This window comes from Crotalus tigris, unplaced genomic scaffold (genome assembly GCF_016545835.1).
Source record: "Crotalus tigris isolate CLP2741 ecotype Arizona unplaced genomic scaffold, ASM1654583v1 scf7180000024343.1644824, whole genome shotgun sequence".
NCBI classification, from domain to species: Eukaryota; Metazoa; Chordata; class Lepidosauria; order Squamata; family Viperidae; genus Crotalus; species Crotalus tigris.
In genome coordinates, this window is record NW_024100513.1 from 71,796 (window position 1) to 215,974 (window position 144,179).

The 144,179-nt window shown below is 38.7% G+C and overlaps 3 protein-coding genes across 7 annotated transcripts; 1 reads left to right on the plus strand and 2 right to left on the minus strand.

Moving 5' to 3' along the window:
• Positions 1 to 28,044: 28,044 nt before the first annotated feature.
• Positions 28,045 to 81,154, minus strand: EFNB2 (ephrin B2). Its single transcript, XM_039326732.1, has 5 exons — positions 80,328 to 81,154; positions 57,605 to 57,888; positions 35,003 to 35,095; positions 34,184 to 34,297; positions 28,045 to 31,669 (listed from the first exon to the last, which is right to left on the minus strand). The coding sequence occupies exons 1-5, from the start codon at positions 80,453 to 80,455 to the stop codon at positions 31,287 to 31,289; spliced, it is 1,002 nt and encodes a 333-aa protein (XP_039182666.1). The 5' UTR covers positions 80,456 to 81,154; the 3' UTR covers positions 28,045 to 31,286.
• A 251-nt stretch (positions 81,155 to 81,405) lies between these two features.
• Positions 81,406 to 85,256, plus strand: LOC120300543. Of its 4 annotated transcripts, XR_005554685.1 has the most exons (4): positions 81,406 to 83,288; positions 83,630 to 84,001; positions 84,134 to 84,278; positions 84,510 to 85,256. XR_005554685.1 is itself a non-coding variant. In XM_039326723.1 (3 exons), exons 1-3 carry the CDS (start codon positions 83,069 to 83,071, stop codon positions 84,626 to 84,628), a joined length of 711 nt encoding a protein of 236 aa, XP_039182657.1. In that variant the 5' UTR covers positions 81,406 to 83,068; the 3' UTR covers positions 84,629 to 85,256. The 4 variants fall into 4 exon arrangements, 1 of the variants encoding a protein (XP_039182657.1); XR_005554684.1 differs by having other exon boundaries at positions 83,630 to 84,386; XR_005554683.1 differs by having other exon boundaries at positions 83,630 to 84,278.
• Positions 85,257 to 88,190: 2,934 nt separating this feature from the next.
• ARGLU1 (arginine and glutamate rich 1) lies at positions 88,191 to 98,074 on the minus strand. 2 transcript variants are annotated; one of them, XM_039326721.1, is made up of 4 exons: positions 97,498 to 98,068; positions 93,980 to 94,205; positions 91,651 to 91,734; positions 88,191 to 90,057 (listed from the first exon to the last, which is right to left on the minus strand). In XM_039326721.1, exons 1-4 carry the CDS (start codon positions 97,848 to 97,850, stop codon positions 89,893 to 89,895), a joined length of 828 nt encoding a protein of 275 aa, XP_039182655.1. In that variant the 5' UTR covers positions 97,851 to 98,068; the 3' UTR covers positions 88,191 to 89,892. The 2 variants fall into 2 exon arrangements, with proteins under 2 accessions (XP_039182655.1, XP_039182656.1); XM_039326722.1 differs by lacking the exon at positions 88,191 to 90,057 and having other exon boundaries at positions 91,693 to 92,219; positions 97,498 to 98,074.
• Positions 98,075 to 144,179: the final 46,105 nt, after the last annotated feature.

Sequence of the window (144,179 nt, forward strand, 5' to 3'; positions counted from 1 at the left end):
TGCATAATAAAAGCAAAGAGGCGGACAAATATGCTTATGGGGAAAACATAGAGAATGGGGGCTACCATTGAAAAGGTCTGATGCTTCACCCACCCAGCATGCACTGATAGCAAAGGTGAAGAATTCTCAATAGACTGTCTCCAGAAAAGTCTCCAGATAGGCAGATTTGATTTTGGCAGTGTTTGTGTGTCTCCCAGCTACACTTTATAAGCTTGATAACAGCACTTAATCTGGAAGCTTACTGATACCAGATTAGCAGAGGTGTTATTTTGCACTGATGGGGTTGTTCTGCTAGCAGTCTGGTTGATCTATTCTGGACCAGATGAGGCTTCTGATTTGTCTTCAAGGACAGATTTTTCTTACATAAGGTGGGTTACAATTGTTCGATCACATGATAACTTACCATCAAAATAATATTGGGGGAGAGAATTGCATTCTGCAGCAATTTGGCATGAAGGGAAGTTAGGATTTGTATCTTTAATCAATTTAACAGAATATAAACTATTTCTTTCAAAGACCTTGATAAGCCACTAAACCTTAGGCTAGATTAGTGCCCCCAACTTGTAGTGTCTAGGTCAAATGGGACTTGGGAATAGAGGAGCAAATGATGAAACATATCACATTGCAGATTCTATCCCATTTGTACTTGAATATCAACTGAATTACATAAAAGACATAACATGTATGGCAATGTCACATGATTTTGTCATTTTGGTGACATTTCCATTTGCTGAAAATGCCCATTGATTGAATTCTCCAAGATATTTTCTGCAGCTTACAACTATCTTTTATAGGCCCTGAGGATGCAGCCCAGCAAGGCCAAGGCATTAAACATTGTAGAGACCTGCAAGTTGGACCAGGAAAAATATTCCAGAAAATAGAGCAATCTGGTGGTGGGTTTGGGACACCATGGCTTCGTCAGCTGGGCTGTATAATCAACACTCTGAGTCTCATTCTTAGTTTTATTTAATTTACAATTGATGGCATTTCATGGTGCTCTCCATTTTCTTTGTTGTTGACTCACTAAAGATTTTTGTATCAAAGTATGAAAAAGCTAATGAACTACTGTAATCCTTCCAACATTCCAGCTAGAATGACCAATGCCTACCAACTTCAGTAGGTATTAGCCCTACCAGATACACCAAACCAGAAAATCAACTGCAAAAGAAAATTAAAACTACTTTTACTGAGATAAGCTATAATAATGGATGCTTGCAAATCTGATTATGCTGTACCACTTCCCCATGTTTATATGCCTGTAAATCAAGGCAGCATATTGACCTCCAAAGTCCCTTTCAACAGTAGTAGTAGTAGTAGTAGTAGTAGTAGTAGTAGTAGTAGTAGTAGTAGTAGTAGTAGTAGTAATTTCTCATGATTTAAAAGCCTCCTTTCCTAGGTAAGAGTTCTTACATATTTCTGATAGGGTCATCTTCCTTAGTTTCTATACAAGTTTTATATGTTTTTATCATTCAATATGTAATTCCTGTTCAAACTTTTCATTTAAACAACCAGAGAAGTAGTATTGAATTTTCTAGCCCCACAGCTCATAACTGCATTATCTGAAACAGCCACAAGCATAGATTCTGGATTCTTAATAATATAGGATGACCTATCATTTCTAAGCTGTGTGTACAGTTTATACTCAAGAAGATTCTTTCAGGAACATAAAATCAGGGGCTAGAATATATGACCACTCTCTACCTTAAATGTATTTAAATAGAAGTCTGAAATTTATTGTTAGAAATTTATGTGAACATCATCCAGAATCCATCTGTGAGGGAGATAGGCAGTTTCTAAAGTTGATAACAAATAAAATAAAAATAATTTCTTTCCAGGATTAATAATGATTAGCTGAGCAACTCAAAAGGCATTAGGGTAAGATTTGGGGAGCATAACTTAGAGTCCTATGTAACAACTCATGATGATTGTGCAATTATTTTCCTTCTTATTCCAACTATTGAACAAATGTTACATTGCATAGCAAGTGCTTCCTGCAATTCTTTTATGAAATTACTGTATTCTTGTGGTCAACATAACTAGACTGCAAAAATCAATTAAGTTATTGTAATCTTGGGAACTGACTCTGAATAACTGCATGAATATTGTATTGTTCAAGAATTAATCACTTGTAAGCATTTCTTAACCATTGAACTTTTTTATCAAATTATCTCTCATCAATTTACACTAAAGAGAAGTCTGACATGGTGAGGATATATTTCTCAAGTCATTTGGATATTGCTGACAATACATGGCGAGTAGGCTCTCTCTATATCCTCTAATCAGCGATTGCCACACATAAGACTATGGAAACATGTCTTCTTGTGTATTGTCTCCCAAACTACATCCTTTTGATGTTCAAAAAGGCTGTTCCCTCCTGATTTTCAAAAAGTCAGGGAAACCTCAATTATCCCCTCAAACCTTGAAGACTGGGCTGTTATGAATATTTCTCTTTCAATAGCTTTATTGTAATAAATGTTGATTTATATAATCATTGCAATACACATATGGCTTTGATGCTAAATTTGATTATTTATCTATTTGTTTTAATCCCAAAATATGAATTTATGAAACTGTGTGCCACTTGGAGTCTATGGACTGGAATGGCTTATATGTTCTGTAAGCACATCAATCAATGAACAAACAATCTAGTATTAGGGTTCCCTACCTTCACCATTTTGGACTTCTTGAATGGGAGCGATTTGAAGGCTCCAGACTAAGGCAGGCAATTAAAAACATGGCCCCAAAGCAAATCATGAAGGAGACACACATGGAAAGACATCCAGGGAGAGAAATAAGCTCTTTAAAGCTAAACCCACAACTAGCACATCCATTAATTTAGTTATTATTCCAAACCAATGACAGATAAAATAAACTTCACAATGGCAACCTCCCTTCTTCCTTTCTTCCCATTATTTTTCTGATGGTGTTGATTTTCTATTTTATTCCATCCACATTATAAAATGAAACTCTAGTCCCTTTTGGAGGGATTAGACAATACCACAGTCATAGGGTTTTATTACCATGGAATATTGTTTCTCCTTTTAAAAAAGTTATTTTCCTTTCACTTTGGTGAGTCATGCAGCATCTATGTGACTTTCCCCCTTCATCCACCTCCTTTTTAAGTTGCATTATCTCTCCTAACCTCTCTGCCCTGCTCTTGTGACTGGCTGACATCTCCACTCTGTGAGGTTAGGCTTACTTCAGGTTTTCCCTTTGAGGGAGCTTTTGTAAACTCTTTTAGAAGTGAGGCTAGTCTCCACCTCCATCCTTGCTCTGTCTCAACCTCTTGAGAAGGCTCCCTGTGTGCTCTGCTTGAAGGAGATAAATTATAGAGTGACTTGTGATTATCTGAATTGAATCTGACATGGATATACTGGAGTCTAAACATTATATTGGCCCTTGGCAGGCCATAAAGTTCCAGTAATTCAGCCAGTTGATCTTACCCTCCTTTTCAATAAAATGATGATCCAGATGAAATACTCCTATTTTTAGCCTCTGAGGAGTTGGAAATTTAAACTGATAATTTTACTCAGTAAAACCTGGCTTTCCCTAAAACTGAACAATAACCTTAAGTGGCTTCAGCCTTTCTCAGTTATAATTTTTCTTGTAAAACTATTTCTTATAGGGATGGTAAACATTTTGCAAGTTTAACTTAGGCAACAGCCTAATATGCAAAAAAGTGGGTTTATCATAAACAACTTAGAGAAACAAGCTAGAATAGTAGACATCTTTAAAGATTTTCTTTAAAAAAATGAGTTGAACAAAACAGTTCAGTATAATAAACTGTCTAACAGTTTTGCCTTAAGGGATAATGGGTGTTCCATGTATGGACTGCATAGGTTTTGACATGTCCTTTTATCAGCTGATGTTTAAATGAATACTTAAAATGTTTTCCTTTAAAAGAGGGCATTCTGCATTTTAAAAGTACAATAGCAGTAAAAAGAAAAAACCCTCAGGAATTTGAAAGCATAAAAGAGACTATGACAGCCACTTACACTGTTGTCTTTGCACCTTCATTTGTTCACATCTTTTGATGTTTAATTTCATCAAAATAAATAAGAAAAAGGCAAAAAATAGTAAGACAAGCTAGCAATAATTGCAACCTTGTTTTCAGGTGGGGTGAAGGAATGTGAGCTGTATTACTTTGGAGCAGAGGAACAGAAGACAGAAACAAGTTGAAGAATTTCATTTTCCTTCTGTAATTCTCACTTTTAAATAGTATTAGCATATAATGTGTAGTCACACACTTAGAATAACAATATATGAAGTGGCTGGGGCTGCAAATCTCTCTCTCTCTCTCTCTCTCTCTCTCTCTCTCTCTCTCTCTCTCTCACTCACTCACACACACACACACATACACACACACACACACTTCTTTTTTCTTGTGGTATCTTTGTTGTCTCTCTCTGCCACTCCTTACTATCTCTTTTCCTCTTCACATAGCAAATTTTTCAGAAAAAGCATAAATTACTCTGGTCATAGCCCTAACTGAAAATTTGTGAAGTGCTTCTAATACAGGGGTGTTAAACTGCGAGCCCACTGGCCCGGCGGGACCGAAGCCATGCCTACCCCATTGCTGGCAATGTAAAAAGAGTTGCGATGTGTCACGACACGTCACATGGTGCGTTAGATACCTGTGTTCTAAGACAAGGCTCAAGGCCACATGAAATTAAGCCAAATTTCATGCGATTACTTTTAAAGTATCACAAGTCATTGCTCCCACAGAATATAGTGATCCTTCTAAAAATAAAAAAAATGATGTATTAATATTACAAACTAAGTAACAAAAATCCCAGGCAGTTAGAAACAAAAAGAAAACCAATATATTTATTAACATATATATCATTCTCCCCCTGCAATTTTACATTCAGATTAAATCTAAGGGGAGAAAAATGTTCATTTGTCAAAAAGCTGTCATGTCCTTGTCTTTTAGAAAACCACTGACATTAATTTAAACAATGGAAAATTGTCACCTTTGCTAATAGAAAAGGGAAAATGTCCAAGAATTCATTTCTGGAGATTAAAAGATATAGAAAAAAAATGAAGGCAGATTTGATTTGTGCATTTCCACCCCACCCACCCTCTTTAAGTACACTGAAGGATATGTTTAGAAGCATAAATGAATGCCCATGGGAATAAGAGACAAATGCATAAAAGCTTGATGATTTTTTTCTAAGTGAAGTATTATTTAGGAATGTCAGCATGAATTCGAATAAAAATTGAATATGGGAAAATTTGAATTGGGAAAAATATATATCTACCGGTATACAAGTCCAGGACATGACTAAAGGAAGGGAAAACTTTATTTAAGAGAGGGAAAACTATAGAGACAGCAAATTTGATGTGAAGTTCTCAGAGGTTATTTGTCTGATAATTCCACATGCTTATTCTTAAGGGACAACATGCACCTTTGTCCTTCTTTCTAAAAAAAAAAAAAAACTACAGAGGGAATATGAAAAACTTGGGCATTCAGAAGTATCTCCTCCAATATGAATGTCAATAGCAGCTTGATGAAAAAGCAAAGGTAAAGTGAAGGAAGCTTTTAAAGTCACTTAATAGTCATGCAGGAAAATCTTCCTCCACTTAGAACTCAGTATCAGACAATTACAGAGACCCATAGGAGGCAGCTAGGAATGGCTATTTCTGCCCATTGACTGGGGAATTCTTAAGAGTTGAAATCCATGGGTCTTAAAGTTGCAGAGGTTGAGAAACACTAATTGGGCTATAAGTTCTTCCTTCTCACTAAGATCATTACAGAGAATTCTCTATGAGTCAGAACAACAGACTTATGAGCCCTGGGCCACAAAACCATCTATTTTTACTATTACAGGACTGCTGAAATATTAAGAACTGTCAATTCTTTTTTCTTCCTTCTCTTTCTATTCCCATTTCCTTGTCCCTTGTATCTGGGTTCAGGATTATGGTCTTTTTATTATTATTAAACACTTTCCAACAACCTTTCAGGATGAAATGTGGGATAGAGAAATTACAAACTGAAGTGTCCCAAAATAAAACACCAACCATACAGCAGAGCTTAGGCCATATTTTGCAACAGAAAGTCATTGTACTCCTGTTCAAGACCCTGAGAGGAAATCTCCAGCTGTATTAAGTTGGATATGATTTCATTTTTTCAGACAAGTGAAACTCCTGAAATTGCAGAAGTGGTCTGCATTATCATTTGTCGCATCAAAGGCACTTTCCTTCAACTTCTTATAATTCCTGTCTCCCTTGCAAGTAAGTCAGGTGATATTTTTATTGGACCAATTTCTGTCTCTCTTGTGACAAAGCCATTAATCATTCACAGTTTCCTCCATGAGCAGGGTGGCCTTAAGAAAGCACAATTGTCTTTCTTATAGAAAACCTTAAATCATTCCTAGTCAACTAACATCAAGGCGAAGTACCACAGCTTCAGATATCTAACTCATGACCAAAGCATCTCATCTCCCTACCTTGCTTTTATTCTGTTATAGCTTATTAATTGGTTCCAGCAATATCCTTCAGCTTTCTAATGGGCCACAGCTGTCAGCATTTACCTTCACAAAACCAGACAACAAACCCTCATCTTTAAACAACTCCATCAGTTCTCTTCTCTTATTAAAAACAGAACACACAATGTAAATAGATATGAAAGACAGATATTCCCATATCTATCTCTGATACAGCACTGGATAAGTCCACTATGGATTCTCTTCGCAGTTTGTCCATCCCTTATCTTCATAATGCTATCACCTAACAAGCAGCAAAACTAGTCAAAGTTTATAAAAAAGGGGGGGGTAATCGCTTGATCTAAAGCAAAGTTGTCCCAAAGGATCTACTCAGCTTTATTAAAAAGCTATGAATAAGTTTACATTAGTTAATATATAGCAAAATCCCCACTTTTCTAATTATGTTCCTCAAACTGACTGTAGTCATCTTATCCATCCCACATCTTCCCACTGCTAATTATCCAGCATTATTTTTGCCTAGTGGTTTAATCTCCACTGTATTTTCCCTTCACAAATGTTTTGTTCTTAAAACAGTGGGGAAGGCGAACTTGTGAATGAGCGGAAAGTAATCTCCTACACTGTGATTTGTTATATTATACTACATTTACTAGATAATTCAATACAAAGAAGAACAGGGCTCCTGGATTTTTGCCTACTTATTTTGATTGAAACTTGGTTGTTTAACCTAGATTTGAATACTTTAAAATGTAATTCATTTTCTTTGGTTTAGCTTGTTTGTCTCTTTGGCAGAGACTGTCAGATCTTTAGTACTTTAACTATCATTATTATAATTTATGCAGGTATAATTTTCCATAATATAGTACTCTTCTTCATCCTGGAGTCCTCAATGTGTATTGGGCTGACAGACTTTAAATTTTACAGCAGAGCTATATGTCATACTGATTCAGAATTTTTGAAATTATCCAAACTTGATTGGATACAGGTCCCTCCCTGATCATAAAAACACAAACTCTGCTGAAATAGAGATGCTAAAGTTCCTATAGTTTTGAATTTAAATTTCATTTAAATTTACATGCCTTGGGCTTCTCTGGTAGTAGCATAAGTCCAGAAATATAGAAAAGATTGCAGATTTACTAGAAATTATAAGAGAAGGAAAAGGAAGAAGAAGCACTCATAGGAGATGCTAGAAACAGAAAACAGGAAAATGGAAGAATTAGATTTTTTTTCTGAAAAAAAAAGGGAAGAATACTATTGAAAAACAAATCAATAGAGCATATGTTGATAATGAGAAGAATCAGAACCTGTTTTGTTGTTTGCCAATGCAATTACTGCCTTTAAGGCAGAATCTCACTCAGTTTTCTGAAAATACATTTTGAACCATTTGAAGTTATGCATTGCTTCATGGCTTCTGTGTTAACATCACATAGGTATTCATTCCCTCCATTCATTCCAATTCAATGTAGAATAATAAGGTGACCAATTTTTTTTACAATGAAGAGGAGGACACAAATAAATTGAAGAAAAAATATCGTAAATAAAAGAAACATTTTATTCATTTCAACAATAATACAGAATACACTATAATATGATAAATGCATAATAAAAAACATTTGTAACAATAACATTTTATATTGTAATTGTGCTTACATGCCGCTCTCCCGCCTGCAGCCGCCCCACCAGCACTGCTGCCCCACTGTGTAGAGCGGGCCCCATGGCTCCCAAAGCACCAGCTGCGCTAGGGGAGCAGCCCACCATTGACACACCCCACCTGCAGCCATCCCGCCAGCACCACCGCCCACCCTGCACAGCCCCGTGTAGAGCAGGCCCTGCAGCTCCCATAGCACGGGGAGTAACCGGCCACTGCCACCCCTCTCACACACACACCTGCAGGAGCCCCGCTGCCCCTGCCTTTGCGCCCGCAGCCATTATTGCCCTAGCAGGGCCGAAGATCAAGAGTGGCGTCGCCGCTCCAATCTCCTCCAGGTATCTTTGGGACTAACTAAGAGATGGTGTAGTTGGGTAGCAGGGAGGGGTGCAAAGTTCCTGCCAATTCGCCTTTGCTGCAGACAACTTACATGTGCAAAGTTTGTCGGCCGGGTGTTTTGGCACACTCAGCAGCAATTCCTATTGGCTTTCGAAAGCCAATAGGGGGAGTAGCACAGCTCATGCAAAAGTTGAAAAAAAAAACCATCAAAAAAGGTGCCGGAATGCCATTCTGAGCGTTCTATGAGAAAAAAAAGCCCTGCAGATTAGTCTTCAAATATCGAAAAGGAAGACATGTAGGAGGACACTTTTCGAGGGAGGACAGAACTTTAAAAAGGAGGACTGTCCTCCCTAAAGGAGGACAGTTGGTCACCTTAAGAATAAATATTGTCTATTTTATAAAAGAAGGTAAGAAAAAGAGACAACTGTTCAAGACAAAAATAATGTGAAATTGTCTCTGCATTTTTCTTTATTGTTTTTTTCCCCTCTTGGAAAGCTCTGGTTCAGCCAGTATATCGAGGAGTATATCTCTCTGGCAATTAAAACAAATTTCAGAGAAATCTTCATCTATTATTGTATTCAATAACAAAAATGCCCAACCACTGTTGAAACTGAAATTATTACATTTCTTCTCTTGAAATGGGGACAGATTCTTGGTAGAAAAAGCATATTTAGTGTTACTGCATTTAACTTAGCAAGATTTCTAAATAGTCAGCCTAGGTTTATGGCATTAGAGAAAATTTCATGCTTTCTTTTCAGATAGGTAATGTGGAATCTTCTTTAGAGGTGACAAACAGTAACTAGATATGTTGTTCTACCTTATTGGGTTTCAGAAAAAAGAGCTAAAGCCTACAACATGTTTCTTTAGAATTTTGTTTTATTTTTACTTTATTTAACAAAATTGATATGGCCATCCTACTCACTCTCAGTGATTCCTGATTGATATGGCCGTCCTACTCACTCTCAGTGATTTTCTTTTACAAAGATAAAATCCAATATATAAACAATAAAAAGCAATAACCCCTACCCCCACCCCCACACCTCTGGAGACAACAGTCAATCAAATAAGACACTTGATGGGCTCTATCTCATTGTGGAATCCTGAAGCCCATTTGCAAAATCAGGTCTTCAAGCTTTGCGAAAGAGTATCAAAGTGGTAGCCAATCTTATCTCTGTGGAGATGATGTTGCATAGGTAGGGAATCACCATAGAGAAGCCCTTGTTCTTGGTTCCACTAGATCAGTGTTTCCCAAACTTGACAATTTTAAGGCATGTGGACTTCAACTCCCAGAATTCCACAGCCAGCGTTCCTTAGGAGACAGGACCTGCAGCATTCTCTGCCTCCCTGCTCTGTTGGGTCAGATAGATGTGACCAGGAAAAGAGGGTCCTTCAAATAACCTGGTCCCAATTCGGAGAATATATTCATTGTATTTTTGGAATATAGCTATATTAGTTTGTTACAATAACCCTCCCCATAGTTTTGTGACTCTTTGAAGATTCATAAGTAACCATAAGTTAACCATGAGTTAATTTTTTATGAACTACATCTGGCTTTATACATAAAATAAGAAGTTAACATTTTAGAAAAACTCTTTTATTTTGAAGCCATACAACTCATTGAACCTACAAGACTCACTGAGTATGGTGAAAGGAAATAATAAAAATGGTAAATGAATAAAGAACTGATATAGTTTTATTTTAATTTAATTCAATTTAATTTAATAATAAATAATGTAATCATGCTTAGCTATCCATTCTAGCTGTCCTGATTTGAAATAGGTGAAATTCTAGGGTTCTTTTTAAATGATGCATCTTATGCATTCAGCAATGGAACACTACAAGGCCTTGTAGCTAGTCCTTGACTTACAACCATTTGTTTAATGACCATTCGAAGTTACGATGACACTGAAAAAAGTGACTTAAGACCATTTTTCACACTTATATCCATTGCAGCATCCCCATAGTCATGTGATTAAAATTCAGGCACTTGGCAACTATTTATGACTGTTGCAGTGCCCTGGGATCATGTGATCATTTTTGCAACCTTCTGACAAGTAAAGCTAATGGGGAAGCCAGATTCACTTTACAACAGGGTTACTAACTTAACAACTGAAGTAATTCATTTAATGATTGTGGCAAGAAAGGTCATAAAATTTACTTAACAACTGCTTAGCAATGGAAGTTTTGGGCTCAATTGTGATCATAAATCAAGGACTTGCCCAAGTGATTGATATATCAGCCAGAACCTTTAGACTTGTAAAACATGTTAAGCTTTTGCCCTGTCCTGCTTTCTCATCCTGGTTCTATTACTTGAATTATACCTTTACATGCCACTCAAAAGTTGTGTAGCCCTCAGCCAGCAAAAAAACAAAGATCATGCAATCTAGCCTTTTCACTATCAAGCAAAATTCCAATGTGTTTGGCTTGGATTTCAGTCTATTGCCCTTCCCACCCATTATTATATTGAAGTAGTGATTAGTAATACTAAGTGCTCATCAATATTACATGAGGAACAGTGAAGTAAAGTTGGGTGTCATTCACATATCGGTCAAATTTCAGCCCATATTCCTAGAAATCCTCTTCTAAAGAAAAGAGAGTATAAAGAAATCCTGAAAACAATCCCATAAAACACTAAAAATTTTTAGAAGTCTTTTCTGAAGTTAGCTATCTCATTGGAGGGAATATTTGTGTTATGTCCTGAGCCTGTGCAAGCAGGCTCGGGGCATTGCAGGCGGTCCCGGGCAGGTGCAAGCTGCCCGGGACCAGACAGGCTGTCGCCAATACTTGTGCGCATGAGCAAGTGCTGGCGTGCCAAAAGTTGCAGATTGACCCGGGAATGGCCTATAAAAGAGGCCGGGAGTTTTGGGCGTTGTCGGCGTCTTGTAACCAGTATGCTGAACTGAAATAAAGAAGTTTCCTGAGAACTACAACTGCTTCTCGTGTCTTGCCATTTCGCGAAGGACGCAACACTGGTGACGAAGGTGGGATGCCTTACATCGACAGAAGAAAGGTGTAAGCTTACCCGAGGAGTCCTGAGTGGCAGGAACGGCATTGACTCGGCAGCCAATCCAGCGAGCATCGGGGGAAGGCTGGCTGATAGACCCTTCCTTTCTACAAAATGGCAAAAATTGGAAGGCTTTCGGAATTCGACGTCTCACATCCAGAGAGGTGGGAGTCCTACATAGCCAGGGTGGAAAACTATCTCAAGGTAAATCAAGTAAGGGAAGATAGTTTAAAGGCTGCCACCCTGCTGTGCGTTTGCGGTCAAGATGCATTCAAAATCGCTGAGAACATTGCAGCACCTGTTCCTCTAGAATCTGTCAGCTACGCAGATCTAAAAAAGCTACTGAAGGAGCACTTCCAGCCCAAGTTGTCCGTCATTGCGTGGTGCCACACCTTCGAACAGAGGGATCAACGACCCGGAGAATCGGCCAAGGAATACATTGCCGCGCTGAGAAAAGCCACTAAACACTGCGAGTTCAAGGACCTCGAAGAACGACTGAGAGACAGACTTGTATGCGGACTAAGGCATAGAGAGTTACAGCAGAGACTTTTTGCCAAAGAAGACTTATCATTCCAAGATGCCTTGAGAGAGGTCACTGCAGAAGAAGCAGTGGGTGGCGCCATCAAAAACATGCGGCCGATCAGAAGCACTCCAGATGCTGCATCCGTGCACCAGGAAGGAGTCCAAAGGAACTCTGAGGAGGATCCTGATGATGAAGTGGACCGTCTCTACCCCACGAAGGAAGGGAAACAGAAAGGAAGCTCTTCAGCTCTCCCCAAGTGCCTCGGTTGTGGAGGTCGCCATAAGAGAACTGACTGCAAGTTCCGCTCCGCTATCTGCAGGGCATGCGGAAAACAAGGACACATTGCAGCTGTGTGCCTGGGCCGTCAGAAGGTACAACCTCAGAAAGAATTGCGCCTGGGAACCCTGAAAGGTACCAGGGTTCCCAGCCAAAATAGGGTGGGGTTTTGCGCTTCGCGAAGAAGCATCTATAGGACAGGCACACACAAGCCCATTAAGAAAAAGCTGTCACTTAAGGTGAAGCTACAAGGGGTTCCATTGGCTATGGAACTGGATACGGGGTCTGCACTTTCGATCATTTCCATGCAAACGTTTAGGAAGATTTGTTCTGGCAGTGGAACTCAGGCCAAGTTGAGGCCTTCCGACATTGTGCTAACAGACTTTCAAAACTCCAGAGTGTGTGTTAAGGGGGAGGCCACCCTTAACGTACAGTATAAGGATTTTGAAGGTCCACTAGATCTAATAGTAGTAGGGGGTGAACGAACGAGTCTCATAGGACTCGATTGGTTTGAGGCCTTGGGAATACACATCACAGGGCTCAATAGTCTGCAAACACGTGACCTACAAGAAGTCTGCAAAGAATTTGAAGATGTTTTCAGCCCCCAGCTGGGCACATTCAAAGGACCCCCTGTGTCACTAAAGCTAGACCCCACTGTCACTCCCATTAGAATTAAAGCAAGAAGGGTCCCTTTTGCTTTAAAAGGTAAAATTGACACTGAGCTGGACAAATTGATTCAGCAAGGAGTTCTAGAACCTGTTGACTCCAGTCCCTGGGAAACCCCCATTGTCATGCCTCTCAAGGCCAAGGGGACATTCGCATTTGTGCCGATTACAAATGCACTCTGAATAGGGCATTGCAGCAACATGCCTATCCTGTTCCTGTGGTCAGTCATATTCTGGCCTCCCTCAAGGGGGGGCGTGTTTTTGCAAAGCTTGACCTAGCTCAGGCGTATCAACAGCTGCCTGTTGATGATGATGCTGCTGTAGCTCAGACCATTGTGACCCACAGAGGAGCATTCAAGGTGAAGAGGCTACAATTTGGAGTAAATGTCGCTCCTGGAATTTTCCAAAGCGAATGGAAAACACACTACGGGGTATACCAGGGGTTTGCCCCTATTTTGATGATGTCTTAATTGCAGGGGACTCTACACACAATTTAGCTGAGAGATTAAGGGTTGTCCTGTTAAGGTTCAGGGAAACGGGCCTCAAGCTTAAGAAGGACAAATGTAAAATTGGAGTGCCTTCTACTGATTTTCTGGGATTCAAAATTGATGCTGCTGGGATTCACCCTGCTGAATCCAAACTGAAGGCTATTATGCATGCTCCTAGGTCAAAGTCTAAGGCCGAACTACAGGCTTTTCTGGGCCTTCTGAATTTCTACAATTCCTTTCTTCCACATAAGGCTAGTGTAGCTGAGCCTCTTCACAAGCTATTGGACAAACAGGCAGTGTGGCAGTGGTCACAAAAGCATGAAGCAAGCTTCAATGAGGTCAAGGCCTTACTCACTTCTAACAGTGTACTTGCACATTTCAATGAATCCCTTCCTGTGTGCATCGCTTGTGATGCTTCTCCTTATGGGGTAGGAGCTGTATTAAGCCACCTCAGGTCAGATGGAACTCAGGTTCCTGTTGCATATACTCCAGAACCTTGTCTTCTGCCGAGCGTAATTATGCTCAAATAGACAGGGAGGCTTTAGCTGTTGTTGCTGGAATTAAAAAATTCCATGATTTTTTATATGGCAGGCATTTCACGGTCTTCACTGACCATAAGCCTTTGTTGGGACTGTTTACCACTCGTAAGCAAACTCCCCAAATCATTTCCCCCAGAATGCTAAGATGGTCTATCTTTCTTTCTGCCTATGATTTCTCCCTATTTCACAAACCTGGGAAGGAAATGGGCCATGCTGATGGGCTCAGTAGGTTACCCCTGCTGGTAATAGAAGCTGACCCTGCACCAGCTATCAATCTTCTCTCCATTCAGGCCTTGCCCGAGTCTCCTTTAAATGGCAGAGATGTAGCCGCTGAATCAGGCACAGATCACACACTTTCACGTGTCCTTTCTTGGGTTTTATCTGGATGGCCAGAGAGCTATCCTGGTACTGAGTTTCAGAGTTTCTGGTCTAAAAGGAACGAGTTGTCCACCTTCCAGGGTAGTCTGCTTTGGGGAAGCAGAGTTGTCATTCCTACCTCAATGAGGACTAGGGTCTTAGGTTCCCTCCACGAGGGTCATCCTGGCATTGTACGCATGAAGGCGCTTGCGTGCAGCCATTTGTGGTGGCCTGGGTTAGATAGGGACATTGAAGCTAAGGTGCACGCATGCCACCTTTGTCAACGCTCGCGCCCCGAAATGCCCCAAGCTCCTGTACATAGATGGGAGGAAACACAGTCTCCATGGTCTAGGGTGCACATTGACTATGCTGGGCCCTTTCAGGGTCAATTCTTCTTGGTCCTAGTTGACAGCCATTCAAAATGGCTTGAGGTTGTACCTGTCTCTTCCACCACCGCTGCAAAGACTATTCAAGTACTGAGGGGGATTTTTGCTGCACATGGGCTTCCAGACGTCCTCGTGTCTGACAACGGCCCTCAATTCACTTTTTCCGAATTCCAAGCTTTCTTACAGGCTAACATGATTCGTCATGCCACCTCTGCACCTTTCCACACGTCCACCAACGGTATGGCTGAACGCATAGTTTGCATCACCAAGGATACCTTGAAGAAAATTACCTACGGAGACTGGCATCACAGGTTGGCTGACTTCCTCCTTTCTTATCGTACTACACCGTCCACTTCTACGGGGAGAAGCCCAGCTGAACTTCGTTGGGGGCGCAAACTGACTACCAAGCTTGACCGGTTGCATCCGGACAGACTGCCTTCTTCTTTCACACTCCCCAGGGCACCTAGACAACTACTTGTGGGTGCCCTGGTTTGGACTCGTAATTACGGGCCCGGTCATTCATGGGTCCCCGCTACTATATCCAGGGTCACAGGTCCTCTGTCTTACGAGGTGTCCCTGGACAACGGTCGTGTCCTGCGTCGACACATCGACCAGCTTCGCCCTAGACGGGACCTTCCCGCTGAGACTCCTGGGTCCTTTCCAGGGGGGAGGGGACCCCTTTGGGCAAAGGGAAGGGTATGGGCTGCTGCCCATCATTAATGAGGAAGCTACAGACAGCTTATCCCAAGATTCCGCGAGTGCTCCAAACAGGAATTCAAGGAGCTCAACTAGACATTAGGCATCAACGCCTACTCCAGCCAGGAAGTCACCCTGGGGGCATAATCACTACTCACCCGCATCACTTAGTACTCCAGTCAGGGAAGATACCCGGGAGCATCCCAACAAACCATACCTCGCAAGAGAGCTGGCACACACTCCTTCTAGTTGGCCCGACACTACTCCTGTCCCTAGAAGGGGGCAAACATACAGGGAGGTGGTCCAGGAACCGAATCCCAACTACAACACCTCTGACTTCACTCAGGGGACAACTGAGTTTTGGGACGGCACTGAAACCCCCACAAGCCCGGGGACAGAACGGGAACCAGGGGACAGACAACATCCTGACAGGTCTTGGACAGACCTAGGAGGTTCCACAGAATCGCCCAACAGTGACAGTCACTTAGAGGGGCCAGAGAGCCTGCAGCTAGGCAGGACAACCAGGTCAAACAAAGAAAGAAGCCCTGGCCTGACGAGCCCGGTGGGCAAGCAAGCAGGCCAGGCATTGGAGCACAGCCCTTAGGAACCACCAGGGTGTAATAGGGGGGACAGATACGCATCACCCATCAGTCAAGGGGTACTTGGCAGGTACCCAGAGGTTAGGAGGTCACAGAGAGCCAGAAGATCCCCTAAGTATTTAGAGGATTTTGTAACTCTATTGGCAAAACAGAGTTAACAGAGAACATTCCTGTACACAGAGGAAATAGAACACTGAGACTGATGGGAACAAAAGAAATGCATAGCATGAGGTAGTATGGCGCTACTCTCGCAATGGGTTATGTGTTATTATGACATGATCAATAGTCTTAGCCCGGGGGGAGGGGTGTTATGTCCTGAGCCTGTGCAAGCAGGCTCGGGGCATTGCAGGCGGTCCCAGGCAGGTGCAAGCTGCCCGGGACCAGACAGGCTGTCACCAGTACTTGTGCGCATGCGCAAGTGCTGGCGCGCCAAAAGTTGCAGATTGACCCGGGAATGGCCTATAAAAGAGGCCGGGAGTTTTGGGCGTTGTCGGCGTCTTGTAACCAGTATGCTGAACTGAAATAAAGAAGTTTCCTGAGAACTACAACTGCTTCTCGTGTCTTGCCATTTCGCGAAGGACGCAACAATTTGAATTCAGGAATCCCATGATTCAGAGCTGATATCCATGTTTAAATAGATTGGTATACCATATATGGAAGTTAATACTTCATATTTTGGATAAGTGGACTGTAGTTAATAAAAAATTAAGTGATAATAAAGTATTTAATTTTTAAGATGCAAATGTACTCTACCTGTCTCCAGTGTGTGTGTGTGTGTGTGTGTGTGTGTGTGTGTGTGTGTGCGCGCGTGTGTTACTTTGTTTGTCTGTCAAAAGAATGGTGAACTTCAGAAATAAGATTTGAAATTTGGGACTTTTACAATGAAAAAAAGTAGAGTCCTGTTGAGTATTGTGTACATTCCTGACAGTCTATTTCTGTGGAGGGAAAGTCTTGATACATAAGAGAGTGTCTGTTTTTCCATGAATTATTTTGTTTCACAGAAACTCGGCAATTATCAACAATTGCTTCTTTGGCATCTTTGAGTCAGAATTGAGGGAGAAGAATCCTCTAAAAAAAGCTATCTTTTGGCATTGTACTAACTTTTCTGTCTGCTTTCTAGGTTAATTTTCTCTTCCAAACCATGAACTTGAGGAAGGAAGGAGAGAAACTGAAGAGAGGTCCACAATAGATCAGCTAAACTGTGTATGTTTTGCATCCCTATACCTATATCTATACCTATACTTATACCTGTTTCTGATTAGGAAGGAAGCCAAAATAAGGCTATAGACCTCTCCTGTTCCTTTGCTATTCTTGTTTCTATCCTTTGTTCTGGAGCAAAACCTCAATGATTATGGATTCTCTATAACCAGACACATTGAATTTTAAATAATTGGTTCAACATATAGGAGCAAAGGCGCAAATATTTATTTATTTTTGTCCCATCATAAGTAACTCAAAGTGGTGAACATACATAATATTCCCTCCTTTTCCTGTTTTTTTTCCCCAGAACAGGGATAATTTGAGCTGAGAGAGAGAGAAAATGACTGGCCCAGTCACCCAGCCAGCTTTCATGCATAAAGTGGGACTAAAATTCACGGTCTCCTGGCTTCTAGGCCAGCATCTTCACTCTTCACCAAACTGGCTCTCTACATTATTTCATACTTATAGTATATAACATTCTAATCTGAAGGAACCTGAAGAAGCATAAAATATTGGAGAAGAAGGATTTTATTATTCCTAAGAACTATGCCTATATGAAACACCCTTTCTATCTGAAGCTGATTTAGAAAGGAATAGACTCTTTGCTCCTCTCTATTTTCTCTTTACAATTAGGTCAGCTCTTCTCTGCATGAGGTGACCAGTATCCCGATCAAAAGGTAGTAGGTAAGCAAAAGAATGGCTAAAAAACCGTTCAATTGAGTTTTGAAATATATAAAATTAAATAGCCATAGTTTCCCTGTTAGATTTTAGTTCATTGGCCATCTACTTTGTTCCTTTATAGAAAAGAATAGAAATAACAGGATTTTCCAAAACTCAAGACTTATCTTTATTTGGAATAAATCTTTAAACTGTTTAGGATTTAAATCCATAGAGCTGAGATTTCTAGACCCATCCCATTTGGAAGCCACCAGGTGGAACAAATCTGTGTAACTAAAAGAGTAACATTTTCCTTCTGGAAGATGATATAGCATGCGTCCCCAACCCCTGATCCGTGGACTGGCATCGGTTCACGGCATGCCAGAAACCGGGCTGTGCAAACAAGGGAAGCCCCATCCGCTGGATGTAGGCAGCACATAAGACCATGCCTTCTCCAGTCTGTGTAAAAACTTCTCTCCACGGAACTGATTCCTGATGCCCAAAAGATTGGGGGCCACAGCAGGTTTTTGACTAGATGCAAGTGAATGATGAGTAGGTATTCTTAAGTAATGTGGAAGAGCCTTTCTGGAAGAAAACCTTAAAAGCCTACAGGCCTTACCTGCATTATTTATTCAGAGCACAAAAAGTTATACAGACTGCAGAATCTGTACTGACTATAATAAGTGTTTTCAAATATTTAAATATGCCACATTTCCAGTCTTGCCATTAAAATATCAAATCATATGGCTGTTTTGTTGGAATAATACGTTCTTCCAAAAGGGCACCACAGAAAGTTAGCTTTGCATTATTTCTCTTTTACTCTCTGCAATAAAGAAGCAGTATGCAAACATCATGTTCCTGCCTGCTGCAATAGAGATACTGGATGGAAATGTTTGTGTAAGTATATTTTTGCTATTCAGAGCTCTGGCTGCTTTAAAATTGTACATTGGAGGGGAAATGATAAAATAAAAGTAAAGCAGTAAACCAGAATTAAATGTAGAGGGAAAAGAAATAGTATTTAAATTGGAAGAGTAGCTTGTTGTATAAAAGGACTGTGTGTAATCACACATTGTCCTGATTGGTTTACTGTTCATCCAGGTTTTGATTTTATTCCTGAAGAAACAGTGCTACATAAATAAACCCAGTGTTCTTGTCAAGCTGGCAAGTAACAATGTAAGAGAATGTTCCAGTACAGACTTTTAATAAAGGTAGTGGCATCTATCAAAAAATTCAAAGTGAAAATAAATATTGTAAGAAGTATAAGTGAAATCTGTAGGATCTTCAGTTCATGCCATTCACATCTATATGTGGGGAGAAGGGAAAGTTGATTTGGGAAGAGGCTGGATCAAATCCTGGAGGGCCCATAAACTTATAAAAAAAATTCCAATTTGGTGCCTCCAAAAGTATTAGACTACAACTCCCAAGAATTCTTACCAGTAGCTGTGTAGATAATCATTTGGTATGTTTTCTATATTTTTTAGAGAACTGAAATAAAGTTATTATTTCTCTCTTGGATTTTTAGTAGGCAATTTGTGCTCAGAGGAGACAATTATAGATAGAATGTCCCACATCATTCCCTTCAGTGTTTTCATGCTGTGGTTTGCAATCTGGAAGCAACTCATTAAAAAGTAAAGCCTTTTTAAACTTGAGCTTGACTTATCTTGGCACCAACACAGAAGTAGCTCATCAGTGAATCATTCCAGAATACTTTTTTCAACTTTCCATTCTATCTCACAGCCCTGGCATCCCCTGAATGTCACTATGAGACCTAGTCCCACTTGACTGAACTGTATCAAGTCATCACTGAAGTGATACAAAAGCTGTCTGTATTATTATTATTATGACACAAGAATGGTTGAGTAACTCTAGTGGATGCTATAAATCACCAGCATAAAAATGGATCTACCAGATTCTTCCTGCTTACAAAACGTACAGCTGCTCTCCTACACCTGCATGGTTGTATTCTCATCTTTGCTTTGGTATTGAAGATTAAATTTCCTCCTGTCTCATCTGCACCTCACTCCCAGCATGTAGAGTGAAAATTTGGGGAAAGCCAAAGTAATGATACATCAATAGACTGATTTGTTCTTTTTTGGGAATTGAGAATAAATCCAGTAAATTGAAGCATGACAGAGCTTTAAATTGAATTTTTTATTTTTGGGGTGATTCAGTCTATTTTATCAATATCATTATTTTAGCCATGAATACTAGTAAGAATTCATACCTATCAAGTTTTTAAAAATGAAATGATAAACTTAGAAGACACAGTAATTTTTGGTAGAAAATATCCATTATGTGCTAACCCTAATGACATGAAACTTAAATTAGTTATACCACATTTATATTACCTAAAGGGCAGAGTGCCATTTTTATTAGTGTTGTGTAATCCACTGTTGCTTCAAAACATTCAGAAGCATGTATGAAATGCTACTCTTTGAAGATAGTAGTATTATCCTTCCAGACTTTGGTATGTATATGGAAACAGCTTCTAAAGCAGCTGCATGAGATCACATATAAACATGAGTATATTGGATGTTAGTGGTCACCAGCAGATACTAAGTAGTGTAGTTATAAAAACTGTCCAGCTTTTGTAAAATTTTCTTTGCAGATACTCAATAGAGAAATTTAATAATCTACTTAATACAAAGTCAGCATCATCTATGATTGGCTTAAGTATCCAAGGTCTTAAATTCCCTACATGGAAAGCTAGGGGTTGGATCAGAAATTTTTAATAAATGACATGTGTTCTGTTGCTAAGTTCTTGTCCCATGTACTTTCAGGTTCCCCAATCTAGTTGTTAGCAGTGGTAGCTTTTCACTATATTTGCCATGTCATAAAATTCATAAATTTAATCTCATGACCAGTTTGGGCCAATTATTTTTAAATGATTCTATTTCATGCTGCAAAAAATCAGTGCTTTATTGGAGGGAAATAGTTCATGACTTTGAAAGCACACAGAAAGCACCTGGAAATTTAAGAGGTTTGAACTGTTAGTCTAATACAGCGATCTCCAATCTTTCGGCTTTACAGACCGGCAAGGGAGGGAGGGGATGGTTCTGCATGCAGCTCCATTTGTGCCTGCCATTCACACAAATGGAGCTGTGTGCATGCACTTGTCCGCCCACTGCATGCACAAGCGGAACTGTGCACACACGCACGCTCACCTGTCACTTCTGAGACCTGGTTCTGAATGGGTCGAGGCCTGGGAATTGGGGACCCTGGTCTAATAAATATGATTGCAAAGGCATGAATTTAAATTTCAGAACCAAATGCAGTTTTATGTACAGTTACTTGAAGTCACTGCATTCAGAAGGACTTATTTCTTTTTATTATTATTATTAATTTATTTCTTTTATTAACAGTAATAAAATACAAAACAACAGAAAAAAACATCCAACACTAATGAAAACAAAAATTATTGTGTACAAAAAAAGAAAAATAGATATAACATTGAACATTCTGGCTGGATACTGAACATTCCAGCTGGATGCTGAAAAGTAAATAAAAAAGGGTCTCCTCCCTTTACATAATGGATCTACAAATAGTTATAAGCTTTCCCATCCTTATTTAACAAAAATACTATATTAAAAAAACAAATATTCCAGATGAGGAAGTCTCTATCTAATAATCAAATCGAGCCACAGAGGGGCTTATTTTTGAGTAGGCAATATAGAAGAGGAATTTTAATAGTCTTCAAAGAGCCAGGTACACTAACAGAAGCTAAAAATAAATTCTTAACTGAAAGACAATGTCGTGAAAAGAAAGAAGCTCTTAAATGTCTGGAAAAAATGCTTCAGAAGCAAACAATGCAGAAGATACTTATAGCAGCACACTCAGAATCTACTTTTATGTGCAATCGCTATAATAGCTATGATTATCGCAAGATCAGTGTACCTGATGCATCATTACATAAGGCTGATTGAATTAAAATGCTCATACATATGAGAAAGTGATTATTCATATGATCATTTATATGAGTACTGCCATCCTTTTGTGATTAAAAAAAAAGAATTCAAACATCACTCACACAGGAGTAGCTCCTTTGTTTAAAGATCCTTATATCTGAAATCTAACAGGGAGTAACATAGAATTACTGTGCCTATATTCTTGACAATGAATTGAAATTAGAGCTATTTTTATCTTAGAGAGGTTCTCTGTCATTTCCAATGAAACAAATTTCTGCCCTTTCTAGATAACATGATAGAATATCACTGACACATTTTCTATGCTAGTGGTCACCACATTACTATATTATGCAATGGTCATAAGGTTTCTTAACATCACTGAAGATTCAGCAAGTTCTAATCAGTACATGTGAGGTTAACTCATCACAGATAAAAAACCTCTAAGAAACTCATAAGCCAAGCAGTCGGAGAAGCAATGTCATTTCCTTATTCAACACCCATTTGTTAGTCACGACGTGTGCCTGTTTCAGAATTCATATTTGGGAAGGATTGCATTGGGTTTGCATGCTGTCTCAGAGCAGATAGCAAGAAATAATATCAATGTGTCACAGGAAAAGTTCCTAAATATAAATGTTTCTGTATCTACATACTGATTTTAAGATTGAATAGTGGAAATAAGGGCTTTTTGTTCACCCATTCATTGTCTACATAAAGTATTACACCTACTCCCATGTAATTAAACGTGCACTTACCTGTAAAATAACAGAGTGGTATGGACTGAATACAGACTGAGCTACTCATCAACTTCATGTAATTCTGCCTAGAATTAGACTGCCAATAATTGTACAGATATTCAAAAGATATTCTTTAAGAGGATATTTTAATTGATAAGAGAATAATTCCAGAATCTCCACAGAACTCTTGATTCAAGATTATTCCTCAACTCTTGACTCAAGATATACTAATAATCTGACTCCAAAATAGCAGTTCCACAAGATAGTTGCAAGATCAGACCTAAAACCAGAGTAAAATAATGGCTACAAAAACCTTCATCTGCTGAAAAAGCAGCAATTTTGTAGCTAAACACAAGGCCTTTAAATAATTTAGAGGCAAATATTTAATAACTACTCACCCTATGTCATGATGATAGAACACTAAAATTCAGTTTGTCCCTTTATTTCTGATATCATCAAGTATTATTGTAAAATATTAATGAAGTACAAATGCATTTTGATGAAATAGTTTGCTTGGAAATGAACAAAAGTTAAAATACATACTGGCATGTAATGGTTACCATGGGAAGGGCAGTAACTGACAAAACAAATATGGTAAAAAGTATTATTTACTAAAGGTTGTGAATTTATTTTGCTGTTGTTCAGTTTATATGCTGTTTACATGCCAGAGGAAGTTATCAACAGCAGTATTTAGCATGATAAGCCATTGCTTTAATACCATAATAAATAATTGCAATGTATTATTTATTTATTAAATTTATATGCAGGCCATCTCACTATGCAGTGACTTGTTCATTTGATGTTTATTATAAGTTAATAAAAGCAGATGAAACAGTATTTGCATACCAGATTTAAATATTTGGGTGCAGACTGCTAGGCTAAACTCTGACATTGTGGATCTATTTTCTTTGCTCCTACAAAAATTTTAATGAATGTATCATTTGGTTTTATTATTATTTAGTTGTGTAAAAGCAAAGTTTTTGTTAATATTATTTGTTTTAATTGGTTTAATATTATGGCTTTATAAGATAACCTTTTATTATCATTTTTTACTGTGGGCACACTGGCACACATTAAAAGTGAAATTCTGTTGTCTGCTCTCAAAAGTGTACACATACATAACACACATATAAACATGCAATATACAACACATTTATATACCTTACATATAAATACATATAACTGTCCATCTTGAATACATAGCTGAAAGAGGAAAAGGTTAATACTGTATGGAACAAAATTGTCACTGAATCTGGATGTTCTGCTTCAGATACTATGAAGCCTCCTCCCAGAAGGTAACAAGGAAAACAGGTTGTGAAGAGGATGTGTAGTGTCCCAGACAATCTTTAGGACCCTGCTCAAGCAACACTTATATGCTATGTCCTGGATGGAAGGGACGGAACTGCCAATAATCTTTTCTGCCATCCTCACCACACTCTGTACCACCTTTCTGTCTGTAGCAGTGATGCTTTCAAACCAGACTGTAATGCCATATGACAGGATGCTCTCGGTTGTCCCTCTATAGAAAGTGGTAAGGATAGGGATGTATTCTGTCTCCACCATTGTTCAATATCTACTCTGAGTCAATCTTCAACGAGGCACTGAAGAACATCAATGCTGGCATCAAAGTAAACGGTGTTTGGATCAACAACTTAAAATATGCTGATGATAGTTCTGCTTGCCAGTAAGCATGAAGAGCTTCAGCTCCTCATCAACAGTCACAGAAATATCTGAAAAATATGGCTTGAAGCTTAACACCTCAAAAACCAAGATCATGGTCATCAGCAAACAATTGTTAATTTACCACCAATAAATTCAGAAGGAATACCATTAGAAAAAGTTGAAAGGATCACGCACCTCAGTTCTAATTTACATGAAAGCTGGGACATGACCGTTGAAGTAAAGACTAGGATAGAGAAATCTTGAACAGCATTCTTCAAAATGAAAAAGGTCTTCTGCAGTCATGACATAAGCCTAAGACTGAAAATCAGGCTTGTCAGATGCTATATTTTTCCTATCCTGCTCTATGGAGTAGAGAGTTGGTCTCTGACAGAAGGCCACCTGAAGAAACTAGAAGCATTTGAAATGTGGATTTACAGGTGGCTGTTACATATAAGCTGGGTTGACAAGATCAGAAATGAGGTGATAAGCCGCCTGGGAAAGCCAAGGGAAATCATCAATACAATTAAAAAATGAAAATTAGAATATTTCAGACATGTGATGCGACACCCAGAAAAATACGGCTTATTCCATTTAATCCTCCAGGGAAAGATTGAAGGAAAACGAGGTCCAGGCAGAAGAAGAACATCATGGCTTCAAAATCTAAGGGACTGGTTTGGACAAAACTCAGCAGCACTTTTTCGTGCGGCTGCTAATAAAAACAGGATCGCCAACATGATAGCCAACGTCTGATAATGGATATGGCACAACAAGAAGAAGAAGGATAGGGGAAGGAAGATGTACTTTTCTCATGCGATGCAGAAAAATGCAGGTGCTGCTGTGCCCGCTTCACCAGTATCTCGCTGTTGAGCAACCAAGCCAACCTATTCGTTAGCAGCATACCCAGAAATTTGATGCTGCTAACCATCTCCACAGGTGAATCATTAATAGCTAGAAGAGTGTCGCTGTGCCTGCCTTTTCTGAAATTGACAATGATCTCTTTAGTTTTTCCCACATTTAAAACTAGGTTGTTTTCCTTACACCAGTTTACCAAATCCTCTACTCCTTGCGGTAAGCACCCTCACTGTCATCTTGAATAAGGCCCACTAGAGATATACTGCACAAGCTAAAAATGAAGTGTCAATCCTTGGCCAATTCCTAGTTTGATTTGCTGTTTGTTTGCCATACAGCAACAACATAAGCACAAATTCAAAATAAGATTGCTATAATCACGAAGAGTATGACATCTATGAAATGTGCAAAATATTTCTATTTACTTCCTAAGGCTCTTTTCCATCCATTCAACTCTTGGTGATCAAGGCTGGATAGGGCTTCAGAAAGTAGAGCTTCTGCAAGAATATCTGTTTTTCCATCTTTTATCCACCAAGAAATAAGGTGTAAGTAAGGTGTTTCCCACAATACCTGCCCAATGAATTAGCAGATTGACAAATACTAGAAATAAATTATTCCAAGGTTAAAGAAGAAAAGATCACTATTTGTGGTCATCTATTCCCAAGTAAAGACAATCAAACATCAATGGTCTAGAATAGGGCTACCAATTCTGGGCTGAAAAAAAAAATTCTGGACAATCTCTAGGTGGCAACAAAAAGTCATCCTGCAAAAATTAGGCTTTTTTGTAAACCAATTTGCAAATAACTAATTTACCCAAGGCAACATGGACACCAGAACTAAACCTGCAACTTAAATGCCAACTTTGTTTCCATATTCATCAATATTACATAGCTTAATAGTTGTACTTACAACAACTGGGGAAGTTAAACCATTTTATGGTCCCGTTATGGTATATGCTACCATTATTCAACAATATCCTGCCAGTTAACATTGGGCAATTTAGGCAATAATAAAAAATAAACAGGCAAAATCTATAAACATACATAGCTATATTGAAAACTAGTGAAAGTATATTTGACTCTTTCAAGACATTCTATGTTGACCCCAAGAGTAATTGAGAAGATGTATACGAAGTGTGGTTTCAAGATGAAATAGTAGCATCAGAAATTATTAAAAGATCTCATGGATTCATCAAAGATCAACATTTTTTTTCATAATATCCATTCCTATACTGAATGTTTGTGGCTCTTTCATCATTCTTTCTCCTCTCTTACTTTCCATCAAACAAAAATTATGTATGTGGGAAATCTCTATGCAATCATAAATGTGTTTAAGGGGCTACAAGGCCTGTTTTGCATTAATTTTACTGCTCATTTTATCAGAGACAGGACCGGACAATAGCAAGTTTGTTGCTCATCAAAAATTGCAACATCAGTATGTAGGTAGTCCTCAACCTATGACAATTGGAACCAGAATTTTCATTGCTAAGCAGTATAGTTGTTAAGCCTTTGAACTATGGTGCTGGAGAAGACTCCTACGAGTCCCTTGGACTGCAAGGCGTTCAAACTGGTCAGTCCTAGAAGAGATCAACCCCAACTGCTCTTTAGAAGGCCAGATCCTGAAGTTGAAACTCAAATACTTTGGCCACCTAATGAGAAGGAAGGATTCACTGGAGAAGGGCCTAATGCTGGGAAAGATTGAGGGCAATAGAAGAAGGGGACGACAGAGAATGAGGTGGCTGGATGGGGTCACTGAAGCAGTAGGCGTGAACTTAAATGGACTCCAGAAGATGGTAGAGGATAGGAAGACCTGGAGGAACGTTGTCCATGGGGTCGCGATGGGTCGGACACGACTTTGCAATTAACAACAACAACAACAGTTGTTAAGTGAGTCATGCTCAATATTACAACTTTTTTTGCCATGGATGTGAAGCAAATCACTGCAGTTGTTAAGCGAATCCAGTTTCCCCCATTGAATTTGCTTCTCAGAAACCAACTAAGAAGGTTGCAAACAGCAATTAGATGACCCTGGTTGTGGGGTTGCTGCGATGGCCATAAGTGCGAGGATCAATTGTCTTTTTTTTCTCAGTGCTGTTGCAACTTCCAACAGTAAACAAATAGTTGTAGATATTGAAGATTATCTGTACTAAAATGCAAATATGAACTCAGTGCTTCTTCATTTGCAGAGGCTAACATTATTAATCTTGCAGGAAAAGAGACACAGTACACTATATTTATGAAGGAGAATGTTTGTACTTAAAGGTTGAAATGAGGGCTTCTTGGTACTCGCTGGGCATGATTTTTTTCTTGCAGACATTTCATTACCCAAACTCGCTAACAGCACTGATAATGTTACCTAATTTGGGCAATGAAATGTTTGCAAGAAAACAACCAAGCTCAGAACAGCAAGGACCACTCCCACACTATATTTCTTATCCCAGTATCCTTATAGTGATTGTCTTCAAGAGGTACCCTAGCTTTCTAAATCATAGTATTTTGTAATGGCTCCTGTGTTACAAATGTGAGAGTTAATCTAAATTCCAGTCTTCAAATAATTTCAATGTAGAGCAGACAAAAAAAATTCAGAAATAAGATCTGCAGCATCATACTTTGGGATGGGACAAACACATTTCCCCCTTTTCCTATTGCACAATTGAACCTAGTATTTAAGACAGACACCCTTTTGAAAATTGGGAAAGTTTATTGGTGTTTTTTTTTCCCCCAGCTCTGAAAGTTTGGTCTAACCCAGGTAAATTTTATTTGCTCAGTTCCTGTATATAACCCTTAATGGGATACCATGAATCAATTCTTTGCTCACAAACAATGTTAGTATTAAGTTTAGGTCTCTAGATTTATATATAATGCATATGCATGTATGGAATTTGCTCTTTCAAGTTCTTAACAAGCCACACTTAACATTCTTGGGTGAATGAAAGCAAGTTTTCTCGGGAAGAAAAGGATCTTGGAGAGTTCTTCATACCCCTCAATATTACATTAACGTTATAACTTGGAAAAGGGAAAGCTTGGAAGAACAACATTTCCCACCCTCCATAAAAAGCCATTGAATCCATTATCTCCATAGGAAAAAAATATTTTATTTTTTTTAAAGAACAAATTCAGTTTGAAACAGATGTGGAATGTGAATTTTCAGATTTCAATTTCTCAAAGGGGCTAACTGCAACATAGAACAAAGCAGATTTCAAAACTAAGACAGTCTATGTTTTTTTTTTAAAAAAAAGAAAAAATATTTATAACTCAAGCATAATACTGTGTTACTTACAAACTGGACAAAGGAATTTTTAAATAAATATTCATGGTACACAGTTACAGCACAAATATGCAGCAATTTGGCAACCTTTTTAAATCTTATCTCTTTATCCTGGATACTGTGCAAAGGGGAATGACACGGCCTTTAAACAAGCTGTAGCTAAATACATAGCAAAAGTCAGATTTTATACAAAACATCTTGCTTAGACTTTATAAAAAACCAGTGTTGCTCTATATACACAGTCTGGTTAAGAAAAGATGCTTATTCTTGATTCCATGTGTATTTTTAATTGAATCTTTATTTAAAAATGTGAATAAGGCTACTGTAACACCCCAAATCCATATACAGTCAATCTCAACTTATATACAGCATCTTCACTCTTAAACAGGATGATGTAAATTTTCAAAAAGTTAGGGCTAACACAAGCAAGGCATTTACAGTAACTTTTCAAAGCTGAACCAAACACCAACCTCAAGGAATAGTTGGTAAGATTGTCATTATTCTGCACAAGACACAACACAGGTAGACGGGGCTCCTTTCTCCCAACCCCTTCCTGGGTTGCAGGATGCTCTTCTTTATAGATTTATCCAATATCTCCCCTCCCCATTTTTAGTACATTATGAGAAGGGAACTAACTGGCTAAACAACCTCTTTCAGGTTTTGTTTTTTAAAACTACCCCATCTATTTTTCACTTCCCCTTCAAATCCTAAGGACTTACAAGAAAAACCTTGCATGGATGGGTTCTTAGAGGGAAAAGCTTTAGGAAAGGACTGCTTCTGTGCTGTAGCTAGTTACCATAGTAACCTCCCACAGAACCATGCTACTTCTCGCTTTCCTCTCCCCTCCCCTCCATCTCTCCCTTCGTGCACCAACGTCATTTTCAGGTTCAGGAAATACCAAAAGTAATCATTTCTATGACAGGATTCTGTGGTGTAGTGTGGTGTGGTGGTTTTTCTTTTTCTTTTCTTTTCTTTCTTTTTTTTTTTTTTGCATGTGCTCTGTGGAAGTTGAGAACCTTAAAATGCTGTAGCTACAACTTCTTTTGAGTCCAGAAAGTGAAGTGTTGCTATGGTAACAGGACTATGTGATAAGACATCTATTTTGCATAGCACATAAAAAAAAGTAGATTTATGTCCCCCAGGGTGCAGAGGTTGGAGGAGAACAACAACTATGCTTCAAAGCAGGAACTTTATAGTAAACTTTCCTATTGGTATCCAGCTCAAAAAATACTCCATCTCATAAGGCAAGGCGGGAAAACACAGCACAAAAAAAGAAAAGCCATATCAGAATATCTTGTTAAAATACATTGTGTAGTTACACACTTATCTCATGATTCAGGGGCTTTGTTTCCTAGTCTACTGGTTATGTAAGACAGCTAAGAGGGCTTGATTATTTTTACATTTCTTTTCAATATTGTTCTTTTTGGAGTTAAAAGATCTATTTTTCCCCAGAAGTAGCCAGATTGATTTCATGGTCATAGAGGAATTTCACATCTTCTGTAAGGATTCTGTGCAATTTCAATATATAGATATATTAGTAATCTGCTACCATACATCCCTTGGGTTCTATACACTTATTATAAATAAGTCACATTATACCTCCCCTTCCTGTAGCTGAATGTGTTGCATCTTTGTGGATCACAAGTGGTTTACCATATGTGCTTTATTTCAGAAAGAGAAAAATCCCACAAATGGCAGTACAAGACTAACTCAAAATGCACTGCCCAAAATCAGAATGTCAAAAGGCTTGATTGAAGGAAAAATACAATCCTGACCAATTTTTATATAGATGTGAATGCTTTGTTTTAAGTGATGGAATTATAGCCCTCTCGACCATTAAGCCTGTGATTTGTCTATGTCAGATGTTGCTGTTTTCTTTTTCCCTATGATTAGATAAAATATGATAAGTAATAGCAGCTGTGTCTGCTTAAAAAAAATCATTTGAAGCAGACCAAGATTTTGCTACAGCTAATTCAAAGCTGTACATCTTATTGCTGGTAAAGTACCACAGCAGTCGTGCCCTAATATATCACCAGCAGCCTTCCATTGTCTTGTCTTCCAGGCACATTAATTTACTTGCACTACTTTGTGGGAGAACTATTTTCTCCTGCAAGTTACAATTTGAGAAAACCTTGGCATCCTTCAAGTACAGACCCTAATCAGCTGCTCCTATTGCTGTGTGTTAACAATCTTCATTGAACTCCGGATATCAAAGTGCTGTGCTATTTAAATTGTCTAGCTTTGTCTAGTTGATATTCCAGAGACAGTAGCATTCTTTCAGCCCTTCCCTTTCTCTTCTGCCACATGTCACTTCTATTGTGGATTCGGCCGACAAGCTAGCTTTTGGTTGGAAGATCTCCTTTCAGCAAGCCCAAAGTCTCTCCCAAAGCATTATCCATTCAAGTAAGGCTGCTTTCACAAATAGGTGGAATATGGAATGGTAAAAATAATTTTTAGAAAAATCACTTTTCCAAAAGCAATGTATGGTATGGAGTGAATAAATTTTCATATGAAGGATGACAGAATGCTGTTTGGTTGAAGTAAAATGTCACAGGGACTGACTAAAACAAACAAAAAAGTGTAAAATCTTACTTAAAAGCAGAGGTCTTGTAAGACAAATCCATGAGCACCAAGAGAAGCACACACAAAGTCACAGGGCTGCATTTCAAGCTTGATGACTTAAGACTCTCTTCCTAGAATGCCTAAAACCATTAGTATCTGCGAGTTGCCCCATCATCCCTGGGGGGTTTTGTACGTGCCTGAATGCCTACAGCACATGGCTTAGAAGGTGATGAACAAACAGCAATTGCTATGGGAATCTTCTATGTGACTTCTTCCAGCTTCCAAGTAAATGCTTGTTCACCAAGACAGGAATTCTACAGACTTGAAAGCTGCCCCCTCAAAGCAGCTCTCTGTAATAGGGTGGAGCTTGCTGTTCCCTCCTCTGCATCTGGTCCAGGAACCCACAAAGTGGCTCATCACAATCCCCAACCTCTGTGTCATGACCAGACAGAGAGAGATTCAAAACAGGAACCACACTGAGTGTTCATCAGACCTTGTAATAAATGTTTGCTGGGCTTTGAGGGGGCATTTCTTGAACTATGTACACAGGATGTCCATAGTCACCACTGACTTTCTCATAGTGAGGGCAAAAGACACTATCTGCAGTCCTCAGAGGGATGATAATGTCACTGGGTTCAGACCCGTTGTTGTTCCCACTGCGTTTTGGGGTTGCTAATGTACTAAGCGACAAAGTTGTCGTGTGCTGAGGCGAATGCTTCCTGTGTCTCCTTCGATACTTCAACAAAAGAACCACCAGTGTGATGATGATGAGGAGGAATATGATGGACCCTGAAGCTATCCCTGCAAATAAGGCCACCTCTGAACCAAGGATACTGGAATGTCCAGCTTTGCTCCCATCTGAGTTGGGACCTAGGAATAAGGTTGGAGGGAGAAAGGGAGAAAAAGAGAGAAAGAGAAGGGAGAAATCTAAGTTCAAAACAATCACTGTCCATTACCACTTTGTAGCCATATTTAATTGTCTACTGAAAACCTGAATAGCTAGATGCAACCAGTCATTTGCATTACAAAGAGACATTCTGACTGTTCTCTCCTATCATGTTGCTCCCAAATTACACTTTGTATCTATTTTCACCCATCAGAATTGAAGGACAGCACTGATAAAACAGCCTTTGATGCATGTCATATGTCCCCAGAAGACACAACCACCTTAAGGCAGCTATTAGAATAAAAGATTCATCTGTCACTATCTGTTACAAACACCAATTTGTATGAAACTATACTACTGTTTGTTTTTCTTTTCCTGTCTACATATGCATCTTTATTATGTAGCCCAGAATTTAAAACAAAATGTAAATACTGATGAGTGGAATAGCTGTCTGTAGGCTTCAGTGTTCTAATACTGACTGAAAGAACTGATAACTTCATATCAGTATTGGGCTTTTATTCAAATCCAAGTCTTGGAACTGTCTTCAATAGCTTTTCAAACCCAATGTTACTCAACTGTTATACAGAGTATCATATTTTGTAGTGGGGCTTCATGGTCAATTGGAACCTTCTAGAGCAGACATGTCAAGCTCGCGACGTCACATGATGTCGCACAATGTATCGGGACAATTTTGCCATTGCTGGCAATGGGGTGAGCGCAGCTTCTGTGTGACACGTCCTGCCTGTGGGCTGGCAGTTTGACACCCCTGTTCTAGAGTAGTATTTTTCAAACTTGGCAACTTTAAGATGTGTGGCTGGGTAATTATGGGACCTGAAAACCACACACCTCAAAGTTGTCAGATTTTAAAAAAACACTACTCCAGAAGGTTCCGGTGTGTTTGTCATAGTTAGTAGGACTTGCTGCTTATAGAATTCAAACAGTAAAAGTTGTGAATCAGAAGCAAGCATAATAGGAACAGCAATCCTTTTTGCAAGGATATTTCAGTTTTATTAATTACATCAAATGCTCTCTCACTGGAAAAATCAGTGCTAATTTAGCTGCAACTGGATGCTTGATTTAAATGGGAATATTGCTGTGATGTTAAATTTAGGTGACAAGCCATTGCACATTATATTTCTAGTATAAAAGTATTGATGTTTGCTAGCTGCCAACTAAAAGCTCTATAAACATGAGGGCAAATAAATTTGAAAAGAAGCCATGAAACAACTAATGAGAATTAAAATAAACTAGTATCTATGATTGAATAGTAATCTCAGTTTGCTGTTCTTTTTGCTAACTTTCTCCAGTGTATTCTTTCTTGTTCAAGTGAAGTAAAGAGAAGAAGCTGATGTTAAAGAAGTGGCTGGTAACATAATTAACAAAGCAAAAATGCCAACCACCATGGCATGCCAATACAAAGAGAGAGGCCTTTTGAACTTCATTTATCAGTTTCAGGAGATGGGATATCGCAACACAGAGTCACCATCATGCAAACTTTATGAATGTAGTAGTGGTTGGTTACTCTAGCAGAAGAGCAAGCTGCTGATGTCAACAGGGACAACCTTTGTACAGCAACTATATGTTTGCATGGGAAGCTGAAATCAGGACAATATCTTTATTGCTAGACTCTCCAAGTAACAGCAGGCTGGTAGTTTCAGGAAATGAAACTTTCATAAATGCTGCCATGAGACAATGATGGCAATCCATAAGTGATTAAATATAAAATATAAATATAAAAAGCATACCAAATAAGAGGGTTTAAGGGTGTTTAACTATGTCCTGGACTGCAACCAATGTTTTTCTTTTTTTCTTTTTAAATTAAAATCCATTTCTTATAATTGCAAAATGTTTTAGAGCAAGATCTGTTTCTAAAGATCAGTAGCAAATATGTACGAAACCAAATTCATATGAAATCAAACTGGAGAGAGAGAGATTACATTTTTTTGCAGAAGTTTTATCTTCTTTTGGATTAGTATATTCTTTCTTAAAATTGGCTGTTATATATTAAATTTGTTTAGTTTGATTAATGCTTTTGAGGTGCAATCTGATGTTCCCAGGAGACTCTTCCATGAACAGATAGAAAAATATGATGCATAGATTGTCCCTTGATCAGCAGCCAAAGCTCCATGGCCATGCAGGTGATAAGGACAAAGGAACATACCAGAATGATATAAAGGAAGCTCTGAAGCTAAGCATTTTCATTCCTCAACATACTCTGAATTTGTATGTGTGAGAGAGAGGGTTATGCCAGTCTTGGAAGAGACATAGATAACTTCTTTCCAACAGATCAGTGGGGAGGAAGCATGTTTTTAAGAAGAGGGAAAAAGGAAAAAAGCCATTCTGTCACTCTTGTTGTAGCTGTTGCAAGCTCTAAGGAGTTTAGGAAGTGGTAGCTCCTCTACCAGAGATAATCTCTCCCCCATCCCAGTCTCCATAGGATTGCACTTAGATAGCCCATAACAGACCCTCCTTCAGGATCTAGATGTTCTCCTGTTTACCTGCATGATCCTTTACAAAGGGACTTGTTGTGGAGCTTTTCCCGTTGGTACCAGCTTCCTGTTCCGGGCGTTTAGTTGGATCAGCATTATTTGGGGACCCACCAGAATTGGGAACTGAAAGAACACAAATGATTCACTACAAACTAATAATAATGTGCTTTCTAAGCTGGTTATTAATTTTCATGAGGCATGAATGGCTTTGAACAGAAGGTCATTTATTTAGGACTACAAGGAGATACGAAAATCTAATTTTCCTCTTTAAAGCAATTTTTTTTAAAAAAAAGCTATATAGTTATTTTAGAGATTCGAATTGTGAAGCTATCAGCAAAAATGAAGGGGATTCCTGAAATTGGCAAGAAAGCCTTTGCAAATGACATTTCAGCACAGCCAAGCAAATTGATTGACTACTAAATCAACCTCTAATTAGGAAGAACAATTCATTCTTTCCCTGTACAATAGGTTATCTGTAGATGAGAAAAAGACCATGAACAAAACCCTCATTTTTAGTGAGGTTTTGTTACAAGCAAAGCTGTGAAAACATTAGCTCCCTCTCCTTTTAAAACAATTTTGAGCTGTGAAACTGTACTTTAATATATAGTCTACAAGCAAGAATAACTGGAGCACATACTATTCAAAGATGACTGAAGATCTTAGTGAAATTAACCCTTCTTATAAAATGTCAGTAACTTAGGTGCAGAACATAGAATTTTACTTCAGAGTATAAGACAGTTTCACCCACTTTGCAAACCAGGGCCACTGAATTGGGGAGTGAGAGCTGTTTACAATTGTTGAATAAATAGTAATAAAGATAATCACTACCTTGTTCAACTTTCATAAGGATCTTCATGGCTTTTGTCTGGCATACACCTCCTTCCTGGTTATCCAAGCCTTCAAGAGATCCATTGGATGTTGCTGATTGGAAAAAGAAAAAAAAAATCAAATGAAAGTTTTCAGGATGCCAACATGTATAGCCACCTAAAACAAGAAAACAGATGTCACTTGTCCAAATTTACTTCTGCTGTTCAGGTTTATCTAGAAAAAGCTGGAAAATACTGGCAATTAAGACAACAAATAAACATCCAATTCAGTCTGTGTTTTTAGTTTCTAATTCATCCAAGTGCCTTTTTCCATAGTGGTCAACTGACTTATTATGCCCGGTGTTTGGTTTCCAAACCCTTGAAAAAAATAAGTTAGTTCATTAAGAAGTCTGCTAAGTTGAGCAGAACAAGGAAGTTTAGTTTTTAATTTTTTTATTGAACTAAAATTCCACAGATTAAACAAATTAATTATTTTTAGATTGTGAAAAATTGTGAATACCTTTGATTTACAGTTTGTAATAGTTCATTTATACATTCCAGTGCTTGCCTTTATATACTAACAGAGTACGATATGATGTGAATTGAAGCCTAACATCTATTTACCTTTTGTATCTTCAGTGAGGCAGGCAAGTTCTACCTCCTTTTACTTGAAAAATTAGTAAAAAGGGCATCAGAGATAAAACATTTTTTAAAAAAGATATAATTCAAAAAATCATTTTACCTCATTTCTAATTCCTTAGCTACCTTACCTTACCTTACTTTATATTTATCTAGTAATATATATCAACCCTAATTGAAAAGTGATACTCTCCTTAAAAACGGAATCACATTGCTTGGCAAAAGTCTCACTGCAGCAATCGTATTCTTTCAGCTTACCACTCTCTTTACACAGCTCAAAAGCATGCTCTAAAAATGTTGACTATGCAGTTCAGTTGAGAGCCAAACACAAGGAAAGTGTCAGTACTAGTCTCTCAGAAAATTGCCAATAGAATAGAACAGGTAAAAATATCTGCCATGTTATTGATTAGAATACCATAAGGGCAATCTAATCCACAATGTTTAGTACAGAAATCATCCAGAAATAATCTTGCAGATTGTCCACCTTGAATTACAAAACTAAAGTTGCTAATTTATTGCGTCCCAGCCAAATGGCTGATCTTCATTTCTAAAGGAATCTTCCCAACACAGAGCAGGGGGAGGGAAGAGAGAGAGGGATCTTCAGCCTTTCACAGCACATATGATACATCTGGTCACTTACTCAAAATATGAAAGAAAAGGAATAAGAGAAGACCATGAAAACACTTGTAGGGTTTCCCATGGAGAAAAAGTAATTAAATGGGACTTCTGGCACTAAGCAGAATCTCTCTTTCATCTAATTTAGATAGGGCCCCATAAGTCTTCTTTTTCTTTAGGCCTTTTAGTTATCCCACATTTTTCCTGGGGGATTTCTTTTCTTAAAAAATGTACCTTATATATATATTTCCTGTTTTCTTCATATGCCCAGAGTCTTTCACTAGGTCTTCCCAGCCCCATGTTGATATTTTTCTTTCTCTAATCTTCTCACTAGCTGCAAAAACTATGAACTTTTTCTCTGCCTTTGATCTACTTCTTGCTTTTGTTCTACTTCTCCCTCCTTGTGGGTGTAACATAATTCCTCCCTACATGAACTTCCCTTTCTTGCCGCTCCTTCTATTTTTCTGGATTCTGGAGAGCATTTTGTCTTTTTGTGTTAGAGACTAACAAAATTTCACCTCTTCATTTTCTAACTTCTGCTGTACATTTTTAAAGTGAGTAATTCGGGAGAAAACAGATCTGATGTGTTACATCTGCACTGCTAGAAAATAATGGAGATGTATAGTTTTCTTTTGCTGAGATCTTTTTCTTCCCCCAGAGCAAAGAAAATCAATACTAAGAACCAGTTTTGAACATAAATCAAATGCATCTTTTGTTGTGTTTTTATGACCTTTTGGGTTTTGCCTTTGTCCCCATATGGTTTACAGAAATAATAAAATTAAACTCTAGTAGATATCATAGTTAATAAACTGTGACTTGTTCTTCTTAATGCCAAAATGCAGAAATTTCACCTTTTTTTTAACTTACCTTACTCTGATTAAAATGTAAGAGTGTCATGCCAATTTTCAAAAAGAAAAGGTGTGGTTTGATTAACTTAACTAGATGCAACAGTAATCATCTAAACAATCCAGAGCTTTATTCTCAAAACAGAACAACAACAAAAACCCTTCAAAACTAGTATTGCCAAAGAAATATATACTATTATGTGGTTGCTTTCCTTAAGGAACTGAACCTGCCTAGGCTTGAAGCTGATTTTGCAAAAATGCTCATGTTACATTTATAATTTAGTGTAGTCTGAAGGAGTTATGAATATTTTGGTAAATGATTTTGTAATAAAAAGTATCAGAATTCTTTACCATGGGAGCTAGTGACTCCTTTCAGAACCCATTTTTATATATCTAAATAACCAAGTGAGTATTTTCCTGCACTGGCTAATGTGCAGGAAGTGTCTGTGCATTCGTGCATGCATGTGACATGCTGTTTATAACAAAAGAATGTCGATGTTTAGTTAATTCTGCTAGAACATTTGCATATTAGAACACGCAGGCTATTATATTCCTCAACTTTTATCCTTCTTTTAAATATATTTCAAATACATGTAGATCCAAAAACACAAACCAAGGCTCAGCTCCAATGCAACTACAAGTCAATGTGGTAGCCTTGACTGATTATTCTTTTCCTCCTTAGTTCCTGTCTTGAAGGCTAAGGAGAGAAATGAGCCAGGAAAACCATACAAGTGCTCTATTTCTGTCATGCTCCTGACACTACCCACATTCAAACTGTTACCGTCATCCACCATATAAAAGATGCAATAGATTGCTGCGGACCATGTAATCGGAACACAGCAAAGTGTACCATAATAAAAAATAGGCGGCTAGCTACTTACAAGCAACTTGCTAGGAAATCAATCAGTTGTTCATGCTTGCAAATTAAAGGAAAAATCTCTAGGTTGGCACATTAGCTAAATTTACTTTTCTGCTATGTCCAAAAACATTTGCAATTTACAGCTCAGCAGTAAGGTTTTCGATAACTATATTTAAAACCACAATAAAAGAGTTTAGATATGCTGCTCCCATTTTTTAAAAAGAATGCTACCTGTATTTCAGTCAAAATTGCTATGCAAAGAAACATAAAAACTGGGATCATATTTTGAATGCCTCTGTATAAATGCCTATGGAGATTCCCAGTCATCCAGGAGCTGAAGAAGCTTCTTGGATGAGAAGCGAAACGTCTTCAAAGAAAAACAAGAAAGTTCAGTTCACTCATGAAAAAGCATCTTTGGGACTCTATATAAATGTTTACACATATTGATTTCTGCATTTTTAAACAGGTTTTCTAGTTTTCTATTATTTAACCTAGTACTACATAGTACTCAACAAATATTTTCTAGGATATTTTAGCATTTAGAATACAACCTAAAATATAATATTTTATTAGTAGTATGCTATGAAGCAGAAAGAATTTTTCTCATATTTGAGATAGAACTAAATTAGGTAATGTTAGAAAATTTATAAACTAAAAAATATCAACCATATATTTCTGCTATAGAAGCACAGTGTGTCTTAAACTATGTTAGCTTAGTCAAATGTAAACTTATTTCCATCACAGAGATATTATTTATATGGTCCCACTTATTTTGTAAATGTAAAGAATTTTTAAAAAGCATGGCTACAGCAATAAAAATTAAGAGCTGTGCAAAGCATTTGAAATGGATATATCCCAAAGAAAAGGAGTGTAGGGAAGCATGTCTGTTCAAATCAACACAACACATCCTTAAGAAGGTCCAGCATTACAACTTTGAAGGGCTTTCCCACAAGTGTTCGTGTGTTCAAATGCACACTGCTTTCCTGCCAGTCTTCGCATGCACAAACTATAGTTCTCCTAGTATTGCCAGTAAAACAAAGAGACTGGGCACATGGATACAAGTACAACGGAGACAAGGCTTTCAGAGGACCTAGCTGCTTTAATGCTTTCAGAAATAATGTTTTAGTCAAGCCCACTTTATTTTGCAAAGTGCCCCTTTTCAAACTTTAAACAGTCAATATAAAGATGTTTCCTAGATTTTGTGCGGCGTGGGTGTGCGGGTGCACATCTTTGAGTCAATGCACACTCCTGGCGATGGCCTGGATAAGCCCTTTTAGTTTCTTAGTAAAATTTCAAATGGGATTTGTCATTGCCTTCTTCTTTCTAGGGCTGAGAGTGCACAACTGGCCCACGGTCAACCAGTCACAACTGGCCTAAGAGAGAACTACAATTCACAGTTTCTAGCTTGGTGCTTTAACCACTATACCAATCCTAGAATTACTTAGAATATCTACATTTTGATCTTCAGCAGGCAATCTTATATTAAAATGGGAGTCTTTCAATCAAGATTTGATTTGTTATATATCTTCAGAAATCTGTGAAATCCTTATTTATAGAAATGTATCTCACTCCAAATGAAGAAGGGAAAAAATAGAGTGATATATACAAAGAATGTCTGTGGTATTATTTTTATACAGTCCCTGTGGATTGGAAATAATATTAAATTTTAATACTTCTTCATTTGACTGTTATTACTGCCTCCCTAGAAGGCTAAGCCACTGCCTAAATCTTGGCTGCTTTCAACCTATCAAGTTAGTAACATTGTTCTAATCAGATGGAGAATTAAGCTTCTGGATTTATGCCTAGATGCAGCCTTTCATTCACAAAGAGATTAAAAACAAAGGCAAGACATACAAAACACACAAAATCAAAACTGATTCTTAATTCCAAACAGGGAGAATTTTTTTAAAGCAAGCAAATATGATTGAATATAACTGCAGATGGTAACAATCATTTACCAATTGGATTCTAGTGTCCACTCCAAATGCATCCACATTTTTAAGCAGAGTAATATAATCCCCCTTTGGGTTACAATTTAACCAATAATTTAATTAAGAGGAAATAAGATGAATGATGCATTTGATTCATACTACCTTGTGAATAATCTTGGAAGAAACTATATATAATAAAGATACATGGAAGAAATATAAAATATTCAGAAATAGTAATTGCTATATTTTGGAAGCTGAAAGATGCAGCTTTAAACTTTTCCAACTAGTTCAGTACATTTTCCATTATAAAATATGGGAATAGAATTTCCATTTTTATTGTACTGCTATACTGCTGGGTAAAGTTAATGGAAGCAGAAGTAACAGAAAATGTTTAATGGAATTGCATGTTATGCCAGTGACTAACTTCATCAGTCAAAATTGTCAATTGCATTTTTTTGGGGGGGGTGTTACAGAAATTAGGTGATTGTTTTTATCAGCTAGAGACACCAAGCTTTCTTCCTCCATATTCTTCCCCCATCCCCAACCAACTAAAGACAGCATCTTTGGAATCTGACTCTCTCTGCAGAAATCTACTAAAGAATTAGTTATCTGGGTATTTGCTGAAGAATTTAGGTACATCTTCTTCTATACTCAGTCTGTCAGTTTGTAAATATAGAGCATCGCACATTGTTAAATGTTATAGTTGATCTTCTAAAGGGAATTAAATATTGAAATTTCTTTCTGTTTGGAGAAGCAAAATGAATATATCATCAAGTTTTCAAAAGTGTTAGGAACAGTGAAAAAGATTTGATTTACATCTAGTTTCTATGAAATCACTTTTCTTCTCTAAATTCTGGAACACTAGTACTGAAGTCATTCAGATATCATGTTATACTACAATTCAGAAAAAAGGCATACAACTTGTACTTCCAGAGTTGCCTATAGTCATCAAAATCCTCACATAAAAGCCACAAGAAAACTGTAATAAAAAATTATTTAAAGACAATTTTTGCCATTATAAACATCATTCAATAAAGCACTGCAGAGTGATTGCAACAATATTTCTTTCTAATGCTATATAGAGGAATTTTGTCCTCAGTGTTTTGTTTTTTTTAATGTGGCCCTCAATGTATTACTAAAAGGGACAGGTGCACTGCACAGCCTGAAAAGAACTGTGCTCCCTGCTTTAGAAAAGATGTGAAAAGGCTGCTGTCCCTTGAATCTCCCACTCCTCTTTCCTCTACCCTTCTTACAGTTAATGAAAAAGAAACTAGAAAATTTGGAGTTTGTTCAAAGCAATTAAGTTTACCAGGGCAAGAAGTGGCTAGGGAAATAAGACAGACTAATACTGTAGATTATGGTCCTTCTTTTATTCCTGTTAACTGAGAACAGATGTGGAAATCACTTTGCAACAGTGAGACACTGCATTCTTCAAGCCTTTTAAAATGCAACTCTCATCAGCCCAACCAGTAAGCCAACTATCAGGGGTAGATCTAGAATGGCAGATCTAATCCAGATCTAACCCAGTTTAATCTCTCACAAGTAAAGACAAAGCTCCAAAATAAACATTATTTTTGTACAATTGTTCAATCTCTAAAGCATTTTAAAATTTATCCAAGCTATTCACCACTACTATTATTGCCAATAATGTTCTGCAGTTATTGTTGATTTCCTAATTAAAATGAAAATACAGCTTGACTAAGAAGGGCTGGTAAAAAAATAATTTTTGAAAGTGGAACTGTTTGAGAAGCCTTCTTCTGGGTCTCCAGGTATTTGGGGTTTCAACCCCATTAACTGAAGTCCAAATTGGAGAAATCACTATAGCTGGTGCTTCTGGATATCCTGTTGAACAAAACAAAATTGGAATAACTCTATTCCAAATGAACACATGAAAATAGGAAGGGATGTGAAAATGCTTCATATGTATCTTTAAGCTCCATATAAGGTGATATGATTTTTTATACATAATGATAAACCATGATAAATAAAAGTGAAGAGCTCAGAGAATGGAACAAGGTCAAAAATCTCCTTCTGGGTGAACAAGCAGAATGTATTCTGTTTACTGTCCTCTTTTTTATATATTTTATTTATTTATGTATTTATTCGTAAGTCACCTTTATTATTTTTCTAAATAACTCAAGGTGGCAAATATATCCAATACACCTTCGTCCTATTTACCTCACAACAACAACCCTATGAGGCAAGTTAAGTTGAGAGAGTGACTGGCCCGAAGTCACCCAGCTGGCTTTCATGGCTGAGGTGAGACTAGAACTCACAACTCTCTTGGGGATTAAAAAGTAATATGAAGAAGCTCTTTCAAAAATATAACATATAACTACATATTGAAGTTATATTTCAGAAATTCATACTGTTGAGTTTTCAGACACCTTTCTTCAAATACAAGTCTTAAAAAACTTAAGCAAAACTATAAAAATTATTTCATCTCCCATAACAACAATAAGAGTAATTTCCAATATAAAATGAATTGTTCTATTATTAATCTGTTGGATTTTTCAAGTCTTTAAAAGAAATATTTTTTAAAATGTGTTTGCTATAGGATTGGGTATGTATGCTATAGTTATTGTCAGTTGCTTCTTTTTTCATTAAATGCCTATTTTAGTAAAGCATCAAGTAATTACTTCTTATACATATGTTATTTAATTTTACAAGATAGTTTCAAAAACACCCAGATTTATACTGACAGAAAAAACCACAAATCAAGGTGCTTATTTTAGTAGCAGCTAGAAATTGCACATAAGCAGCTGTCTGTGGTGATCTAAGCACAGAGCTTTAATTAAAAGTATTACACTGCTTTTATACCAATCCCCTGATCTCCGTCCTCAAGAGCTTGAAAACTATAGAAGAATCTCTCAGACAGAGTTTAAAGCCCACAGAGGCTCTCAGTGACTGTGCTAGCTGAATTATGATAGACTTTGTTCCTAATACAGATTTCCATTTAAATTTAATTATTGATGTAAGCAGTTTTCTAATGCTAGAATGTGACATAGATAAAAACACAGGTCCTACCGGTCACAAATTCATACCATGTGTGTGTATGTGTGTGTGTGTGTGTTTTTAAGGAGATTATGTTTGCTGAATATCCTTCACATTTAGAATTAGAGCAAAAACTCCCTTTGAAAAAACACCACAAGGAATCCACAGCATACATCCTACCATACCCCATTCAGTTTTCTATCATCACCGTATCTATTCATAGATTACTTATCTACGGTATTTATTTTAAACAATTTTATACATTGTTGTTGTTGTTGTTGTTGTTGTTGCTTTTTGCTTTTTCTAACCATTTATTCTGCACACTAGAATCAGAATTAGAATACAAAAATTATATATCAAGAGAAAATGATTCATAATTACTCACTAGGTAGGAGATCAGTATAACACTTTCTCTTCAGGGGCATTTATAGGCAGAAATAAAAAAAAATCAAGATAGTAGCTACAACTGCATAATTGAAGATCTGTTCCTTTTATACATGCAGCTGCCATCTTGAGTTTTAATACTTCTCCTTCTTTTCACAGATGCCCTTGCTCTATTATCAGCTTTACATGGCATTATTTCGTTTTATTGTATTCATTTATACAATCTTAATACCAGTCCAATCAAAGTGACCAATTGCAATGATCATGTGATGACAGGGGAAGAGCTGCAGCCAGGAGAACATTTAGATAAGAGACAGCTTAGCCCACAGCAAGAATGTGGGCATGGCAAATGTCTCAGAAGGGACCCTCCCTAGTGTATTAGGTGGTAAAAGTGACAGAAGAGAAATGTATTTTCTGACTTCAAGATTCTGTTAACATAATCTTACAATAAAGTAGAATTATTTAATCTTGATGTGTTTCTGGCCTTCCATCTAAAAAGGAGCCTTCACAACCCTTAAGTATCACAAAAGCGAAAAGTCAGCCTTATCTCCAAGGACATGTTCTATGCTGCCAGCAAAATCACAGGGAAACTCTGCCTTCTGGACACTTTCTTTACACCATTCACAGAGCCAGGACCTCATATAAGTTCTTACAGGTGGTAAATGATGAAGAACATTTTGGGTAATGTGGTTCCTAATATAATCTAGCACTACAAGTATGAGATCTTATAGTCAATAACCAACATTCTGAATTTGGCCTGAAAGCAACCAGTGCAGTAACTGAAAAATAGATGCATTATATCTGCTGAATTTTGTATCAATTGCAGCTTCAAGCCATCTTCAAAGGTACCCCACTACCACCAACACAGAAGGTTGCTATGCACTGTATACATGTAATGACAAGAATATATTTCTACCTGATATTCCAGCAAAAGTCAGGAGTATAGCAACACCCCTAGTTCCAGGCCTGCTCTTTAAAGGGAGTAAAAATCTATCCAAAACCAATGTTAGAACTCATATTTATTATGTCTACACCTTTGCTGACAAGTACTGCCAAATTCTTAAGAGTTCATTCATTTAACCAGCCTCTCCCAAAACCAGCTCATGACTTCCACAGCATTTCCTCCTCAGCCTAGGGCAGCAATGTAAAGGTAGATATATCACCTTTATTCCTCACTGCTAATTGGCAGATCACCTTTATCAACAGTTTCAAGCAGATATGAGAGAAAAGATTGTGATAGCACTCCTTTCTCATGAAACTCATTCAGATATATAAGTTGAAGCACAATAATATGGAACTTTCCACCTCCATCCCTTGGGAACAATGCCACAATGTTATCAAAGGCTACTAAGAGACCGAGAACAATCAAAAACTTCACCCAGCCCTAACAAAAATAATTCACCAAGCAACTGATGCTTTTTAAAAAATTCTATGTGTGGGCCTAAAATGGTGAACCAGGAAGGATCTAGATAATCTACTACTTCTAGGATCTTTTATAGCTGTAGTTGTTGAGAAACAACATCCATTATTTTCCTCAACAGTTTTTCTCTCAAAGGGAAGAATAGATACTGCTCAATTATATCTGCTAAATTTTGTATCAACTGCAGCTTCAAGCCATCTTCAAAGGTACCCCACTACCACCAATACAGGTTGTCCAGTATGTCCAAATTTATAGAGAAGAATTAAAAGTGAAATTCTCCAGTTCAACTACAACATTCATTGTATGCATTGCCACCTCCTACAAACTAAATATTAGCATTTCTATTTATAACTAAATGATATCACTAATTTAGTTGGGTGTGTCCATATAGCATTAATTTGAAAGTGAGTAATCCATAAACATTCATGATCCAGAGAGATGCCTGACCAATAGTAAATATTTTGCCATGCAATGAGTAACATAATTTATTTTGCTGGTACCAATTGCTTGGCAGGAGGGGAAGCTACATTCTTGCTTTATTTTCTTCTTTAAAAAATGTGCTGAGTACCAATCACACAGAAGCTAGTTTTGGAGAATGTTTTTGTAAATGGTGCTTCAAAAGATCTTAAACTAATACACATGGAACACCTGCTTTAGTTTAGTTTCTATTGTGCATAAGATTTCTTTATTTGTATCCCACCTTTATTATTTTTAAAAATAACTCAAGGCAGGAGACAAATCCAGCACACCTTACTCCTCCTATTTTCCCACAACAACACTGTGAAGTGAGTTGGGCTGAGAGATTGACTAAACCAAAGACACCCAGTTGGCTTTCAGTTTCTGGATTTCTAGCCATGTGCTTTAACCACTAGACTGAACTGTCTATATAGCAAAATTTCTTTTAAAAGACATAAGAAAAATCAATGCAGAATACAATTGAGTGCTTAGTGTTCTAGCACACAAGTAGGCATTCTCATTGTCATTTCAAAAATACATAGCAGTCTTACTAGTTTTTATCTTCCTCTCCACAGGAATGGCATTGCAATTGTTTTCTGTCATGTAGAGCAGGGCTTTTCAACGAGTGGTATGGGTACAACCTGTGGTACATTGGCACCTGGCAGGTGGTACGTGACCATCCTAAAAAGTGGTAGTGGGGGAAGGGAATGAGCTGAACCGGTGGCAGCACCACATAAGCCTGAGCGAGAAATGGCTGGAGCTGCAGGGCTGTCAGGGCTCAGCGGAAGCACCAGGATCAGCACTTCTTTGGGACTGTCAGGGCTCAGTGGAAGTGCCAGGATCAGCGCCAGGCTCCAGCTGGAGCTCGGCGCTGATCCTGGCCCTTCTGCTGAGCGCAGAAGAAGCGCCGATCAACTGGAATGTTGCAGCATCTCCAGGGTCTTGTGATTTACATTCAGATGCTTGGTAACTGATTCATATTTATGATAGTCACAGTGTCCCAGGGTCATGTGAAGTGACCAAAACCTGCTGCAACCACCCAGAGACAGGGGGGAATAAAAACCAAACATCCCCCCCACCTCACCCCTGCTGCCAATCCTCAACAGAAATGCTCACAACAATGAAAACCTCGGACAGGAGGAAGAGCGCCGCCAGGTGGGCAGGCAGGTGTCTTGCTTGGCTGTGGCTTGGGGGGCACTTTTTCAGTGCCACTGTAACTTCCAACAGTTACTAAGCAAACTGTTGTAAGTCGAGGACTACCTGTACTTTATCACTTTTTTCCTTTTTTTTTTTTGGTCATCAAGTTTTTGACACCTTGCTAGGCAACTGGTGGTACTTGGATATTGCCATATCCTAAAAGTGGTACAATGGATGAAAAGGTTGAAAAGCCCTGATGTAGAGCACGTATGACAAAGTTTATCTAAGATTCAATCCTAAAAGCAATACAGCTGCAATCTGCTCTCAACTTGGAACAGATATGATTTTCAAGCTCCACAAATGTCTCAAAGCAAAAGAAATGCTTACAAATATTGAGAGCTGAAAAAGTGTTTAAATTGCTTAATTATAAAAATTCAAAACCTGAATCTATGAAAAGCAACAATCTCTTCAGGAGTCTTGTGGATTGAGACAGGTTGCAAATACTGCAATCAATAAACTAATCAATGTTTATTTTGCCCAGTCATTTTCTGTTCTAGTTATTCTACAGCCCACCCGTAAGAGTAATTAGCAAACTTTTTACAGCTTTAAATGCAAATAAAAAGCATATATATATATTAATGCTAAAAGAGAGTAAAGCAAGGCCTATGCAAATTGTGTATATTTTTAGTTTCAGTCATTTCCATTTTAATGCTGATTTTTCTATTTTTAATCTATTTATATATATTGTATATATAATAAATATTTATAAAATAACATAATATACACCACTCAAAAATGTTTTGAGAAATGGATGGCTATATAAATTTGAGTAACAAATAATACCAAAAACATTTGTTCTTACTTTTTAATAGGAATGCAACCCTGTTTCAAGAAGGTACAAACTTGTTATAATAGTTTGTTGTGCAGGTCACTATAAGGGTAGACTGTATATCATTTATACCACCTGTAGCAGAGAATAGCAGCAAGCAGAGGAAAACAATTTTAAAAGGATTTTGTAGTATAGATGTAAGACAAGAAATATGTTATGGCACACTAGTGAGGTCACCAGTAGCAGGCAGAAAAGTGACCCACAATTCAGGAAACCTCAGTCAATTCAACAAGTTCAAACACAAGCACTACTAAGAAGATCAAGAGTTATGTGTCCTCAGCAAGTATTTTCTTGAATTCTATGAAAGTTGACCTCACTTCTGAAAAGAAGCTCAAGCTTTGACATTTATAGACTTCTGCAACAGATACACTTAAGAACTTTAGTGAAATAAGCTTTTTTTCTGTAATTCCCATGTTGTTATGAATGATGAAACCAGGCACATCATGCTCACATATGATTAATGCTTGTATTGTGCTATCAGAAATATTTGTGTGTTTATGAGAAATTTAGTCTTCAATTTAAAACAGTATTTTGAATCAAAGGTTAGCTTTTTCTCCAAAATAGGAAGGCAATGTTAAGTTCACTGAAGCTACAGTAACAGAGGTAAGCTATTTTTTTTTCTGCCCAATTATCTATTTTGGGGGGGAAACTTTCTTCAATCTTAACAGATCTCCCCAATGTTCCTACAGTTTATTATTTAATCTGCTGTTGGAAAAAAAGCTAAAAGGAAAAGTTCCAATTGCAGGCAGAAATATATAGCTAACTCCTTGTGCAGTCTGCTGTCACTAATTGCCGGCAATGATATTAATGACCCAGTAATTGCAGTAAGAGTGGCACTGAAGTGGAAAACATCATCTCAAGGCAGAGTTCATCTTTAGGTGGTAGGCCATCACCACTGACTGATTTAATGCCTAGTGACATTTCAGAATATAACACTACAGACAAGAAATGTGCCACTCACGCTCTAATGGCTTAAATGGACATGACGTTATTTGCTGTGACTGCAAAGTCCAGCAGTACCCTCAACCCTCACCAAAGTGACACAGAGTTTGTCCCACAAATGAACCATGTTCCTTTCAGGAGAGAGAATGTCTGCTCTAACAATCGAGTGCCACTTTCCACATTTTGGCTCCAATAAAAAAATAACTTTGTCTCCTACTTTTAACTTCAGTACAAAGAGAAGTTTGTTTTATTGTGCAATGAAAAAAAGCTTTTTCATCTTCTGACCACAGTCTACTGTAAAAATAATTTAGCATTTAAAAATCAGCAAATCAGGTTGATTAAGATTGACTTTTTAAATTTGAACAATATTAAAGAAACATATTATAATATTGCTTTGAATCTTTGCTGCTTTCCTCACTTTAACAAAAGAATTTCCAACAAAATGTATTTCATATACAGTACAAACAATATAGGTCAATTGTACATTAATATCCTGAAATGGAAATGGAAATGAAAGCCTTGTACTTTCTGAAGCATCTTTGCATGAATGGAGATTCAGGGTTTAAAGCATCTACATTTTTGGCAAAGCTTGCCCAGCTTCTTTAAAGCTATCCCCAGGCACAGATAACACTATCATTCAAATGTTTTGTACAGCTCTAAATTAACAAACAAAAATGGTCATTATGCAGATAGTCCTCAATTTGTAACTGGGCTGGAATTAGGAATGAAATTTCTGTAGTAAATCAAGTCAGACTTGATTTTACGACCATTTTTATGGTGATCATTACAGTGAATCCTGTGTTGTTAAGCACAGTCACAGTTGTGTGAATCCATTCTTCTGAATGGCATTTTGCCAGCCAAAAAAGCTCTCAAATTGTGATTACATGACTACAAAATGCTGCAACTGGTCGTAAATGAGAGCTGGTTGCCAAGCAACCAAATTACAATCACTTGACCGTGGTATTGTGAATACTCTATATTGATTTTAATCAACAAGCAAATAAACACATCTTATGTGTACATTCCAAATTGAATTTTCAAATGTGGTAGGCAGTCATTTTGTTGTGGAAGTTGATATAGCTGGTAATCTAAAGCACAATACCCATACATTCTGAAAATACATACAGGTGATCCTGCACCAATGTAAGAGCAATATGGGGATAAAAACAGTTTCCAAAACCAAAGCTTACATACTATATTTTGAATTACCTTCTACAAAAAACATTTTTCAAAACTAGAGTGTGAGGTGCTGCTATCAGTATTCAACTCACTATTAGAAGAGAATATAAAGCTTGCATTCAGCTTCTCCGTTCCTGCAAAGCAACTGCCACTAGAAAAACTAATTGTGATACTGGTTGTACGGCTAAACATTTACCACTGTGCTGGTCTCTGCGTCACTGACATCTCTGATAAATTGTATTATTAACACTGGAGCTGAAGTCATTTGGACACACCTTAAATGCTGTATCATTTAGTTTACCGAGATGCCAACATTTACTTTATAGCAAGTGGTAATGCATACAATGTATGTTGTAGTTTAATTGAAAATTTTCACTTCTAAACTCAAATTTGAGGCATTTCTAAGTTCTCCTCCCTTCTAATTAAAACTGGGATTTTGCATTTTTATCATGATGTATAAATAAAGGAGAACAACATCATGACAGTGCTTGAAAAATAAATTAATAAAAGACTTGGTTCTTTCTTTCTTTCTTTCTTTCTTTCACACAATGCTTTTTTCTTATTCTATTAAATACTCCAAGGGAAAGTTATGTATAAAATTGGAAGTGGGAATCTGTACCATCTTTACAATATATGTTTTATGGTTCTGTTATTCCACCTCTACAATTAAATATTTTATGTATCTTTTGCTTATCATATCTATCCATAAAAAATAAACACACTTGCAAACTGCATTATGTTACTCATTTTAATTTATTCTGACTTTTTAAAACAGACCTACTCTTCTACAGGATGCAAATGACTTCCTCTGATTTAATGAGAATTCTTCAAATCCCACTGCAGGAGGAAAAGAGCCTTGGGGCACTAATTTTGCATAGTTTTACACTAGTAGTTAACTTTACACATGGGAGTTGTTCTACTTAGGGATGCTTTAAATACATAAAATCAAACTTCTGCGTGTAAGCCTTTATAACCAGTGGTTTAAGTTATTAATTATGTTTAAAGTATTTTAGTTTAATTTAATATTAATCTGCCTAATGAATACATAAAGGATCCTTAAGCAGAAAAAGGAGTCTCTCCTTTGTAGAATTTTATTGTCAAAACTTTTATGTGTCTGTGTGTTCATGCATGCATGCGAACCAGTCATGGCATGAAATATTAAACAAACCAGTTAAAAATATTCAGCTGATTATAAATCAGTAAAAGCATTTCTAAGCAACTCTGAAATACTTCATTTTCACTTGTATGCAGTGTTTTCTAGCTTCCTGTGTACTTTAATATCTGCCATATGTTGGGGAAAATACTGGCTCACCAGCTCCCACCTACTAACAAGTACAGTCATCTTGTTCTCTCTCATTTGCTACCCATGAGAATAAGAATGGTGCTTACATATTCCCTTCTGGAATATCTTTCTAACTATAAATGAGATCAACTGATGGCACTGCCTATGTAATGGCACATATATGAATGAAGGCATTCTATAATAACCACATTAGTACATTTACAAGACCCCGGTGAATTGAAAAATGCACTCCCCATAGATTGTATATCCATTAGTTCTATCCACAATGTTCACATACATACACACACACACACACACACACAGAGAGAGAGAGAGAGAGAGAGAGAGAGAGAGAGAGAGAGAGAGAGAGAGAGAGAGACCTTTAAAATCTTTACTTTTCGCCCTTCAATAATTTTATGTTGATGATGTGTATTTAATTCAAATAGAACTGAATTAGCTGAATTCTCCAAAGATTCAGTGACTGAATTTTCTGTATCATATTACTCTAGGAGTCGAAAGTAATTTTTTTATCAGTAATAATTAAAAATTGTATTAGTTTATCCAAATACAATATAAAATACAAAAATACAGAAAAATGAAAAAATAAGAAGAAAAAATAAGAGGTGAAGAGAAATGTGTAGGGTAGTGATGGCGAACCTTTTAGAGACTGAGTGCCGAAACCGCAATCCAAAACCCACTTATTTATCACAAAGTGCCAGGGCCACATCAACATTGTGGGTGGGTGTGACTGCAGTGGTCACAGCAGACAGGGTTGGCGTGGTTACAGTGGGCATGGCCACCTTGATGTTGCTCATGGTAGGGAAGCCTGTGGGTGCCGGGCAGGGTTGGAGGAGATCCAGGGGGTCTCTGGTGGGTGTGGCAGTGGTTCATGAGGCTCATCCTACGGGGTGAGGCAGGGGGCAGGGTGGGGGTGCCATTGCTGCAGAGCAAGGCGAGGTGGGCAGGGGCCGGGGTGGCTGCTGCCTGACAATATCAGCCTCTACACACAGAGGCCAGCGAGTGCATGGGGCCCAACGGTGTCTGTCAGCAGCCATAGCCTGCCAACCCCTCAACTGGTGCACTCTGGGGCTTTGCAGTCTGCTGCCAATACCAGGCCAGCCCTCTAGTAGGCAGAGTAGGGGAGGGAGAGACACGTGATGCAGACCACTGGACAACCTACTCCATCCCATCTGTTTTTGCTTGTGGTTGGAGAGCAGGTTACTGCTGGTCACCTCGCAATTCTTGCCCTTGGTCCACGCATGGAGCCTGTTCCCCTCATGCACCCGACGCATCTTGGCCCTGCCTTGGGCCGCTGTAGTGGCCTAATGGACCTGCATGAGCTGCTGGCGGCAGCAGCACTCATGCCCACAGAGAGGGCTCTGAGTGCCGCCTCTGGCACCCGTACAATAGGTTCACCACCACTGGTGTAGGGCAAAGGGGGAAAAAAGAAAGAAAAGGCACTGACTTATGATTCCTTTTGGTGCAGTAGAATAAAATAATAGCATAAAACTTCAGTGTTTTACTTTTATATAATAATATAAACTAGCTATTTCTATAACAATAAACTTATATCGGCAAAATCCAAAATTTTCATTTTTTTCCACCTCAAGCACAAAGTCCAAAAGCAGTTTCCAAGTAGCAACAAAGTTAATTGTATTCTTTTCTTTAATCAGAGAAGTCAATTTGTCCATTTCTGCTAACTCAACTTTTGCAGCCATTAATTCATTGTGGGAATCAAAGTGTCCTTCCATTTTTGTGCATAAAGTAATCTTGTTTCCATTAACATATATAACATACAAGTCCCATTTTTTTTCTAAATCTTTTCCATTAAACCAAAAAGTTGAAAGTGATTTCTGTATGTGTAATATAACTTAAGGCAGTGGTGGCGAACCTATAGCACGGGTGCCAGGGGCGGCACTCAGAGCCCTCTCTGTGGGCATGTGCGCTGCCGCAGCCAGCAGCTCATGCAAGTCCATTAGGCCACTACAACGGCCTGAGGCAGGGGCAAGGTGCAACGGGTGCACAAGGGGAACAGGCTCCATGCGCGGGCCAAGGGCAAGATCTTAGAGGGGGCCAAGATGACCAGCAGTGACCTGCTCTCCAACCACAAGCAAAAACAGATGGGACGGAGTAGGTGTGTCCAGCGGTCTGCATCATGTGTCTCCCCCTTCCCCTACTTTGCCTGCTGGAGGGCTGGCCCGGTATTGGCAGCAGACTGCGGAGCCCCAGAGTGCACCAGTTGAGGGGCCAGCAGGCTGTGGCTGCTGACAGACACCGTTGGCCCCAATGCGCTCACTGGCCTCTGTGTGTAGAGGCTGATAGTGTCAGGCAGCAGCCGCCCCGGCCCCTGCCTCGCTCTGCAGCAATGGCACCCCCACCCTGCCCCCTGCCTCACCCCGTAGGATGAGCCTCCTGAACCACCATCACACCCACCAGAGACCCCCTGGATCTCCTCCAACCCTGCCCGGAACCCACAGGCTTCCCCACCATGAGCAACATCAAGGTGGCCACGCCTACCATAACCACGCCAACCCTGTCTGCTGTGACCACTGCAGTCACACCCACCCAGTGGGCCACACCCCTTCACCCCCTCCCCCCAGAGGGCACCACAATGCTGATGTGGCCCTGGCACTTTGCAATAAATAAGTGGGTTTCGGATTGCGGTTTGGGCACTCAGTGTCTAAAAGGTTCGCCATCATTGACTTAAGGCAAAAGAGAGAATGTAAAGATCATATTTTGCCTATAGTTGTGCAATATAATATTCTTTATAAATATTTATATATTACAATAAAAGGTCATGTCCTCAAAATCCAGAGTTTATAATTTTAAAAGCTATTGCTTTAAAAAAAAATTGATGGCAGCCTATAAAAACAAGAATATCATAAATAGCTAGAGTTAGGGCATGGAAGTGTTCCTTTTGCTAATACTGTTGTCTGTAAATATGTAGTAAAATTTTGGTTTTAAAATTATTCTGTTGAATATAATTTTTATGTGGGAGATTATATTTTTAAAGTCAGGAACAGGTTGAACTACTTTTCATTCACTCTTAGAGTCAAACAGATGGAGTTTTATCCATTTAAGGCACATCTGGGAATATCAACCAGAAAATCCAACAGAGTAACAACTTCTGTAAAACAGTCAAAAGTGAAACTACATGGAAACATCCAAATAAGGAGGAAATATTATTGTGCTGATTTATATTAATGTGAGAAATATATTTTTATAACCTATAAAATTATTTGCATGCGTATTTATTCACAGGAAACTTGTCTGGATGAAAGCTGAATTATAATCAAACTCCACCAGTTGTTAGAAAAGGGATCCTGATCCAAGCCATTCCCAGCTTGGTCCTTCCCCATCTCAAGTCTCAATAAGGCAATTCTTGTTTCTTCAGTTTACCTATCTTCCCTTCATCTCTACTCTTTTGGCCACCCTGCACAGCAGTACTGCACAGTGGTAAAACCGATGGCACTGGAGCCTAAATAGAGGCCTGTGCCTTCAGCACTATCAGCCAAGTGCTGCCATCCCTGGACTGCAACTTCAGTGCACAATAATATTTCCTCCTTATTTGGATGGCACTGGTGGCGCCGCCACTGCTGAGGAATGCCACCTCAAGGCCTGGGCTGCAGCCAGCCATACCAGTGCAAAGTCCCTAACACCTTGCACTCTGCAGGCCCTGCTGCCCCCAGCAACTGTTGGCCCCATGTATACACCTTCTTCCTTCACATGTGCCATTCTCCTGATGCTTTGGAAGGCAAAAATTTGGAGAACAGTCAATTTGAAGAAAGGTAGACCCCAGAAGCCTTCCAAATAATCACAAAATGGTGTGTGTGGCCTCTGGAAAGAGGTTGGTGCAGCCAGGAAGAAGACAGCATTAGAACAGTTGCTGAACAAATGATTGTTAACCAAGGATTAATTAATTGCTGTAATTGAATCTAGTTCACTATTCTCATTTGTGCTTGAAAGTTACTTTATCTATTTATGTGTATGTGTTTGCCACCCATTTTACCATCCAGGTGGCTAACAATCATATTGTGAGCCATTTACTGAGAGGTGAACAGTTTCAAAGTTACTTACCACTTCTACCAGTAGGTTAAAAGTTGTCAAAGTTTTAAAATCCTGACTGGTTAAAAAAAGAAAAAAAGTAAAGTTGAAGACAAGGAGAAAGTCTTAGCTTATGGTCAGTTCAAGAACCAAGATTAAATCCTATATTTGTTTTCTATTGCCAAAAGGTTGGTGACGAAAATGAATTACAAGAGCCTTCATGAAAGAATTATTAACTGGAGAGAGTGTATCTTATCAAGTGTTATTATTGAGATATACTTTCAATAGTTATTAATATCTGAATATGGTTCCCTATAAAGCTACTTGGAAGGAATCAAATTGGATTCCCAATAAAAATACACAGAGCTGCAAATTAAGTTAACTATACCTCAGGAGACTTTGTTACAGTAATCAAGATAGACTCTGTAAGTCTACTATTGTACAGATTTCTACTTAGCAAAGTTGCAAATGGTAGAAATGCAATCTATTCTTTGCACTTTTATTCTTATTCACTCTGTGATTTACCCTATGTCTCTTCTTTTCTGTTTTGTGCTATATTATCTTTCTTCAAGAATGACCACGAGGTAAGAAAGATAGAATTTGGCTACTTTTCTTCAGACTTTTACTTAACTTTGTTCACATGCAGGTATTTGATTCTTGCATCTGAACTCAGGCTTTTGATATGATTTATAGGCAAATTTAAAAACTACTTTTATTTAAAAATTAGTGTGAAACAAAGAATCAACCTATGGTCAGATTTTTATGAAATAAAATAGATTTTTGAGGGGGGTTTTCAGGGAATTGTACACTGACCTGTGATCAGAAATTAGATCTTGAAGGCACCATCCACCGTAAGATCCTATCAATTTTTCCTCCCTAAGCTATTAGAGTAAGTCTGATACCACTTCCAAGGCACCAGGCTGAAAGATGATAATTCTCTAAACCTCAAAGAATGCTATAATCCTCCCGGAAATGTAATTATTATACTGTATTACCATAATGAAATAATTATACAAAAATGAAGAAAATGAGTCCTATTTATGGATTTATTTAGAATATTACTGACACAGATATGACAAAGCTGACAGTTTTCCATAAGTTCCATTTGTCCATAACTCTCAAGTCATAATTAAAATGGTACCATTTATGTCACAGTTGACCTACTATTGAAAATTAATCCCCAAAGCATTAAATAACTGATATATTTCATAACATCTATTTGAGCACAGAGGGATCTGTTATAGTATACATTTTCATAAGGAGTACTGGCTACTATCTCCAATTTCAATTCTGTACTTTTTATTCTAGTAATACAAAATATATTGATTTGCTTCTTTCTCAGAAGTCGTAGGCACTGAGAAGTCTTGCATTTAAAATTACAACAGCCATATAATTTGCACCAAATTATATTTTCAATATTCTATTTTTGTTCTGAACAATACACATTTGAATTTCATTGATACTGACTGTACATATGATGAATTTATTAATTTTATTACTACTTATTTTAGTCCCATTCTGTTCTTTACAATTTTTAAACGAATGTCATAAAAGGAATTTGTTGCACTTTGTTTTTCAGGGATGATTCAAAAGTAAGACAATGTTTGTTTGTTTTTTAAAAAAATTGTATTTTTAATATTATACTATAAATACTATGCCTATGTACATAGGAATGATCTAATAAAATCATTTCTTTTATTTCCAAATAAGTGGATTACAGGTAGTTCTCAAACTAGGATCATAATTGGAACCAGAATTTCCATTGCTAAGCAATGCAGTTGTTAAGTGAGTCAAACCTGATTTTACAATCTTTTTTGCCACAATTGTTAACTGGAACATTGAAGTTGTTAAGAGAATCACAAGCTTGTTAAATGAATCTGACGTCGCCCTATTGACTTTGCTTATGGGAAGCTGTCTGAGAAGATCATGAATGGTGAAGACATGACTCTGGAAGACTGTAACCATCATAAATACGTGCCAATTACCAAGCACCTAACTTTTGACTACGTCACGTTGGGGATGTTGCAACTTTTGTAAATGTGAGGACCGGTCGTAAGTAACTTTTTTCAATGCTGTTATAACTTTGAACAGTCACTAAGCAAATGATTATAAGTTGAGGTCTACCTTAATCTATGGATAATTAACTCGTAATAAAGAAACTGTATCACTCATGTCTGGCTGGGACACAGCAATGATCTGTCGACAGAAGAACAACATCTCTTGTGCTGATGGTCGTCCAAGTTGGATCGTCCAACTTCTTTATTTTCACTCAACTTTAAAGCACCTATCCCACAAGATAAGGCAACTAAGCTTTCTCCAACCCATCCTTTCACCTCTTTCCTGACATCACTGCTATGCCAGCTAATAATACTCCTTTTTGATAGTAGAAAACAAAAGTGTTCATGCAAGCACAAATAAATTTTATTCCAATGATATTTTATGTTTTCTATTCAAACCTATTACCTCACTTTGTGATCACTTTTCTTGTATGTTATGTGTGTATAGGAAACACACTGAACTCTTTTAACTGAAAGTTAAAGTGTCATTCTATTACAAACCAGGATTATTGTTATTTATCACTGAATGAACATTGACTGAATATTATTATATGTCATTACATCTCAAAAATCCAATATCTTAATATTGCAAATGGGATTCAGGGAAAATGTGTTAGATCAGAAAGATGACCTATGGGATACAGCCCTTTAATTTCTAGCATAACTGAGTTTTCTTCTTCTTTATACTGTTTAAAACTATATTAAGATACCTAGATATTCATAAATTACATTGCTAACATTGCCAGTTCAGCCTACCCCAGTTGTCTAAAAACCTGGAAATAAAACAAGATCTAAAAACAGTAGGGAAGAAGTTAATAATAAGCTGCCATGAAAATACTTTGAATGAAAACAATATAAATCCTTTAAGCTTCTTACTTGATTGAATACAATGAATAAATTAAGAAACAGCAAGATGAAAAAGGAAAGGAAACAAAGTTATTGTTCACTTACATATGATGTAATAGTCTTTGTTTCTCTGAAATTCTAGACCCCAGAGATTAGGGCTAAACTCTTGAAACTTGATGGTAAACTTAACATCTTGATCAGGCTTGGCACAGTTGAGCAGAGGAGTGTTGTCCTTTTTAACAGTACAGCTGTCTGCTTGGTCTTTCTCAACCATATAGACTTTGTAGTATTCATACTGACCACCAATCTTAGAGTCCACCTTTGGGCATATAATATCCAGTTTATCTCCAATCTTTGGATACAGTACTAATCCTTGTCCAGGATGGAATCTAAAAGAAAAAAACAGATAAAAGTCATTCATTAGATAAAGAGAAGTAAGTATAATGCCCATAAAAATAAACCTACAAACTGAAAATAACAAATAATAATAAAAATAATAATTGTAAGGCAATCCAGGCTACAATAACAATAACAGAAACCCACAGATAACATCGACTAGAAGATTGAGACCTAGATATAATTGAAAGAGATGGAGGAGACCAGGATTTTATCAATAAATATAAATGGACTAAATTCTCCCTCAAAAAAGAGAAAAAATTTGACACGATTACAAAAAGTAAAAATGGACATAATTTGTCTTCAAGAGACACACATTAAGAGACAATATTTTAAATTGTTAGAACAACCAAAAATTGGTAATCTCTACTTCGCACTTGCATCTCAAAAGAAAAGAGGAATAGACCTTTATATTAAAGAAAAGATGAACCCTAAACAAATGTATGCAGATGAAGAGGGGAGAATATTAATGGTGGAAATTACAATGGATCAAAAACAGATATTGATCGTAGCAATATATGCAACTAATGAGAAACCCAATTTTAGTTTTCTTTACTATGGACAGTGGAAATCCAAAATGATTAATCATCATAACCATCACAAAGTTCTATTGCTTTTAATGAATCTACCTTAAGAAGAACTCAAATTAAGTTTCATTCAACAATATAATAATTAAAGAGACATTTTCTTCTCAAGCTTGTTCTAAGCCAGGGCTGTCAAACTGCTGGCCCGTGGGCCGGTTGCATCATGCGGAGGCCACGCCCAGCCCAGCTCCAGCAATGCAAAAAAAGTCGTGATACATCGTGACACATCATGTGAAGCGGTGATGGATGAAATGGATGAAACAGAACCATTTGATCTAGTATCCAATATCCAGTATTGGATAGAACTATTTGGAGCCTCTGTATATTATATGGTAAACAATTTCCACTGAGGTAGAGGCATCATCTCTCTCCTAGTCTGCCATATGGGGAACCAACAGCAGCTGCAGCTTCTAGACACCAGATATATATCTGACCATCTTTTATTACACCATTTTATTATCCCTTAGGAAGGTTTCGGCTTTTCTTTTTGAAACATAAAACAAAGAGTAAAGCTTCTGTTTTGTTAAAACTGCACCAATAATTTGTTAAATGTTCCTAGCTTGTACCAACCAGACACATGAAATATTTCAAATTATTTAAAACTGGCTATTCACTAGTCAAGCAACTCAGTTTAACTTAATGTAGAGTCCTAACAAAGGTTAAGATTTAAAATGAAAATAACTTCTTGAAGTATTGGTTTAACTCCAAATAAGTGTGCTCTTTTTAAGCAAAAAAGGCCACTGCAATCTTTACATTCTGCCTAATATGTATGAGTTGCTATTAATATTTTTTAGAGCTATGGGTGCAGAATATCCCTAATAATAATATTCTCTAACAACTCCTAATCTAAATTTTTCATGGTAGTTATCTTACTGGAAGAGAAAACATTGCTGAAGAAATTGGCTTCTTAATGAATAGTTATTTCCAGCAGTTTATATTAAGGACTCCACCGCAGACACTCATGTCATCAAAAATACAAAATGGACTAAGCAGCTCTAGTGCTGTTTTATTTCATGCATCTCCAAGGCAGGGACAAATTTCAAAGGGACAAATTTCATCCAGGTGTGCAGATTTTATAGACTATAGTAACTCAGATTATTGCAAAGATTTGTCATAATTTTAGCTTGGCCATTAATCAGAAAGATAAAAACCTGAAAATTTGTATTTACATACAGTTAAAGCTGCTATATACTATTTATATAATCCTTCAGCAAAGGAGGCAAACTATGAACAGTAGTTCATCAGTCCATAACCAATTAAATTCCCCACCTGTTTTGATAAAGGTACATGAGATGGCAGTGTTCAAAGCTAATTAAAACAGATACACAGTTTTTAGACTTGATCAAAAACTTCCTAAAGCCCACACGTGGTGCCAAACTTTTCAAGGACATATCCTCTTTTAAAAAGTGCAGTGTGACATTTTATAGCAGGTATAAGCTAAGTACATCTATAGCAGTTGCGCTTATCTGGCAGCAAAAGCATGAAATAAAAAGGCCCCACAATTGACTTACTGTTCACTCCCACTGCACATTTTTATTCAAGTAAGAAATCATATAAATTAAGCAGAGGAACCCAAATAAGTGTAAGATGAATATAAATGTGAGGCAGAGAGAGAATATATTACTTTATACAGAATCAGATGGAGTTATTGAACAAAATGGATTTAATCTTCCTTTATCTGTTTTTATTTGCCTTACTTGTAGCTGCTACAATAGAAAATATGGAACTGCATATGGTTAGAATTCCAGCCAACAGACACAGACTGATGGCACCTTTCGCCTAAATATATCCAGCTTTTATAAAACTCTACTTCAGCACTGTGACAAGCAATTTGAAAAATAAATGAACTCCAGAAAGAGATCTATGGTTTTATTTTTACTTTGCTGAAATATCCTATTTTTCTTGAAAAAAATCAAACGTTAAGGCATTTTAAATTTGAAAACTGTATGAATAAATACTATATCAGTATTTACAGTCTAAAACCTATTTTTAATTTGGCTCCAACATTTATCTCCTTGTTATGGGATATTTGTGTGATATTTGTGTGATTTTTAAGAGAAAAAGGAATGAGGCTGTGGCAATTGGTTACATTTATGTCTCCTAAACATCAGATACTAAAAAAAATGAGCCTCTAGGCTAAAAGTGTGACCATCAAGGAACCACATTATGGAATGTGGATGGAATCCCATTCCTCCTTATGTTCGCTGGATGTCTACATCATTGCTTCCCAACCTCTGTCACTGAAATTACACATATGTTAAAGTTCCAAGGCCAAATACTGACATCAACAGAGGGGGTATTCCTCCAAATATTGTTCTACTTTGTAGATTTGTCTGATTTGATCAAAATATGTTTATTTTATTTGTATCCCACCTTTATTATTTTTACAAATAAGGAACACACCTTTTCCTCCTCCTATTTTCCCCACAATAACAATCCTGTAAGGTAGATTGGGCTGAGAAAGTAACTGGTCCAAAGTCACCCAGCTGGCTTTCATGGCTAAGGGGGCTTGAACTCATGATGTCCTGCTTTCCAGTCTGGTGCCTCGACCACTAAACCAATTAGTGGTATTGGACCAATCACACAAGTAATATATTCTCTCATTCTTAACAATGGTTTACATTACCGTGCTTCTTGATATAGCTAGTTTTACTATCTTTCTTTGTTATCTTGTTGAATATTCAAAATCCTCAAATTATCACCATTTTATTAACAATGGTTTGAATTAATTGATAGCCACAAAAAAAGTGAGTTAAGTCCTAAATTGGGACTTACAACTATTGCCCTATCCCTGTGGTCACTTGATTGTAATTCTGGCACTTAGGAACCAGCTTGCATTTACAAATAGTTGTAGTGTCCCATAGTCATGTGACAATTTGTAGTGTTGTAGTTGCATGATCTGAGTTATGACCATCATAAAAATGATTGCAAACTCAAGTCAGGTCACATGTTGATTCGAGTTATGACAGCAATGATTTACAACAGAAATCCTGATTCCACTTGTGGTAATAAATCAAGGACTACCTGTATAGAATACTTCTAAGTACTACCATATTTCTATGGAATTTTATTTTTATAACAGCAGAACCTAATTAAAAAGTTTTTAATTATTCAATTTGAGCACAAATTATTTCTTCTGAAAATAAAAGTATCATAACAATCATGTGTTCATTTGTTAGACTACAACTTTAAACAATACGCTGAAGATCTCTTGAGTGAGAAACATGTAAACCAGAACTAGACTGCTAACAATGAGCTTCCCTGAACTATGCTACATTTTCAAATTATATCCGCACAGCTGCTATTCACAACAGGGTTTATCAATAGAGAAGCACAGTTGACACAAGACTGGATTGGTCTGCTATTCCAGGAGTATGTCATTATTGAGGATTGCAACAAGACAACAGTTTCTAGACAAGCTTAACTGACTTTCATTTTGTAACACTGTGATGCTTAATCCTTTTTTATACACTACATTCTCTTCAAGTGATGAGGAAATTATACAGACGAACATGCAGGCTTCTCCAACATTCCCATTTCCTGTGTACACTTGAGATGAGGAGATAAATTTTGCATTTGGATCTGTTTTCTTGGTTTAGAAATGTTACAAATTGCAGGAATATTTATAGAGCCCAAAACATCTTTTGGGCCTTAGTTGAACACATCTGGAAATGTGATAGAATGTTATGAGTTATCTCACAAAATGTCTGCCATGGGGAAAGGCTGGTTCATTCACAAAATGTCATCTGGAGAAATAGTCTCAAAAACACACTATTTCCTCTAGGTTTACTCCATGGACATTAACGAGTCCTCTGCTTTCCATTTTTGTCTTCTTATCATCATGATGGCTAACTTCTAAACAAACCCCTTCTAAACAAACCATCTACTATTTATATTCTCTAAGATTATATAACATCCAGGGGCATTCTTGCAAATACAGGTATCCTTGACTTATGACCATAACTGAGCCCAAAATTTCTGTTGTTAAGAGAGACAATTGTTAAGTGATTTTTGCCCCATTTTACCACCTTTCTTGTCACAGTTGTTAAATGATTCACTGTAATTACATTAGTAACATGGTTGTAAGTGAATCTGGCTTCCCCTTTGGCTTTGCTTGTCAGAAGGTTGCAAAAGGGGATCACATGACCTTGGGACTCTGCAACCATCACAAATATGAATCAGTTGTCAAGCATTTGAATTTTGATCATGTGACCATGGGGATAACTGCAACAGTCACAGGTGTGTAAAACAGTCATGTCCCTTTTTTCAGTGCCAAGTAACTTCAAATGGTCACTAAATGAACTATTACAGACATGTCAAACACAAGACCCGGGGACCGGATGCAGCCCGTGATTTCCTGTGGCCCACGAAGCCATCCTGGAAATAGTGAAGGAACGGCCCCTGCTGCCTTGGCCCTGGTCCAGGCTAGCCGGGAGCCAATGTGCAATTTTGTGGTAGACATCTATGCTGAAACGCATTCAGTCCTAGCTTCACAAAGCCGTCTGAAAACAGTGAGAAAACAGCCCCTGCTGTGTCGGCCCCATCGCCTGGGTGCATGCTGGGGAGGTATTACCCTTTGTGAGGAATGAAGAAATGCACCATTGCCTGGAAATGACCAGCAAATGGCCCTTGCCTATTTCACTTATCCGACTTGATGGGCTCCGAGGGAAGGGTTTCGGAGGCAGCGGGGCGCTCTCCTCACAGCGCCAAGAGCTGAGCCGGGTGGCGTGAAACTGATGAGAAGTGCAATGCTACCTAGTCCCCAACCTGCCCAGTTTCAGCAGGCAGCAAGGTGCAAAGCTGGCGAGCTTCACACCACCCGACTCGACCTCTCGGCGCTGTGAGGAAAGCGCCCCGCTGCCTGAGACAGCGTCGTGCTTCTTTTCAGATTCACGCTGCCTGGCTCAGCCTCTCGGCACTGTGAGGAGAGCACCTCGCTGCCTGCTGAAACCGGGCAGGCTGGGGGCTGGGTGGCATTGACAGGTAACATTGACTCTCACGCTGCCCATGGCATCCCCTTCCCCAGAGCCCACCAAGCCAGATATGTGAAGTAAGTGAGGGCTATGTGCTTGCCACTTCCATGAGGATGCATTTTTTCATTCCTCATGAAGGGTGACACCTCCCCAGCTGCGTTTCTTGCCTGTTTTTCTCCCTCTGTCATCTCAAATATTTTCCCACTACTCTGTACTTAGGAAGGAAGAAAGGAAAGAAGGAAAAAAGGAGGGGGAGGGTGTGAGGGAAGTCCTGCCTTAGTCCTGCCCTGCTGCCCTTTCACCATCCCCTTGCCCCCTCCTCCTGGCCTATCCTGGGGGTCTCCCATCCTATTGCTAAGCTTTGGATACAAAGCCGGGTCTCCTCCCATGGAGAGGGAATGAGCCTCCCTCTGACTTTGCCCTTGTACCCATCATGAACAATCTGGGTAAGGAGAGCAAGCACAGCAGCAGCAGCCTTCAGGAGGAGGTAAGTGCAGCTGGGCACCCCCTTGGGGAAGTGGGGCTGGGCTTGGTGCTGCGGCTGCTCAAGGGCCAGGCTGGCATCTGCCCTCTGGTGCCCGCATCACCATCCATCCCCCCCACATGGCCTGAGAGGAACGGTGAGGCTCCTCCAGTGGACCATGCATTGGCACTTGTCCTGGTCCCACACCCCTTTCTGCCAGAGACCCTCAGATCTGTCCTACTCCTGCCCAGGCCCCCACAGGCACCCTTGATGCGAATGATGTAGAGCTGGCCATGCCCACCCAATAGACCACACCCACTCCATCCATGCCCACCCAGTAGGCCGCACCTACCCTGGCCACACACCCCCGCCCCCCCAAGGGCAACCGCAATGCTGATGTGGCCCTCAATGAAATTGAGTTTGACACCCCTGAACTATTATAAGTTGAGAATTATCTGTAACAGTGACACAAATGTTTTACACTGCAAAATGTCAGCTCTCTATCTTCTTCAGGTTAAAATATTACTTTAAAATGTATAAACAGTTTGATAGTTCCTAAGGGAGAATTTATTGCAGAACAGAGTAACAGGATTGGAAGGGATCTTGGAGGTCTTCTAGTCCAACCCCTTGCCAAGGCAGAAATACTTATTGCATCCTGGACAAATGGCTGTTCAATATTTTCTTGAAGATCTCCAGTGATGATTGTCTGCAACCATACAGCGCTTCAGAAAAGAACACAATGAAACTCCTTAACCCACAAAGCAAAGGTTGGGGATCTGTGTCAAAAATGCCCTTTCTTCTGGACGTGCCTGGGATGCCAGCAGCCCTGGATACCTTCCCCCCACCAAGGGTCAGGGTGTACTCCTGGTGACACAAAGCAATGCCAAGGACAGACAATGGCTACTGGATCTTCCTCCTTCAGGAGGTCCAAGACTGGTGTCCTTTAGAAAGGCGGAAGGTAAGTAGGATCAGCAACAATGCCACAACGATTTTTATTCTACTTTTAATATTTTATAAGTAACTTGATATGGCAAACATATGTAATACTTCTTCCTCCTATTTTCCCCACCACAAGAACAACCGGATAGAGTGGGCTGAGACAGAATGACTGGCCCAAAGTCACCTTGCCAATCTCCTAGTTTTTAGTCTGGTGCCTTAACCACTAGATGAATATACTTGATCTCCATTACGGAGGGAGGGAGGGATGTCAGATTACAGACTGTAGACCTAGAACAGGGCTTTTCAACCAGTGGTACGGGTAGTAGCTGTGGTACAATGGCACCTGGCAGGTGGTACATGACCATCCTAGAAAAGTGGTAGCGGGGGAGGGGAATGAGCTGAACTGGTGACAGCACCGCACAAGCTTAAGCGAGAGATGCAGGGCTGTCAGGGCTCAGTGGAAGTGCCAGGATCAGTGCCAGACTCCAGCTGGAGCTCGGCGCTGATCCTGGGGCTTCTGCTGAACCTGAATCAGCTGGAAAGCAGTACTGATCCTGGTGCTTCTGCTGAACCCAGAAGAAGTGCCGATCAGCTGGAATGTTGCAGCATCTCCAGGATCTTGTGATTTACATTCAGATGCTTGACAACTGATTCATATTTATGATGGTCACAGTGTCCCAGGGTCATGTGAAGTGACCAAAACCTGCTGCAACCACCCAGCAGATGGGGGGGAATAAAAACCAAACATCCCCCCACCCCATCCCGCTGCCAATCATCAACAGAAATGTTCACAACAATGAAAACCTTGGACAGGAGGAAGAGCACTGCCAGGCACTGTCTTCCTAGGCTGTGGCTTGGGGGGCACTTTTTTCAGTGCCACTGTAACTTCGAACAGTCACTAAGCGAACTGTTGTAAGTCAAGGACTACCTGTATTTTATCACTTTTTTCCTTTTTTTTTTTTTTTTTTTTTTTTTGGTCATTTTTGACACCCTGCTAGGCGACTGGTGGTACTCGGATGTTGCCATAATTCTAAAAGTGGTACAATGGGTGAAAAGGTTGAAAAGCCCTGACCTAGAATAATTAATAAAATGTAAAACAAGAAACCTCCCTACTCCATATAATATTCAAACCAGGATTCAAAACATTTCATAACTATGGCATAAGTACATAAGGAAAATGTTAATCCATTTACTGATTCATGTTTGATTACACAAGGAAGCAGCTGGTATGTGGAAGATTTGTTATCTACCAAGTGAAAAATGTTTGAGAGGAGAGAGAAGGGGGGTATTTAAGTTTGTTATAATATGTCCAATATGAAATTAGCAATTGTAATTCTGGTTATTCTGCTAATATGTCTAGCTATGAAACTTGCTACCTACACTGAACTCTTAAGTGAGAAACTCTAGTATGCAAGAAAAAGCTTAATTCCACTGAAATACTATTTAACCCAGACTTCAGAAATACACAAGGCATCAATAGTAAAATTAGAGTTGTGTCTTTAAGAAATGGATTGTGAATGGCTATGGAACTATTAGGAGAGAATGAAGCCATCTACACAGATACAGATGCTTACACAGAATCAGATGCTTACTCCCAACTCCTTCTGGATGAATCATGCCTGCACCTCTTGGCAAAAGTCCAACTGTTGACCCCATAACCTCATTCCACATTCACTTCTCCAGATCTCAATTCTCAGCCTCAAAGTTCTCTCTCTTTCTCTTTTAAGTATGCCCTGTTTTCAGAGGAATAGGCTGTTAATAGAGAAGGCAAGGAAGCTGTTACTGAATTAGGTTCTTTGAAAAAGCACTTTAAGAATGTGCTTTAAGGAAGAATCTGAGCATTTCTAAGAAAAATGTGGGGGAAATTGCATGCTGGGCTGGGCAACACAGAAAACAAAATCACAATTCAGTTGAATGTTTATCATTAAAACGATGGTTCTTACAGTTTTTTACATGCACAAAACACACAGGCATTTTTAAGACCGCTAAATGCAGGAGAAGAGTTGCCCCAAATAACAAATTAATCAGTAATTGAAATAACAAATCAAGAGTAAAATGAGAATCCACATTTTTTTTAACAAAAGGCTCTTCGCAAAGATAGGATTTTCTGAGTAGCACTTTACTGCCCCCTTTTGCACTTTAACATTAGAACAGGTCTGAGCATGAATGTGTTTTGTGAATTCCTGTGAAAGAGCAGGTAACTAGCGCAGAAGATTTACAAAACTCCTAAGCTTCATTTTATAGCCTTTACGTTGTTGAATATGTTAGCAACTAGGATGACAAAGCAAGTTAAACAAACAGCTTAGGAATCAGTATATGCAGGGTTAAACCCAAACATTCTATTTTTCTACAGGCAAATCCACACTCAATAGGAATCTTTTCTGCTATTTTACATTACCCTCCTTTTTTAGATGTAGGAATGAAAAATACACTGTCATTTAAATTGGTTTGCTATGGTTACAAGGAAAAAGAGCAGGAGCCAAAGGCCACTACAGGATAGCTGCAGCAAGGTCATAAATGTTCAAAATTATTTTTCAAGCCATGCCTTTCGTACAGTGTCATGCAAAAATAAAGTAGCATAAACTAATTCAAATGCCGTCCTACGTAGTTCAACTATTCTAAATTACAATCACACAGTCATTTTATTAAGTATGATGATATTGTACCCCTGCATACTTCTGTTTCTTCTTTTTTCTTTTCCAAGCTAAAAAAAAATCTTCCTTTGTCGCTCACTGTTTATAAACATACAATCCTGATAATGAGAAGACACATTCTCTCTTCATAGAATCCATGAATAAACCCTGTATGTGCTAGGCAACTTTATATTTCCCTGTCATCTTAAAATTACTAAACAAGTCACAATAATATTACATTCCACTGCTCTTAACAACGTGCAACTAAACCTTCATTGTGATGAAAGATAAAATTTAGTTTTCATTTCTGCTGCCACAAAATGGAAGAGCCTGACGCTCTATTAAAGAGGCAAGCATGTGTGTTCAAACTTTACAGCACTATTTCTGTTACAACAAGGTGATCATTTTTTCAACTATTATTATAACATAATTACAGTGGAGAGGAGATCTACTTGATATGGAAACTTTTATTGAATTGTATGTAGTAGGGTGCTGGTAAATGTTCTCTGTTTTAAAGGATGAAAAAGAAAAAAAAATTGGAATCTGAAATAAGATAGCAAAAACCAGCTAGTTCGCTTTATTAATGGGTGTGGCAACTTATAAGCAAAGCTAGCAAAACCAACACAGGAATAATTTTCCACTGCTGGGCTATCAAAGATTTTTACTCTTAAATTCCTTTGTTAGTCAGAACGTAAGATGGCAGTTTAAAGTTTGAGGCTCCTCTTAATTATATTTGTGGCTTTTTTTACTCCAAGTTCAAAAAAAGTAGTGACAACCCTGTCATTGGCTGGAATGTCAGACAACTGCACCTTATAATACAGGAAATTCTAGTTTCATTATTCTTTGATGGAAAATTGCCTGAGTAAGAAAATCACATGCTGGATGCCGAAACTTTCAAAAACATGCTGTTTTCAAGCTGGGATGTAATACACTAGTTATTTCTTCACCCTGGCAATACCTATATATAAAGCTAGCCCTATTCAAATCCACTCATTCTTCTTTTTGAACTGAACGTGCACTCCCACCTTGCCCCGCAACCAGGCTAAGTCCAACATCTATATACCAAACAAGAAAAACACCAAGTTATAAATTATAACTTTAAATGCCAATTTTACATTGTTTAATGAAAATAAAATCATTATACATGATTTGAATAGAAGTAAACAACTTATTAAAATGCATGAATCAGTATAAACTATTTTATGTTATTTAGATGTATCCTTGTTTTATACATAATACTAAACCATAATTATGTGTGTTTGTTTCTTTTTAATTTGTACAATGCATTTGTACAATGCATGAATTCTTCTTATTAGAGATACATGCACAGATCACACTACACCCCAAAACAAGCCAACCAAATGTATAGGCTATTGTTACTTCCGAAATAGATATTTCCAATACTTTTAGGTCAATCTATTGCCATACAAAGTTTGTCTCCAAACAGTCAAAATTCCTGATTCAACTCTAATTACTAAATTCACTATATGTTTAGTGAATTGTATTAAAAAAGTACAATCACTTAGAAGTAAAAAGTATTTAAAAGCCTGCAAAATACTTAATGCCACAAAATGTGTAAATGTTAAAATATAAATATGCCACGATGTACAAAAAATTGATTTAGGGTTAAAACTAAAAAACAACCAAATAGTTGTGTTGGACAGTGACACAACTAACTACACTGCTGAATCAAACTGAAAACTTGCATATGGCTATTTCATGCATTCAATGTAAAGTTTATTTGAAATTATACTGTATACTTAATAGGACTCAGCACTTATGTGCCACCTATAAAACATACTTTTAACCTAAATTGAACAATTATATTTAATATTTAAGGAAGTAATTCTGCTCAAGTATCAATTTCACCACCACAGATGAATAATACTTCATGTATGGTTTTCAGATTAAACTGAGGTATAATTCTATATTTCCTGAAGAAAACCTCTCCAAATTCAGTGGGACTGCTGTATAGACATTCTCAGGGCTGCACCATTATTTAGGGCATTCTTATTTCACCCAAGCTAGGTTTCTAAAAGAATTCATGAAGTGTCACCAAGCCTTCTTCCTCTAGATATACTGTATTTTAGCAAAAATCTAATTTGTAATAATGTGTGTTATTAGCACTACATTACTAAAAGTAGATTACCAAAAGTAGATTACCATAAATCTATTTCTCTAATCACTGCATATAACATATGCTTTAAGAAAAACATGACAGTGACACTAATTTTGCAGATCCTAAAGAAACAGAAATTATGGTTACATCCAGGGCTTTTTTTGTCATAGAACGCCCAGAACGGAGTTCCGGCACCTTTTTGGGATGGAACCTTGTAGGGTAGGCAAGGCGGATTGTATGACATGGGTGAGTTCCGGCACTTTTTTTTTTTTTTTTTTTAACAAAAAAAGCACTGGTTACATCTGTTTTTTAACCAATCTCTCTTGCAGAATTTTGGGTCCTCACCAGGAACCTGATTTTTCTCATGCTCATTTCACCAATGAAATTTAGAATTCTTTTGAGGAAAAAAAACAAAACAGAAACAGCACCAAAGATTAAGCAGTGCAGAATAGTTAAGCCAGACTGTTCCTTGAATATAACTGAAAATTAATTAAGCATGAGGGCATGAGGAAAACAAATGGAGAGAGGACCAAAATGAAAAAGATGGAATCTCCTTCATCCCCACCCCATGCTCTTAACTCTAAAATGACACTTTTACCCAGTCAAGTACTTTTTGGGCATCACTATGGCAAACAGTTATCCAATACAGGTGGCCTTATTGGATAACTCATCTGATAGTCAGCAAGGCAACAATGTGAAGATACATATACATTACTCTCCAACTAGATTTTTTAAATCCAACTTCACACATGAAAAACTCAGACAAGCATAAAGAATTTTAAAATTTAAAAGTGAACGTACCAGCTACCTAGAAAACGGGCTGGACTTGAGATGAGTGTTTTTGAGAGAGGTCAGTGTGAGTTGAGGATTGCTTCAAACACCATAGTACTCTGTGAGAATAAGACAGACAGCCACTTCCAGGATGGGTTGCTTATATGAAGATCTATATACGAAGTGGCCCAGAATGGCAGGTGAAGCCAATTTAAATATAGCATGCATTCAATGATCAGTGGTGGGATTCATATATGTGAACAACCAGTTCTCTGTGTGGATGCCGCTTCCGGAAGTCTGTTCTGGGCCTGGGTAACAAAAAATTAGCTATCGGTTCTACCGAACTGGTGCAAACTGGCTGAATCCCACCATTGGCAACAATACTCTTCACTGCGCCTGGCAGTGAGAAGTTGGCTTTAAGGGAGATATGGCAGACCTGCCTCTCCCAAATTTTTCTTTTTTTCCTTTTTTCTTTCCTTTTTGCTCAATAATGTTCCTGCCATTTTTCATAATTAAAAAAGAATGTGCTGCTGGAGGAAGTGGAATAACTGGCTCAAATCAGTATTGGGGAAAAGTGATAGGAAAGTCAAAAGCAGTATGCATAATCTCATCTAAAATGATAATGGCATTACAATAGTCCCAGAGCCATAGGACTCACTTGCCTCATTTTTCATGCTTGAGATTTTGCTGGATCTCTGTTATTTAAAAAGTGCCAAAATACACTTTTATCTGTAACATGCAGTGTATACAATGGCTAGAGTCTGACAGAATTTCCATAAAATGGTGGATGATTTTATTTGTCATATTTATATAGTTGGCCATCTTTCTAGCTCATAAGGAACATACATAAAATTGATATTCTATCAATATTTGCTACAATTCAGAATATGAAAATTATAAGCATTAAAATTAGTTAGCTATTTCATTCCAAGCCAAGTTTTCCACAGGATTTTTATTATTCCAGTGAGAAACAGCAAGATGTTACTCACTGAAAGATTCTAAATAATGTAAAAATTGGCTTATGCTTGTCTGTTGCTTCTGCTTTAATCAAGTATTTTATAAGCATTCAGAAGAGTCAATCTTTACGGTTCATTCTTTCTGTGAGGCTTTATGAACCAAACAATGAAGACATATACATGATTTATGTCATTTATTTGTATATTGTTTTATAATGCAAATAAACTGTTGCATTTTCTCCTATGACTTCTGTAATTATCTGAATTGTCTACAGTATCTAAAAGACAGAAAATGATTGGGTAAGATTGGCTATTTTGGATCCAACTTTTTTTTAAAAAAATGTTCCAAATATTTTAATGAAAATAGACCTAAGCACCAACTACATATCTTTTGGAAAATTATAAAATAATGTATTAACAATGGTGAATCTTTTTATGGAGTAGATAACATGCTTTCACACTTCAGGCAAAGCAACTATGTATGTACATCTACAAAAGTTAATTTCAAAAAAATCTAAAGCAGAGTGCTCCAAAAGTGAAATGCCATGATGTAGTCCCTAACAGATTCCCATATCAATTGTAGAAGACTTTTTCAGTGGATTTGTCAAAACACCTTTCTTTTAAACTGTTAGAACTCCCACAGACACTTGGCTGGCCACTGCAAGAACAGAATTTTGAGCTAAAAAGATATTTGGCTAAATCCTGCAGAGCTCTGGTGTTCTAGAAAGATCATCAATCAGAGGAGGGAGGGGGAAAGGGACTCTTTCACATGATTAGTTTCATTGGAATCAAAATAAGATAACCTTTATTATCATTTTTTACTGTGAGCACACTGGCCCACATTAAAATTGAAATTCTTGCCTGCTCTGAAAAGAAAGTATATATCTACCCATACACATACATAACACACATATACACATGCTATATACACATATAGCATACCTAATGTAGGAACTTACCATATAAGATAGCAGATAGTGCATCAATTCAATCCCACCCATGTTAATCTTTTGCCACTTATTGGACTGGACTTTGAACTTTCTTTGGCCTTAACTATCAAACAGGGCAACACTTACAGGGATACGTAATAGTTCAGATCCAATTTATCCAAAAATATTTGGATTGTAGAATAGTAGTATAAATTCGGACCAAATCTATTCTCAATGGAGAAAGCTCAGGGAATGCATTTCAAGAAATCACTATCTCCCTGCCAAATCTATCCCAGACTTTAGCCATGGAGAAATCCCACCATATGTACAAGTTAAGATATAACTTCTAAAATTACAAATAAATTATATACAGTACAAGTCATAGCTGTGAAAAGTTGGATTTCTTTTAATCTAAATGAACAAGATTTCTACTAACTTCAGAAGGTAAATCAAGATATGAGTTTATATGAATAAAACACAATCACAATAATATTCAATATCATAAGAAAGAGTTTGACCTCTACACAAGAAGTTATTCCTTGCATTTACCACCTGCCTTAGTGTGTGCTTCAAGAAAGAAATCAGCACAACTTATCTTTGGGTAAGGCTTCTTCACTGCATTGTGAAAATTCCTTGGAAAGAGATAATACAGTCCTCCAGCTGCAAACTTCAATACAATGTAAGTTCTCATCAGAACAAAGATGTATAAGTAAGAGCAATGTTAAGATGTACATGTATGGATGATTTCTAGAACGAACATCGTGCAGAAACATACTTGACAACCTCTGCATAGAGAAACACTATAAATAATTGCTTCTTCTTGATGTATCACAATGTACATAGCATTATCTGCAACATTTCAGAAATGAGACATGACAGGTAGGTTCGAAAGCTAAACGTTGGATAATGGTTAGCAAACAAATGACATAGGCTTTTGCATTATTTCTTTAATCACTTTAACCCTTGTTCCAACAGAAAGCATAAGGCCATAGTAATTCAGCTGCTTCTTTTGTCATTTGCCTTCCATAAATATGCACCAGTCTGCATTTGAAAGGCTGAAGGAGGCTGCAAGCTTGCTGGACATTTATCATGCCCTGTTCGCTGTGAACAAGCAAATACTTTAGTTGAATAGCCCATTAGCAATCATTGTCAAATGCAGAATGTAAGGTGCTTGGATGTGACCAGCCTTTAAAGCAGTGGAGGGCCTCCCCTGAGCTTTGTATATTATCTGCAGCCTAAAGGGATCTTTTGCTATAAATTTCTGAAGGTTATGGGGAAATACTACAAAATTCTCAATGCTCATTAATACATATCAGCTTGGGATAATTTGACTAGTTAGATTTGGGAAAAGAGTAATGGGCCAAAAAAGTTTCAAAAATGTTTTACACAGGAAAAGATGTTGATTCAGTAAATTTTAACCAGTCAGCCTTCTCCAAATATGCCAGAACTTAAAATACAAAATGGACAGATTGCAACAAGCCTTCTATGATCTCTTAATCCATGCTTTGTTCTATTAAAACATTCCCTTTTCTTGCATGTGATTTACAGACTTTCATTTTTTAATCATAAATATAAAAAGTTTCACGGGAGCTTCATATAAATTTAGCCATTTAGTTTATATCACATGACTATAAAGGTTTTTAATTGAACTTCTCTCATTTCTAAGAATGGAGGGCACAAAACAGAATATTTACTTTTGCTTCTCCTGTGCAAGACTGAGAACACTGCCAGAAAGATAACTAAAAGCTTTCTCTTAAAAAATAATAATAATCAGATAACCTCCACTGTACCCATCTCCTACTTTCTGTTCCTTGCCAGCATGCCCCTACTTGAATCCCAAACAGATTAAGTAAATATATGTGAAGTCTGCTAATCCTACAGAAGATATATCATTTCTAAAGCTGGAATTAAAAAGGAAAAAAGTGCATTTGAACCATTCCAGGGTTACAAAGTTTTAATCAATCCAAATCTCAGCAATAAAAAAGGCAGTAAATGAAATCCACCTTTACCATATTAGGCACCACCAATGAACAAGAACTGAGCAGCCTTTCTCTGCTGCTCATCCAGTCTGGCCATAAGAAGGCCTTTATACTTCCTAATCCACCCCCCCTCCCAAGTTTTTCTTTCTTTTTTTTTTTTGCAATTCTCACATAATACCTTGCAGCCCTGAAGCAAGGTCCTTAGTTTCTACATCCCTTTCACCGACATGTCATTTCCAACATCAAGCTAATCTATATGTTGCCATGGTATCCCCCTTTATCTGCCTTTACATCTTATGAGCGGCATGGATTTACTACATTATTTTTTATCTGAAAGACAGAAAATGGTGGTTTTATTGCCATACAATCAGATTACCGCTGCTAGTTTCTCTATGCCTTTTTACCATACTTCAATCAAAAGGGATCACTTTCTTTATACTCTGCCCTTGATTTACATTACATCTGTAAGGGCCTAGTCTGGGTTGTAATCCCCTTATTAACTAGGAGCGGGGTTGATTTGCCTAAAAATAAAAGCAAATTGTGTCCGACCTTTTCATTTTGTTTTTGATTCGGAACTACAAAATGGATTATCAAAGAAATCTTCAGAGTTCACACGGCTACTATACTACTGAATTCAAAATGAGAATTAAACAAGTTAAACAAGGAGAGCGATGTCAGGGGTTTACATTTTCTATCATGGCTGAAGGGCTGAATAGCAGTACTTCTTTGTATACTTTGCCTACAGAGAAAAACAATGGATCTGCGCTTTTTTTTTGTTTTATTCCCAAGCAGTTCTGACATAGTCCCTAGCCATCACCCTTCCTGCCTACTTTACACTAACCAAATTCAGACAGAGGCAGGGAAGCTAGGATATGGTCTTAGACCCATGCCTCAATACCCAAACCCTTCGGTTTTAATCAAAATACTTTAATTAGATAAGTCCCCTTAAGCAAGACCTACATAGAAAAGTCAGAGACTACATAGAATGATGCTCATTGGTAGAAAAACATTTTTGTTTACTTCAAAAAAAAATACCAGATTCAGAAGAAAAAAGTTTTGATAAGAATATTTTTATCTTAGAACCAGACTGAGGGAGGGAGGGAGGGAGGGAGGGAGGGAGGGAGGGAGGAAGGAAGGAAGGAAGGAAGGAAGGAAGGAAGGAAGGAAGGAAGGAAGGAAGGAAGGTTTAATAAACTCCTTACACGGTACAATATACTGCCACCTAAATGAATTTCTTTTGGGTTACATTTTCCCCATTAAAAATCATGAGCATGGAAGGAGAAACATATAAAGAGGGGAAAACTTCCTAAGTCAACTTGACTCTCAGTCACTGCATTGTCTAAAGCAATTACTGAATTAAGATGCCATATGCTAAATTAAAAAAAAACTGAAGTAGGAGTTGCTTCACTTCAGAAAGTTTACAGGTAAGAAGCTTTGGGATTGTGTGTGTATATGGGTGTATTTGTGTATGTACACATACTATGTTTCCAACTGATCATGTATATAAATGGCAATGACAATGTATATGTACGCAAAAAAAATGAATGACAAATATAGCCTGTTGCTATAGTAAGCATGATCTTTTTTTTTTTTAAAGCTTGAGTTACTCATTGCATCTTTTGTCCTTCGGAAGATATTGGACTGCCACTCCAATACTATCAGCCAACATGACTCAGTCTTATGGGAATTGCAGTCCAAATATCTGAAGGTCACTACTTGCAATCAGTAAATCTCTTTAAGCATGTGGATATTTCTCAAATGGACTTAATCATAGCTAGAACTACACTCCTTTAAACCAAAATTGGCAATGTGGTTTTAAGTGAAATCTGAAAATTAGACTTAATTTCATTATATAAAATTAACTTTCTATGAGATCAGATAGGCTTTATATAGATATGGTCTTTTATTATGAAGACAGTTTTATGAGTTCCCAGTTAAACCCTATACATCTGGGGAGATAATATCCAATGAGTGATAAAGGTTTCATTTGCACCATCTATAACTCACAGAAAATAATTCTGACATATATGCAGTGATTTCCAGGTACCCCTATATAAATTATATTTCATAGACACAATAATAGTTAAGATTAAGAAGCAAGGCTCTGGATTTCTAAATATCATTAAGAAGGTTTACCAGACACATTGCAAGATATGGTCTCTCCTTGTTACGATAGCTTTTGTATCCTTATGAAACAAGGCTGTCGGTTACAAGTAGTTTATCATCCTGGCAAAATGCAAGAAATGGTGATGTGAAGGCACTCACAATTCCCCCCTATGATTCCCCCACTTTCCTCTTCTCTGTATTAAAACCGACAAGATTAACCCAAAGTAAATTGCAGAGCACAGTTCAAGGAGCTATTCATTCAGCTGTGAATGTGCATTTGTTTGCCTACGAGAAAACAAGAATAAGAATTTCACAAACAAACAATGAGAGGCAGGCTGGTTTACGCTACTGAAGAGACAGCTTAAATGGGCCCATCAATTGTAGGCCATTTTATCAGTCTCTGACAGGCTGATGTTTATTCAGGCTAACTGCTACAGATTTTATGTGTAATAGGTTATCGGGATACTGTTTGGCTATTTGTTTGCTTTTCCTTAGTCAAATTACATCTCGTTAAAGAGAAGAGTTCCACCATTGGCAGAATGTTTGGCTGACACAACTTCTCTACACAAGAAAGGAGAAATTTAAGTAACTTCATTGATAAGTAAATGTGTCTGCCCTTCACTCTGAAACTCACCTAATAAAACTTCAGTTTGGGATTTATATGTAATTGGGAAATCACCCTACTGGCTACAAAGATTTTTTTTTAAAAATCAAGATACGCAAGGCAATGTATTTTTGTTGGCAGGAAGAAATTTCTTCATTCTGTCACTAGAGTTATACAGGAGCTTATCTTGTCTTTGTATCTAGTTTTCTAAATGATTGAGAAGACCACAGAAATCGCCTACAAAGAAAATCTGAGAACAAAGCACAACGTATGTGATATCCCTTACTGACTTTAAAAAAAAAAGCATAGGGCATTTTTATGACAAAGGCATTAAGCCACAGCTGGAACATTAATATGAAAGTCTCAACTGACAGCCTCCTTATTTTTCTTTCCTAACCACTGTTAAATATGTTGGTTACCAAAATAAATCACAGAACTGGAATTTGGGAAATCAGGTTGTGAGAAAATGCTGGTTCACCTTCTATGGCAATACCTCCCATTTAGTAGGATCCAGTCTTGACAAAGTCTCTACCGAATCACTTTCAGGATAACAGATTTCTAAGTTATAATAAGCTTTCACCCTGAGCTAAAAGGGCTTAATATCAATTATATAATTATGTCTTTAAACTATGAAATAGCATTACAATGCAATTCTATGCGCGGTTACTCAGAAGTAAAACCCATTCTGCTGTAAACACATGAAAAGTGTGTTTATGACTGCAACTTTATATTCAACATTGGATCCAGGGACTTCTAAGTAGCATGTCATTGGAGACAAGGGAAGAAAAAGAAAAATTTCTCTATAAATATCTTTCCTTTCTTTTAAGGAATAAAATGCTACCCTTCAGGCTCAGAACAGAAAAGCACCCAGATATACAATATGTTGATTAAAAGTGACAATCGGACTCATTTCACACCGGGTAGGGTTACTAATGCATTTATCCAAAGTGCAGGCCATTTACAGATGCTACCTCAGAAAGGTGAACAAGCCTGAATAATTAATACCAATATATTTCAATCCTATCACTGAGCACTACTTATTCAAAATGCTGCATTTAAGTGGTGAAGAGAGTGCTGCTAATTAAATTATAAGTTAACTTGCTGTTGATAATATTTCTATCTAGTAAAATCGAATAATCAGTTTGATGACAAGGTCCCTCTATTATAAATGGTCAAGTAAATCATTTGATAGCTAAAATGAACCCTTGCTTAAGGAGTAGGGAGATATAGCACGTAGGCAAGCAAACCCTGGAAACTGAAGGGAGAAGGACTACAGCACAGCTAAGTGGGCTTTTATGCACTGGAAGAGTGACCTCTGTAGGAAAAATGCAATCACTAGACTGCAGCTAAAGGTGGGAGAACACGCTTTTTTCCCCCTAGGACTAATCTTAACAGTGTTATATACAACTTCTCCACTTCAACATGCAGTTACACACATTCGCACAAGAACTTCAAATAAACTCTATCAATTCTTTGAGGCAGATTTCTTTTCTGGTTTAAACGGAGTTTAATTGAAATATTTTTTAAGTTACAGAGAGTACGCTAAAATAAGCTCTTGGCATCTCTCTCTAGCAGTAATGAGAGTGTACATCTATCTCAGGAAAGAAAGTGTTACTGAACCAGGAGAAGCATTTAATGATCCTACAAAGGGTAGGGCAGTTTTCCACATTTTAATGAAAATAAAAGAGTCATTCTTCATTTAATCAGACTTAACTGAATTTTTAACTAACTATATTATCAGGGCCGCTTTGGACAAAAAAAAAAAAAAAAAAAACTTTGGGGAAAAGAGGGGAATGGCCAGAATCAATAGCAGGGTGGGAGAAAAGTGATGGACATCAGAAAATGTTTAATTTTTGAACATAATATCTTAACTAAACTTTTTTCTGTTAGACTTCAAAGTGTGAAGAATGTGAAGACACATTCAAATGTGTTTATTTTAGCTGCAAGTAGTATACCCAACTCATAAACTATTTCACACTTGTGAGAAAGACTGTTCCAATCCAGCTGGATTATTTTACAGAGAAAAGTGTAGTCTGTTCACGCCCAGCAAGTTTAGGAGGTTATGCACAGAAGCGAATCTCACTCTAAACATTTTCAAATAAACCACTTGCTAGAAATCATGGAGATTAATGTGGCTTTTAAAAAAAAATGTTTTCTCAAGAAGAGAATTTAATTTCCCCTACATTTCTTTTAGAAACAAAACACAGAAATTCAACTCAAATAATGGTTTCTTAGACTGCAAAAGTTAACCAGGCTTAATTATTCGCAGGAAGAAATATCAAATTCTTTGTCCCCCTTTATACTAAGAATAAACTCCTTACATAAGCATGTTATTACAGTATTATACTTCATCATTATATCATTTGGTAGGAAATTCTGATCTCTCTGGATTCCAGAAGTTTATCCCAGAAGCTTTATGGGGGAGGGGAGATGTCTAAATCCACTAGACTTAAGTTAGAAACTCCCACCACATGCTACTTTTTAATTCTTTGCATCAACTCTTTCCCAACCTTTTCTGGGGTGCCTATTATCTTAGTTCTGCTTCGATCTCTGAAGACTAGCAGTGGGAAAACATTTGGCTAGGCAGACGTCTTCCCCAACATCATGGCCTGGTTTCTGCTGGCAACATTAGAATGAGCCTTGATTAAACCTGGGAGCCTTTACCTGGGTCTACAAAGAAGGGCAAACTGAAGCTGGTCTCTTCAATCCCTTCCCACTCTTTCACACATGTCCCTTCCTCAACAGGCTGAAATCCTGGAAAAGGGATGACAAGTCTGCCCACAAAGGACCTACATTTCTGCCAATCGCACAAACCAGGCCTGCTACTAACACTCTGCATGGCCAGAAAGCTTCGGACCCTCAGCCCGTCATTTGTCGCCCTCCTCGCCCAACCAATTATTCCGACCCAGCGCATTTCGCTGGGCTCCATTCTTTTCAAGGAAAGCCTCGAGACCAGGATGCGGGTCGCGGTCAAGAGACGCTCCGCGTTTCGCTTCTAAAGCAGCGGAATGTCGCTCCCACCGATGCAGCGAAGCGGGCAAAATAAAGATCGCGGCACGATGCTTCGAGACAGCCGCCCCCCCCCCACCTTCCCGCAACTCGAGAGGCTCAGCCGCCGAAGTGCCCACCTAGGAGAGGAAGGTCAAGGACTCAACTGCGGCTCCTTCCCCATTTTGCTCCAGTCGGCAGTCCCGATTCGCCGGCCTCTCCGATGGAGGGCTGGCCAGATCTGCGACCCATTTGCAGTCCGCAGCTCGCTCGGATGGCAACGCTGCGGCCTGCCTAAAGGGCCTGGCCGCGTTAGAGAGCGAGGCTGCCCTCGCCTTACCCGCCTTCGCCGGGGCTGGGGAGGAAGCGAGCCTCCCCGGGTACTTACTTGGAGTTGGAGGAGTTCCAGTAGATGGGCTCCAGCACCAGAGAGCTGGCCAGCGCCGTCCGGCACAAAAGCACCCAGATCCCCCAGCAGCACCTCCCGAGCGGGGATCCCTCCCGGCGCGCTACCATGGTCGGGGGCGCCGCCGGCGGGTCCTGCCCCAAAGGTTCGCCAACTCCGCGGCGCCCGGGAGAGCGGGGACGTCCACAATCCCCCCACACGAAGGAGCCACAACCAGAGGCAAATCCCGGGCAGCCAACGAGCTCGCCCTCCTGGCTTAAGTCGTCGAGCGCACGGCCGCCGGCATGGAATCGCAATCCAGGAACACGACGACGAAAAGCACCGCCCGTCGCTCAGTTCTACTGCCGCTGCGCTCAGCTGCTCCCACCTCGCAGCCGCCGGCCACCAGGCTCAGTGCGAAGGAAAAAACCGAGCGAGGACGCCCAATTAATTCCCCGGCGGCGCCCGCAGTTTCTTCGCCCCTTCTATAAATCCACCCGGAGAAAGCGAGGTAGCCGGTGCCGTCCGGCGGCAGATCCGCGGGGTTCCATCGCCCTCCCGGCCGCCGAAAAGAGGCTGCTTATTCCTGCGTCCAAAGGCTTTTCGTCCCCTCTTCCGCGGGGCGAGCCCGGCAAAGGCAGAGATGCCCCCGGCGGGCTCCCAGCGCCCGCACCGCCGACGACAACGACACGGCAAGGAAGCGAAGACGGAACGAAAGGCCAGGCAGGCAGGCGGCCCTCGACTTTACATTCGCCGCCGTCACTGGGGCCACACAGAGCGGCCGCTGCCTTTTCTCTCCGCCGACGCCGCTTCCCTTCCCCTTCCCCTCCCCCGCCGCCGCCGCCCTCTTGCTCCTCTGGTTCAAGGCTCGCTCGACCGCGTCTTGCCGGCTGCCGGGCTTCCTGCCGCGGTCTCCTCTTAGACTCCAAACGAGAGAGTGAAGCTCCGAGTCGCCGCTCCCGCGCCCTGCCTCCTCATTATAAACCCAGCCACCCCCCTTCTCCAGCAACTCTTGCGCTGGTTGGGTGGCGCCTCTGTCACTTACGCCCAGAAGCGGAGCCCACCTTCGAAAGGGGCGGGGCCGGCGCGGGGAAAAGAGGGGGAGGGAGGGACAGGTAACGCGCCCTGTCCTGCAGCCCGAGCCGCTCCGCGAGGGTGTCGCTCTGGGGGCCGAGAAGGCCAGCGCTGCTCCCCAGCTGGGCTCAGGTGTGTTTCTTAAGGATTGGACGCAAGGAGCGTCTCGCACTGCTCTCGTTCCCCGCCCAGCTTGCTAGCACGAAAGGGAAGAGCGTCCTTCGGAACACCCCAACTTTGCGGCCGCCTTCGCCTTATTTCTCCTGCCTGAAAAGCAGGTGGCCTCTGACCGCCGACCCCGCGACTCTTTAGGTTCGAGTTACAGACGACAGATCGTAGCCCTGGAAAGTTCCTTGCGGACTCAACTGCTGGCAATAAGGAGCGCGCCGGAAGGAGGGGTGCATTTGAACCCTTTGCCCTGTGGCTCGCTTGCGACGCCAGGCTCGATAAACTCGCCCGCTGCAATCCTGCTACTTGCCCAAATTCTTTACTACAAGAGGGGCGCCGAGCGGCGCAAAGTATTCTGGCTTTCGAGCTGAAGGCGCAGTTCTCCCGCGCAGCGCTTCTGTATCTCTTTTGCGCCCGCTCGTGGGGTCGCTTGGCAGACGGCCTTCCAACCCCTGTCACTGGGGGCTTCATGGGCGGCGCGGTTGGGTTCGGTTGCCGGGCCCAAACGGGCCAAGAATTCATTGGAAGGGAGGCCCGCGACAAAGTTTGGAGCCGAGTCCTGAAATTAAAAGGACGCGCTAGCGCGGCAGGTCTCGCTTTATAAAAACCAATCGCTACGTTCTTAGCCTGTAGCCGGCTGTGTGTAATATCATAGAGCTACAGCGCCCACTAGCGGAGGCGATGAAAACCGCTGCTTATTTTACCTTCGTTTTGGCGATCTTCGGAAAACTTCGCCTTGAAGTCAAACTGGAGTTTTGTTGTTTTTGTTGTTGAAATCATCGTCGTTGTTAACGGGACTTTTTAAGAGATTGAATCCGTTTAGGAATTAGGGGTGAAATGCTTGCTTTCGATCTGAACTGTCTAATCGGCAGGTAGCCAAAGTAAACGAGCGCAAATTAAAATCTGGCTAAAACTAGATATAGCCCATATGTTATGAATTATAAACGTTTTAATTGAAGGTTTGAGTAGTGGAAAGGTAGGAATTCGAAATTATCTAAAATGATGTGGATTTCAAGAAAGATAATCATAAAAATAATTTTGCGGCGATATTAGAAGAATATGTGATACCTCAAGTATACGATTAGACATTAAAGCTTTGTTCGAAAAATACCTATTTAAAAATAAATGCAATGACGTAAAAAAGAAATTATTTCGGACTGAGAAGCAGAAAACACTTTTAAATATTGGCTTAACCACAGGGAACAAAGCGGCTAGAAAATAAATGTCAAATCTACGCAGAATTTTATTCTCCTCCCATTATTAAAACTTAGCGTTTTTGCGCTTAAACAAAATGATACCAGGAAATCATCACAACCGGAGCGGATTAATAATTTCAGGAGAAAACTGGGTTTAAATTTCTGGGATTTTTACTCGTTTATTTAGAGGAGGAAATTCTTTTTAAAAAAAAAAAAAAAAAAAGCCGAGTGAAAGTCCCACTTGCAAAACCGAGTGACTCCGATTTCGCAGCTCCAGGTTTGGCACCGTCTCCCGCAGTCACCGAAATGGGGTGGCTGGAATCTGCTCTTTCCTGGGACACTCGCACAAAATTGACGTCCTCGAAGTGGACTGATTCGATGTCCCTGACCAACCCAAATAGTTTCTCGGGGGGAGGACGATCCTCTGTGCCCCCCTGGAGTTCAGTGCTGCAAAACCAAGCCCCAGATGCGAAGAGAAGCAGAAGAGCGGGAAGGTGTGGGGAAGGGAGACAAGCTTTGTACTTCGGTAAGTCCAAGTTACCTTTTCCAAAAAGAAGTGGCGCTCCGTCCGAGAGGCTCGGAGCCCCATCCGAGAAGAAAGTCGGGCAAGTCGCCCTTCTGAGACAGGCGCCTCTGGAGCCCTACAAGAACCTCGAGCGGCTTCAACTTGAGCGGCTTCGCCAGCTGGGAGAAGAGCACATCTGGAAATAACCACCTTGAGGATGGGGGGGGGCGGGGGGAGGAAACGAACAAAGTGAAGCCAACCACTTTAGCCCCAAGAAGAACTTCCCCAGAATATTTGGAAGAATTGGAAAAAAAAAATGCTTTTAAAGGATTTTCAACTTTTTCTGACGTTTATTCATTCAGGAAGACGGTGCCTGGAAATTCGGCGTTCCTCCCCTGTCCCGATCTATTGGATCCGATCTAATTTGCTGAGCTGGACAACCGATACCGAGGTGGCTCCAGGAGTCCTTTGGCCGTTGTGGAGCAGCGGTGCGACAAGGCCCAGGAACTCTGCTCAGGATTGGCAGGACGTGGGGGAGGGGAGGGCAGGTGTGTACTCAGCGATCCTAGATGGGGGTGGCGGTTCTTGGAAGAGTCGCTCCGCAGCTGCTTGGGCGTCTCGAGGTGGCTTCTCCCGAGGAACCGTGCAGAGGATCGGCTTTTGGCCCAACCCGCTCAGGGAGCCCAGGCCGAAGTCCTCGATAGTTGCAGCAAGGGACGGCCCGACGTTCCCAGGTAGGGCGCCCTAGAAGATACCTAGGAGAAGCATTTTAAAAACGGAGGGGTGGATGGGGCTGGTCTTCCCAAACTACGGACTCTCTTCTTTCACGATTTCGGAGCGCTTTCGCTAAATCTTCCTTTGAATAGATCTGGGTGCGGCTGCCGGGGCCTGGTTGCTGAATGGCGTGTGAGCGAAAGCTTGAGAAGGACGGAATCACTTCCTTGGCCACTTCACTTCTTTTTCGGACGTCCCCCCTCCCTTCCTCAGCGACAGCACAAATGAACTCTTAAGGTTTGCGCATTTCAAGGCGCCTCGATCAGAAACGCGGGAAACGGAAGATTAGAGTTACCGGATCTGGGCTGCCAAAAATCCGGTCGACCACTAGATGGCAGCAGAAACGTACAGGCATCTCTAACCTTTTCTTCCTGGGGTGGGGGAAAGGGTTGGGGGGGATCGTTCGGATTTGTACAGCCCCACTCTAGTAGCCCTAAGCAACTGATTTATTTTTTATTTTTTTTTAAGGTCCTGACCACAATCCCCCGAGCAGATTTTTGCAGGACCAAGTCTGGCTCATCACTAGGGCTTATTGCCAAAGAAATGGGCGACGGCGAGGATTGCCTAAAGCTCTGTCCTGGCGGTAGGAAGCGAGAGGGGCCTACCGCTGCGGCTGCCTAGACCGAGAACGGGTGATTGATTCTCCATCCGCTTCGGGATAAGGAGGCCTGGGCTACTGGCAACAATTGCTCTGATTTCTCTAGCCTAGAAGCGAGCGAAGGGATCGAGCCCGCCACGCGAGGCCTGCGTGGGGGGGGGGGGGCAGAGGAAGAGAACCGACAAAGGAGCAGCAGCGAAACGGAGAGGCGCGAAGCCTCCAACTTTGGACTTTAATTTCTAGGTTGGGGAAGCTTCGTGCGCTCTCTCTAAAGCTCGTCTACCTCGCCAAGGTTTTTACGGTACAACAAAAAAGGTCTGACGAGATCCAGCCGGATTGAGGAGTATAAAAAGAGGAAGACGGTTTGAACAAATTGACTTGTGAGCGGCAACCAGCTTTTTCTTTTGCAAAACTACTCCCTCTGGGAACAAAGGGCAATTAGCTTAGGGCAGGTCTCCCTTTTAAGGAGAGAGGAAGGTCTTGTCCTAAGGGAAAAGCACCGTTTTGGGGAGTGGGGGTGTTTCCCCCTCCCCATTTGGATATATTCAATCTTCTGGATCTTTGAAAGTCTCTTGTGGTTTAAATTGGAAATAAAATCTCTGCCTTGGTGACAATAAGACCATTTGTGTCTGGATAAGTAAACAGGCCTTGGGTTGCAGACTGGGATGATTTGGTTTGACTTCCAAGGGATTGTCCCCAGGATCTTGCTTCCAGGAATTCTTGCTGGCACTGGGCTCTTAACCAGAAAGTCTTGGCCAAACCTAAAATGGAATTACTCTAGGAATCAAGTTGCATTTGGACTGGCTCCAGAGATGCAAAGAATTCCATCTTTTCATCAGACAGTTTCAGTTTTGTCAGGATGAACTTAAAAGCATGGAGTTAAACCCCAACTAAAGAATTATTCCTCTTGACTTTAGTTCAAGCAAGGCACAAGAAAAAGCCTTCCAAATTGAACTTGAAGCTTTGTCACCATTTCCTCAGCTGCTGAGAATAGTCACATGCAAGGAAGGAAATAAAGCGAAGGTCAGTGGCAGAAACCTCACAAAAATAATCTTCTGGACAAAAGCCGCTTCTTTTTCTCTCTCTTTCCCATAAAGTGACTGTCCTGACAATGTCCTTCCAGGAAATTTAGTTGGTTGGGGCAAAAGCTTCACAGGCAGCAATACTTCAAATTGGAATGACTCAGGATGCCACACCAGAAACTGGTAACTGTAACCCTTTCCTCTTCTAGTTAGACAGCCTGTTCCATATGCTCAGCATTTTTAGAAAAAAAAAATCGGCAGTTGACACCATATTAAACAAAAAAGAGTCTAAATCGAGTAATAAAAATGTTACATTTTCCAAATTTGACATTTTGGGCCTAGCAGCAAAACCAAAATTAGAAATTTTTGTTACATGTATAAACAGGATGAGATGTGGGTAAATTCTGAACAGTTTGCTTTAGTGCAAAACTGAAGTTGTCCCCTTGTATATGGAAGAAAATATAAGAGATCTAGTGAATCTGCAATAAAAATGGGAATCAGAATGACTTAGTTTCAGAGATTCGGCAACCTAATTGAAAATTAAATCAACACCATCTTTCCTGGTAGCAGGAAAGCTTTAGAAACAAGCAGCATGCTTGTTATGTACACTTAGTGAAGAATATTAATCACAGAATGGAACTTCTCCTTGTCTATGAAGATATGGTTTTATTAGACAGCCAGTTACAAAACATAATTCTGAATGAATCACACCTGAGCACCAGTTATACCTCAAGTTCAGCCTGTTGGCCCCGTTTCTTCACTGCTGCTTTTGCAGTATAGCTGGAAACACCAGTTATACTTCGGCAGGCTTACCGAGGCTGTTCTTATGGAGTATCTTAAGGAACTATAGGAAGAATTGGGGACGTCTAAGCTTTTTGTTGCAGTTTGATCAAGATGTATTAATTTATTTTCCATATATTTTATTTGGGGCATTGCTAACAGGTGATTTCCGTTAAAATATTTGTGCTGAATTAAAGCTTTTATGCTGAGCAGCATACGAGTGCTTATTAGCAAAAGTGATTAAATTCCCAATCAGTTCAGGATCGTTTCCTACAATTAAGACCGACGTAGTTGTAGAAAATAAAAAAGTTGTAAAATAAAATGGATACTTGTTAAAAAAGGGAGCCAGAACTGGAAAACTTTCACAACAGCAGCATTTGTATGTGTGTATAATGTATGTGTTTATGTGTATACACAGAGAGAGCCGCTGTTGTGAAGTTTTGTTCATTACTATTACTATTTCCAGTTCTTGCTCCCTTTTTTAACAGGTATCCATTTTATTTTACAACTTAGCATTTATTTATAATATCCATATTCTGTATTGCCAACGCTACAAAGACCCCATGAATTAAAAAAAAACCTCATAAAAATTATAACCAACTCCACATTACAACTTAACTCCAGCATCTTTATTAAGTGATATTTCAACTCTTTAAAAGCCAATTAATAACATTTTTATTAGGGGGCTGTGAAAGAACCGTTCCAATGGTCCTTCTGAATACCATCAGGGAAGGCACCATTCAGATCTCCAAGGTAAGGTATAGCATGTACATCCTCCTCCAAAATATTGTGGTACTTTCCACATTTCCATCTGAGATGAATGCACCAGGTCAGTTCTATGCACAAAGTCCTTACTGGAAGTTAATCAGCATCCCTACAACTGGCGCTATATTTTCCTGGCAGCTTTCATCTACTAGCAACTTTCCATTTGCATCAACTTTAAGGCACTTATCAAAGGTGGCCCCAGATAGAATAAATAGTATGCAGTATTTTTCTTTTTGACAGCCTGTATGCTGGCATCAGCAACACCAAGCCTTCCGTCTCCTCAAGGTCAAGCACAACCCAGAGCATTCAAGATCTTACATCTGATAATAAACTGCACTCATTTTTAGTGATGGGATTTTTAGGGCAAATAAAACAGCGAAAGTCTTAGCAAAGCAAAACAGGCAAAAAACTTCCTCAGAGACATATGGACTTCTATATACTACTACAATTATAAGGCAAATATATATATATTAAAAAGTGCACTTCCCAAATGAAAAACTAGACTCTTATAAATAGGGAGACACCACTTTCAAAATTAATAAAAATACTTCAATCCACATCATGCTTTCCAGACTTTTGATTTAGGGTTGATGATTGATTCCTAATTGATTCTTTCTTTGAGATTGCCTTGACCTGTGAAAATTTGATCCAGGTTCCAGAATCCTCTGAATATGTACAAGATGCACACAGATGTAATCTACGCTTCAGAGAATGTGCTTTGGCAAAAGCAAACTTGGATCCAATTCATTTAATATAACAATTTATTTGATATAAGCTGTATGCTTATATCTGAGATCAAGATTTGAAAATGCCAAGTACACTTAGATAGCCATAATTTCAAACTGTCTCTTCCAAAGGAATGCTTCTAGTTACCGCATCAGAGCAATTAATTTTAAAAAATCTAATGAGATTTGAAATAATCTGAAACTCCCAGGCTTTATTACTTTATTTTAGTCTGATTAAATTAAGAACAGCACAAAGGTCACAGCAATATTAATTTATTAAAAACATTCTCAGAGATACCGACTGTTCGACTATATACTTCATGATCTATCATTCCGTACTTTGTGCAAGCAAAACAGGAGTCTGCTCAATGTGTGCCACATACTGGAAACTTGATACAATTGATGTTACATAAAAACAAAACTGAATGTTGATATTTTGATTTAAATACTGGAATAAGAACATTAAGGATGCTGTAATTTTAGAAGAAATAGTACATGACAAAGTTCAACCTACATGTGAAAAAGAATTCAGGGAACTGCCGAAAACAAGCAGCTTGCAAGTGTTGCATCTAGAAAGACTAGCAATTACTTGCAAACTTAATCTTCATTTAATCTTACAACATTGGCAAAAAAAGTTACAAAATTACTGTAATGAACAGTTGTGCCCAAAAGTACTTGTGAATATTTTCAGGAGTACAGTGCCGAATTAATGGATTACAGGATCGTAAAAGTGGAGTACGCTTAATAGATTGTTTTAAACCAGGGGTGTCAAACTGCCGGCCCGTAGGCCAGTTGCATCATGCGGAGGCCACGCCCACCCCAACTCCAACAATGCAAAAAAAGTCGTGATCTGTCGCGGCACGTGACATGACACAGCAAGTTTGATGCCCGTTTTTTAAACTATGTGGCCAGTTTTACTTGCCATCATGTTCAGGCTGGGGATCCGAAACCTATCAAACTAATTATAAGACCAAAGCTGTCCTCAAACAGAACTCCATAATGCTCCATGGCAATTCGTTTTGAAACTGAGCCGAGTATGAAGTCCACAATTTTATTATGTAAGGAAATAAGATCTATCAAGATCCTTGCCAAAAAGACAGCAAATCCACAGTTGAAACAAGTGCCCCATCAGTGTAAAAACCATCATTAAGCCAGCAAGAGCCACTTAACAGGACAATAATTTCAACCTGTAGTGCAATCTTGGCTCTGAAAGTATGAAAAATGTTGGTGAACTTAATTCCAATGTGTGCCTGATTTGGGGAAAATAAGTTTTATTAGCATAAAATATACATGCACTAAAAAATTTACTTAAAACACATGAATTTAAGATTTCATTTTATTCAGCAAATTGGTTTATTTACACAATTGGGAATGCTGGTTGAGTTTTATCAGTGGAATAAAAACAATTCTAGTAGAGACAATACTGAACTCCCTTTACACATCTCCAGCAACACTGACCAACTTTTTCCTTACCTGTATCAGGAACATCAAGCACAATAGTGGAGTAGTATCAAAAGACACTGGTATAATAAACCACTGAGGATCCAGTACACTGTGAGAATTTACCAATATATTTGCCAAACTTTTTTTAAAGTCAGCAAAATAAAACCAGCTTTAATAGTTAGCATCAGAGTATATCTCTGAGATCAGCGGGTAGTAAAAACCTTATCAGACCATACATAATTTATAAAGTGACCTGATCTGCATCAAACCACTTTATCACAGAATCAAAACAGATAAGAATAAATTTATTCTTTAAGACAATGATCTGATAAGGATTTAACTTAACATACGTTAAAATAAGAGATGCAGAGCACAGCCCCTATTAGAACAAGCTAACTTTTCAGATGTCCAAAAAGAAAAAAAAATCACCAAAGAAAATAAAAAAAAAACCACTTCAACATGAAGCTACTATACAAAGATTTTTTTCCCAATTTTCATTAAGAGTTCGGAGCTGAAATTTAATCCTGAGTCTTTAGTGAGAATGACAGTTTTGGTCTAGTTTTTCCCTTGCCTAGGATCATTTTTTGTTCTTCCTTTTGTTGACGTTGTCTTTCTTGTTCTAGTTTCATCCTCTCTTCGTGAATTTTTCTTTGTTCTTCAACAATTTTCAATTGTTCTTCAGCCTGTAAGCAGAAAACAACAGAGTTTAGATTACATTTTATATACCTTACATAACATTACATATATGGTACTAGCATATCTTTGTTGAGAAGAGCTGACTGCTATTCCATTCTTTAGCATTAGGGGAAAGGGTGTAAATCCATGCAACACCCATAAACTGTTTTGGATTACTCAACGAAAATAAGCCATTTTCATATTGTTTTCTATCACAATTTCATTAAAAAAATACTTGAAGTGATGATTTACAGGACACAGAATAAAAACAATCAAAATAAAGAGGCTGAGAGAAGCAAGCAAGATTAAATAATGTTTCAATAGAAAGTTAGGAAAACTATTTAGAATTATAAGATCAAAAGTAGCTGAGAAATGATGAAGCTTAAAACCACCAGGAACAGATTGCTATCTAAAATGATGTAGGACCACAATGATGTTAAAAGATCAGTTTTAACCAATCCATCTAGAATTAATTTGTACATTGGAGAATCTCTCCTAAATCCCTAATTTATGAATTCAACCCACAGGGTCAAGTATAATCTGATCTGAGATACAGTTGCTAATGCAAATTAAAAACTAGGACTTAATAATTCTAGCATGAAAGTTAAGAATTACTTTATTCAATATTTGTCTTTCAGGTTTTACAGCTTCTATAAAAAATAGCCTAGGGTTTCCAGGAAGAAGCCATAGGGAAGGAGAAAAGTGAATCCAAACATTGCAGTCATGTTTTTGTAACAATGGGAGAAAATATCCATAAATACAGAGGCAAAATCTTTTGCGTTTCAAACACTGCACACGAGATTCTGATTTTAAGAAACACTGGGTGAGACTAGAACAAAATTTGAATTAATTTTCATTTAATGATATTAAATTAAAAAACCATACAAGCAAATCCCATATTTAATAATGTTCTCTTATTATATTAACAATTTGATAACATTTATAGATTTAAGGTGTCAATACAAAAGCCCGGGGCTTGGCAATATCTCCGGTTGACCACTTTTACTTCTGTATAGGTGGTCCTTGACTTATGATTGTAATGAAGCTCAGAATTTCCATCGCGTGGCATGACAGTCATTAAGTCGAGGCACACATGACCGACCCAATTTTACCACATTGTTTTAGCTGTCATTAAGTGAACCCATTGTCCCCAGTGAGCAATTTTTGCTGGAAATGTCAGTTTCTAGCAAAAAAAAAAAAAAAAAAAAAATCCTAAATCACAGTCATATGACTCATAAATGTGGACCAGTTGCCCAACATTCAAAATACAACCATGTAACCAGGGGAAAGCCAAGACATCAGAAGTGCAAATCTAGGTTGTAAGATATTCTGGGAAAGGGTGCATTGTAACTAGTGATAAATTTAGACTACCAGTACAGTGGTTGGCTTCACCAATATTTCTAGACCAGATTTCAGGTAGTGAGAAGAAAGAGATTATGACTACCTCCTAACAAAGAGATAAACATTTTTCAGTCAAATGATGGGCCTAAGAATAGGTGACGTTATGCAAATCTTAACCTGTAATTTATGTTCAGTAATCCTACTTGATACCCCCCCAGGATTTACTGCTTTTTCTCTCAATTATAGTAAAATTTACTTACCAATTTAGCTTGTGCTTCTGCAATTTTTCTGTTATTCTCTTCTAGTATTCGTTCAAGTTCCTCACGCTTTGCACGCTCTTCCTCCTAAACGGGAGGATAGGGTAAGATGTTAGAAAAGTAAAATACTCACTTAGCCATCTGCACTAGTCTTCCTAGAAATTCCTTCTGTACACTGACTTAACAGGGACAGCTTTATAGCCACCCTCTTGTCTTTCAAACAGCAAACTGTGCAACCACTAATTGGTCTCTAGCTCTAAATTTATATCATCCCTCCCAATCCAAACAGCAACCAACTAAACCCTCCATAATCAGAGAATCCTAGCCAATTATTACTAGCATTTTAATATCACACAAATCAACAAGGACAACTACAAAACTGGATAGCATTTACCAAATTAAAAGAGTAATATATAAAATATAAATAAAGTGAATAGTTTGTCTCACCAATTATGTATACCTACGCATTCTTTACCTATACTCCTTTAATCAGCATTAAAAGTTGAATATTTACTGTCTTGTCCAGTGTCCTGCAGAGTGTGCTCCTCGGCTGCCATACGCGCCAGCTTCCTCTTTAAAATGATTTGTACTGTTAGCTTGGCAATGCCTGCATCAGCAGCTCAACCATTTATAAAGAAACAACATACAAGGAAGGCTGAGCTGAAGAATGCAGATGTTTACGGTAAGAAGGAACAAAAAATATGTAAAACATTCCTAAGCAAACAATTAATAAGAAAAAATACATTTACTGTTAGCAAAAAGTACAAATGGTTATCCATATTCTGTAGAACTATGGGTTTCCTTTGTGGGCAAATGGACTGAACATCCTATAGTGTGACAAGTTTAAAGACAGTATTAAACTGTCCTTCTACCATTTAAACTGGTATTCAGGAGTTCATTGAAAGTATGATATAGAAATCAAATCTAGGTTTCTTTTTATAAAAGTTTAAAGAAACTTTGTTATGCAACTCATAAGCAAAAAGATTGCAAGAGTAATTTCAATAACATAATAAATATTCAGGTTATTTTATATTTGGCAGTTTTTGTAAACAGCCTGAGGTCTGCACAAAAATATAGTTTAATAAGAACAAAGCAAGTATTTGAAGAAATATTTCTTGCTATGTGTAGTAACCAGCTACAGGTTTGCACCCTTCACTCCAGGAATTCAAGATTATGCTCCACAGTAAAAGTCCTAATGTGATCACTCAATGATTACTATTTAATCTGCTCTTAGAATGGTGAGGGACCATGATTTCAGCCAAAATCCATTATAGATTTTCAAAAAGATTTGTAATCTTTTTATAATTCAGCATTTATGTAAAGCCAAACTCTTGATTTTTAGAATTAAAATGAATTTCCATTACATGCATTTTTAAAATTTTTTAAACATATTGTGTTATATTAAAAAGTATCTTATTAAACTCTTTCCTACTATCAACTAAATTGATTAAAAGCAACTAATCAAATCATAATGCAGGAAAATATGGAGAGTGTGGTCTAACTCAGCACTACTTTTTAGAAAGTTTAAAAAGAACTTTAAAATTTGGGGATCCTGGAGTGATTAGTGCTGACAAGCATTAAAACCTCCAGTAGCAAATTACTGTCTCACAGAAAGACATTTTCAGCTTCTGCTCCAGCTGCTGACAGAAGAAGTCACATGTTTAGCTCAACTTCAGACAAGGACAACCTGCTCTTTTACAACTCTCTAGTCTAGAGAAAAAGAAGTTGTTGTTAGTAGCACTGGTAAAAAAATGGATCTCACGAATTTGGCATAGGCCTTTTGTGAAAGTGAATGGGACCACAGTTCCAGAGTTACTCCACTGTGTAGTCAAGAGGAATGCATGATTGCCTTAGAGGAAAAACAAGAAAAACTCTTTCTTTAAGATAAGGCATTGCAGCTCAATGATGGACCCTGCTGTTTTGTTTTTTTTTTTCCTTTCTTGCTGACTGAAGGCATAAAGCCTCTTACAGTCTAAATAAAACAAAACAAATGAAGGATACATAGTCACAGATTGTTCAACCCATTCCCCCAGTTAAGAAAGAACTGTGGATATATCCTGCAGCCATGGCAAAAGTTTCAAACAAGTCTCAAATAAGTAGGCCGGTTCCATTAAAATTCAAGTATCCTTTCACAGGTTTTGGAAGAATGTTTGAGGTATCAGTTAGCTCCTCTGAATAAGTTAGAAATTAGGTTTCGCAGCAATGCAAGTTTACACAAGAAAGGAATTAGATTTGCTGTATTCCATCTCCTTCTCAACATAACAGGAGGCACAACCCAACACTGAAAGTTTTGCCATGGACTGTCTCTACTTTCCAAACGACCGAGCGTTACCTCTCTGGCCTTTTGTGCAGCAAGTTCAGCTTGTCTCTGTCGCTCGAGTTCTTCGAGCAACTGTTTTTCCATGATGCGCTTAGCCTCCTCCACCCTGCGGAGAACTTCCCGCTCAATTTCATCTTTCCGCTTCTCCAGTTCTTCCTCCACCCGCTTTGCTACAAGCTCCTCCACTCTTCTGGCGGTCTCTTCTTCAATAAGTTTCTCTTCTATTTCTTGTTGCCGACTACAGGGACAGAAATATACAGCTTCAAATGTCAAGAAAATTAAATTCTACATCACACTTCAGGAATAGCCCGTTGCATACATCATGCTTACACACTGTAATACGCAAGTGTTGAGTGTTTATATAAGAAAAAAAGTAGGGAATAATTTTAGGAACGAAAATATTTATAGGAGAAATATGAGATTCAAAGCATTGCTTTCCAAATGCAATTGCATAAATCTTTAGATGGACCAAGCACCTTACAATTTATAAACATATTTATTGTTAAAATTTATCAAAGCCAAAAGACAATGACGGATATTTTATAATACCAAAAATATGCACTGTTTTCAGAGACCTAATGCAAGAATAATGGAATGGAAGAATAGGTTTCACAGAGATAAATTATATCTCCTAGATTATAATATAGAACTCAAGTTTTAAAATCTAGCACTTCATGACAATTCATCAGAGAACTCATTCAAGCAGTGAAATGTTATCAAAGCATTATTATCAAACAATAAGGTAGTCATCAATTATTCAGCTGAACAAAATGCATATATAATGCAAAAATTAATTAAAATGTTTTTTTTTAATCTTGAATAAAACAATCAACCCATCATGAGCAGACCGGCAATTTATGTCTTTTTTAACATTGTTCTATATTAGAATAAATTCTTTTGAACACATAGTAGATGCTATAGATAGGAATATTTTACTGATGTAATTTATATTCCTAATTTTTACTATGTTATAAAAGCAAAATTTAGACTGGAGCATAAATTCCTCAGATTTTAATGAAGCATATTAAATATCTAGTTAGGGCTCCTTGGTGCTCTTTGATCCCATTCCCTACTAGCACTGATGTTACCTAGTTTGGGAAATGAAACATCTGCAAGAAAACAAAGTCAGAAAGCACCAAGGACTCTCATTTCAACCCTGACTACAAATATTCTCCTCTATTGATTACTCAGTTAAATGATACTTTGTAAAAATAGAATTGCATTCATTTTGATACCTCAAAGTATACTGTGCTCAATAAAAAGCAAAGCAGGCACTCTAGTAATGTTGTTGCCCATCTACCTTTTAAGCGTCAGTTGCTTTCCTTCACCTTTTTGATATTTAACCTTGTTTTAACCAACTGACTCTGTAATCTCAAATCTTCAGACACTGATTTTGACAGTATCAAAATGCTAATTAACTTTTGTTACCAGTGATGTCTAGTTAAATAGATACTCAAAATTTTAATGACTTAGTATCAACAGGCCATCTCAAGCCTGTGATATTCCACATTTCAGTTTGAATCAGGGTGCAAACTTCTCATTGTTATGATAGAAACTGACATTTTAATGCAAGCGTTGCACTTCCCACTGCAATCACAAGACTGGTGTAGGCCTTCTGTCAAAATGAATCTGACAAACCAATATTATAAATATAATCTAAAGCAACATAACTGTTTACACAGAGAAAACTCTTGCCTTTCTACACTAAGTTAAAAAAACAGGTGCATTCCACCAAATGTGGAAATAGGTTGCATCTAAGTTTCCACATCTCCAACATTTAGGCTGTAAATTCGGATACATGCGGGACAACTTTTGGGGATCCAAATGCCATCTATAAAACATTTTATAAAAATTTTCTCTCAAATTTTGCACTTGAGTATTAAAGATATTAAAGTTTTTTGGATTAAGATTTGGTGGAATATTCAAAAGATTTTTAAGAAAAAGATTAAGTTTACTCTACAATTATTTTTGTTGGGTATTACTGTAGATTTTGATGTTAAAGAAACTAATTTGATGTTGAACCTTAAAACAGCTGCAAGATTATTGGTGGGGCAATATTGGAAGAAAAATTTGTTGCCTACTTTGGAAGAATGGATACTTAAAGTGTCTAATTTAGCAGATATGGCGAAGATTTCCGCCTACTTGAAGGACCGTTCACAAGAAAGATATATTATGGTTTGGAGAAGATGGATTGATTATATTCAGAAGAAATATGAAGTTGAAAAGTATTATCTTGCTTTTGAGTAGATTTTAGATAATTAGTAATAGTTTTAATTATATTATTATTTTTGACTTAATTTGTTAATATTTGCATTGAGAAGGAGTTAAAGTGTCTTATAGTTTTGATTGATAGTATAGTTGGTTTATGTTAGTTGGATTACATTTGTTTATTATTTTGTTTTACCCTGTAATCAGCTCTGTGAAGTGGGGGAGGGATGGGAGGGTTTATATTGTAATAAATTTATAAAACTTTTAATAAAAAAAACAGGTGCATTCATAACAACAGCTCAGACTACACTTATTTATTTATTTAGCAATAAGAGAACACTGGAATGTATTCATGGAAGCTGCTCAGCAAGGTTTATTATGCATTAGAAAATGCTATTGTACAAAAATTATCAGTGCACTTCCCTAAGTATCAAAATTGATTATGAAAAACAAAGAGTGAGCCAGGGAAAATTTATGTTAATATTCAAGACTATGGCAGTATACAAATAAAATAAATAAAATAAAATAAATGAAATGAAAATGAAAGCTGTGGATTAGAAATTGAAACTTCCTTTTTATAATGCTAATCTTAATAATAGCAGATTGAAAACATAAATTGAAAGATCGTGCTAACTCTTGTTGAATATAGCTAGCCTACTTCCGGCCCCTCCCCCCAGTTATCTTTACTAATACATTTAACATGGTGACCAAATAAATTTACTCTACTACTTAAGTATCAGAATCATATTTTTTTTAAAAAAGGAACTGCAAAGCTTGCAGTTAGAAAACTGATTATTGCTCTCAGAAAAAGGGAGGAGACAGGTCAAAATAGCTAAGAATTGTCCTGAGAATATTGTAATATTAATGATTAAATGATTCCATGATGAAATGATCTTGTACCAAGAAGTAATAAAAAAGCAACAATTTTATTTAGTCACTCAGTTTCTGATGAGTATACAAATAAGATCCAAGGTTTTTTCCAGGCAGTAATATGGAAGTATGGTTTGACATTCTCTCCTACTAAGACATTTTTCCAATCCACAGCTTTGTTGATCTCCTTGTGGTCGCCCATCCAAACAATAACCAGGTCTAACGCGATCCTTTCATTCCTTCCCACTTACCTTTTCTGGCAGTTGCAACTATGCCTGCAAATTTGCCACCCAGCACCCCAGGCTAATCCAGCAGTTTAACAGCGGATGTGCATGTTGATTTCTGCATCGTTCAGCTGCCTCCAGCAAACCTTTCAGAAATTGCCGCCCGTTCATCCCAAAGCCGCCAGGAGAGAAGGAGCCACCCGCCTCCGCCCAGACGGCCCCGCTTACATTTTCCGCTGCCGCTCGAACTCGGCCTTTTTTTCCTCCTCCTCCCGCTTCTGCTTCTCATCCAGGCTGCTTCGCTTGCTGACTGTCCGGCCGAAGATGTCGATGCGGTCGGGCGGGGAGGAGGCGCGGTCCCGCTCGCGATCTCGCTCGCGGCGGGAGGGCGCAGTGTTGGAGCGGGACCTGGAGCGGGACTCCCGCCGGCGACTCCGTTTGCCCTCTCGCGACTTGGAGCGCTTGCGGGCCCGCTCTTTCTCCCGCGAACGGGACCGAGATCGGCTCCGGTTCTTCTTGTTGTGCTTGGAGCTCTTGACGCGCTTGGAGTGGGACGAACTCCGCGAGCGGGAGCGGCCCATCCCGAGCGCCTCAGCAAACGCCGGTGTGGCGGTCCTCAGCGCGGCCCCAAAGGGATCTCCAGGATCCCACGCGGGGCCGCCGGATGCACCACGTCCACCTCGCAGGCCCCTTCGCACAGCAGGCCCAAGGCCCGGCGGCCACAGCAAGACAAGATGGCGGCGGCGGCCCGACTCTAAGACGGGGGAATTCTCCTCCTTCCTCCGCCCCAGGATCCACTGCGATCTCCCACAATGCACCTCACCGGCGCTTCTAAGAAAGGGAAAGAGCCGCAGTCCTCTACGGAAATGTCCGAAGAGGAGAAGATACGAGGTTTTCCGGGAATCGCCGAATATGCGCGGGAATGCTAAACGGAGGGGGGAGGGGAAGGGTGGCCACGACGAAGACACTCGAGTGATTTCGCGGTTCACGATGTGTTACGGAAAAGCCCGACTCCGTTCAAGTTCCGGCGAGGGCGGTTTATGAGCACTGCCAAATGGGGACAGAACCTATGAGCGGAACTTCGAAGCAGGCATCCTAGTTCGTTTCAATATAATAACAATTACAACAATAATATAGGAGAAAGGCAAAATGCATGGCTGCATTTGCCCCATAACCAAAGTATGCATTCAGGTATAGATATAGTCCTCGACTTACAACAGTTCATTTAGAGACGGAAGTTACAATGGCACTGAAAAAAGTGACTTATGACCAGTTTTCACACTTGTGACAGTTGCAGCCTGATCCTGACAGTCATGTAATTAATATTTGGATGCTTGACAACTGGTTCATATTTATGACAGTGGCAGTGCCTGGGGGACATGTAATCATCCAAAGTCATTGGGGAAGCCAAATTCATTAACAACCATGCTACTAATTTAACAGTGCAGTGTTTCACTTAACAATTGTGGCAACAAAGGTCTTAAAATAGGACAAAACTCACTTAACAAATTTCTCTCTTAGCAGCATAAATTTTGGGCTCAATTATCATAAGTCGAGGATTACCTGTATTCATTATTTTGAATGGAGTCATTTTATTTTCACTTGACACGACAGGGTCTCTGGGCAACGTAACAATGAAAAAAAAGTAGACCAGGAGACAGAACCAAAAACCAAAGGGTTTTCTACTGTCATTCTAACCCAAAGCCTGGAAGAACAGCCTAACATGCAATGTTTTTTATATGGATAGGATGTGTTGTTTCCATTTCCAACGTGGTTAGGTTAGCTCAGACATGTCAAACTCGCGACATCACGTGATGTCATGCAATGTATCGGGACGGTTTTGCCATTGGTGGCAATGGGGTGGGCACGGCTTCCGGATGATGTGTCCGGCATATAGGCCGGCAGTTTGACACCCCTGAGTTAGCTGTTTGGGTGCTCAACAAAAACGAAGACATATTGTAGGTATTGATTGATGTGCTAAAGCAGATACCTAGACCTGTGGATATCTAATTATGTCAATTTTCTATAAAAAAGACAGCATATAAACCTAAATTTTGCAATATCTATAGTTAATGGTTGTAAATCACTAAGTTTATGAAATGTCATAGGCTAAATATGAAGCTCTCAATGGGATGGCCATTTTCTATATATACCACCAGAAACTGCCTCACTGAGTTAATTTTAGTTTGAAATGAAAGGAATCTATTGTTACACAAAATGCCAACTTTTTTCAGTTTGTTTAATAATAATGTCTTGGACTCCATGTAAAGTATGCTTCAAAAGTTGTTTCAAAAATAGCAATGGACACTATTGGAGAAAAATTGTTAGATGAATCTATCCTATTTATGATTTATAAAATTTCCTTCCCTTGTCAAGATAAAATTTGTTTGGACTACTCAACCATAGAGTTGCCAGATATCTAAAGAAGCAAAGGAGGACACTGACAATTGGAAAGAAGGACAAATGGGAGAAAAAGAGGACATACTAATTGATTAACATTCTTGGCATCTGCAACAAAACTTATCAGGAAAAACTGCAAAAAACATTTTTAATTACATGTACATGTAATTACTTTTTCCAGCATGAGAAAGACTGTTTTTTTAATGGCAGGAATGTGCTAGAGCCAGTTAGGAAGCAAAAATTTTCAGTATGTAACTGATTACAACTATTACAATTTCAGGCAGCAGTGCAAGAAACCTTAGGGTAACTAATTAAAGTTACAGTGAAATTTGTAAAGTTGTGGTTAGCACTTATTAGAGAAGTAGTATGCCAGAGTTTCTCAGGAAGAGATAGCTGGTAAATACTAAAAAAAAAAAAAAAAAAGAAAAGAAATAGATATTTGATTTTAAGGCTCTGCCTGCCAGATACCAGGCTTGAGGACAAAAAGGAGAACATGTCCTCTTTGTGTGGTATATCTGGTCACTCTAGTCAAGACACTAGATCTGGAGTCCCCAATTCCCAGTCCATGGTCTGGCACCAGTCTGCAGCATGCCAGAAACCGGGCCATGCAAACAAATGAAGCACCATCTGTGGGATGCAGGCAGCACGTGAAACCAACTCCTCCTCCGGTCCATGGAAAAACCTCTCTCCATGGAACCGGTCCTTAGTGCCCAAAAGGTTGGGGGCCACTGCACTAAAAGATTTCAGTTTCCAGTTTATGATACCTTTGCAAAACCAGCTTGTATACACATGCCATATTCAGCAATATTTTGTGGGCAAGATTGCAATACACAACAAAGCACATTTGTAATCCATCAAGAAAGTATGTGATTCTGAATGTGATTGGTTACAAATTAATTATAAAAACAAAATGTAAAATGGGCCTGATTTGCTAAGCTGTACCTGCTAAATGTCAAACTGCAGCTTCAACTACCATAGCTCTAGCTGCCCTGACTAATTTCCTCTTGAAGTTTAACAACAAATACAATATAAATACTTTTTTTAATGCTTGCTAAATGTTTAAACTCTTATTGTGCTCAGGAGTTCCATACTAAAACATATACTAATATTAAAATAGTTTGAATTCTTCAACTACACTGAGTATTGACCAGTGATTTCCCCTCTTTTAGAAAATGTGTTCAACTACCAACTGAAAAGGTAAGGAATTTTAAAGATGATCTTGGCAGGTAGAGAAGGGCAGGAGAATCAGAATGTGCCTCCTCCTAAACCAGTGGTTCTCAACCTTCCTAATGCCGCGACCCTTTAATACAGTTCCTCATGTTGTGGTGACCCCCAACCATAAAATTATTTTTGTTGCTACTTCATAACTGCAATTTTGCTACTGTTATGAATCGTAATGGAAATATCTGATGTGCAGGATGTATTTTCATTGTTACGAATTGACCATAATTAAAGCATAGTGATTATGCTTTCCTCTCTCTTTCTCTCCTCTCCCTCTCTTTCCTCTCCCTCTCTATCTTTCCTCTCTTTCTCTTCCTCTCTCTTTCTCTTTCCTCTCCCTCTTTCTCTCTTCCTTTCTCTTTCCTCTCTTTTTCTTTCCTCTCTCTTTGTATCTTTCTTTCTCTTCCTCTTCCTCTCTTTCTTTTTCCTCTCCCTCTCTTTCTCTCTTCCCTTTCTCTTTCCTCTCTTTCTCTCTTCCCTTTCTCTTTCCTCTTTCTCTCCTTCCTCTCTTTCTCCCTGTCCCTCTTTCTCTTTCCTCTTTTTCTCTTTCTTTCCTCTCCCTCTCTTCCCTCTCTTTCTCTCTTTCCTCTCTTTCTCTCTTTCTATCTTTCCTCTCTCTCTTTCTCTTCCTCTTTCTCTCTTTCTCTTTCCTCTCCTTTCTCTCTTCCCTTTCTCTTTTCTCTCTTTCTCTTTCTATCTTTCCTCTCCCTCTCTCCCTTTCTCTTTCCTCTCTCTTTCTCTTTCCTCTTTCCTCTCTCCCTCTCTTCTCTTCCTCTCTTTCTTCTCCCTCTCTTTCCTCTCCCTTTCTTTCTTTCCTCTCTCCCTCTCTCTTTCCTTCTCTCTTTCCTCTCTCTCTCCTCTCCTCTCCTCTCCTCTCCCCTCCCCTCAATATCTCAGGTTTTCCCTTTCAGTGACTCTGGGCAGATTACAGTTCAAAGATGTATTACAATTAAAAATACTAAAAACTTTTTAAAAGAGTAATGACAGCAAAACCAATAAAAACAACAGAAGCATCCAAATTAAGTGACCACACTGGAATAACACCCATAATAATTGGGCCATGAGGTGCAACTTCCCCCCAGGAGGCAGAAAGAATTCAGGCAAGCGGCATTTCAGAGCCGTGCAAGTCAACCCGGGGTTCGGTCGGGCTCTCCCGGGTGCAATTAGGAGTCCCGGGTCCCTGACTCACAGAGGAAGCCGGCCGGGAGCCCACAATTAGCGGGCCTGCCAGGAGGCGGCTGACGGCATCCCCACGGCGGTCAGGCGGCCCCCGAGCCGGATGAGATTCCTGGCCAGTTGGCCACGGGGCGGGAACAGCTCCCTCACCGGGAGCTGCTCAGCCTTCCCAGCCGGCCAGCTGGCTGGGCCTTTCCAGGACCAAATCCTGCCGAGCTCTGCCTGCCGCAGGAGGGCGAGCCGGGCCAGGCTGGGTAGCGGGAAAGGAGGCGCGCTGCGATTTGCACAACCCCAGTCCCAGTCCAGAGGAGTGCCACCGCTCCAGTGGATGGGGGACTGGGAGGCGGAAGCCCCTTTCCATGCCCAGAAAGCAGCATTTCCTCTCCTGCTCCAGGTGTGGGAAAATGGGTGGAGGTCCCGGGAAGGCCAAGCATGGGGGTGGGCAGGAGGCAGCAGAAGGCGCTGAAAGGCACCCAGGGCACCATGGACTGGACCGGGATGCTGCCGCCCCCACCGGGACCGAAGCGATACCGCCACCCCAGCCGGGACTGCCACCCAGCCTGGGGAGACATGTGGCCGGCTCAGCAGACTGGGAACAGCCCAGGAACCAATACCCCTGCTGGCCCCGCCAGCCGCCAGCCCCGCTGGGACTGAAGCAATACCGCCCCAGCCGGGACTGCCGCCCAGCCCGGGGAGACATGTGGCTGGGTCAGCGGCCCAGGAACTGCCCAGGAAGCCCCTGCTGGCCACCACCCCCGCCGGCCCAGGAGACAGCTCAGTGGCCCAGGGACGGCCCAGGAACCGCCCCAGCCAGGACTGCTGCCCGGCCTGGGGAGACGCGTGGCCGGCTCGGCTGCCCCTCTGCCTGGTGCAGGTAAGCCAGAGGAGCCACACTACCTGCTCCGAGGCTGCTTCATGGGGGTGCTCCACGGACTCAAAGCCCCCTCCCTACCCCTGCCACTCACCCTCCCTCTCCAGCTCTGCTGCTGCTTGGCCAATTGGGCCGCGGCTTGCGGGAGAGCTGGCCCACTCAACGGAGGCTCTGCCGGGCCACTCCCAGCAGGGATCCTAGGGCTTCCCTGTCCGGTTCCCTGGCCACGTGCACCTTGAACAGGGCCAGCCAGGGAAAGGGCCTTCCTGGCCACCCTTCTCCCAGGGGGCAGGGCACCCGGCCGCAGGGCCAATCAGGAGCTCCGCAAGGGGGCAAGTCTGCATGAGAGAGAGAGAAAGAGAGAGAAGGAAGCACTTGTGCTTCCTTCTCTCTCTCTCTCTCTCTGCAAATGGCGGAGGAGGCTCCGGAGTTGCAGGAGGTTAGACGACCCCTGTGAAAGGGTTGTTCAACCCTCAAAGGGGTTGCAACCCACAGGTTGAGAACCTGTGCTAAACAGTTGTTGTAAATTACCATAACTTTTTTTATGAATGAGCAAGCCCTTTTTCATTTGACTCAATCTGCTAATCAAATCTTTATTTCTGGCATGGGCCACCATAAAATACCACCAAGAAAAATTATGTCTATTTTGATAATACTATCAAAACTAATATGAAATAAAAGAAAATTGAAAGCTAAATCTGCTGATACAATGCTATTAAATTATAATATTGAAGTTATTTATAAAAACTCTTAGGTTTATAGGCTAAGTGGTGGTGGTTCTAAAGGCTACAAAAAAGATTCAAAAATAAAGATAAAAAATTAGATATTTTAGCAAGGCATATGGGCATATAGTAACTTTAGCAATCTTTTTGTGAGAGTTCTTAAAATGACAGATGTTCCCACAATCCCAATATCGTTGGGAGCCACCTCCACCCCCCAAGAGTGGTTGAAAATATTCTGACAAAAAGATCAACTCAAGTTGTTAAGGAGCATGCTCTCTTATGTGAGTTAGTCAAGTTACAGAAGATACTATGAATTTCTTTTCTTCCCCACATATTAGATTATGTATGAAGCAAAGTACTACTATAATCATTTGTAATATTATCCTTTTAAAAATGAAAGCATTTTGGAACTTCTTAATTATGAATGAAAAACATCAATTCAAACATGTTCAAGACTGAATTCTTTGATGAATAACTGCAGTGATGTCTTTGTGGATTGATGTGTACTTTCAAATGTAATTACCCTTTTTACTGATTCAGTATATGATAAGATGCAATTGTTTAACCATGGTTTATTGAATTAACAATTATCTGAGCTCATACATAAGTCTAAATTATAAATCAGAATTACTTTATTTGATTTGTATCACTCTTTTGTTAATAAGAGTTAGAATGAACTTAATGCAGCAAACTCATTGCCCTGACACAGACTTAATGCTCAGAGTCAAAAGGATGGAGCTGCTCGATTAGAAGGCCATGAATTAAGGTTTGGATAGCATAGGTATTTACGGTACGATAAAGTTAAAGTAAATGTTGATTTTAATAATCATTTTATTAGACGTGCCTTATTAAGAGTTTGGAATAAATATAAAACAAGGTTTTTTACGAAATTGTCCCTATGGGTGTCTCCCCCAAGAAGCTTTTTTTTTAGAAAAGAAATGGTGGTAAAGCCGGACTGGTGAATGTATAGTAAAATAGTATCTTTCAATTCTGGAGACCCCATCCTCAAGTCTAGGGAAGAATTAGAAGGTCATGCTTGTCACTGGTTTACACATCAACAAATGAAGGAAAGATTTAAACTAGACAAAAAACGCCATGGTTTTGAGTTCGCTAAAAATGAATTGGAAATCTTACTATGTGATAGTGATGATCATATAATTGCCAAAGTCTATAAAATGTTATTAAAATTGAATTTGGAAAATGAACATGTAAAACACTGTATGATCCAGTGGGCAAGGAATTTTGGGTATAATGTGATGTTTGAACAATGGGAGACTATGTGGATAAGAGGCTTAAAATTCACATTAAATTATAACCTAAAAGAAAATTTCTATAAAATGATGTATCGCTGGTGTTTAACACCAGATAAGTTATCTAGAATGTATAAAGATATTTCAAATGAATATTGGAAATGTAAATGTAAAGAAGGGACTTTTTAACATTTATGGTGGACATGTGATAAGGCAAAGAAATATTGGAGTAGGATTCGTATATTAATGGAGAAAATTCTTAAAGTGAACATAAAGATTAAACCAGGAACTTTCCTTCTGGGCCTAATGGAAAAAAAATTAAGAAAAAAATTTGGAACTCTGATTTTACATATGGTGATGGCAGCAAGACTGTTCTATGTACAAAAGTGGAAGGATGCCTTGATTCCTACCATGGACTAATGGTTACATAAACTGATGGAACTAGCAGAGATGGCCAAATTGACTGTGCTGATAAGAAAACATAAGTACTTTTGTTTCTACTTAGAAACCGCTTCTGGACTTTGTGCTTGAGGTGGAAAAAAATGATATGATTTTGGGTTTTACCAATTAGATGGATTTGCTAATACAGAAATGGCTAGTGCATACTACTATAGAAATGTAAAAAGTTATTTGATTTTAATGTCTGATTTTATTGCAACAGAGAGAGTCGGAAGTCAGTGCCTTTTGTTTCTTCCTCTCCCTTTCGTCATACCTTTTTTGTTTTCCCTTTTTCTGCTGTTGTCCCCTACTATTTGCTTTTGTATTTTCACATTTTATGTTATAAATGAATAAAACTAAATAAAATAGTTTCTCAAAGGTTCAACACACCCACATTAAGGCAGTCCTAGGGCAAGTGTCTTTTGTGAATGCAATTATATATTCAAATGACTGGGAAACTGCAGTGAATTTAATGTATTAGCTTAGCTCATACCACCTTCCATACCAAAAGGCATCCATACTTTGGAATACATCATAAAATATATTCATATGTACTTGAACTGTGCCCTATATGATCTTTCGTTGGCCATCCATAAGCTTATAGAACCAAAGAAAGCTATATTAAATTGAATCAGAGTATTGGTCAATCTAGATCAGCACCTTTTGGGCACCAGGGACCAGTTCCACTGAGGGCAGTTTTCCTGTGGACTGGGAGGGCATGATTTCGTGCCCTGCCTGAATCCTGCATGTGCCCAGATGGAGCTTCATTCGCACGGCCCAGTTCCTGGTGGATTGTGGACTAGTGCCAATCTGCAGCCCAGGGATTGGGGACCCCTGATCTAGATCATCACTTTTGAAATTAAATGGAAGCTATATTTTGTTTTTCAAGGTAGAATTTTTGCAGCCTGAGGTGTGCATAATATTGATATCTATGGTTCTCTCATCAGCTTTTATGCCAGTGATTTAAATAGTGATATAAATTGGACTAGTTTTGGCTTACAGTAATTACAGATAGGAAAAAAAATATTCCTTATTTCTTGAGTGGTTGAAGCACCTGGATCCAGACCCTGGGGTGGATTTGTCTCAGGACAGCTTTAGAATAAGGTATTGTTAAGATTAGATGATCTCCCTAGTCATATAATTCTTCTTTTGCTTCAGTACAACTTACCTATTGGTTTAAAAACAATCAGATATATTCTACAGCCACTTGAACTTACAAAACAAGGATCACACATTCAAAGCCATAATATGGTTTATTTAATTTTGGCTTACAGGGAGCATTCCATGTGACTCCACTGTGGTTTACAGCTTAACATATGATATGATTATGGCCAATTGTGTATTAACCTACCACATTGGCTTAGCACAGCATGAATAAATCACAATTTGTTTCAGTCATGCCAACACACAAGGCTTTTTAATGTTCACCTCAGATGAATTCAGACCGTTGGCTGATGAGCTACTCCAGTTTGTGAACATGAAAGTCCAAGGGAACAGAGTTTCAAAAGGAGTAAGTCTGTTTATTGTAACAGTCAAAGCTTTTATCTCTATTCCTTTATGATTACAGGAGAAGTGAGTGATAACTAGCAAGAGGACCTACAATAGCAGTACTTCATAAATGGAATATACATTTATCAAGGAAGTTGTTGTTTCTTCATTGCTGAATTAAAAAGCTACCACCCATCCTTGAGCCAGGAAAAAAGTGCTATCAGTATGAAATTGATGCTTCCATCCCCAACTTGTTTCTACTTTGAGTCACCATCCAATGGTGCTATCCTGATATGGGTGTGCAGAACATACCGGTAATAAGCCCTGCTTGACCTGCCCCCCCAACTTTGTTACTCTCTCACTTCATATCATTGCAAATAGGAAACACATCTACCATGCACAGCATCTTGAGACCTTTTTCTCTTCCTTCCCTTCTATACCCCACTCTAGTGTAGCCTAAGCTGAATGAAATTAAAAAAAAGACAATTGATTCATGTCACAGAGAGAACCAATTAACAAGTCACAGCTTTAATTGGGATTTCTTAATTTTTCTTTGACAAAAAGCAACCCAACTTGTATTTTCTTCCATATTCTGTTTTTGAAGAATCATGCCATTCCATTAGTCAAGACTTTCACTAAATGGGTATGAGAATATTGCTAACTGAACAACCTAGTGTTGTTGTACAGTTCCTCCGACTGCTATTTATGTTTCCCAGTCCCTGATTGTTTACCTCTTCTATGGAAGATATAAAATAAAAGAATGAAATTCACTGATCAATCTGTGCTATAAAGTAGATGTGTGCATATACCGTAGCCTGTAACTACATTGCCAAAGGAATGAAAAGATAATCCCTGTGCTAAAAAAAAAAAAAAAAACAGCTTCGCCATTCTTGTCTGAATTCAAAAGCTAAGGATTTAGTAAACCAACAAGGTTTGGGTAATCCCTGTTCCAGATGCAAGTTCTTAACTTTAAAAATGCATTTACAGCACTAAAAGTCACTGCGCAAACAGCTGCAGTTCACTACTTGTGAAGCACTGGACAGTTTGTGATCAGTGGAAGAGATGCCATACATGACACATGATACCCTCTTCCAGCTCTCTGAATCTTAACATGACCCACCATCTCAGGATGAATGCTAAAATGCGTATATGAATGCAATGAATGAGCAAAGGTGGGAATGTTGGTTATTGGTTCTCTGTGGGAAATGTAAACTTCAAGACATATAAACATGATCATGCACCTAACATCCTGATGAGTCTAACTGTTAAAGGACCAAAACCATCCTGGCAGAATCTTAAAATATGATTGGAAGATTTAGGCGACAAAACATTAGCCCAACAATAGTTGTTTTATCCCAGTAATTGTTTCTGGAATATTTTTAATCGCTCTTTCATTTTGAAAGCAAACAAGTAATTTTAACTTTTTCTCTAGAAGTAATAACATTTGGAAGTGGATGAGCTGTAAAGTTCTTTTACTGTATCTTCTTTAACTATTAGTTGGTCAAAGACTGTGTACATAAGCTTCTTACCTTTTATTGTACAAGTGTTCCAATTGTTGCAAAGATAAATATCATATTGGAGTCCTCCCATGAGGATTTTTCAAATCAGGGAAACTTACAATATCCGGGAGGTTGAAGACAGGTGTAACTGAGAACAGGAACAATCAGCAGCAGTGAGACCTTATAGTAAAAGGGAGATGACAACCTTAAGGACTGTTCTCTTTTCCATAGACCATGTCAGCTCTCACCATTGCAGAAGAATTCCAGTCCCTGCTCATGACTGCATTATGAGGCTTCCTTAATCCAAAGTATTAAGTACAACTTGAAAGCTAACCAACCTAGCTTGTTTAATAGAGACCTTGCTGTATGAGACATGGGCACAGTTCAGAATAGAGCTGGATAGGGGAAATAAGATGGGGGAGTTGTGTCCTATAAGAACAATATTTCTTTGATGAGTATATCTTAGAGAGAATTGCTTTATGCTCAATGTCAGTGTGTCACTTCCATGCTACCTAAGGTAAAGTCATTTCTGACTCTAGGGGCTGTTGCTCATCTCTGTTTCTTAGCCAAGGGAGCCAGCATTGTCCGAAGACATTTCTGTAGCCATGTGGACAGAATGACTCCCACTGAAGTGATACCTATTTATCTACTTGCATTTGCATGCTTTCAAACTGCTAGGTGGGCAGGAGCTGGGGCGGGTAATGGGAACTTACCCTGTTGCACAACACTCAGGTCTCAAACCAAAGCTGACAAGTTCAGCATCTTAACCACTACTAGGCCCCTCCCAGGCTACCTAACAGAAATCCTAAGAGCTAACCAGCTTGTGCTGAGGATATTTTTCTCAAAAAGCCTTCTCTGGGTCCCTTAAAAATAGTAACTTAAACACCACTCATTATTTGCCAGAGTTGAGTAAGCTAATTGAAAGATGATTGGTGACTTTTCAATTGCAAGATAGTCCTGGAGGAAGCAGATTATGTTCTCCTATTTCAAACTAAAATTGAGTGGGCTATGTGGTTGAGCTGGTTTGGTCAATCTAACATGATTTTTGGGGAACAATAGAGTGAATCTGATTCTGATGATTCTATTTGACCTTTCCACAGTTCTCAGTACTACTGATTATGACATTCTGACTCATCTTAGACTCTGGAAAGAGTGCATAGAAGAGCAACAAGACTGATTAGAGGACTGGAGGCTAAACATATGAAGAACAGTTACAGGAATTGGATATATATAGGCTAATGAAAAGAAAGAATAGGGAGATAACAGTGTTCTAATATTTGAGGGGCTCCTACAAAGACGAGGGAGGGTCAAACTATTTTCCAAAGCACCAAAAGGCAAGACAAGAAACAATGGATGGAAACTAACCAAGGAGAGAAGCAAATAAGAACTAAGAACAATTAGACCAACCAACCAATGGAATAGCTTGCCTTCAGAAGTTGTGGGTGCTCCATCACCGAAGGCTTTCAAAAATAGAATGGACATGGGGAGGGATAATAAATTGCAACTGAATCCAGACTTATCTAGAAGAAGAAAGTATATGTTTTAGGAGTACTTCTGGACCTAACTCTCTCATCAATTTCCTAGATTAGACAAGTCAGATTGCTTTTTATTAGCTCTTCTTGGCATGTTAAGTCTTTTTGAAAAATAATCTAAATATTGTAGAATACATGCTTGTAACCTCCAAGCTTGATAACAGTATGTACACGGAGCAGCCTTTGTATCTAAATATAAGGTGTGGCAAAATAGAAGATGCTAGTCATAAGTTTTGAAGCCCTATACAGCTTAAGACAAGGCTTTTGGGGAGAATATCTCTTGCTATATAAATTTCCATACTAACTGAATCATAAGGGAAGATTCACTTGCATTTGCTGTGAGTCACAACACAGGTTTGGGCCTTCTCTGTGACTGATCCTTTTCCATACAAAGCCAAATTGAGGATTCTCATATCTTTGTGATCTTCTTAAATAGTCCCTGAAACAAATGTTTGAACAGCCATTTAACTATTGATTGTAATATAATTTATTAATATTATTGGATTTCCTTGTTAATTGATTTTAATTATTATGTTAATGGTTTTGATTTTACAGTTCTTTTTACTATTAACTACTGAGAGACTCTGGGATGTTATGGTGGCACATCAAATGAAATTAAATATTCTTTTTTAAAAGTATAAAAGTTTAAAAGTTTAAAAGGCTATAAGTAATTTTAAAATAATGAATCATTCTGCTGCACTTGAATTACCTCACTAAACTTTCCACATATGTGCATAAAAAATATATTGCCAGACAGCCCTAATGTATAATTTGAAGTATAGCAGTTTTGTCCATGATTGTTGTTATTTTTTTTTTAAAGCAAACAGTGATTATGTATGTTTCTGCAAATTGTTATTTGGGATGGGAAATGCCTTGGTCTCATTAACAGAGATTAAAGTTTTAGAAACTGCTCCCAGAAAACAAGGAATATGATCTAACCCAGAGATTAAATATCTAGTGTACCCTATCAGGCAAAATATATTTTTAAAAAAGTATGGACTCTTTCACTTGTTAGTTTCTTGAAAATGCCACATCTTTGTAACTAAAAGTTTATCTTTGGCTTTGGTCTGCTACTGTATGAAAGCTCTGATTAATGTTTCAATGTAAGAGGAGTGGGTTTTGCCAACTTCTAATGGAAACCATTAGGCCATTTCTGCTTCTCATTGTGTCCTTATCAGACACAAACATTTCAGGACATCATTGTTTCAGCACAGAGAAGAGAGACAGTTCATTTTTATATATTGTATGAAATGTAATTAAAACAATGGTGTTTTGGCCATGAGACTTTGTGGAGAGAGAAAGGAATATCTAAATGAATTTCAAAGCAAAAAAACAACATATAAGCCTCCACACATACACAAATCCTGCAAACTGCTTGTTTGAAGGGTAGTTCATAAGAAAATATTTAGAATATTCCAATAAAATGAGTCCCTGTGGATTTTACTCCTCTAATCATTGCCAACTATAGGGAGCGGTGCTCTTCTCCCTTTCAAGGCCATTGAGTCAGCGATATCTGAAGACATTTACACGGTCATGTGGCAGCATGATGTCACAGGACTCTGTTACCTTCCCACAGAGATGGTACCTATTTTTCTACTTGCACTTGTATGCTTTTGAACTGCTAAGTTGGCAAGAGCTGGGGTAAGGACAGGAGCTCACTCCGTCATGTGGCGCTCGGGTCTCAAACCTGGACTGCCTGCTTTCCAGCTGACAAGCCCAGTGTCTTAACCACTGAGCCATCATACAATATTCTAATACTGTACTAAAATTTTCTTTCCAGTTCCCTCCTCTCTGTTATTCTTGCAGTACTATGAACTTTCATTGGTGTATCATTGTATCATTTTCTGCTGTCTGTGCTTATTCACATGCACTAGATTAGTGCAAGAATACTATAATTCACTCATGAATTTTTTTCCAGATTCTCCTCTCCTTTAAACTCTTTCTAACAAGACTGGTTTTTATCATTAAGTTGAAGAAGGAATAATTTTAAAAATGTAAAAGTAATTTTGAGCCTAACATTAAAAATAAATCTTCGTACATAATGCTTGAACCTAATAGAAGATATTCTGATAATTTAGCTCTTTGAACATACTGAAAATATGTGTGTGGCTTTTCTCCACCACTTTTTATTGTGAGGCTTTTCTCACAATACTTGAGTATGTTAGTAGTAGTGACTGACCCAACATTTTGATGTCTTGGATTGGACCTGTAGTGCACCAGAAAACACCAAGAGCTGTGCAGTGTACTACATTAACATGCCCCTGCATTCTCTCCAAAGTGTTTGTATTAAGCAGCACTTACTGCTATCAATCATGTAAGCTAACAGCTTCTGTAATTTCTTCTCAAGACAATTCTGGCAAACAAATCCTTCCAATTATTCTATTTGAAGTTTGGGGTAAAAAAGATATTGGCTACTTTTGAGGCCTGTTTGCTAATGTATAGTAGCACAGGTTTTAATTATCCTTTTTCATGGCCACTTAAGTATAAATATTTCCACAGGAATCAGATCAACGTTCAAAGAGAAAATAAAATAATACCTTAGCAGCATTAAGGATTGGCAGAATCATCTATATCAATTTTCCATCTGTTCTTTCATCACCTGGTCCATTCTATTCCCACATTAATCTGTATATGTCAAAATAATATGTTATATTACAGAATATGCATTTTAAAATATAATTTCTCAATGTTTAATTTTTTAAATTTCATTGACATTATCTCAAAGTACTTTTTTTTTCTTTTTAAAACCATTTTAGGCCCCTCCCTTTTCATTTTGGGGAGGATGTAAGAGGTAGAAAATGTGAAATTGAATGAAATCTGAAAGATAATGAAGCTCTGGATTGTATCTTAGTCCAAACATCATTCTGTTTTATTCATTTCGAAATGCAAATAACTTAAAGTTCTCAGTAATCCATTTTAAAAAGTCCTCACTCATTTCTATGGGTGATATGGGTGATTGAGGTGGTCCTCAATCTTAGGTGCTTTACCAGTGTCCTGGAAATCTGAGATTTGCTTAATATCTTAGCTGTTCTTATATTCTTGGAAAATATAAGATGTAGTTGGAAACCCAGCAAGAAGTACAAATGTTCATATTTGAAAATACAGTGATAAATTAAGTGTTTGGAACAAAATAATTGTAACATGCTACTTTATTTTAGAGGTTATATGAATCTATAGCAGTAGTACGGAGGAACAAAAAGAGCACAGATTTTAAAAGCATGTTTGTTTTTTTTCCTAAATCAATACAGGTGGAATTAATGTAAAAAGTATGAAATTGAATCCTGGGGAAATCAATATTGGGTCATATTCAATAGTGTTGTCAGTTGTCAGAATGGCTATCACTCTATTACACCTCAGGTGCTCTCAAAATAGGTTCAATAGACTTAAAAGTCTCTCTATAACAGATTATGAAATGTCATAGATCAGGGGTGTCAAACTCAATTTCATTGAGGGCCGCATCAACATTGTGGTTGCCCTCAGGGGGCCGGTGGGTGTGGCGAGGGTGAGTGCGGCCTACTGGGTGGGTGTGGATGAAGTGGGTATTCCCTACTGGGTGGGCATGGCCAGCTCTACGTTGTTCGCGTCAAGGGGGCCTTTGGGGGCCTGGGCAGGAGTGGGACAGATCTGAGGGTCTCTGGCGAAGGGGGTGGGACTGGGGCAAGCACCAAGGCATGGTACATTTCTTCATTCCTCCCCAGCATGTACCCAGGGGGCGGGGCTGACGCAGCAGGGGCTGGTTCCTCACTGTTTCTAGACGGCCTTGTGGAGCTAAGACTGAATGCATTTCAGCATAGATGGCCACCACAAAATTGTACATTGGCTCCCAGCTGGCCTGGGCCAGGGCCAAGGCAGAGGGGGACCTTCCCTCACTGTTTCCAGGATGGCTTAGTGGGCCACATGAAACCACTTTGTGGGCCACATCCGGCCCCCGGGCCTTGTGTTTGACATGTCTGTCCTAAATGAAAGGAGAAGGGGAAAAGAAATGCTTTATTACAAGCAGACTTTTGCTTGTATAACACTGAGGATGTAGGTCCCAGACTGTTTCCGTCTGTTACTGAAAGACAAATGATGTAAAATTTAAGATGAAGATGCACATTTTATTGCAATCATGTGTACAATCATGTGTACAGATCTATTACATCAGCCATATTTAAGAGCTGTGGTGGTTAGAATGCAGTATTGTAGGCTAATTCTGGTGACTGCCAGCAGTTTGATTCTCACTGGCTCAAGTTTGACTCTGCCTTCCATTCTTCCGAGGTCAGTAAAATGAGGACCCAGATTGTTGTGGACAATATGCTGACTCTGTAAACTGCTTAGAGAGTAGTGTGAAGTGGTATATAAGTCTATAAGGATGGGTCAATCTTGAACTGGTAAGAATCGAACTGCTGGCAACCAGCAGAATTAGCCTGCAATATTGCATTCTAAAACTGAACATTTTAATAACAAAATAATCAGAGAAGCCATCGAGATAGAAAAACGCCCACACAGCATGAACGAACGAGATGATACCTCCCGCCTACCAGCCATTTGGAAACCCGCCCTCATTGACAAACGACTCCCTAACACAAAAAATGATACCAGACCCACACTCACAAAAACCACACAGGATGTCACCACCAAACATCCACGCAAAAAACAAACCCAAAGCCACACTGACTATGAGGCACGACCACAAACCAGAAGCCAGACCACAGCTGCATCATTAGCCACTTTAAACCCCCCCAATCCATACATGAAGCAAACTGACACCCTCCATGAAGAGGAAGCACGACCACGAACGCGAAGCCAAGGAATGGCAGGGCAGCCCAAAATCTTGAATCCCTCTGCAACTCAGACTAACCTGAGCACAACCAAACAGAACACTCCCCCAGCCAATCAGAGCACAGCCAACCCCCCAGCCAATCAGAGCACAGCCAACCCCCCAGCCAATCAGAGCACAGCCAAGCCCCTAACCAATCAGAACACACCTCCACCCAATCAGAACACAGCCAAGCTCCCACCCAATCAGTTCATACCTCCACTGGCAGTTAAAAGGAAGAAACAGCCAAGACCACACACTGCTGCTCGAGGCACGAAGCTGAAAACACCAGCCTGAAGATGACGAATGGGACTTCGTCGAAACGTCGCCAAGACACTTCCAATTTTACGTGGGAGAAAACCCGAACAACCAAAGACCTACATACAAATACCCTAAAACCTCATATATATATATATATATATATATATATATATATATATATATATAGATATATATATATATATATGGTAGGAAATAAAATGATCACCAGGGTGATAAAAACTATAAAATTTATTAAAAAGCGCCTAACTTTCGCCGTCACCTGCCGGCATCCTCAGGGCTAATGCGCCAGGGAGTGAGAGAGCCGTGCCGGACGACTGAGTGTAACGACGATCGGGGAGCCACCGCCCCCCTCTGCCCACGACCGAACGGCTTACCCCCTAGCTCCGGATCGCCAACGAACCACATCTACCTGGGAGGGGCATGTGGGATCACCTGGATGGTATCTACCCCAGGGGGAAGAGAGAAAGCATGGCCCTGCCGCCGCCCTCTCCGGATTGCCCGAATATGGTGCGGCACGCGCAAAGCGGCCACACGTAGGGACGATCGAAGAACCGCTGCCCCCCCCTCCACATTCGAACGACCTCCCCCCTCCAGCTCCAAACCACTAATGAATCACAATCACCCCGAAAGGACCCACAAAATCATTTAGATGACACCCATATAAGAAGTAAAAATACCAAAATTCAACAAAAAACTTGCCATAGGAAGTACAACGGAACGAAGGAGGACTGTAAAATAAACATGAAATGTGTATTACCATCTACCCCCGAGGGAAAAGAGTTAAAGCATAGAGACTGTTGCAATCATAAAGACATTTGCCCATCCACCCCAAGACTGAGGGAAAGAAGGATGGAGGAAGATGAACGTGCGGTTGAAATGAATAGAAAGGAACAGACCAGCCGTGCGCAGTCACTCTACTCAGGCCCGATGACGAGGTCGAGGAGTCGTGCGCAGACTTCACTACACCTATAAAAATGACTCTCTCACTCCCTGGCGCACTAGCCCTGAGGATGCCGGCAGGTGACGGTGAAAGCTAGGCGCTTTTTAATAAATTTTATAGTTTTTATCACCCTGGTGATCATTTTATTTCCTACCATGAACATTCCCAGGGTTCATGTTTTTAGTTTTCTTAAACGCATATATATATATATATATATATATATATATATATATATATATATATATATATATATATTTCTGAGATTTTCGCGGGTGTTTGTATGTAGGTCTTTGGTTGTTCGGGTTTTCTCCCGCATAAAATTGGAAGTGTCTTGGCGACGTTTCGACGAAGTCCCATTCGTCATCTCAGGCTGGTGCTTTCAGCTTCGTGCTTCAAGGAGCAATGTGTGGTCTTAGCTGTTTCTTCCTTTTAACTGCCAGTGGGGGTATGAACTGATTGGGTTAGGGTTAGAGCAGAGCACAGCCAACCCCCCAGCCAATCAGAGCACAGCCAACCCCCCAGACAATCAGAGCACAGCCACGCCCCTAACCAATCAGAACACACCTCCACCCAATCAGAACACAGCCAAGCTCCCACCCAATCAGTTCATACCCCCACTGGCAGTTAAAAGGAAGAAACAGCTAAGACTCCTCGAAGCACGAAGCTGAAAGCACCAGCCTGAAGATGACGAATGGGACTTCATCGAAACGTCGCCAAGACACTTCCAATTTTACGCGGGAGAAAACCCGAACAACCAAAGACCTACATATATATATATTTTTACCTTGAATGTACACCCTGTCAGCCCAAATATGGGAGAAAGAAATCTTCTTTCTTTTTCTTTTGCCTGTATCAGCTCAATCTAGAGCCATCCACAAGCAGCAGTCGCCAACTGTGACATCATTTTACATTTCGGAACTCGAAATAGCTATACCAGTTCTCTCTTTATTCTTTGTTAGCAACCTATATATATATTTGGACAATATATATATATATATATATATATATATATATATATATATATATATATACACACACACACACACACACACACACACACACACCTATAATAAAGGTAAAAAAGGATATATGCAGTGTTATCTTCATTTTAGATATCAAAAGGATTTTGCGGCTCCCGGTGTTTTGTTTTTGGTGGGAAACGGGTCCAAGTGGCTCTTTGAGTGTTTTGGGTTGCCTACCCCTGACCTAGAGAAAGCATAATACACTTCACAAAGTGGATGAAAGATCATAGCATAACACACAAAATATGCAAGCTGTATAAAGAGATCTTCTTAGACATCAACTTTGAACATGATCATCTCAGATGTTTCTGTGTTGGCAGGTCAATAGCTCACAGAGAACCATCAATCAATCAGTGTTTTGCTCTGATTTTCTGGCTAATATCTGACCACAGAAAAGCAGTTGGCCTGCCAATATTCACTTGCTATCATTTCAAGCTGGTCCATAACCAAATGTTTCCTCAGACTCAATGAAGTCTATAACTAAACGTACATTTATACACCCCATAAAAAAGACAAAAATTTGTTCGTGTTTGCAAAAATAAATCCCAGAGGTAATTTGAAGAGAAACTGTGTAAAGAAAAGTCAATTGTAGGAAAATATAAACAAATGAAGAGAAAACACCCAAAGCTTCACAGTTGCCATAACAGCAAATTTCAGTCTCCTTTCTATCCCTCACAGCTGGTGCACTAGCAAATCTGCATTTGGGCACTTTCCCTACCAACCCTGCCTGTTGCTTTAATGAGTGAATTGGGGAAAAAGAAATTGCTGTGTAATGAACCCAAAAGCCAGGAGGTGGGCAATCTAAGTAGGATTACTACTTGGCACAAGGCAGTGAGCTCTAATAGAATGTCCCCATTCATGGATAAAGGAGCATAAACACACACATATGTTACAATTGAAAGCCTAGTTATGATGTCACTTACCAGGAGGGATCTTGCTGTCAATTTCTATCCGTACATTGTCATCTAGAAGAACTTAAATCTTATTGAAGTAGGTCTGTTGGTCACCAAAGCAACCAGTGTGGTTGGCTAGACGAAGCAGACTTATCTTAACAGCTGATAAAAACAGCAGTTAAACAATTTTGCATCCAGGCTCTCTCACTTTCTTAAGATATACTGTAAGTGCTGGTTAGGGATCATTGGAATTGTAGTCCAGCACATCTGAAGATCTTGGATAAAGCTGATGTAAAAGCTTACTTAGGCCATAGGCCATACACTTAAAGAGAAGCCAAAGTAATTTAAGAGATCCTTCCAGACTCCAGGGTTTCCACCTAGAGTCATTTGGTTCCTTGTTGCCCTGGATAAGGCATGTTTTGCACTTTAAAAAAAAATTCAGAGAGATTATTACCCCTAGAGCAGGCATGTCAAACTGCTGACCTGTGGGCCGGATGTGTCATGCTCAAACCACACCCATCCCATTGCCGGCAATGGGGAAAAATCGCGATACATTGTGCGACATCACGTGACATCGCGAGTTTGACATGCCTGCTCTAGAGTGTCAATTTTATATTTATCATTGATAACATCTTGTATTTAGTGTTTTTCAAAGCAAACCTATATTGCACATGGTTTTATTATATATAACAGCAGCTGATAACTGCTGTTAAATCTTCCACTTTCAGACTACTTATGCTAGATCTTAGTGTCTTTTATTTTAACTCAAGGTGAAGGAATTGAAACAATACTTTGGGCTGCTATAGGTTGTGCCTTTCTGAAGCATGGAAGAGCTAGAAATTGGCTGTTTACAAGAAAATGCAAATCTCAATCTGGTCCCTGCTGAATTTAGCGTTAGGGTTAAGATTAAATTCAAAAACCTATATTTAAAACAGTAAATATTATTTTAAAAAAATCATAAAATATTGGGCTAAAGTTCTTAGATTCCAGAATGTTTTTTGTGAATTTGAAATTCTGATAATTATGTATAAAGCCCCGGGAATTATTTGAGAAGCTCCTAATTTTAAAGATGTGCACAGAAAACTAGGTATTAGCCCCAACTGTGGTTCCTGCTCATCTCTGAACCATTACTTGCTGTTTCTTGTTCTATTTGCTTACTGCACTATCTCTTCCTGTAAAAGAGAAATCAGCCTTGTCTGGAAACAAATGGAAAAGCCCATCTCAGTGTAACCTTCACACAAGTGATGCACTAAAATAGCATATCTTATCTTTTTAATAAGAGAATATGGAAATGCCGTTTTATTGAGGAAAGATGAGTGACCTCTGATTGGCTCTGCTTCCAAACTTTCAGTGCTATGATTTTCTTCGTATTTAAGCCCCACAAATAATTTTCTGTAAAAGGAATGAGAAGCTTTGAGAAAAAGTAAAAGAAGGAGAAGGAGGAGGAGGAGGAGGAGAAGGCAAAAAAGAAGAAGAAGGAGGAGGAGGAGGAGGAGGAGGAGGAGGAGGAGGAGGAGGAGGAGGAGGAGGAGAAGGCAAAAAAGAAGGAGGAGGAGGAGGAGGAGGTGGAGCTAAGCAGGATCAACCCGGTTGAAAAAATGAAAAAAAATCTAAGGAGGAATTGGCAACCAAGTCAATAGCATTATTAAAAATGAAGGTACCAGCATGTATCCATCTTCCAAACTCTGGTCAGCTCCCAACCAAAAGTTAAAACAATTTTTTAAAACAACTCCCCTTGGTTTTGAGAAGCTCATGTCCTGAGGAAATTTTACATCCCGGTTTTGTTTGTTTGGCCATGTATAATAGTTTGTGGCATACATTGGCTTTCAATATGGCACAATATACCCAAATAAACAAGTAAATCTATCCCTTTGCAAAGTCCCATTTGAGACTCTGCAAAGCATTATTGTAGAAGGCTGGAAGCATACCTTTCAAGTCATCAACTTCTAGTTTTTAAAGAAAAATATAGTTTGGTGACCTCATATTCACTTTCAGTATAACACCATTATGTCAATCTTTGCCAAAAGATTGCAAGGGTAATAAATGTGTGCACTTAGTGTTATGCATTTTCAGGCTGCACAGAGGAAAGCTGTTCTTCTAAGTGATCTGGTAATGAGGGGTTGGCAGAAGAAAAACTGAGAACACCACGGATGGCATCTTAAAAATTAATTGGAAAATAATAACCCACAGAGTAGCAGAGTGGCACTTTCAGTTTCATTAATCATCCTCTACTTACCTTGAATATAGACAGGTATTCTGTATTTTTACCGTGACTTCAGCCAGATATTCTCAAGTTTACCCTAAAGAGCCTATGAACAAGAATGACTTTATTATCCTGTGAAGCAAGAAGCCATAGTAGAATCAATGGATAAAGGAAAAAGGAACCAGAAAAGGACGAAGCATCTGGGAGTGAACTGATGAACTAAGAGGAGGAAGCCAGAGAATAGAACCTGTTATTGCTGAAAGCAATTGCCATGATGTAGGTCTAATAGAGGAAGAGAATATTGGCTTTAATCCAGATAATCACTCATGCTCTTCCATGCTGTTAAAGATAGGCACCTTGCTGTCTTCCAATTGCTTTGGAGTACAACTCTTGTAAGACCCAGCCAAAATATCCAGGAATACCCATAAGATGTGTAGGATACCAGCTAATCTAATAGTATGAAGAATAACCCATTTTGATGTCATCTGTAATTCAGAGTGGTGAAACATTCTTCTTTTAACCTACTTTATTGAACTGGTGGAAAATTCTGCTTTCCATTAGCAATTTTCCATTTTCATCTCTGGCAAGATCCTTTAATGTCCAATGGAGAGAGGGAGCTGTTTCTCGCAGTTTAAAAGATCATAAAACAGAGAGTTTTGGCACAGAATAGACTTTCGGTGAAGTGAGTTTCCTGAATTTATCTATAAAATTTAATTAACTAATGAATAGATAACCCTAAATCACTTTTGGATCTAGTTAAGTGGGTGGACTGCACCTTAGGAATTGAATGTATGGCAACATTTGTTTTTAGATGACAATGTACTCTTATCTAAAATGGGTGGTAAGAGTTCCTGCTTGTAAACAATGATGGATAGTTATTGTGTCATAACGCTTTGATTCATCATTGGCAGGAATATACTTTTATAAAGCACAAAGTTCCTTTAATATTCATAAGATTGCTAAATACACTGAAGTATTAAGTGTGTTTGGTTTGCTACATTTAAGATTACATTTTAGAGTTCTCTTTTTGCAGATTTTTTTTTAAAAAAACACTATTTTGTTCTTCTTTTATAAACTATATAGCAAACACTAACACAAATCTTGATATCTGAAAGGATTACACTTACTTCCTATGAAGTATATCTGTTTTATCAATGAAAACTAGGTCTCTTATTTAGGATGGGCCTTTAGATCTTATCACCTACACTTTTAAGACATGTTATGGCAGCTTGCCATGCATTTAACAAGCTTTGTAGCTTGTCTGAAATGAAATAATATCAAAGCATCTGGCAAGAGGGAAACAAATACATGACTAGTAGACTGTATTTGGTTTGTTGAGTCAAGTTACAGAGATTTTGGATAGTAATAAAACTGTTATTACGCTGTGCAATACAATCATTGCTGTATTAAATTATAATGCAGAGCTACCAAAATATGAGCTGCAAAAATCTGCCAAACATTAGAGGGCAACAGAGAGTTAGAACTGTCTGTATCTCTTTGCTAGTTCAGATGTTTCCTGGATCCCAGATGCCTTGTCCACATTATTCTTTCCTTATAGTCTTCTAACTATAGAATCCCATACATGTCTACATCTAATAAAGCTCCAGTGAGTTTAAGTGGACTTGTTCCAAAGATAACTGTGTGCAGCAGATGTGTAAAATCCAAGTTCCCAGGACTGCATGTGACCTCTAAAAGATTTCAGGGTGGCCTCCAGAAAATCTCTGATTTTCAATATGGCTGAGGAAAAATTACTGTACAGAAAGTGGTCATATTACTGACAAGAGACAGATCATTTTAATTATGTGTAATTTTAATTTAGTGTAACTATAATGAAGTGGAATTTAGTTTTTTTGCTGGTTTTGGTCATTGCTTTTTTGAATGCAGCCCTTGTATGCATATTATACATGTCTGTTGCATAGCATTACAACCTTTTCTCCTAATTGTTAAAGCAGATTTTACCAAATTACTTATAAATCCTTAAAACAAGAATCTTTAGTCAAAGTGAGAACTCCATTCTGAGCAGCCAAGGGGATGGAGGAAGGAAAAATTATTTCTGAAGCATTGCCATGCACCCTTCCCCCCACTATCACCCCTGCATGTGCCATCACTTCTTAGGCATTCCCACACACCCTTCCCATCCACCCCCACTGCATGTACCATCTCTAAGCAGCACAGCACTTCTTTTTAACCTGCAGTGTCCTCCTCATGCACTACTTGATGCATACAGCACCTCTTACACATCCATGGTTCCCACACACCCTTCTGAACCCCCCCCCCATACTCTAACCAGACTGCACAGCACCTCTCACATACCTCTGGGCAACCTTCCCAACCTATATCACCCATCCACTTGCCCTCCCTGATCCACGTGGCTTCTCTGGAGAAAACCCAAATATCCTTTCCACCCACATGGCACCTCTTGTGCACCCCATGCACCACCCCTGCAAATGCCAGCACTCCTTTCCTCACCCGACAGGAGTCACTTATCTGCCTGCTAGCCTTGGACTGGCAACTTCCTGCTGTTTTTTTCCTTGCAAGCTTTCCAGAAGCAAAGTAAGTGGGTAAGCCAGCAGGAATTCTAGGGTAAGGGGGAAAGAAAGAGGGAGGGAGGGAGGGAGGAAGGAAGGAAGGAAGGAAGGAAGGAAGGAAGGAAGGAAGGAAGGAAGGAAGGAAGGAAGGAAGGAAGGAAGGAAGGAAGGAAAATTTTTAATGCTCCCTGCCAGCTTCCCAAAAGGAAATTCACTGGGGAAGTCTGCAGGAAATCAGAAGTCACTCCCACTCTCACTGCTTTTTTGACCACCTGTGGTCATTCTGTGTCTCTGTTTAGGAATGGAAATATTTTTGAAATGATGACCCAATGAGGTAAGGGTTGTGGATCACAGTAGGGTCTGAGTCTCCCCATATTATACTATGTTTCCCCCTTTAATGTAAATGAGAACAGCTTGTTTTATTAATCTTGAATGTTTGTCGCTATATCTGTACTTAGACTGGGAAAAAGTGCCTTAAAAATTATAGCTGGGCCCTTCACTCAGTTTTTCACCCATAATTGAAAACTTTTGTTGATGATGTTAATGCTTTTGTTGTTTTTCCACCAGGCTTTTGTTTTGCAATGAGAAGAGACCCTTTTTATCCTTGGCCTTAGATAGCAAAGTCTTGGTCCTGCTCTGAAATCTCAAGCAGGATCTTTACCAGTGAATGACAGCAGCTTCTAGAATAATCCAATTGTTGTTGCATGCCATTATAACAGTAGTGAGGACGGGCTCATAATGCCTCAGCGGGTATTGCTAGAAGATGTTATAAGTTTTTCCTGGGAAAGGGCCAGCATGAAAAAAAAATCAATGAAATTTGCCTCTTTGAGGTTCTGCTGAATCTCAGTCCATAATTCATGGAAATGCCAATCTGCTTCCAATCCAGAAAACTGAGTATTTATTTGCATATTATGGAAACTGGTTTCACTTTGAACTCAAACACTTAATTGATATCTTGGTCTTCTAAATAACTGGGGTTTCTAGAATCTTTGGGCTTTAGAGCTCCAAGTATTTGTGTTTACATAGCTGCTGTAGCTTTTTCTCTATCTTAGCTGGGGTTGCATTTATTGATGTTGATGCACAGAAACTGGCAATAATTTTATTAGCGACAGAAAAACAGCCTACCCTATAAGAACTGTGCATATGCATAGGCCCACACAGCTTGCCTCCTTTGTTAAATGAAGAGCAGAGGTTTTGTCCTTAGTTTTACAATCACGCAAAACACAGGAGACCATGCCTCTTGACTATGTTTGCTATTTGTAAATTGAGCAAATGGAGAAAAAAAAGATCAAAAGCTTTGTCTGCTGGTAAGAAGGGAAAAAAATGAAGAGTAAGAGGAAAAAACTAGGAATACAAGTGTTTGTAAAGAAAGGGGAAACTTAAAAGACATTTTCAAAAGCAAAAAATACTCTCTATTTTAAAGCATGTGGGAACAACTACCTAACTTGACTTTGCCCAGAAGATAAAAAGAGTCATACCTGGTTACTACTTGAATGGGAAATCTCCTGGTTATCCTAAGGCTGTAGTCTAGAGTGGGAAATCAAGAAAAATATGATGGAAGAAGAGATAGCAAACCACTTTCATATTACTGGCCAAAAAACTCTGTGAGCATATCCATAAAGCCATCAAGATCTGAAAAAACCCATTTTTGTATCTTTATGTTCCTAAGCAGAATACTATTAATATAATAGTTGGAAGTGCTCTGAATTCTAGATTGCCTTTTAAAACATAATGTGCTACCATCAAGATTGCATTTTCTGATTCAATATATTTGTATGCATGATAATATTCATGAATTTAATTTAGTGGAATTTGGAAATTTATTATTCATTCCCAATATGAATTTACTATTCTTTTTTTCTGTGCAGGGAAATTTTGCCTAGAATTTTGATTGTTATCGATGTGATGATCTGTCTCATTCCCACATATGTCTTAGATAAAGGTAAAAGCAGAGATTACATAGTATTTCAGATCATGTCTTGAGGTTGACAGCCTTACTTAAGAATGTAAACATATTTTAAATGACCCTTGAGTGTATAATTTTTGAATAAGAAGGATTTTATTAGAAAACTGAAGAAAAGATAATTTTTCCCCATTAAGGGGGACTTGGTTACATTATTCTCTTTGGTATGAGAAAATACCAAAGTATTTATTCAAAGTGAAATTATTGAATATTCTTTGTATAAAAAGAAGCAAAAGTTAAAGTGAAATCCTTAAGAGGAAAAGTTAAACAATTATTAATTCTCTGTTTTTCTCATCCAACTCATGAATATTATATTGATGTTTTGATCTCAGCTAAACATGAATTTAAACATTCTGATTTTAAGTCCTAAGGTTTTGGAATTACATTGTACCACACACTGGTATTCTTCTTTTAAAGAGATAAATTTAATAAATCACTGATCTTCAGGTTTAGACTAGTTAAGCAATAACATATTGCTTAAATTGTAATTTACATACATTTTAGAGTTTAATTTGCTGATAGATCAGGAGTTGTAATATCAATTAAATAGTAACAAGATTGTTGAGAATTTGGATTGAATGTTGTACTCAAAGATGTGTATCCCTGTTAATTTGCTTACTTGGTTGTTTTATCCTCATATTCTGGAATTTCTTATGACATCAAGAATTACAGAACATCTTGGAATAGGATGGGTTGAAAAAAATATTAAAAACAGGCTAGATCTGCAGCAGTGAACATTTAATACATCTCCTTTGGCAACTTTCAAATTTGGTGTTAAAAACTTTCAAATGTATAAAAGAAGACTCTGAACCTCTACAGTCAGTGTTTTATTATATAATACTCCAATCCTTTAAAAAACTTTCTACATTTGATTTAATGTTCATTCTAACATTCTGTAAAATTGGTAATCTGTCATCTTCAGAGTATAACTACTGCTTTTAATCCTAAAAATACTTAACTGAAGGTCCAGAGACTTCTAGGAACTATAATTAATTTCAATTTTAACATAATTAAGAGTCAAAGTTATTAAATATTATTGAGTAGTAATCACTAGCAATGTTTAACTTTAATCGAAACGTAAATGGAATCACATTTCAGTACTTTTGGAACATAGCTTCAAGCACTTTACTCAAAAGCCAAGTCCAGCCTAAAGTCACAAACAAACAAAATCTCAGCAATGATCATGCTAACTGGAGAATTATGGAACTTGAAATCCACAGAGCTGGAAGTAGATGAGGTTAAGTAACCCCGATGTAGAGCATGCAGATTCAGGTTATTTCCATCTTCTCCCTATTAGATGTTGTCTAGATGTGTTCAGTTACAACTGCCATCCCACTGTGTGTACTGGGGATGATGAAAATTATAACCCAGTTCCCTAAGTTTTTTGGGCGAGATTGGGTATCTCAAAATATGTCTCATGGGGTTGGTATTACCTTTTCGAAGGCTGAATAATAAGAAAAAGACAGACCTTTTTAATATTTTAGAAAAATGAGTTCTGGAGAGAGAAAGGAAAGAAAAAGGAAAATCATTTTTACATCTCTGGAAAGTGGTTTCACTGGGTGGTGCATATCAAGAACTTAGTGGTCTACTTTGTGTATGTGAAATCAATAGTATACAATGGTAAAACGAATAAAGCTGTCACTTTAAAAGGTGATGTCATGCGTGTCTTGTCAGGGCCCATTAAAGTACGAGCCACTTATTGGTTGCATTCCAGGTAGAAATGCACAGTGAGATTATGGCTTTGTAATTTTAGAAGGTTTGACTTTCAGAGCTATATTAACCTGACAAAATTGATTTATCCTGATGCAGCAGTTCAAGGTATGCATTTTCTTCTCTTATCAGAAAAGTTTCCATTTTTTAAAATTAGTGATAAATCACACTTTTTATGAAGTGTAGAGTTGTATTAGTTTCCTTGCTTCTTCCATCATGGATTGTTTCTAATATGTTCTATATTATGCAGGGAGGAGTAAACCAATTATTTATCTTGTAAACAATTCTGGCTAGACATACAGACATAGAGTTCCTTTCCTGTTCCTTTCTCAGGGCTGTTTTGAGAAAACTGGCATACTCCACATTTACTTTGGCAACACAGATAAAGGCAAGAATTCAGACATTTCAGAACAATATTGGCTTTGCATATGTCTAGATATGTGTGTGCGTGTGTGCGTGCATACACACACACACACACATATATATCACACATTACATTTCACTGCATGCAAGGGCAGTGTAGACAACCAACAGATCTGAATTTTGCAACCAGTGTTAGAAGCCTGACAAACTTTCTGAATTTTCCCTTAAAATGTCTTCTGGCCTAAAAATGATCAAACACTTGGACCTAGCCAGAGACATTTGCCTTATTTTTGAAAGACTGAATAGTTGCTACCAAGCATGAAATAATCACTTGAATATGTAAAATTAAAGCTGCTGAAATTACTGTCAATTTTAAAAATTTGATTCCAAGGTCTCTTTACAAATAATTACAATAACATTATTTCCATCTTGAGTTGTACTCTGGGTTGCAGTGACAGAACAAATCCAACAATTTTATTGTATCTTGTTCTTTATTGCTAAATATTTATTTTTGAAAAGCACAATTTTTCTCAAACTATACAGTAGACTGTCGAATGGGCTTCAACGACTTTTACTACACAGTAAGCTTTTTCCCACTGTATCTAACTGTGCTCCAGCAACCTCTTTTTTTTCTCCTGCCATTCCTTCATGATGTTGCTTTCAGGTCATCCACAGTACTGAAACAACTTAAAATCTTCCTAAGATTAGACAGAGTTAGTGGGATCAAAAGGCTCTTTTTCCCATCATACTAACCATAAAACATGTCCTGGTAACCAACTTTTTAAATCCTATACTTTCATAATGTTTCCTTCATCTTATTTTAGCCCTCAGTTGAAGCCTCTTAAAGACATCCTTAGCTATTGCTTTGCTGTTTGTTTAGAGTCACAATGTAACTCCCAAGGATGGTATCACCCTAGCACTTACTGGCCATTTTAAACTGGCATGGACCATCTCCTTCTTTCCAGGTTCTGGGCATTGACTTCCAGGACCATTGTGCTTTGGGCAGTGTTGAGTTTAATTGTTTGCACATATTGTATCTACCAAGTTTCTAGGCTGATTTTGGAGGCATAGATCAGTCTGAAATGATGCTGGAAGGCATCTGCAGAGTGAAGCAGTGGAAAGGCAACACAGTACAATTTCCCTGTTTGTCAACTGTAATTTACACTGCTTTTTAATATATGTGTAGCACCCTTCAGAAATCACATTAAGCATATGTCCTAATGAGCCCACTGGTCAGCTTTGGTTTGTCATAAGTGTATTCAAAGAGAAAACTAGATATGTTTTATTATGGAAGGAAACTGGTTATTAGTTGATATCAACTAAGAATTGGAGTCTCTTGAATGTACTTATGGAAAACATTTATGTGAAATGACAGCAAGTTTTAACAGCTAACTCTATGTTAAGGAGTATGGTTGGAGAATATTTTCCCACAATCTGGTAACATTTGGTGGGGAGGGACAGGAAACAAAGCCACCAATCCCTATCCATAATGTGCCCTGACTATTACAAATAAGGACATTATTGTTTGCCAACATTGTATTTGTAGCACAATAGGAAATGCCAGTGGGAGCAGCAAACTTTCCAATATTGTTTTCTACCAGTTTAAGGATGGTGGAGAGCACTTTAATACAGTTCTGAGAAAAAGCCCAATGGCTAGCTAATAAGAGACCTTAAACCCTTTGACCAGCAAAATACTTCTCTCAAACTAAGATAATTGATTCATATTGAGATTGTACTCTGGAAATGACAGCCTCTCATTGGCACAAACTGGTTCAAGACAATGACCTTAAGGATATGCATACAAAACCTGTTGCTGAAGCTTGAGGTGCTCTGTGCTTTTTACAAACAAGCATCTGCTCTCAAAGATTCTTAAAATACAGGCTGCAAGTTTCAACTTTCTTTCGGTGACATCATAATGTCATAGCCACCATCCTCATAGACCTTGAAGATTAAAAAAAAAGCACTGCTTCAGTTCCAGAAATGTTGCTCAGCATTTGGCTTAGCTATCAAAACTGGTACATTGTAGACTGTTTCCATTATCAGAATGTTCTCCTTCCAGCAGTAGGAACTATAGTAAGATTTTAGAGAAACCTGGCATCATCTGTGCCTGTATCTTCATATTTATGTGCTGTTAAGGTCTGTTAGATGTACTGGCTTTGAAATCGTAAGTCATGGAAGAAAGATATGGCTGAGTAAGAAAAAAGCCTTGTAGTTATAAATTATATAGTTTGAACATGTGGCATATTTTGCATTTGCTTGTGTGCTGATCAAGGACAGATCAAACTGGAACTACTCTCTGTATCACCGATGCAGATATTTAGTTTGAAGACAGAGGATTTATAGTTGGAACACCAAAAACATTATAAAGTATTGTGTTGCATTATGTATGGGGAACACACTTATTTTTGGCACTTGGTTTCTCCACTTGGATTGCCTTCTGCATTTGTATTTTAGGAGTTATAGTTCAGCAACAATAATTCAAGTTCCTTCTTCCCTCCTATGGCATACTTGAGTATTCCTATGGGATCATTTAGCTTAACTGATGTTGCAAAGAGTTTCTAAAAGAACTAGACTGTGTGTGGCAGGCAGAGGTGATGGTGGAAGGATTCCCTGTTATTTGTCATGGAAGAGAACTGGAAATCCAAACTGAAACTCTAATGAAGGGCGGATAATCGTTGTGAATTGAAACTAATTGGTGTTTCAGATCATTGAGCTGCCGGAAAACCCTATTTATAAAAGGAATTTGGAAGCTAAATGCCTAATTAAACACAGTTCTGGACTGAATAAGGGGGGAAAGTATTGTAGTCTGGTGCTTAGTACTCAGTGAAGTGATTTAGATCCATAGTCAGTGAATTCACTCAATGTTGGTATGACAAAGAGTCTCTTTCATCCCTAGTGTTAGCCTAGAGGAAGTTTCTGAGCTACATAGATGATAGGTGTAAGAGTTTTAAAACAGGAAGAGTAAGAAAACAACATGCATGGTTAACAGGCTGCAAAATAATCTGCTTGAAAGTAGATTAATTTCATATATGTATATACATGCTACACCTGTGGCGTAAGTTGTCACAAACATTTTACAAAGGCCAAGAAAGGACTTCTGGATTCATATTCTCTGTTACTAATAAAAATCATGATATAGTATTTTCTGATGGTTATCAACAAATCTTACTGAATTTAACACACCTGAAACAAGGAAGCCTTCCCAGATATCTATTTCCCAGACTGTGTTTATAAAAAAATGAATCCATGAGGTACCAATGCTCCAAAATCGAGTTTGGTTGATATATGAAATATACTCTGCCAACTCTTGATGTGTTCCTCTAGTTTAGAGTTTATAATCTCAAATTATAAAACTGAATTATTTGATTTCAACTGTGGTGACATAACATTATAAATTTGGAAATTTTCATTTAATTCATTAAATCTAGCTCTCTATCCAGTGCAGCAATCCAGATTAAAACATCTCCAACAAATAACTGTCTGGCTTCTACTTGAAATCATCCAGTGAAATGAAGTCCATCACCTCTCAGGAAGTCCTGATTATGTTGGTTTCATTGCAACAAACAGTAAATTGGACAGATTTTGGGGAAGCAGAAACGCATCTCTGATTTATTTGTATGATTAATGAGACATAATTGAGATGGGGAGAGAAAGAAATTATTACTTCTGTGCTTTGTTCTAAGATGTAAGAAGAAGTAAATACTAAAATATATGTAATCTCTTGCTATATCACAAAACAGTGAGCAAATCTTTGGGTTCATCAAAACATTTCATAAGAAGGAATCTTAAGCATAAATATAGCTTGAGTCATGAATATAAGTTCTTCATTGATATATGATCCTAATATATGTGTGGAAGACATTATAGATTTAACTGAACTAGACTGTACACCACAGGGTTCATTTAAAATTCTGAAACAAAGAATCAATAGTAATAATACCAAATCATTTCTGTGGTTGATATTATTTTTATGAGTTTTTATAGGAATGAGGATTTACCTGTTAACTTCTACTCTGTGTAATGACCAGTTTAATGAAGATTTTTGGAGAATTTACAAAAAACAACTCACTACTTTGTATCTATGATATTGACCAAAACAGAGTTCTTTCCTCATTATTTTTCTGGACAAACAGAATTAAGTTAGATGGCGTTGGTTGGTCTTTTATAAACCAAGAATCAACTGCCATAGGATTATAGATTGATATATCCAGAGTAGAGATTATTCACAGCCTGCTCTTCCCATCACTATCCATAAGTGTAAGAACTCTATACAGATATGTACACACACACTACAGCAACCCTGAACAGCAGAAAAAGGAAACAGATTGTCTATACATCTTCTAACAAAATGGATATCTATGCAACTTCATCAAAAAAATGCTTGACTACTCAACCCAATATAGCACAACCAACACAAGGCGTAAAAAGGATAACACTGCCATATATCAAAAACATCTCAAAAAACCACTAATAGATACAACCACATGGAATCAGCATAGCACACAAGCCAACTAAAGCCCTCCAAAATATCCTAAATAAACCAAAAGATCTAGGAGTCCCAGAATTAGGAGTTCATCCACAACATACTGTACAGTGTACAGACTGCAACAGCCACTACATAGGACAAACAGGGTGAAGACTAGAAGAACCCATCTATGAGCACCAATTAACAATCAGAAAATGTGATAAAAACTCTTTAATTTCACAACATATGGACCGACATAGCCATAGTTTCATTTGGGAAACTGTGACCATCCTAGACCAAAACAGAATGCTACGGAATTCCTGGAAACTGACAAATTGGCCAGTCATAGACACATAAACAACATCTATACACTGTGCAAAAGAGAGAATCAACAAGCCAAAAAGGGAACAAAAGGACCAAAACACCTCCCTACCAGCAATCAGCACCCAGATGAACATAGCTTAACTCCAAGATTATTTTCTGACCAACAATTAAGAAGTAAACAATACCCCAATCAAGGAACTGCCAAACAAGTTAACATTGAACAGCCCAACCAAAGAAACTCCAAGACCACTCCCAACACTGACAGTGCAATGCAGTAGAACAGGAATCTTCAAACTTGGCCCTTTTATGACTTGTGGACTTCAACTCCCAGAATTCCTCAGCCAGCATGCCTGGCTGAAGAATTCTGGGAGTTGAAGTTCACAAGTCATAAAAGGGCCAAGTTTGAAGACCCCTGCAGTAGAATATAAAATGAGAGCAAACCCCACTGTTTTCTAGCACTGATGATGTTACCTAGTTTGGATAATGAAAGATCTGCAAGAAAACAAACAAACTCACAGAGCACCAAGGACCCCCTCACACCCAAATTTCCCATTATGCTGTCTGATTTTACAGTGTAATGTGAGTCAAACATATATGCAATTGTGTCAATCACCTATTAAGGAATTTATCTATCATTAGTACTAATAGCCAAATCCATTGATCTGAAGAAAGCTGCTTTGCCCAAAGTGTTCCTCTTCATTAATAAGACAAATTGCTAGCAATATACATTTCTTAACTCCATAAAATCCTATTTTTCAAAAAAAAAGCATCTGCAACATTTCCCCCTCAACTTATTTTCAATAGACTAATGTTATGTATAGAAATATTATACTACTTCCACTGTCTGAATACTTGAATTAGCTCTTATATTAAACAGTTATTTGCAGGTAGTACAGTATAAGCATTAGGGGATCTATTCCTAAGAAGGAGAGATTTAAAATTTCCTCCTAGGCAGTCAATTTCCAACTTTCTTCCTTGCCTCTGCTTTGAAAAATGGATAAAGAAGAAGAAGAAAAACATTTAGCCAGAAATCCCTTTAATCTTTGGCTCCAGCCTTGTTCAAACTTCCTGTCTTATTCTAGGACATATTCACATATCCTTCTAAAGCAGTGGTTCTCAACCTTTCTAATGCCACGACCCCATAATACAGTTCCCCATGTTGTGGTGACCCCCAACCACTTATACATCACTGGTTGCCAGTGGCATGGCCAAAGAAAAGGGGGAAAAAATGGCGGACAGCCTTGTTTGGTGACCCCCATGAAATGGTCGTTCGACCCCAAATGGGGTCCCGACCCACAGGTTGAGAACCACTGTTCTAAAGGAATAGAAGAGAAAGTAAAGTTTAACTATTTATATTTCAGTTGGTTCAAAAGAATGGGAAGCACATGCAAAATAACAATGTGGATCAATACCTACAACCAATTATGACAAAGGGCACCCAAAAATATTTGATTCACAAATACTGTTAGCATAGATGAGATCACTTAATGCAGTAGCATTCATATCACAATAAAATACCTGAAAATTATGTTAAATATAACACTTGGTATTCTAAATTTTAGGTGTGGGTCTAGACTGCTCTGAATTTGTAAAGTAAGGATGAGACTCTAGAATCAACAATCTATAATTTCCCAGTTCTACCTCACACTAAAATACAGATCCTAAAGAGACACTGAATGGATTTCTGTTTGGTATTATTTTTCAAACTTGCAAAAAAGTTGTTAGTTTAGATGTGAACATTTGTAATGTGCACTTTTTGCAAGGGGTCATTGCTGTTGTACTTTAATGCAGGTTTAGAATTAGAATTCAAAATAGTAATTTCAGCCATAATTTAACATTTACTTTTTCTAGCAAATGATATGATAGTAATTATCAACTATCTAATTCTTTTGTAACCTTCTAGTCTCCTTGCAAGTATCCCATATAGAAATCTGAAATACATTAATACTAATAATTGATGACCATATTATTGCAGAGAAACAATAAAAAAGTAATTTGCTCTGGTTTACAGGACAAAGATTCATTCAACTCACTGATATATGGGACAAGACTGAGCATTTACTGGTAACATATCAAACTTCTCAAAGATTGGTGTTGAAACATTCAGCACACCTCAGTTGTAAAACACTTACAACATTTGTTCTGGATGATAAATTGAACTACCCATATTGCTTAATCAATTGAATGCTAATAAAAGAAATAGCTTTTTGACCTTTTCTGCTGCAAGATGAGAAATACTTCTTAAATTAGTGATTGACTGTTCCAGAACCCATCACCTCTGAGACATGGTAAATAACCACCAAAAGATAACCTAAAATATTAATGATATTATGGCCTGCAAAAGATTTGAACTTTATAGTAACCTTTGAAGTAGCTTGATAAAAGACATAGCATGCTTTCATTTTTTTTATGCCTTTATACATTATCTTGATGATAAGAGCAAAATCAGGAGAATTTAAACTTGTACTTCTCCATTTGATATTAATAACATGAAGGTCATTCCACAATCTGACCATCTAAACTATTTTAATGAAAAAATAACAGTAATCATTATGGATAGCAAGAGGTATAAAGATAAAAATTAATAATTTTAATAAAGACAGAGATGTGTTATAGAACAATGAAGAGAGCATGAATAAGTTTTCAGTTAATGTATCTAGGAACAGATTTTAACCCAAAGTGCTTATTTATTGAAATTCAAGCACAAGCATGAATTTTTGTTGTCCATTTTGTAAATGCTATTCTTAGCAAGACTAATATTTTTAATTGGGAATGTCTGCCTATTAATTATGAGTTACGCTTCTTAACTTCTATCATAGATTTACATTTCACATACATGCCACCAGTTTTATTTACCTCTTTTTAATCTTATAACAATCCTTTAAAACTGTTCGACAATCCTGGTTGGAAGAAAATCAATTTCAATTGATGTTGTCTTAATCCAAATTCATTACTGCACCATGCTGCATCTTGAGAAGTAATATTTGATATGCAGTTGTATCAACTCTACAAAGTAGAGCAGACTAAGAAACAAATGCTATATACTATAGATCAGGACTACTCTTATTGTAAAAGCTGTTGTAACAGTATCTTGCATGTCTAAGTGTGGCTCTCCTCCTTTGCTTAATCTTTGTGTGAATTAGGGAGGGGGCTGAGACATAATGTTCTCAAATTAGTTTCTTAGAATGAATTCAAGCCCACTTAACCAGCAATTGCTTCAGTAGCAACTCTTCTTCCTGTCCTTCAAGGCCATTTCCTATGCCCTCTATAGGTAGCCACTAAAGATGACCTGCCCTAGCAACAGAGACAATCAGGTAAGATCACAGAATGGGTAAATGTGGAAAGAACTCAGGATAGGCCCTATGAATTGCGCCTGCAAACTCTGAAATAGCCCAAGCTCAGACATAAAATACGCATGTCAGATACAGAATTTACATTTTTATATGGGAGAGATTGCTTTACTCTCTGGATATAGCATTTCTGCAATAACAGTAGAAGAACGTCTGTATTATCTATAATGGCTCTTCCTGCACTGAATGCAGCTAAATAAATAAAATAATAATAATAATAATGCCTATCCCAGGTCCTGGGTAAGGACTCGATAGGTAGACAAAATGCCAAATCCAGTCTGAACATCTGGCTGACTGTGCGATGACTGATAATAATGATGCAGGAAGGGAGCTTGAAGGTCATCTAGTCCAACCCCCTGGTCAGGCATCAAACCCTATACCCGTGGTGGTGAACATATGGCACATGTGCCACAGGTGGCACACAGAGCCCTCTCTGTGGCATACATGCTGTCGCCCTAGTCCTAGGTCTTCAGCTGGGTTTTATAAAACCTTTTCACTTTATGCCTCCGCCACCGTGTGCAAAAAAAAAAAGGGTTCAATCAATCAATCAATTTCAACTTTTCGCGGGAAAAAAAAAGATCTCGCAAAGTTGGAATTGATTGATTGAACTTTTTAGTCCCACCCAGTCTGCCGTTATCACAGCAGCCATGCCCACCCAATGGGTCACACCCACCCAATGGGCCACAGCCACCCAATTGGCCATACCCATCCAATGGGCCACGTCCACCCAGCACCTGACAATACATAAGTGGGTTTTGGGTTGCAGTTTGGACACTCGGTCTCTAAAAGGTTCGCCATCACTGCCCTCTACCATTTCGGACAAATGGCTGTCCAGTCTCTTTTTAAAAACTTCCAGTGTTGGAGCATTCACTATTTCTGGAGGCAGGTTGTTCCACTGGTTAATTGTTCTAACTATCAAAACGCATAAATGTTTAAAAAATAATTTTATAGGTAGAATATATTAAATAATATATGAAATTATACATTAAAATAATCAGGTTTTGTAGATACAAGTTATATATGACCTTCCAGTTGGCATTAGGCTACTTGGCACGATAAGGATCATTGTATAAGAAATCAATTTTCTGCAAGAATGTAATTTTCCTGTGTGGAAAATTAATTGTGTGGAATCACATGTAACAAATGATATATAAATGTAATAAAATGCTCTAGTTAATTTCCTACCCTTGAAGATTAACTTATATAACACTATATTATCTATAATTATTATCTATAGATTCACTGCAATTTTCAAAGATACAGCTGATTTGTGTTGTGTTGTGTGTGTTTGCAACAATTAATGTTGTGCTATTGTGATTTCAAACGTTCTGCCAAGAAGCTCTTTTTATATTGATGTAGATATCAGTTTCCTTTCCATAACATCATTTTTGGATCAACTGTACAGTTTTTAATTTATTTCTGTGCCCCAAATAAATTGCTGTTCTTTTCTTATAAAACATTTCAGGTGAAGATATTTGAAGTGCCAAGCCCTTTCATATAAGCTTGTCAACTGTAAACAATGCATATTTTAATAGTTTTAATACTGTTTAATGGTTTATTATATGATTAATGTTCCTGCTTTTATTTTGCCATTGTTGCTCAATGCTGTTTCTATACAAGTTTAATGAACTGTCTCAGAGGTGGTGTATAACTGTTACATTACAGTGACAATAGCAGTGATATTATCATATGAAGTAGCATAATAAATGTTGCTTAGAAGAGAACTATGCATGAGTTTCCTCCAATTCTATAAAATGTACACTTGAAAGGCTGTCCTTTAAGATAAACATACTACACACTTTTGGAAACCTTAATGTTCCCTAAAGAAGGCAATGTTTCCAGCTATTATGCACAGGAGCTGTGCTTCAATAGAACAGGAAGCCTAAATGCATTCTGAAACTACAGCTTGGACAACTTGGAAAAGTTGCTGCTCTTGTCTTTAGTCTATATACAGGTCGTCTTTGACTTACAGCAATTCATTTAGTGACCATTCAAAGTTACAACAGCACTGAAAAAGTGACTTATGACCATTTTTCACAGTTATGACCTTTCCAGCATCGCTATGATCATGTGATCAAAATTCAGATGTTTGGCAACTGATTCATATTTATGACTGTTGCTGTATCCCAAGATCATGCAAACCCCTTTTGCGACCTTCTGATAAGCAGTCAATGGGGAAGCCAGATTCACTTAACCACCAGGTTACTAACTTAACAACTGCAGTGATTCACTTAATAACTGAGACAAGAATGGTTATAAAATAAGGCAAAATTCACTTTACAAATGTCTCACTTAGCAACAGAAATTTTGAGTTCAATTGTGGTCATAAGTCGAGGACTACCTGTACTTCTAAAACTCTCATGTCTGATCCCTTTAACTGGGAGAAAAGGTACATTGTGGGGAAAAAACTTTTGTCTCCTATAGCCATATAGAACTTTGCCTGGCATACCAAACACTTAAGATATGGGAAAAACAACAGCATAGCTCATAACGAAGGCAATTTGCACACACCCCACAAGATCAGAGGGAAGGGGGGATGGAGGAGGTAGCCCATTTGTGCGATAACGAACTCACAATGTATCCTACAAGGGGAACAGAGAAGAGACAAAAAACACCCCCCATAGAAACCTCAAATACGCACACCCCATTCCACCCCACAACAAGGAGAAATAATGACGGGTACGAACCATATGGATGGCTGGATGACAACCCTCGGGGCACCCATACACACACACACACACACACACACACATGTATGTGTGTGTATATGTATATATATATATATATGTGTGTGTGTGTGTGTGTATGTATGTGTGTGTGTGTGTGTATCCTAGAGCACAAGCTTGTGATCAAGTAGTAAACAACTGTACAATTGTATATCCATTTAATCTGAAATAAATCTCTTTCCCTTATGTTTAGAATAGTAAAAATGCACTTAACATTGGACTTAAACACAAAGCTGGTTGTTCCATACTTCAGGATCAGGAACAGAGGCATGAACAGTTCAAGAAGATATGTTTAAATGATGGGCTTAGCTTATCTGTGGTTTTAGGGAAATTGCTACCCTGTGGATTCTGCTCCCAACTGCCACATTTTCAGAATACTAAGGCTTGCTAGAATGTTGCAAGAAGAAGGAGCCAGCCAAGACATAACACAACAATGAATTTGGGGAATCCAAGAATTCTATAGATATAAAAACTTTTTCGTGAGAACTTTTAAAAGCAAGGAAGTACACCATGTCAGCTTATGAAACTGGGCAAGGTGGGTCCTTGTCATCACTCCCATAGCACTGAAACAAAACAAGAAGGGTTTCCCAGGGCCAGCAGTCAAAACAAACATGTAAAGAATTGCTGTATTATAGTAGGAAAATCTCAAATTCACCAAAGGGCTCCAATCCAATATTTGTGTAAGGAAGCATGCTGTTGCCTTGATTTGACTCCATTGGACAATGGAAATTCTTGAGCAACTTTACAGCCCCAGCATTAAAAGAAGATATATTCCAAGTCTGGCTTCTTCCATTCTTATGCTGCTGGGGTACAAGGCAGTCCTGCTCCTTTATTGTGAAGGCTCAGTCTTCATTTCCTTTGGTGTGGGCAGTAGCGGGCACAGCTGCTGGAACAAGGGAGGCCTTAAGCCTTGCAGCTGTGAAATTCCCAAGCTGACAATGACAGACTGGGATATTCTGTGTTCCTATAGATTTTTTTTAAAATAGTACTCAATATATTGCTTATTTCCTATATTATTTGTCAGGGCCAACTTCACCAGACACTGAGACACTGAACACAGATAGAAATACAGGCAGCTGTACCTCACAATGGGGTGGAAGAATGAAAATGTTGAAACAGAATTGGATAGTTATTTTCCACTGTAACCTTTTATTTACTTTTCCCTGCAGCCTCCCATTTCTTGGTGTTCCTACACCTTTTCATCCTATTTCTTCCAGTAATTCTGAAGGAAGTTTAAAATAGCATGTAGTCAGACTATAGTTTTGGGCACAGTTATTCAGAAAAAAGTAAGGGCAAATGCAATACAAAAGTTGGATCCCTTTTGCATCTTTTCTTTGTTAAACATTCTTGGTAGTTTCTTTGGTTGGAATAAAAGTTTTATGTTTAATTGTTAATTTTATATTATAATAACATTGAATTTTATTATTCAAAAACACATGTAGATAGGCTTGCACTGCAAATCTATTCTTCTGGTGCCCTTTCTTGGCATTATCTCAAGGTGCTACAGAATTCTGTGTTATTATAATGTGAAATTTCTTAGAATATATCCACTCTGCTAAATGACAGCACCTAGTTAACCTGGACTAAGGAGAATTGGACCCGGTTAGTGCTTGGATAAGAACACACAGATACGCACGCGCATGTGTGTGTGTGTGTGCGCGCACACACACACACACACACACACACACACACACACAAATGCAAGGGACATAGGGACATACAGACACACTCAGAGTATACATGGGCAGGGAATTCCTGCCCATCTTAAGTTCTATTTATGAAAAAGCTGTAGTTCTTTACCACCAACAAAATATTTATTTAAGAAAATTTATATTGCTGCTCAACTCCTCTCAGTGACATCAGCATCTTGCAAATATGAAACCCCAATATTAAAACAATAAAAAGGCAATAACCACCCCCATACAACCCTGGTGACAATCATCAAATGAGCCATTCAGGGGTCACCAGCCCATTGGCAAAACCAAGTCTCCAGGACCTTGCAAAAGTGGGGTCCAATCTCATCTCTGCAGGTATGATGTTCCACACAGAGGGAGCTACCATGCAGAAGGCCTTTACAATATACTTACAATTATGCTAGTATGGAATGTAGTGACTGGGTTTCTTGCCCAGTCACTAAAATTAATATTGGTGGTCTCTAGATAACCAAACAAATGTTCTCTAGAACAGCGGTTCTCAACCTATACGTTGTGACCCCATTTGGGGTCGAACGACCATTTCACGGGGGTCGCCAAACAAGGCTGTCCGCCATTTTTTCCCCTTTTCTTTATCTGTGCTACTCCCTCTTATTCTATTGGCTTTTGAAAGCCAATAAAATAGACTCTATTCAAGAGACTCTATTCTATTGGTGTTCGAAAGCCAATAAAATCTATTGGCTTTCGAAAGCCAATAGAATAGACTCTCTTGAGTAAAGTCTAATGCGGGTTTTCACGCGCCCAGCGGTCTCCCATGGGTGTTGAAGAACAGACACGTACACGTGGTTTCCTCGGGATGGGAGCCTCGAACAAAGACGAAGCATCCCTTTTATTGTGTTATCAGAAGGCGGGTTTATAAGCACCTGGTGACCACCTTACACCAACCACATTTGTTATAACACAGCATATTAGCATATTACACGTGCTAACTTTGTTTTGCACACGCTACTATACAGCTGTTGCAGGCACTAACAAACACCAAAACAACATTCCCTTGCACCGCACGGCACAAACTTGTTTACGCCCATTTTCTCTTCTGACTTCCGCATACCTTGGCCTACTGCAGCTGGTGACTCAGCCTAACAGGCCAGATAACCCAATGACTCCAACATCTCCTACTTTTCTGTTTTATTTAAAAAATAAGGAGGTTGCGCTTTACCATTTGCGGGTTTTCATGCGCCCAGCGGTCTCCCATGGGTGTTGAAGAACAGACACGTACACGTGGTTTCCTCGGGATGGGAGCCTCGAACAAAGACGAAGCATCCCTCAGAAGGCGGGTTTATAGGCACCTGGTGACCACCTTACACCAACCACATTTGTTATGACACAGCATATTAGCATATTACACGTGCTAACTACTACTATACAGCTAACGGCACTAAAAGACCGCACGGCCAAACTTGTTTACGCCAATCTATTTTCTCTTCTGACTTCCGCATACCTTGGCCTAGCAGCTGGGACTCAGCCTAACAGGCCAGATGACTCCAACAGCTAATTCTATTGGCTTTCAAAAGCCAATAGCAGCCTGTCTCTGCCCTGCTGAGGCCAAAAGCCCCAGTTGCTGCTGCAAGGCGAACTTTCTGGAAAGCTTCCCTCCCTGCTGGGTAAGTAAAAGAGGGCCAGGGATGGGAGGTGGGAGGCTGGCGGGTGCAGGGAGGGTGCCTTACCTCCCTTGGGCTGGGCCAGCTGGTGGCCCAGCCAGTGGTCAGCCTGCGCCATCGCTGCCACATGCCACGGCCACCCAGGAGTGCCTTGGCCTGCCTGCCCCGCACCGTTGTGGTGGCCAAGGTAAGGCTAGCGGGGAAGCAGTGGGCACAGGGATGGTTGCTGGTGCGCGTGGGCCCCGGCGGGTGGCTTACCTCCCTTGGGCTGGGCCAGCTGGTGGCCCAGCCAGTGGTCGGCCTGCGCCGTTGCTGTCGCTTGCCAGCTACGCCTTGGCCGGCACAGGGGCAGCACCACACATGCGTGGCGCTCCCGGGTTGAGGCTGTTGCTGGGCGACGGCCCATGTGCAGCTCCAGGAAAGGAGGCGGAGCATGCACACCTCCTGCCCTGCCCACAGGGACAGTTAGTCCTCGACTTAACGATCACATGGTTGGGGTCGTGGCATTGGGAAGGTTGTGAACCACTGCTCTAGAATAATAAAAGTCTGTGCTGCTAAAAATGTTTGGCTCCTTCTCGACTGGAGAATTTTGATCAGCCAAAGATTTTTAAATTTAAATTTAAATGATAATTATTTCTCCATACAACACTAGTTGATGCAAAAGCAAATGAACAGCAAAATATGAACAGTTAACATTATTTTATATGATTAAAACCATAAATGCTAAAAGCAAAGGGAAATATTAGTCTTTCAGCATTGATATCACGTGGTATCTGTACTCTGTACTGCTTAACAAAAAAACATCATTGCCAAGTAACTTATCTTGAGATAGTATGAGAAATGTTATAATAGTTGGTTTAATTAATTATTGCACTGCCTGAAATTTCAATAGAGAATAATCCTCTCCAGTACAAAAGGCAAGAGTATAAATCTGATTAGGTTAACTGATGCCAGGCCATAGAGTTTGACACTGGCAACTGGTTTAGTGTATAAATCCACTCTTTATCACTAACTTCATGCTTCAAAAGATGGAGGAAGCTTTCCAAATTTTTTTTATTTTTCAAGGGAGCACAAGTCTCTGAGATCAAGGTAGAATTATAATTCATTAATATGTCTTCTGATTTGACTTTAACCTCAGTTGGATTAACCCAATTCTAATAAAGTTCATAAACAGAATGCAGAATTTAGGTAACTTAAAAGTCAGTTGAATATCTCAATGGAAAAGAAGCAGTTTTGTATAAGATCACCCTGTAGAAATGCCAGTTTGGGCTCCACGAAAGGCAGGTATGCTGAATTAAATAACAGGGTTATGTCAGTCCTAATTCCAGCCCAATATTCTGATTTGTGTGGAATGCTGACCATATTACAATGGATTTAGCTCTAATTTTGTAAAATAAGGAGATACAAATTCGAAATCTGAAAAAGAATGGAGTCCAGAGTTTTTAAAACAGGGGGAAGGAAATATAATAATTTTTGTCATCTTCTAAACATTTGTTCTGAAGGATCCCTAATGGGTTCTAAAATGAGGCATAGGATAAGTAAATCATTCAGGTTGTATAAGAATTTATTGCAATAGTATACCAGGTTGTTAACAGATTTATGAGCTTTTCATGTTGAAAAATTGTCAGTTTGCTAATTTGCAATACTCCCCTTTGGTCCCAATTTATTTTCATCTGTCACATTAGTAGTTCCATGAAATTATGTTTTAATCTGACCCACCATTTTAGCTGGCATGAGCTACATTTGCAACAGTAACTCTCTTCCTTGCAGCGTTTCACTTCTTTGGAAAACTGCTTAAAAAATAGATGTCTCCTTATGGAATTCAAATTTTACTCTTGTTCTTCTTTTGAATATTCCTGTCTTTACATAGGCTGCTGGCTTTATCCATCACTCTATATAGGGGCATCTTTTATTTGTTTATTCTAACTCCCTGTTTTTTCAAAGTAATAATTAGAAATTAACTTTGGACTGATCAACATTACTATGATCAATAACTCCTTCTTCTTGTTTTTGTAACAGATAAACAGTTTCAAAAATGGAGTAAAAATAGTTCACACACCCTCACCCCACAGTGCACCAAGGATAGACACGCAAGCACAGAACACAATGAACTAGCAATCTAGGCTGTCAGGAACGCATTGTGTCTAGCATGGGTAGATTTCCCTGACATTATATGCTACAGAATAGGACAATTGAACACAGCTGCCTAACCACGCGCACTTCATTGTGGGTCCCCCACAGCAGCTAACCCATTGTGGGCATTTATCATCCGCTGATCCTCCACCAGCATTTCCCCCCATCACTGGTCACCCGCCACTAGTCCCCTGCCCTTCTTCCCAGCTGATTCAGGAACAATTTCTCCCCAGCCCATTGGCTGCACAGGACAAATAGCTGCCTGTCCCAGCAGCCAATCAGCTACTGGGAGAAGTTGAAAGCTTATAGGGTTCATGGCTCGCCAGATGAATTCTCACCCCTTGCCAGTGAGTGTCTGCGCAGAATGTGGCTGGCTTGCTGGAAAAGCAAATGCAGGATGCTGCTGGTTGAGAAATGTTTTCTCTTGCTGCTGTGCCATTCCTTGCTCACGAGACAAGATGCCCCAGTTTTCTCCCCACCAAAGTTTGACTCTTGTGCTTGTCCGGGCAGGTAGTTAAAGGGAAGCACACATTGTTACCACTCCTCCTGTGGCTCCTTTCCCTTCACCTCTTTGGAAAAAAAGAAACACCTCCGAATGGTTTGATCCATTTGTGCATGTGGACAAGAGGGTGGCCTTTTTCTTTTGAAAAATAAGGGCCTCACTGATCTGCAGAAGGACTGAAAACCAAAATGACAGAAGACAGATGAGAGAGACATTCTGTCTTGTAGTCTTTCTATTTCCCTGCTAATTTTTCCACAGAAATTATCTGTTCAATTACATAATAGACCAAGTTAAGATAATTAGCTTGACTATGATTATAAACATAACATATAATGGAGCCAGGTTTGGTGTGGTGGTTAAGGTTTTGTCCTAGAAACTAATCACAGGAGACTGTGATTTCTAGTCCTGTATTAGGCATGAAAAATGGCTGGGTGACTGACTAGTCACCTTCCCTCAGTCCAACTCACCTCACAGACTTGTCGTCAGGAAAATAGGAAGGAGTATTGGTATGTTTGTCACCTTCAATGGTATATGAAAAAGGGTGGGATAAACATCTAAAGAAAACCAAGCCATGATTACAATTTGTGGTTAAACTATGATCAGGGATTACTCAGTAAATCATATTACAGTATGGTTTAGTGAATCAGTTATTAAGTATGAGCAAGGTCATTAAGTCCTTTTTTGGAACAGGTCTAACAACCTTCTCAGCTACTTTAATGATTCAGCTGTGGAGTTTTCTTTTTCCTTTCCTTTCCCTACATTATGGGTATTCAATCTTGGCAACCCTGTAGACTTCAT

Bases quoted from the DNA above. Each gene is read 5' to 3' on its own strand.
- EFNB2 (XM_039326732.1), bottom strand. From the start codon at position 80,455: ATGGTAGCGCGCCGGGAGGGATCCCCGCTCGGGAGGTGCTGCTGGGGG. The intron at 35,096-57,604 runs GTAAGTGAACAA...TTTTCCAATCAG, and splicing joins CAAAGACTATTACATCATAT to CAACATCCAATGGATCTCTT. The intron at 34,298-35,002 runs GTAGTGATTATC...GTGTTCTTTCAG, and splicing joins CCTTATGAAAGTTGAACAAG to TTCCCAATTCTGGTGGGTCC.
- LOC120300543 (XM_039326723.1), top strand. From the start codon at position 83,069: ATGGGGTGGCTGGAATCTGCTCTTTCCTGGGACACTCGCACAAAATTG. The intron at 83,289-83,629 runs GTAAGTCCAAGT...TTATTCATTCAG, and splicing joins GAGACAAGCTTTGTACTTCG to GAAGACGGTGCCTGGAAATT. The intron at 84,002-84,509 runs GTAGGGCGCCCT...TTTTTTTTTAAG, and splicing joins GGACGGCCCGACGTTCCCAG to GTCCTGACCACAATCCCCCG.
- ARGLU1 (XM_039326721.1), bottom strand. From the start codon at position 97,850: ATGGGCCGCTCCCGCTCGCGGAGTTCGTCCCACTCCAAGCGCGTCAAG. The intron at 91,735-93,979 runs GTAACGCTCGGT...CCTCCCGTTTAG, and splicing joins CTGCACAAAAGGCCAGAGAG to GAGGAAGAGCGTGCAAAGCG. The intron at 90,058-91,650 runs GTAAGTAAATTT...TTCTGCTTACAG, and splicing joins CAGAAGCACAAGCTAAATTG to GCTGAAGAACAATTGAAAAT.